Source organism: Phaethon aethereus, assembly GCF_964289735.1.
Source record: "Phaethon aethereus genome assembly, chromosome: 2".
NCBI lineage: Eukaryota > Metazoa > Chordata > Aves > Phaethontiformes > Phaethontidae > Phaethon > Phaethon aethereus.
In genome coordinates this window covers 155,414,512-155,558,690 of record NC_138582.1, presented here as the reverse complement: position 1 = coordinate 155,558,690, position 144,179 = coordinate 155,414,512, and the positions used below count along the sequence as shown (strand labels likewise).

General features: G+C 40.2%; 1 protein-coding gene across 6 annotated transcripts; it reads left to right on the top strand.

The window, feature by feature from the left end:
- Positions 1-49,620: 49,620 nt before the first annotated feature.
- EPC1 (enhancer of polycomb homolog 1) lies at positions 49,621-100,638 on the top strand (the record flags this gene model as incomplete). Of its 6 annotated transcripts, XM_081996997.1 has the most annotated exons (16): positions 49,621-49,773; positions 76,256-76,415; positions 78,672-78,817; positions 78,902-79,108; positions 79,468-79,616; positions 81,025-81,181; positions 82,483-82,659; positions 82,763-82,852; positions 82,937-83,085; positions 84,413-84,765; positions 90,126-90,209; positions 98,033-98,151; positions 98,233-98,319; positions 98,950-99,091; positions 99,208-99,574; positions 100,566-100,638. In XM_081996997.1, 16 exons carry the CDS (start codon positions 49,621-49,623, stop codon positions 100,636-100,638), a joined length of 2,613 nt encoding a protein of 870 aa, XP_081853123.1. The 6 variants fall into 6 exon arrangements, with proteins under 6 accessions (XP_081853123.1, XP_081853124.1, XP_081853127.1 ...); XM_081996998.1 differs by lacking the exon at positions 90,126-90,209; XM_081997001.1 differs by lacking the exons at positions 90,126-90,209; positions 98,233-98,319 and having other exon boundaries at positions 84,413-84,564.
- Between the last annotated feature and the right edge of the window lie 43,541 nt (positions 100,639-144,179).

Genomic DNA, 144,179 nt, shown 5'->3' with positions numbered 1-144,179 from the left:
TAAACCCTGTCCTCATTTGCCTCTGTTTCTTCTTCTTCTGAAATATTTTACTACTATATTAAGTTCACAAAACAGACTTGAAGATTGGAACAGACAAAATGCAATGTAAATTTGCAGGTACTATGGTGACGAACATCTTGGAAAAGAAATACTTCAGAGCTTTAAGTTATTTCTCTAAAAATCATCTATTGTTATTTGGACTGAGGTTCAATGGTATGTTTTATTTGGCATCAAACCTGATTTTAAAATTTTCTACCATACCACGATCCCAGCCAGTATTCCCTCCAGCGCACTAAAATTCACTGCCTTCTCAGTTGTACTACTGCAGTGATTTGTAAGGCTGCCGTCTGAGATGACCTATATTTTAAAAAAAAGTTTGAGGGTTCTGCTTTTTACTACTGCACTGAACTATGACTAGCCTCCAAGGCACACTGAAAAACCCTAGCATCTAGCTCTTTCAGACTGAAAAACACCAGAAAAATACAACTTTTTTGCAGCAACTGGACTAAACTAATTTGATTAGGTTTTCCTGCATTGAGTCTCTATCTATCTACTGTAAAACAGAGAGAGTTATCATGGTTGATTCTTGATACTGTATTAGCCAAAAAAAAAGGAATCTTAGAAATGTATGACTCTTCTTTGGAAAATGACAACCAAAAGTATCCCATCCCGTCTTTCTTCAAAAGCACTATTTTTTTTTGAGAATATGAAGGAAACCTGCCTAAAAGCTGGATTAATTTAGAGTTTACATAACTGAAATACAAGGCTTTCTATTCAGATGGAGAGGAAAGAAATAAAAGAGCCACTGAACGCTGAAATAACTCAGAACATTCATTAGAGATGCCATAATATACTTTCATGGTAGAACCTAAAGTACTACCTATGAGATCCAGGCAAAATCATTACCTCTTCGTATGACAGATTTCATTGGCAGCAAGTGGATAATAATGCTTATCTGTCTTTACAAATAATTTTAATAACTTGAGATTAAAATTATTGTATGAATCAGTCCTGTAAAAGCCAAAGGACTGGAGTGCAGATGCAGCAGTTTTCTCTTGTCTTTCTGAGATTAGTTGGCGTGAATCTTCTTGTATATTTAAAGACTGGGATAATAATTGTTCTTGGTGTTTTAAGGAGAAAGCTGAGGAAAAAAAAACAGGTCTACTTTTGGTATAACTGTTTTCAGTATTGCTGAACAGTTTAGAAAGAAATAATATTTTGTCATGGTTTAGCCCCAGCTGGCAACTAAGCCCCACGCAGCCGCTCACTCACTCCCCCACGGTGGGGCGGGGGAGAGAATCGGAAGAGTAAAAGTGAGGAAATTCATGGTTTGAGATAAAGACAGTTTAATAAGTAAAGCAAAAGCCGTGCACGCAAGCAAAGCAAGACAAAGAATTCATTCATCACTCCCCATGGGCAGGCAGGTGTTCAGCCATCTCCAGGGAAGCAGGGCTCCGTCACGCGTAATGGTTTCTTGGGAAGACAGACGCCATAACTCCGAACGTCCCTCCACCCCTTCCTTCTTCTTTGTCCCAGCTTTATATACTGAGCATGACGTCATATGGTATGGAATATCTCTTTGGCCAGCCTGGGTCAGCTGTCCCAGCTGTGTCCCCTCACAGCTTCCCGGGCACCCCCAGCCTGCTCGCTGCAGGCCAGCACGAGAAGCTGGACTGTCCTTGACTACTTAGCAACAACTCAAAACATCAGCATGTTATCAACATTTTCTCATCCCAAATCCAAAACATAGCCTCACGCTAGCTTCTGTGAAGAAAATTAACTCTACCCTGGCTGAAACCAGGACATATTTTTAAACTAGAGTAGTACCTGAAATGAAGCTACACTGATAATGCAAGAGTCAGTAAGACCAGGGCCATAGTCATTTAGAGTATTTTGGTATTTATCATTCACAGTGAGGAACAAACTGTGGTCCCTGGGCCAACTGAGACTAATCCATTTAAGCCTAGAAACCTTCAGAGCACACTGGCTGTGTTCCCTAGGAAAAGGAACACACCCTGTCCCCACGCACATAAATAAGCACCACATTCACTATTCACTTGCCTCACGCACAACACAGGAATGTGCCAGTATTCTTAATATAAGGGGTTTGTGTTTGACACGTCCTTGGTGACTGTTGCTCACTTGTGAGTACATCCCAGTTCATTACCCCTATCCATGACCCAGATTAATCCTCCAGAAAAGGCCATCTAAGCCATCGCCATGGAAGAAGGGTGTCCCTGTAAGAACTAGTGCTACTAAAACTGCAGGAATAGGAAGAGATACTTATCAGTGGCATGCTCCAGCACCCTGAGTTTCTGGCATCAGGTTGAGTCATGAATGCTATGGTGAGCTTCCTTCTGTTCAGAGAAGGTTTTGAGTCCCAGAAGAATAGTACCTCCTTGCCAACTTTATAGCGTGCGATATCTCAAATGACTCAGCACCAAGTGTCATTTGGATAGAGAGAACACTTGCACACAGAGAAGGAAAATCCCACGGACCTTCCGCAGTCCTTGACTTCCACCAGCTGGCAGCTTACTGGATCAAGGCCACTGCTGGGCTAGCTTGTGATTTCCCAAACTATCAGAATGTCCAAATCTGCATTCATTAGCAACACCAGTTCAGTTGCATGGGCCACTTCTCAGTGAGACTTGGGTCAAATGCAGAGAGACAGACAGATTCAGACCTCCCTGAAGTCTGATTTACACCTCCCACTCAGAAGCATGCTCAGTTCATTTGGATCCTGAGTTTCCTCAGGGTCAAGACTGAGCTGGAATTTAATTAACTGACAGGTAGGTAGAAAGATCACCAAGGATAAACAGGATGCAAGTGTGGAACACTTCAGTCTGCCTCACCTCATACAGGAGACTGTGAAACAACACTTTCAGGATAGCATCCTTATGTGCAGTCCGGTACTGCTGTTATTACAAGCACCCCAGGCTTCTGCGTGAGCAGATAACAGCACAGTGTCTCCTCTGCTGCTCCTCCAATTCAGGACTAGCCCTGCCCAATAGGTCTCCACGGATAATGAGTATGCTTAATATTGATACTGCAATTTATAATTAGCATTCCCAAAAAATAAAACTTAACTGTAAATGGAGTTGGATTTTCCATCAATTCATCCCATCTTAAAAAAAAAAACAAAACCATAAATGTAAACAAAAAGGTACACACAAAACCTCTGATTTTCTGTTTGCTCTCACTGGTCTTGACCTTTGCTGGGTTTTACCAGATAACAATTGATGTTGGCTCCTCATCAGTATGTTTAGAACAACACTGCATGTTTTCATGCTCAGATGAAAAAGCTGCAAGTCTTGGAGTCTTTTAACTGATAAGAACTAATTCCTTAGGTTTATCCAACTCTCCTTACTCGTGAACATGATCTTTTTCTTTTAACTTGCTTGCTGAAATTCCATGATTGTTACACTTCTTTCTCTCTGCAAATCCTTTTTTTCTTAGTTTAACATCCTTTTTTTGAGCTGGTGCTGCAACATCTTCACTTTCTTCCATTTCTGCAGGACTTCTTATTTTGTTTATTGCTTGTTTCCCTTGATTCACTACTGCCAATTTCTGTACTAATTCATCAGCTTGAGTAATGGCATTGGATGGTAACACTGTACGGTCTTCTCCATTGCCTTCGCTTTAAGTTATTTTCTGGCCTTTCTTAGGTGTATGTTCAGCATTTTTTTCATGCAGTGTCAGAAACAAAAATGCATGAGGACAATATTGATGTAACTGATGTGTATATCTTGAACAACTTGTGTCTTGAATATAAATAGATCTTGTTAAGTTTCTAAGTTAGCATTTTCAGCTTCCTATTAAAATATATACTGTAAACATATTTGCATTTAAATTATGTTGCTGTTTGGGTTCACTTCAATGCATTTAAATGCTTTCTTAATCCCTTTTAAACTGAAGCATGTTCTCAAATACTCTAAATTTAAAAATTATTTAATATTCAAGTCAAATATACACTTAAATAGCACAGCTACAACAAAGCACCTTTAAATATAAAAGTAATATACAACAAGTGGTTAAACCATTATTTAAAGCTTTACAAACAGCAGTGAACTGAAACAGAGGAGTTGAATTAAGCTTTTTTAAGAAATTACTGAAAAAATTTCCCCAACAGTTTAAAGCTTCCCAACTTTTAAGTTGAAACTTTATTAATACATCAAAACACAACACCTTCTCTAAAAATAATTATATAACTTACAAAATAAAAGCTAGGAAAGACAAATTAATGTTCCAGTAGATGCAAAATTTCGCCATTCTTTTTAAGTTTGCATATTGTTACATTTACAGCATTTAGTCCAGACAGAATAGACTGATCAAATTTCCATTTCCTGCTTTTTTTTAAGCTGCTATATTTTAGCGTTCTATGTATGTTTTCAGTATTTAGGACGTATTTCTCCACATGATTTTCTCATCCCAAATCCAAAACATAGCCTCACGCTAGCTTCTGTGAAGAAAATGATTGTCCATACGCTTATTAACAATGCAGATGATTCCAAGCACCACCTTCATAATACACACAAGTTACCAGAAAGGGCTCAAATTCTCAGGGAAAATATAAGCAGAGAGTCTTTACAGCAATATTCTGCCTGCTCTCTGAAGGCCTCAGTTAACAGCTTTCAAAAATCTCTATGAGTAGAGCTTTGACCAACCCAAATTTCTTATTTCCCTATAGGCACCCACAGAAGAATCACAGACCTATTGGCAGCCATTTGCCTGGAGGGCACTCTTGATGGGCAAAACAAGGATTCTGAGCACCTGGCAGGACATGGAAGTGTGCTGGGCATGATCTGAGCAATCACACGCATCACCACATCAGCAGAGCAAAATCGGAACAGGGCAACATGAACGGGTAGGTATCAGCAATTACAGCACTCATCGCCACTAGGGTTGCCCACGACGTCTGCTGTCTACCGAAGAGCAATCACAGCCAGCCATGCACGCTTGGCACCCGGGAATGTAGGCACACCTCTGTTGTGCTGAGTAGCTGAATAGCAAACACCAGGGAGAGCAGCTCTGTCCACACACCATGCTCAAACACTCAATGCTATGTCTGAGGCAGCAGCGTCACACACAACAGCTATCAAACAGGAAATGTAGAAAAGGGAATCGTAATGCTCCATGCCTCACAAAGCACTCCCAAACCTTTGCTAAGCATGCAGGTTTGCTTTCAGTAAGCTGGCTGGCAGTGGTGTTGCTGTCTCTGTGTGTGTGTGTGCGTGCGCACCCCAGGACACAACAGGGGGTGGCCGACTTACCTGCCACCAGCCAGAGTACGTGGAGAGAGAACTGGGCTGGAGAGAGATGGCTGTACCTGAGGTTAGAAGCAGGGAAAAAAAGGTCCACTTTAAATCTCTTTTTACAAAAAAGGCCACAGGGCCTGACAAATATCCCGTGACAGTAAAAGCTAGGTGCAGACAGTCATATTTCAAATGTGAAAGAATGACCACTGGAAAGACAATGTCAAGATAAGAAACTGTCAGAAATTTGTGCTGAAGTTACCCCTTACTTACTAACAGGAATTACAGGAGTTTTCCAAAAGTGGCAGAAGTGTACAGAGAGCAGAATCACCACGACCATTTGCAAACTTATAATATGCAATTCTTACTTCTTGTTGCCCATCAGCTTGAAGACAGGCAGAGAGCTAAACAATTTAGGTAGCGACCACTACCATTTTCAACTCTCATATGTGTAGGAGAAGCTCTACAAAAGCTTCTAAGTAATATGCATTTTAAAATCTCTAGTTTATCAAAAAGTTACGATACATACACCTGAGTCTTCATGTGCCTCTTCTTTCATGTCAACTGTTTTTAATATATTTTTTCCATTGTGTTTGTAAGAAAATTAATATTAATTAGTAACTGTATTAAAAGAAAAATCTTTTTGCATTGTGCATAAATTGAAAGGTTTGGTAGGGGTCGATGCTCTGTGCTGGACACAGCTGATTTCAGCCAGCTCCACAATGGACCTATCGCAGGCTAAAGCTGAGTCAAATCAAAGGAGTTTGTGGCACCTCTAAAAACAAGACAACACCAGGCTGATGTCACCCTACAGGTTAAAGAACTGAATCATTACAGAAAAAATATATAATTACTAATTAAGATTCAACTGATTAATAGTTATGTCTAAAAAATATTCTTTTGCTTAAACGCAAATAGTTAATTTACAGTAAAAAATAACTTGCACATGGTATTCAAGATATCTGATAGTTGATCTAGCAATAAGCATACAGTGCATTCTATTATATCATTTGGTGTTCTAGTAAAAAGCTACAAGGACAAGAACCTGAAGCTGTTAGTGAAGAATTCTAACAGTGATACATTGAACAACATACAATAATTGCTTTCAGAGCAATTATGATAAATTGTGCTGACAAAACACTGATCAAAACTGATTATCAATCTAAGTCTTGTGTAATCTGGATCATTATATTTTAATTGGGTTAACAGACTCTTTAGGTTCTGCTGAACTTCAGGGAATTTTCACAACTATGAAATGATTATTGTTTAAATCAAATTAATTTTTTGTTTTCCAATGTAAATTAAAGACACATATATTCAATAATTGGCATCATTATTCTATGATCATCCACTGTTCTGCTATTAACAAAAAAGCCTTTCCTAGCCCCTTGCATCTGCACAATCAAAATGAAAGGAGCCTTTTAGCTCAAACTAAAAAATATAAATGAGAAAGCAATTTTTGTTATCTTGCAATAAAAAAATAAGAAGTTTTTCAATGGAAGAAGAAAAAACACAGCAAAAATTGAACTGTGAATTGTAAAGGTGGCACTTTTCACTATTGGCAAGTGAAGTATTACCCCCGAAAGTAGCCAGTATTCATTGTCAGCTGGCTCTGATTCAACAGACAGCTACAACAGATCCAGTTTAAATTACAGACATGCCAACAATGCTCTTTCAGATTCAAGGCATGAAATAATTAGGCCTCTATATACTGAAACAACTTTGGACAGTTCTCAGCTACCACCTAAGCATTGAAAAAATCATGGTCAGGATTCAGATGAGTTAATCAACAAGCTACCTGGAGAAGGTTCCTTTTTCTTCACTGAAGATACAAGGGCTAAGGCAGTTATTTTGGAATCTGTGTTGAAGGCAGAAAGCCAGAGAGCAAGCAAAAGATAAAGCTCTCACTAGTGTAAGTGAACAAAGGAGTATGTTTTGTTATGTTTAGGGAGACAGGAGTACATATTTCTGTAAACACACAAGATTACAGTGAAATTATAACTTAGTAATATTGATTTGTGAGAAAACAGAAAGATCCAAGGAAAGCCAAGGACACAATAAGGACAATAATTTTCTTAATATTTTCCATGTATAAGCAATTCCCTGAAGAGTACTAGAAGCTAAAATTGCTTTGGTAAAGCATGCTCACACAGCCAGTAGCATTTTCGTTCTGTGCTGTCAAGAATTGTCCAAAGCAGATGTTTAAAACAAACAAATAAACAAGCAAAACCTGACATCCACACAGCAGTTAATGAAAACGATGTCAAAAAGGAAGGAGAACCAGCAAAGGAAAGATGTGACTACAATCACATTTCCTCCAGTAACAGCAGCTGTTTCCTGCCATCACCAAGGTGCACCATGGGTGTATAAGGGTAAGTGCTGCAACTGGCTCGACATGCTTAATGCACCCTAAAAGTCCCGTAGGAAAATGCAACAAAACTATTTCTAATCCACACCTTTAGGGTAAACTGCAGGTTTTGTCAGTTTGGTCATGGACAAATCTCTTCATTTTTATTTTGCTTTCCTTCAAACCTGTCCAAGTATATATTCTCAGGCATGCTTGAGGGCTGTGGAAAACAAAGAAACTTTCATCTCCACACATGCTTTTAAGGCTGGGAAAGAGAGCTAATTATGTAAATTATCTTATTCCCCAAAAGTGTCAATGTGCTGTTGCCTATTTCTGGTAACAAACACGAGTGACAACAGCATTAGGCTGGACTAGGAGACCTAGTTAATATCAGTACACCAGAGCAATATAAAAGTAGTGCTCAGACATTGAAAATGAGTTTCAGGTAAGCACACGTACTGCTTACAAATGAGAAAAGCCAAATTCTTTCAAGCTCATTTTTCTTAGCAACTCTCAGCATGTTCTTCTCTTGCCTTAGGCCTCCCTAAACAAGACAGAACAAGTTGATAACCTCTTTCCCTTCAGGGTCACTTACAGTATGAGGAAGACAGGCAAAATAACTTATTGCATTTTCCAAAGCTTTTCCTGGCTGGCTAAGATGGAGGAAAACATCACCCCCACTGTGTAGTTTCTCACCTGAATAAAAAAACCTGTGAAAAGCTACAGGCCATTACCATTGAAAACTGCTGCTTATATGCAGTTTACCTGGACAACAAATGGCCAATACAGTAAATATCAGTGAGAATGGGGTAGGAATTTAGATTAGAATACAAAATGAAGAGGTTAGAACCAACCTAAAATAGAAGATTTTAAATCAACTGAGCTGGCCAAAATGAGATCATAACTGCTATACTGTATGTAATCACTGCTATGCTAGATTTTTGATAATGGCTAGCAGCAAACAACTGAGGAAGAGTACAAAACTGGTACATATAGAATTTATTCTGACTCATATTTCTACCTCCTAGCAAACCTGAAGAAAAAATTATACCAAGTCCACCGTGTTCAACAGCAGCTCATAGACCTGTCCTCCACCACGTGCAGACCCATCTAACTACTGACACCCCACATAAACAACTAAACAAGGCTGACTAAGTGTGGGTGTCCACATGGCAAGTGCCTACCCCTCAGCTGGTGACACCCAGCTTCCTTTCCAGTCAGCAGATAGTCTGTCGGTACAGTCAGCGCACAGAAGTCAGCCTTCACTAGAAGAGACATCTACATTTAGTCATATGAATTAACTGTCAAGGGTCCCTATAAAATTAATGAAAAGAGAGATGTTTGGTGCATATCCTTACAGCTAGCTGGCACAATTTGTAAGGGAGCATTAAACAGAGGTTAAATGGGGAAAATCTAACGAAGGGATATTTCACTATGTACACAACATAAACTGATGTCTCTTTTTGATCTTTCCTACCACTGCCTGGTCAGATTTATCCTGCTGAAAACTTAAACCCAGCTCTCTTATACAGAATTGAAATAAAATCACTGTGGGCAATGGGACATTGTGCTATTATTTTTAAACCACACAAAAATACAAAGAAAACAGATAAGCAAGAAAATGCATTTTTGATTACTTTTAAAAGTATGTATTGTTTTTGTAGTAACACTATATTTGCAATAATTGAATACAAAAGACAAAATAAAACATAAAACATTTGTATATATACATTAAAAAAGCACAGAAACTTTTATGTAGTTTCAAAATAACTTTTAGCATGTTTAAAAGCAAAATCTTCTACAGCAATACATAAAAAAGTAATGCTACAACAATAATAAAAAACGTTTGATACATTTCAGGATACATACAAAACAAAAGTCAAAAATTAGAAGCTAATAAACAGTTGAAGAATGATCAGAAACAAAATGTTGCAGGATGATCACATTTCCTAAAGTGGTAAAACTGAAAGAGCTCTCAGGCTTTGCTAATTCGGTTGGACAACCCTGGCTTCAGCTGCCTCTGAGCACCATAAGAAACAGCATAAAAACACATTTGGGTTTCCATCTCTTGTGATCAGCATGCCAATCAGCATTTGAGTTTTCTATCCCTATTATTTTTCTTCTTAAGTAGATTAGATTTTTTTTCTGACTTAAATTTTATTCTTTATTTATTTTCTAATTTTAGGTATATATTGATTTTTAAACTAAAAATCACAATTTAGCTTAAAGAAAAGGGAGAAATATAATAGGAAGAAGAGGTTGGTCATAATCCTTTTATATTGTATCAGCATGAATCAAGGTCTTTAGTGTAAATATAGTTGCCACTATTGCATTCACCATTTCTGTACTTGCAGAAAAATCTCCCTATAGTTGCAAGCACTCATGAATTTAAAAATATGATTCTATTAATGGAAAGTCACAGATGCCTTGACATTACAATACAACAAATACCTACCAAAAAAACCCCCAACAAATATTCTAAGACCTTCCTGTTTCTCAGCAGTTGCAAACTCTTTCCTACCTTAAAAAAAAAAACCAAAAAAACACCAAAATATCCAAGTATTAAGTATATTTGAGTTTCAAGTAAATAAAGATAATGGTCAACTTAAGTAAACCAATAGTTAACTATTTGCAGCCTGCCTAAACTTCCTCATCTCATCTAATGTAAATGTATTTTTGTGACAACCACACCACTGTAAAAATTATCCCCCTTCATTTCTATGCTGGTTTTGACTGGGAAAGAGTTCATTTTCTTCTTAGTAGCTAGTGTGGGGCTGTGTCTTGGATTTGTGCTGAAAACAGTGTTGATAACACAGGGATGTTTTTGTTACTGCTGAGCAGTGCTTACACAATGTCAAGGCCATTTCTGCTTCTCACATCACTCCACCAGCGATCAGGCTGGGGGTGAACAAGAAGTTGGGACAGCTGACCCCAACTGACCACAGGGATATTCCATACCATAGGACTTCACGCTCAGCATACAAAGCTGAGGGAACAAGGAGGAAGGGGGGGATAGTCAAAGTGATAGTGTCTGTCTTCCCAACTAACAGTTACGTGTGCTGGAGCCCTGCTCTCCTGGAGATGGCTGAACACCTGCCTGCCCATGGGAAGTGGTGAATGAATTCCTTGTTCTGCTCTGCTTGCGTGTGTGTCTTTTGCTTTACCTGTTAAACTGTCTTCATCTCAATCCACAAGTTTTCTCACTTTTACCCTTCCAGTTGTCTCCCCAACCCTGCCACAGGGGAGTGACGGAGCAGCTGCGTGGGGCTTAGTTGCCAGGTGGGGTTAAACCATGACAACTTCAATTGTTAGTAATACAACTAGAAGTCAGTAAAAACAATATTGATGCCCCCTTCACTTGAAAAGGCCTCTTTTGCTGTTTTTAGGGGTGGGCAAGATAAAACGCAGCTATTTTCTGATTTTTCTCAAGCCTGACACCCAACACCTACCTATTCAGAGAATTGTGTTCCCTGGGTAATTAACAACATCCTGCTAACTGCTCTGGCTTACCCATTTCATGGAACAGGTCAGGAATCGGAGAGGTTCCTGCTCCCTGTCACCACCATCAGGGAAGTTTCTGGAGTGTTGCAGTGGCTTCTCAGGCCGAATCTGATCCGGACCCAAAAAGGTAGGAGGCACAGATCTGCAGAACGCTTTTTGTTTGGGACACCTGACGGGGGCATGGATGGCATATGGCAACTTCCTTCCCAAGTCTCCTGCTTAGCGAATCCCACATCTCTTTCTGTAACTTGCTGGCTGGGAACATGTTGTCCCCATGCCAGTGCAGCACCGGGAGCCCCAAAGCCCTACATCATGAGTGTGAGAGAGTCTAATTATCCACGTAGTAATTAGTAATTATCGCTGAGAAACCTCTTCCGGGTCAGAAGACACCCCCAGGGAGGCCAGCAGGACAAGCCACCTCGGCTCGACAGCCGCTACGGCCGGTGACGGCTGCCGCGCGCGACTGCCGGAGGACGGCGGGGGAGGGGCGGGGGAGGGAGAGAGAGATGGAGAGAGGAAAGGGGGGAGGGGGGGGAGGGAGGGGGGGGGAGGGAGAGGGGAGGAGGAAGGGAGGGAGGGAGGATTCGAGCCGGTGGCCCAGCCCCGCCCCGCCCCGCCGCGGCGCGCGGCTGTGGGCGGGGGAAGCACGCGGCCGCCCCTTGCGGCCGCCCCTTACGGCCGCCCGCCGGCGGTTCAAACTGGCGCGCGCAGCCGCCTCTCCCGAAGCGCCGCCGCCTGGCGGGGCGGAGCGGGGCGGGCGGCCGCGCCTCAGACCGGCCCCCGTCGTCGTGGGCAAAGGTGGAAAAGAACCGGCCACTGGGAAGGTGGCTACCGTGCTAGTGAGGGCGGCAAGTGAACCTGAACCCGACACAGGCAGACCTCCGGGCTTCCTTTCCGGAGGATGTGCCTGTTTACCGAGTACAACAAAACAGCTTTTAACAAAGCACAGCTAAAATGATGGCATACGTTGACGTTTGTTTATGGCATAGGTACCTTTGGTTTGTGTAGTGTCTCAAGACGCGGGAAGGCCAGGCTTTACAGCGTAGTACTCGTTAGGCGTTTGGCATCGTGCATGTACGCATACAGTCGCACGGCGTGGGTGCTTCAGACAACCCCAGCTGGGGCCACGCAATTAAGAAATGAATAATGTAGGATGTCAAAAAGTTAGTAAGTAATTTAAAGTTCTTATTGTTACTGGAGCTTCAGGCTTTAATTAAAATAATCCATGATCAAAGCGTGACCGTATGTTGCTTCTAACGTCAATATTACCAGTTTTCACACAGGCAACAGATGGTGTGTTAACACTGCGTAGAAACAAGAACCAGAAGTGGTCCTCTCAGGCAGGGGAGAGGGGAACCTCCTTCTCACCCTGTGAGAAAATGTGTTTTTTCTATACATCTGACTTAAGAAATATATAAAGCCCCAAAGAGATTTTAAAATGTGGAGGAGAAGGGGGGTGCTAAGCACACAATGAAACTCTTTTAAACAGAAAATTCTCCAGGTACAACCAACCTACTTAACTCAAATATAAATTCAAGGCGAAGCTTAAGATGCAACAATATAGTGCAATAAATTTATTAACTGAAAATTTAAATAGCACTCCTTGACATGCACATGCCATTTTCATTGAGAATGTCTGGCTCTGTTGAGAGAAAAATCATCCCTGAATAAACAAACAGAAACACCATCCCTGTCATAATGTCCATAATAAAACAGAGTAACGTTTACACAATAAATTGGGTAAACCAAGAGCAAATAAGAGTAGCTAATGATTTAAAAATAAAAAAATATGTAAACTCTGCAACTGCATGTCTATTCTATCCATTCTCGCTTGATTATATCATATCTTTTCTGGAGCACAAATCATACAACCAGACAGATGAATGTGATGACTCATTTTAAAAAAGGTAGTTGCTGAACAGCTTGTAAAAATGCATGGTCTATATATTCGTATTTCATAATCAATACAACAAGGAGCATAATCCTGAGCAGTTTACTAGACTAGACTATAATAGAAGTATTGAACTTGCATATAAACTATTCAAATATTTATTGTTGCATGGGAGCGGGTCCAGAGGAGGTCACAAAAATGATCAGAGGGAGGGAGGACCTCTCCGATGAAGAAAGGCTGGGACAGTTGGGGTTGTTCAGCCTAGAGAAGGGAAGGCTCCAGGGAGACCTTATTGTAGCCTTCCAGTACTTAAAGGGAGCCTATAAGAAAGATGGGGACAGACTTTTTAGCAGGGCATTGCCGTAGGACAAAGAGTAATAGTTTTAAACTAAAAGAGGGCAGATTCAGACTAGATCTAAGGAAGAAATTTTTCACAATGAGTGTGATGAAATCCTGGCACAGGTTGCCCAGAGAGGGGGTAGATGCCCCATCCCTGGAGACATTCAAGGTCAGATTGGACGGGGCTCTGGGCAACCTGATCTAGTTGAAGGTGTCCCTGCTGATTGCAGGGGGGTTGAACTAGATGACCTTCAGAGGTCCCTTCGAACCCAAACTATTGTATGATTCTATGGTGAAGTACTTGTGGGTTAGGAAATGGCATAACTAGGTTTGCACATATAGCTTCAATTCCTCCTTCTTTGTGATTTATATGTCTGAAGGTCTCATGGAAAAATTAATACTTTATCATGTACCTGAAATCTCTTCACTTTACAAGATAGGAATCCCTAAACTGGTAGCTATTGAAAACTTCATTCTTTTCAAACTGTTGGTACACATCACACAACTTCCAAATTGTGCTTTGGAAATGGATTATTTCCTTATGGCTTTCTCCTCTTTCATTACAGTGCAGGTCACCATTGTGAGTCCTTTGCAAACATTAATACATGCATTTTCAAAGATACTTCATATGATGGATGAGGTGATGGTGTAATTTTATACATGAGTATAAAGAGAGCAAAGTCAGTAGTGTCAACCTATACTGAAAGTCCAAGGTGAGCTTTGATTTTTCCAGTGTTAGCACTTTGCGTGTTCTGATCAGGGTTCACACTGACTTCACCTACACATATGAGTGGCCATAAGTCCTGCTACATGTTGTGACTTTTACAAATTGTGCTTTCCACCACTTCTCCAAATTTTGTTGGAGTAACTGGGCCAGGGTCATACAGGAAGACAGGAATTCGGTACTGTTGGAGGATTATGCAGCTGCCTTGATCCTTTCTTTTTCTGAGGCATTTTTTGACCTCACTCACTGCACATTCAGTTTACATATTCTGAAAGCAAATTATCTAGGAATATCAGAGTCAACTTAATTCCCTAAGGATCATGTTTCATGCACTGAAGGAAGCAGGGATCTTGTAGAAAAAGTACTAAGTGACCACCTAGTTACAGCCCATACTCCACCACACTTGCCAAAGTTCTCCAAATAAAGGTTGCACACACAACACTTTCTAGAATAAGAAAGTTGCAACCTTTAAAACTGGGCCTTGTGTGTTGTTTCTCCTTTTGCTTTAATATGAATGTAACTCCACAAACATTTGGAAAAAAAAAAAGGAGCGGAGGGAGATACAAATGTACTCTTTCTGCCCTGCCGCTCCAGAAATTTCATCATGTGGAATTATATTTACCCCACAGAATCTTAACAATACTGAACCATCCAGATTGGCAGCACTGACCGTGGTCCAGTAACTTGTTGCTGTCTTCTACACAGAGAAATCAGAAGAGAGATCACATACCTGTTCATTGTTTTCAAAGCTACTTGATGATGGCAGAAGCACACATTGGCTCCAAGAATTACGGATTAATTCCAGGCTCTCAGAGGAGTTTCTCCTTCTTCCTTAGCCATTCTACTTTTGTTTTCTCCTTCTAATCAAGTTGTATCTTCTTCAACATGCAGCTGCCCAAGCAGACTTGTATTCCAGTCAGGCTGCATCTGCAAGTTCTCCACACGTTAGTGGTTGAATGAGGAAAACCTCAGGCATTACCCATAGTCTTTTGTAACTTTCAGTACCGTAACAGAAATATTATACATTCTTGCTGAGCTCCGGAGTCCTCAGACTAAGCTACCTCTTTTTGTTAGCCAGCAGGGAGGCTGAGCTATAGCAACAGCTCTAAGGATCCGATGACCGCACTACCTACAAGATGCAGCAGAATAAGAGTCTAATATGTAGGAGCTATGTGGCAATGGAGAACTCTGCATATAGATACAATCCTTATAAAAATTATAAAACATACAAGAGTTGCATGTAAAAATAAAAACAATAAAATTGGATAGTTTATAGGTAAGAGAAATCTATTAGTATTTACTGAACAGATGGAAATTGTTTTTCCAGGGCTTATTTGGCCAAAATTTGATGGCAGTCATAAAAATAGCAAATTCACATCACTAATCTCAGAGATGTTCTGCTGCCAGATTCCAAGCCCCTGCTCCAAATGTGGCAATATTAGACCTGATAGTTCCAAAATCTCAGTACCAGGGAAATTAAATATGAGAAACGTGTTCCTTTCACAAGGGCTCCCAGGATGATCCTGGGAATTCCAAACCACTAAGACTGACCTCCATATTGGGAAACCTGATAGAAACTATTATAGATATAATACTGAAGGACAGATGGATTCATATGGTATACTTGGTGAAGAGTCACCATCACCTCTTTAAGTATAAAATAATGTACACTGGGAAAATAAAATACAATTACACATTCATAAAAATGGATTTTAAGTTGCTATTAATTCCTCCTCCCTCTTCTGAAAAAAAATGCATGTTACTGTGGGTAGTTCTCCAAAGAGAACTAACTCTTAGTACTAAGTAAATAATGTTAAAAACTATCAGAATATGAAAATAAAAATAAGCAGAGGGTAATAAGCAAAGAACACTAAAATTCAGAAGACACCTTGACTACTACATCTACCTCTGGAAGCCCTACCTAAGAAAGAATATAAAAGTAGAAAAGGTGCAGAGAAAGGTGACAAAGATATCAAGTCATTGAACTGCTTCACCTCAAGTCAAGAATTTGCTTGTAGTTTCACCCAAAATACAACAGAATCCTTCTTATCCAACAGATATAATAAAGGTATACAATTAGGAGTGATTGGAGAATGTGAGTTGGAAATTATTATTCATCACTTCTAAAATGAAAGAACCAGATGCAAAAACAAGCTGCAGAAACCCCTGACTCACCTCCTGGCAGGTGCTGAGCGTGTATACCAATGCAAGGATCCCTCGGGACTTGACCCGTTTGCTGGATTCCTCCCCAGGTATCTGCCATCCGCAGCAGCAGCAGCCGCCTGACATTTCATTTCGCTCTCTGGCCGTTCTCACTTTCTTGCATTACTAAGAGACATTAGCACAGCAAGCCTACACCACATAAACAACCAAAAGCATTCAGTCGTCTGAATGTGGCCTAGATTCCTGTGCTTTTTTGAGTTCCACTAATTGTATATTTGCTATGTTTTTACACCAAAGAAAATATTTCACTGATCCCACGAAAACTATTTTCCTAACTGCCCAGAACTATCAATTTATGGAGGCACCATATTCTTCAATATGTGTTTAAATTTGAATTTATTATTCTATGTTATTTAAAAGTATAATTAGTTGAAATACTAGTATTAGCTTTGTCAGCAAATACATTTTACTTCTTAAAGTGATGCAACTAAGCTTCTCACTGATTTCTCCAATTCCACAAATGGTGTGAAGTGCATATGAGAAAGCATCCATTTTATGCATACCCTTTGGTAGCTCAGGATATAGAATCATAGAATCATTAAGGTTGGAAAAGACCCTTAAGAACATCAAGTCCAACTGTCAACACACTAAACCATGTCCCCAGATGCCACGTCTACACGTTTTCTGAACACTTCCAGTGATGGTGACTCCACCACCTCCCTGGGCAGCCTGTTCCAATGTTTGATCACCCTCTCAGTAAAGAAATTTTTCCTGATACCCAGTCTAAAACTCCCCTGGCGCAACGTGAGGCCATTTCCTCTCATCCTGTCACTAGTTACTTGGGAGAAGAGACCAACACTCACCTCACCACAACCCCCTTTCAGGTAGCTGTAGAGAATGAAAAGGTCTCCCCTCAGCCTCCTCTTCCCCTGACTGAAAAACCCCAGTTCCCTCAGCTGCTCCTCATAAGAGGATCCTCATATGATCCTAACTAGGCAAATGAACTGTTAATGTGGCGATGGAGTCAGAAAAAAGATATCCTCCCAAACTGATTTCACTTTGTTAAAAAAACAATGTAAGTAATAAAAACTTAAAATTCTGAAAGCAGTGGAATGACAGAAGCCGAATCTCCACAATAGAACTTTTTGTGCATTTATTTTTTTAATATTTTCTTCCATGGGGTTATAGATTTGATTTGGGGTTAAAGATATGATGTCGCTCTGTTTTAATGGCATTAGTAGGAGTTGAATATATTTACATACATGCGTATCACTGTAGGAGCTCACAAAACTCTGATTGTGGTTAGACATTTGAATTATGTATACAAAAGCAGAATGAAATAAATGCAGTTTCTTCCTCTGTCAGATATGATTGAAACTGGCCAGCAGGCTCAGAAATTATGAGAGATGGACTGCAATACATGACTGTTCAAAATTTCCCTATGAAACCTGCTACAAAGCCCTGTGAGAACTTCAAGGAGAGAGCTGTGGAGAAGGAAAGGAATTCTGGAACCTACTACGATGGAGATGAACTGAAGTGAAGGGAATAAAAAGACAGTATTAACTGAGTAAAGAAAAAGGCCACAGAAGTATTTAAAGAAACTATTCACTCCAAAGGATATTTCAAAGTGGCATTACTCTGAATGGGAAGGAAGTTTTGCTGAAATAACACATTTCTGAATTTCTGAACTGTCGAATACTGTTGCTTGTTTAGCGAGCAACATGTACAATGATAAATCAATGGCTTGAAGTATATGTCAGATGCTGTCCAAATATCAGTCGTCTTCAAGACAGAAGAGTTTAAAGTTGGGGTTTTTTATTGCATCATTAGAGGGAAAAGGTATATTTGTAGCATTTTTACATACAAGTGTATCAATAAAGTCAATATATCAATGAGAAAATAGGCATAAATGGTGTATTTGAATGTAGGATTGTGCCAATTTGATGTGCTTTTCCTAATTATTCACTAAACTTGTTGCTGCAAAGCACTTGAGCTGAAAAAAGGTGTTGACTTAAGGTATGGAAATTGTAAACAATTAGCATGCTGTATAAAATTCATGAAGTACTTTTAGTTTAAATATAATTAATCTTTCATTAATTACATAAGTATATAATTTATGCATCAGTAGGATCTAATATTATACTTACACAAAGGATTCTACCTAGAATCTTCTAAGGCAGGTATACAGAATAAAAGTGTTAATGAACTGTTAAGCATTATTAATCTGAAGTGTTAGGAAGGGGGAAAAAATTAGTTCATAGGCAAATTCACAAGTTAATAGAGCCCCAATAGTAAAACTATACCAAAAATGATCTTTTTTTTTGGAATATTTAATCTTATCTAATAACTCCAAAGAAGTATTAACAGTTTTAGTATGGCTTTTAAGGCCCATAAAAAAGAATATTCTTAAAATTTCCAGAAAGCAAGCCCTTTACTCACAGAGTTTTTAAAGCATCTGATTCTTCTTCCATTTTTTATTTAACCCTAGGAGAATTCTTGGTACAAAACTTACATATGTTAGTTCCTTTCTTTTCAAGATGTTAAGCTATTAATACTGTAGCAATAAAGTCCATTTGATTTTATATTGGCTCAGTAGTCTCCCAGGTCTCTTTGGTGTGTTGTTTGATAAATGAGGAAATTCAATGAAGTGTGAGTAGGTTAACCAGTGATTGATCAAATGATATCCAGTAAGTAATGACAAAAATGTGTTAACAGTGGAAGGCCAAAAGAAGAACGTAAACCCAGCTAAGCTGCTTTTTTTCGTTGTGACAGAAACATTTATAACTATCCTCTCTGACAAATGTCTTAAGTCTACCTGAAATAAAGGTCTATCCTAAAGCTTTATAAAAAGCAGACAAGAAGAGCGTGTGGGAGCTCAGCTCTATCTTGTGTAAAATAACTGAGTTCAACTCAGCTGCGAGTTCATAGTGCTTGTGAAGTACTTTGCATAAAAGTATTACCAGTCTTACAAAGTACTTCCAAGCAACATGAACTACTGTAGTTCATAGTTCACTTTAAGACTTTACAACGATTATGAAGAGATAGAAATCATGGTGAAACTACCTGCTATTTTTAGGCAAAGCTTCATCATCGTTATTTCTCCGTGCCTAAACAAAAGCTGCTGCATCTCTACTTGCATCAATTCATGTAACTTGTTGGCTAACAGTAGGTGCTAAAGCCTTACTGATGATTCTCCCAGTACTTCTCCTAACCACATAGAAGTTACCACTCTGTACATAAGTGTTCTGGCATTGGTTAATCCTAGATATCCCACGTAGCAAATATACAGAAAGTACTTCACTGTTTTTTAACATTTTGTTTTCAAATCAAGTAACTATAGTATGCACCTGGGTACCATCATCCACTTCCACACAGCTCAAAGGCTCTCATGTGAAAGTTTTCTTTAACATTCACATTTCAAATAATGATACTATGTGCCGCTAAATACAGGAGAGCGGACATCAGAGCTCACGTTAGAATCTGAGAGGATGAGAAGACTCCAGTCCAGTTACAACTCAATGGTCAATACTTTGGTGCAGGGATTAAAGCAACTACTGCGGAAGGAGGGATGGGGAACAGAAGTTTCAGAGCACATGATCAATATTTGTGGTTCACACATACTGCAGTAGGCAATATTTGCACAGGAGATGGGCTGTAGCACTCCTAGCATCTTTAGTAAATCTACAGTTACTATGCGACTGTATCTAACTCAAGATAGACAAACCTGTCAAGGAGCAGAAATAAAAATGTAGTAGCAGTATGTGGTAGCCCAGAAGTACATTGAACAGTGAAGGACAGCTATTGCTTAATGCTAACTTGGGTAAAATGTTAAATCACCAGCCAGTTCCCTGTTGATAGGGCTTGCTAGGCCCTCAGTCACTGGCGAGACCGACCGCAGGGAGGCTCTTACAGGTTTTGCCGGCCAAAGCGAAAGTAGTCAGCTGCATGACCTTCTCATGGTCTATATATTTCAGTGTATGCTCAGGTCTCATCAATAAAAGATTCAGTTGCAGTGGGGACCTACTTACATTTTACATTTCGATATTTTAGTTTAAGAGTTGAATGACAAAAATAGGAATGTTGTTAATACTAGGAGCTTCAGTTCCTAATGAACATGTACTAGAATAGACATGTTTGCTGAAGTCAATATCTTGTCATTCACTCCCCTTAGAAAATCTAGTCATAAAGCAGCAAATACAGTTGCAAATAACTTTTAAACTATAAACAATTGAGACTAATGCAGAATATTTCAAACTGAGCTACTAGCTCTTCCAGGTTTCAATAGTATTCAGTTGCAACTAATTAGCCTCTGTTTTGAGAAACTATGTATTCTTAAAAATAGACGTTTTGATTCTCAAAAATTAATCAAGAATAAGCTAAATAATTTTAGGGAGGGTTGCACCAGGAGAAATGTTACTGGCTATTTATAAGGTAAAAGCTAGAGTCCTATCATCACAAAAGAAATTCCATGCTAGTATTAAAAATTAAGAGGAACCTGAGATGAAATAAGCAGATATGAAACTAAAGAATATATTCATACAGTTAAGTTCCCCTTTCTTCCGTTTGTGGACTGATAACGTACCTATTTTATGTTGGCCTATGTAGGTAGGCAACTTAAACAGTCTGCCTTACACCAGACTGTGAAGCACATGTCTGTAAAATTTAATGATCAATGTCACAAGTGTAGCTCATTGCTTGCAGGTGTGCCATCAGCCTGTTCAGGACACTGGTTGAGGGAGTCCCTTGGGAGACAGTCCTGAAGGACAAAGGGGTCCAGGAAGGCTGGACAGTCTTCAAGAAGGAAATCTTAAAGGCGCAGGAGCAGGCGGTCCCCAGGTGCCGTAAGATGAGCTGGCGGGGAAGTCAACCAACGACCTGGCTGAACAGGGAGATTTTGCTGGGACTCAAGGAAAACATTGGAAGAAGGGGCGGGCAACTCAAGAAGAGTACAAGGATCTCATTAGGTCAAGCAGAGACAAAATCAGAAAGGCAAAAGCCCAGCTAGGACTCAATCTGGCCATGGTCATAAGGGAAAACAGAAAATGTTTTTTACAAATATATGAGAGCCAAGGTCTCCATCCCTTATTGGATGGGAGGCGAACATTGTCACCAAGGACAAGGACAAGGCTGAGGTACTTATGTCTTCTTTGCCTGTCTTTAATAGCCAGACCAGGTATCCTCAGGGTATTCAGCTCCCTGAGCTGGAAGACAGGGATGGAGAGCAGAATAAACCCCCCATAATCCAGGAGGAAGCAGTTAAGGACCTGCTTTGACACCTGGACACCCACAAGTCTGTGGGGCCTGATGGGATCCACCCAAGAGTACTAAGGGAACTTGTACAGGAGCTTGCCAAGCCACTCTCCATCATTTATCAGCAGTCGTGGTTAACAGGGGAGGACCCAGACGACTGGAGGCTTGCCAATGTGACGCCCATCTACAAGAAAGGCCGGAAGGAGGATTCTGGGAACTACAGGCCTGTCAGCCTGACCTCGGTGCTGGGGAAGGTTATGGAGAGGTTCATCTTGAGGGTACTCACAGGGCATGTGCAGCACAGCCAAGGGATCAGGCCCAGCCAGCACAGGTTCATGAAAAGCAGGTCCTGCTTGACCAACCTGATTTCATTCTATGACCAGGTGACCCGCTTAGTGGATGAGGGAAAGGCTGTGGATGTTGTCTACATGGACTTTAGTAAAGCTTTTGACAGCATCTCCCACAGCATTCTCCTGGAGAAACAGGAAGCTCGTGGGTGGGACGGGTGTAGTCTTTGCTGGGTGAAGAACTGGCTGGACGGCCGAGCTCAGAGAGTTGTGGTGAAAGGTGTTAAATCCAGCTGGTGGATTTAAAGAAGACATAAGGTGGGATTTGATGAAGAAAATTAACTGGTTTTGTGGCTGTTAAAAGAAAATTCTCCAACAAGAAGGGCAGCATGGAAGAAAGCACAAAGATGCTTGTTTGAAAAAGCAGCAGATGAACTACAGAAGTCTAATCAAATTGGCATTAATTTTTTTATAATGACAGAAAATAGATAGCGGGGGAAAGTAGGCCGTGACAGCATTGAAAATATAGATGCACAGCTTATGTTTGGTACAGGAGAGGCAATGAAAGGATCCAAAAGGCAGGGTGAGATGGAAAAATCATAAACCAGACCTGCTAGCAGCTAACAAGCCCTGGAAAAAAAAGATGCACGGTAGTTGAAATTACATGGGCCTGAAGAGATGTAGCTGCTGAGATTAATAGATTTTTTAAAATACTCAGCATGATTTTGTAGGAACAAAAGCGTCGTTCCTAAAACCATTAGTTTGAAGACTATGTGTTCATTATCTCAACTTCCCTCCTAGCTTGTATTTAGTGACTTCATAAGTACCAGTCCTGGTGGCAGTGCTAATTACATGAACACGTGCTTTACTAAAGGGTCACCTCAAACTTGTTAATACAAGGAGGTAAGCACACAGGAGGGTTGGGACCAAAATGATCATGCACACCGGGAAGGTTCCTTCTCCTGTCACCGGTTTTTTGAGAAGCCCTCATCTCCCTGGAGCATCCCATAGATTAAATGTTCATCACTATCTGCCCTGAGCTAGCACAGGCCTGACAGAGCCTCCTCTGAATGGTGGAGGGGGCAGAAAGGGCCGCACGTCTGTGTTTTAGGGCATAGCTACCTCCAGGAGAGCAAACCATGCTCTGCAGGAGGAGTATGGTCAGTAGGCTTGTACCCTTCTCAGTACATTCTTTGTTACGTTATGTTGCTGCAGGTTTTTAAACTTTTTCTTTGTTTACCACAGTTAGTAGTGGCATTGCAGTAGTAGCAGGTGCACATTTGCAAAATCTTTCTAATTCTTTTGCATGAAATACCTTAGATAAGATTGCATTTACTGCAGCAACAAGTGACAAGCTCTTGTCTCCGCTGTGGTGAATGGAGTTAAATCCGGTGGGTGGCTGGTCACACGCGGTGTTCCCCAGGGCTCAGTATTAGGGCCAGTCTTGTTCAATATCTTTATCAATGTTCTGGATGAGGGGATCGAGTGCTCCCTCAGTAAGTTTGCAGACAACACCAAGTTGGGTGGGAGTGTTGATCTGCTGGAGAGCAGGAAGGTGCTGCAGAGGGATCTGGACAGGCTGGATCGATGGGCAGAGGCCAACTGTATGAGGTTTAATAAGGCCAAGTGCCGGGTCATGCACCTTGGTCACAACAACCCCATGCAACACTACAGGCTTGGGGAGGAGTGGCTGGAGAGCTGCCTGGCAGAAAAGGACCTGGGGGTGCTGGTTGACAGCCAGCTGAATATGAGCCAGCAGTGTGCCCAGGTGGCCAAGAAGGCCAACAGCGTCCTGGCCTGGATCAGAAATAGTGTGGTCAGCAGGAGTAGGGAAGTGATTGTGCCCCTGTACTTGGCACTGGTGAGGCCGCACCTCGAATCCTGTGTTCAGTTTTGGGCCCCTCACTACAAGAAGGACATTGAGGTGCTGGAGCGTGTCTAGGGAAAGGCAACAAAGCTGGTGAAGGTTCTGGAGCACAAGTCTTATGAGGACCATCTGAGGGAACTGGGGTTGTTTAGTCTGGAGAAGAGGAGGCTGAGGGGAGACCTTATCGCTCTCTACAACTACCTGAAAGGGGGTTGTGGTGAGGTAGGTCTTGGTCTCTTCTCCAATGTAACTAGCGATAGAACGAGAGGAAATGGCCTCACGTTGCGCCAGGGGAGGTTTAGACTGGATATTGGGACAAATTTCTTTACTGAGAGGGTGATCAAACATCAGAACAGGCTGCCCAGGGAGGTGGTGGATTCACCATCACTGGAAGTGATCAAAAAACGTTTAGACGTGGCACTTCGGGACATGGTTTAGTGGGCATGGTGGCGTTGGGTTGACGGGTGGACTTGATGATCTTTTAAGGGTCTTTTCCAACCTTAATGATTCTGCGATATCACTGAGAAACATTTGTATTAAGATTTTCATGTAACAGCCTTAGCCTTGGATTCTGTGTCTGTTCTCCTCTTTGCTCAGACCAAAAGGGCTCTGGCAGTGCTTTTTGGAAATGTACTGTGTAAATAAGGTATTGTGATCCAGCTGGCAGTACGTGTACTAGAACTAACCTGTAGAAAATTCGCTTTTGATCTGATATTTTTTCTTTGTGGAAAGTACAGAGCATTTTTTTGACAGAAGAGACAGACTCTTCTTGTCCCTTGTTAAGAGATGCTGCTACCATAAGGTCCATATGGGTGGAAGCAGCAGGGCAAGGAGCACATTTCTTACTCTATGTGAAGAGCACAGGAATGAATGTTGCGATTGTCTCTGCAGCACACGTAGGGAGGGCAAAATTGGGAGCAGTGTAACATAAGATATAAGAAATATTACATGAAAAGGCTGCATCCCTGCAACATGGTAAGCCTACTAATACAGACTTTCTGTTACTGATTGATTACATTTATAATCAAAAAGCTACTTAAGTTTGGTCAGCTTAGTCTTCGGAGCTTTTTCTAGCATTAATAAAAAGATTAATAGTAAACGCATTGTTTAAACTCAAAAACAGGGAAACTACCAATAAATATGTACTATAAGTCAGAATCTCTAGAAAATTGACAAGGATGTGAAAAAGCAAAGAGTATTTGATCAGCAAAATTAGGGATACAAGAAGGAATTCAAGAAAATTTAGATTAAAAATAGGTTGTAAGTATTGTATTTGTCCCTGAGTGGTTTGAAATATTACACCTGATAATTAATAATGCAGAAGAGCAGATATGTCAAATAGGCACTTTCCTATTTGAGAATATGATGGACGATGTAATAATACCAGAGGATTTATATGAACTACTTTGTTTTCCAACAGCAACTAATAATGGGATGAAAAAAAAGCCACTGTATTTTGATATCTTAAAATAATTAATGCCTTATCATTTGCATCCTGGAATTTCAGATGAGCTGACCAATTAATGCATTGAGCTTGCTGACCAGAGTTTATGCTGCCTGATTCTAGTTACTCGATGGAAGGTACCCAAATTGAAACAGTATTATCTATAAAAAGGCTAAACTTAATAATAAACAAGGAGAAGAAATTAAAGCTTTTATGGCTGAAGTCTTGCTGAATCTGGAATTGTAAAGGACTTTTTGTGCAATCATCTCAGACCTTATACATATCCTCAAAGTTGCATGCGACTGTAGGCTTTTCTTAAACTCCCTTGATTTACTCTTCCTATGCTTGTCAAGCTTTTGCTGACTAAACTGGCTTCCATTCAGTATGTCACCAGCATCAGAACATTTCAAAAAAGAAAGCTGAATTGTGACAGCATTGCCTTTGCCATACAGATGGTGCATTTGTTTGCGGCAGCAGTAAAAGTGAACACCACGAGTGACTCTGAGCAGTTCTGAGATGTTTTCAACAGTGGCCCTTTATTCTGAATGACAAACATGAATTCAGAAAAGAGCAGATAAAATCTGCTGAACACATAAACCAGTCAACAGGCAAGTCAGCTGAACACAGATGGACTGCAGCCATTATTCACCTTATCTGAATCCATGGCATTTCTGCTGAAATTTCCTAGGTATAATAAATCATATGGGAGAACTGTCTCCAATAGTAGCTCATCTAATAAAAGTCATAAGGGATCCCCTTAATTGTCAGAAGATGAAAATTTGAGAAAACAACAGAACATATTTAATAGAGCAGAAGCATCAATTGCATGTTCCCTTGTTTTGGCACAACACACTGTGAACAATTCAACAGCAGTAGCAACAGCTGTATCTTGCGGTCTGGGAACAATGCTCGCACAGCAACCATTGCAGACATAAAAGAGGAATGCAAGCAGGTGGAAAAGATGCTTTAACAGTTGCTTCTGTTTGCAAACATCTCAGTGAGTATTTATGCAGCATCACTTTTAATACAAGGATGACGACCCAGTGCTTGGATTCAAAAGCACTAAAAAACCTTCCACCTGAAATTCCAAGACCTGGACCAAAGCTGATGTGATTTTCTTTCAAATATCAGCACATAACAGGGAAAGTATGCAGAACAATCCCAATCAAGCAGTTGCCAAAGTTAAAAGAAAGGTTCCACAGTGAGCTTTCTTCTTTTCATTTTTTTTTTCTGACTTTATTCTGAAATCACATCCAGTATTTTCCCATCAGCTTCAACCAATTAAATACAGACAACTAAAAGACCAGATTTTTTTTTAAATATATCCATGCCAACATGGTGTGGTTAAAGTATTCTTTTAATAAGTGTACTACCATACAGGACTTTTCATATGGACATAGATTTAATTCTGAAACAATGGCACCTCTGATTCCTACAACAATTCAACAGAAGATACTTTCCAAAACTCATGAAAATTGTTAATGCAGAAAGATGTACGTTATGAGCTGACCAACCTGTACAGTGGATTTGACCACCATACAAGGATACAACAGAAATAACAGGGGCGGAAAATGCTATCCTCAGAGATGTGTGGCATACCTTGGCAACGAACAGCAACAGAAGTTTTGGAGGTTTATTTCTGTTTTTAATTTTCAGAAGACTCCCATGCATTTTTGTAATGAATTCCTTTTCCACCTATATTGACTTGGCTCTTTTTCCACGGCTTTTTCCACTAAACATCACCCTAAAACCATCTGAAATGTCACTGGCAGGACTTCTGGTGTGAAAAGGATGAATGACATATCTACCTGTGACAATACTGTAATTTAAATCTACTTGGTCTACTTCTATTTGCAGATGAAGTCCCAGCACAAGGAAAGAAATTCAGCAATACAACTGCAGTGTCTGAAACAAAGAAAAACACTGCTTGAAGTGAGATTAATGAGAAAAGAAATCCGTACTGATGCTCACAGTACTGAAGAGTTTGGATGAGAGGAAAATACTGGTGAATGGGTTATTGGTGAAAGGCAACTCAGATCAGTTTATTAAGGTGAGCACAAGTACAGCGATACATGTATCTGTGTACAGGCGAAAGCAAAATTCCAAGAGCAATTCCTATTGACAGAAGGAGTGAGAAGGTATGACCAAAAAGGGGTTACGGCAAAGGAAACAGAAATTCATGGGATAGCTTGCTGAACAGGGATACCTGTAATGATAATGCATCAAGGAAGCAAATTAAATTTGGGAGTAGACAGAAAAAATATCAGGAGTTACCCTACTTTAGCATGTGGCAAGTAGTGTGACTGTTGGCATATTGCACCTGTTTCTGACATCCATGACTTGTGAAACATCAAGATTGCTGGTAAGCTGGAGAAGCACTGCAATCACATAACATTCACAGCAAAAAGTAACATCTTATATACTCAAACAAAACCAGAACTTGGACAGAGAGATGGAAAGAAGAGCTTTAATAAGTTACAAATCCTGTGATTTAAAGTTGAAATTTCAAGCAAGTCAAATAATCGCTGTAACAATTTAGTAAAGATTGTGGTGGATTTTTTTATCACTACAAATTTTCAGTGAAGACTCGATGCTTTTTAAAAATATCTGACCTGGGTCAAACAGGAATTAAGCTAGGGAAGTCTATGTTCTTCTTTATAATACAGCCAGGCCTCAACGATCCATTCTTATGCTATAATTGATTAATTTTCCAAATTACAGCAAATCAGTTTTTTAGATTCTTCAAGAGCAATTATGCAGCTATGTGAACATTATCTAGTGAATAAAAATGCAAAATATTTATGCATTTGGTGATCTTTCAACTGAAAAACATTCAATGCCATTTTTATGAAAAGAAAACAAATTATCATTTACATACCAGTTGCAAAAGCACTTGGATATCCTTCAGCTATTGCTATGTACCTAATGATTTACTGACTGAACAGGACTGATAATTCACTTCCTAAAGACATCAAGAGAAGATTGTCAAAAGAAGATCAATGTAATTTGTTTATTACAAGTGTAGACACAGAGACCTACTTGGAAAATACAGCACTAGAGCTAAGTCTTTATGGGCAAGATAAAGATTAATGAAAATGAAAGACAAAGAATAATAAAAGTAATTACATAGCAAGCAGAATGTAAAAAGTGGTTTCACTAATTTGAGTAATAAGATGTTATTTGAATGCTGTCAGCTTTTAGCCTCTTTTTTGTGCTAGTCGAAATCCTAAAATATAGCTAGTTTGATTCTTTGCTCCCACACCGATATTTTAGTTCCCTGTTTTTGAGTAAAATCTCAAGATGAACATTTACACCAAGCATTGGACAAAGCTTTTTAAAAAAAGAGTGCAAAATGGATGGTGCTCTTTGGAGTTACTTTGAATACTAAGAAATTTGGGGACATTTGACACCAAGTCAAGTGAGGGTTGTTCTTAAAGCACAAGAACATATTGTTCAGCTTCTCTTGGAACACTTATTCAGATTAAAAAAAGCCACAATGTGCATTTCAATCACTATCTCAAATCTCAACATTTAGCCCTTGATATACACTATTTTCTGTTAAAAGCGATGATGAGAGAAAATCACCCTGGCTTAAACAGTTACCATACATCAACTCATCTACGTAACTAGTAAGCTTTAAATCAGAAGGAAATTTGGGATAGTTCAGTTCAGTTTAGCCTGAGACAAAAGAATCCAGACAAATTCTTTCACATTTGCCACAGCATCATATTTCTGCAGACCTTCACCAAGGCCTATCTCATTTGAGGTTATTTACTTTGCAGTGTTTAGCCCCAAGTTATATCGGGGCTAGCAAACATACTTCACAGAATCACAGAATCACAGAATTCTTAACATTGGAAAAGAACCCTTAAAAGATCATCAAGTCCACCCGTCAACCCAACGCCACCATGCCCAATAAACCATGTCCCAAAGTGCCACGTCTACATGTTTTTTGATCACTTCCAATGTTTGATCACCCTCTCAATAAAGAAATTCGTCCCAATATCCAGTCTAAACCTCCCCTGGCGCAACTTGAGGCCATTTCCTCTCGTTCTATTGCTAGTTATATTGGAGGAGAGACCAAGACCTACCTCACCACAACCCCCTTTCAGGTAGTTGTAGAGATCGATAAGGTCTCCCCTCAGCCTCCTCTTCTCCAGACTAAACAACCCCAGTTCCCTCAGATGGTCCTCATAAGACTTGTGCTCCAGAACCTTCACCAGCTTCGTTGCCTTTCCCTAGACACGCTCCAGCACCTCAATGTCCTTCTTGTAGTGAGGGGCCCAAAACTGAACACAGGATTCGAGGTGCGGCCTCACCAGTGCCAAGTACAGGGGCACAATCACTTCCCTACTCCTGCTGACCACACTATTTCTGATCCAGGCCAGGACGCTGTTGGCCTTCTTGGCCACCTGGGCACACTGCTGGCTCATATTCAGCTGGCTGTCAACCAGCACCCCCAGGTCCTTTTCTGCCAGGCAGCTCTCCAGCCACCCCTCCCCAAGCCTGTAGTGTTGCATGGGGTTGTTGTGACCAAGGTGCATGACCCGGCACTTGGCCTTATTAAACCTCATACAGTTGGCCTCTGCCCATCGATCCAGCCTGTCCAGATCCCTCTGCAGCACCTTCCTGCTCTCCAGCAGATCAACACTCCCACCCAACTTGGTGTTGTCTGCAAACTTACTGAGGGAGCACTCGATCCCCTCATCCAGAACATTGATAAAGATATTGAACAAGACTGGCCCTAATACTGAGCCCTGGGGAACACCGCGTGTGACCAGCCACCCACCGGATTTAACTCCATTCACCACAGCGGAGACAAGAGCTTGTCACTTGTTGCTGCAGTAAATGCAATCTTATCTAAGGTATTTCATGCAAAAGAATTAGAAAGATTTTGCAAATGTGCACCTGCTACTACTGCAATGCCACTACTAACTGTGGTAAACAAAGAAAAAGTTTAAAAACCTGCAGCAACATAACGTAACAAAGAATGTACTGAGAAGGGTACAAGCCTACTGACCATACTCCTCCTGCAGAGCATGGTTTGCTCTCCTGGAGGTAGCTATGCCCTAAAACACAGACGTGCGGCCCTTTCTGCCCCCTCCACCATTCAGAGGAGGCTCTGTCAGGCCTGTGCTAGCTCAGGGCAGATAGTGATGAACATTTAATCTACGGGATGCTCCAGGGAGATGAGGGCTTCTCAAAAAACCGGTGACAGGAGAAGGAACCTTCCCGGTGTGCATGATCATTTTGGTCCCAACCCTCCTGTGTGCTTACCTCCTTGTATTAACAAGTTTGAGGTGACCCTTTAGTAAAGCACGTGTTCATGTAATTAGCACTGCCACCAGGACTGGTACTTATGAAGTCACTAAATACAAGCTAGGAGGGAAGTTGAGATAATGAACACATAGTCTTCAAACTAATGGTTTTAGGAACGACGCTTTTGTTCCTACAAAATCATGCTGAGTATTTTAAAAAATCTATTAATCTCAGCAGCTACATCTCTTCAGGCCCACGTAATTTCAACTACCGTGCATCTTTTTTTTCCAGGGCTTGTTAGCTGCTAGCAGGTCTGGTTTATGATTTTTCCATCTCACCCTGCCTTTTGGATCCTTTCATTGCCTCTCCTGTACCAAACATAAGCTGTGCATCTATATTTTCAATGCTGTCACGGCCTACTTTCCCCCGCTATCTATTTTCTGTCATTATAAAAAAATTAATGCCAATTTGATTAGACTTCTGTAGTTCATCTGCTGCTTTTTCAAACAAGCATCTTTGTGCTTTCTTCCATGCTGCCCTTCTTGTTGGAGAATTTTCTTTTAACAGCCACAAAACCAGTTAATTTTCTTCATCAAATCCCACCTTATGTCTTCTTTGCCATGATGTATACACAGAAACAAGAGTTAGGCTGATGGTGTGTTGCTAACTGTGCCTTCCCAGCTGATCAATACAGCCTCATTGTTTCCCTCATCTGTCTGTAGCCATCTGCTGTCTTTTGTCTTACACTTTTGAGCTCTTCAGGGCAGGAATTATCTTTTCGCCCTATATTTCTATACAGTATGTCATGGTAATCATAGTCCAGGATTAAGGCTGCTAGATATCATGGTAATACAAACAAATAATAATAATGACAAAATTTGCTCTAAGTTCCTTGCAGAATTTTTTTTTTTTAATCCAAGACCTAGATATATGGGGTTGTTCAGGAAAAAAATCACCAATTTCTCTGGTTTTGCAGTGTCTCTGAAAAAGGTTTAGAATAGCAGTGGATGGGAATATTAATTCGAGTCTTTTAATACAGTTCTGGATCAGGCTCAGCAGGTCTGACAGCCTGTCTCCATTGTAACTCCTACTAAAGGCAGTAAAAGCAGTCTCTTGGGAAATGAATCAGGCTCTACGGAGCCCATGAGGCAACGTGCAAGAGGAGCTATGCTATTGCCTAGCAAGATTGCTGGCTCAGAGAGAAGACCACATACTAATATTTTGATGATCATTTCTAATTTAAATATGCCATATTTTCCTATTTATTTTCTTTTTAAGATGAATGTCAAAAAAGTTAAAGGGCTGCAACACTATGCAGGGTCATAAGAAGAGAAAATCCAAGATTGTTTCCACAGAAGCCATACTTCAGGCAGACTACTGTAAACCACAAATGCAAAAAATATGAATACTACAGAACGTCTATTTATCTGCAAGAGGCCTAAATTTCAGTTACCGCTGAGAATCCTCATTCCTACATGCTCACTTGCGAGACTACAATATTGTTGGGAGGGGGTAATTTTATCTTGCCGTGAACACTGGAAGTGTTAGAATTTGCCCGTCTTTTCCCAGCACGGCTACAGCAGGGACTACCTGACTCAGCTCACAAACTAGAGCCACAGCATCAAATTTCCCAACCCACTTAATTTGAAAGCCTGCCAAGATAGGTGAAAGACCTTATAAATATGTAAAGCAGGAAGTTCAAATTACACCGTGATGTAAATTCCCAGTGATTGATGCCCTTTTAAAAACAATAATAATAATAATAAAATCCTCGAGAAAGTACAACGTTGGTAAATCTGCTTTACTACGCCGTGGTGTCGGGCGGTGCCGCGCGGAGTTCGGACGATGCATTGTACTTTTCGTGCGGATTTTATTTTGGATTTCTACCACTTCCTGGAGGCCAGGGGGAGGCACGGTGGGAGGAACCAAAAAACTCGGTGCCACAGCCATTTTGTTTGTGGGCAGCATGGTAGAATTCTGTCAGTCAGTATAAGGAGGGGTTTTTAAAACAGTATTTATGGAAAAACTATTCCTGCCATAACGGATATATCTGTTGAATTTAGTGTTAATTTAGCCCTTTCAAAGGTAGGTATTTCTATTTGTAAGGAAATCGAGCATTTGTCGGGATTCAAGCCTCCCCACTTTCCAGGAATCATGGATTTGGTTTCAGGAGTGACGGGCTTTTTTGGATGCTGCGGGGTTGCGCGGGCGCGGCGGGGCCGGGGGCCGCCCGCGGCCGCGGGGAGGGGCGGAGGGACGCGCTGCTGGGCAGAACCTCGCTCGGGGTCAGGCGGGGGGAGGGAGGGGAACCGGCGAAGTCTCGGAATTATTTTCTCCAGCTGTCTTTCTTTATTAATTCTCAGGAGGCGGCTGCTCTCCCTGAAGGGAGGGATGAGGCGGGGGGTGGGGGGGTGGTGTGCGCGGAGCGAGCAGTAGTTTTGCAGTGTCACCGAAAACCAGCGCTAGACTTTGGTCCTGTGTGTTTCAGAGGCGGGTGTAAAATGGCACACTGCGTTTTCCGTGGGCGGCGGGGCCGCTGCCCGCCGAGCCCACCGAAGCAAAGTTGTGACCCCGGCGGCGCCGGGCTCCTCCGCCCCGGCCGCCGGCATCGCCCGCGGGCCCTCGGGGAAGCCGCCTCCCTCCTCCCCCCGCTGCTCCGGTGAGGTGGGGTGGAAGGAAAAAGGAGGAGAAGGGGAAAAAAAAAAAAAGAAAAAAAAAGTCTCACTTTTTGCATTTGCGAAATATTTGAAAGATGTTCGGGGAGCCCTTTGCAGCATGGAGGTGGCTGGCTGTGGGAGAGCGGGTGTGCGGTCCATATTGTTACAGCCGTTTTGCAAGGACTGCCTTCTCCGAAGGTAAGTTTGTGATTTTTTTTGACCGAAAATATGGGTTGCTGCGGTTTTTTGGCGTGTTTTAGTGCTGGGGAGGATTTTCGTTGTGTTGATGAACAAAACCTAGCCTTGTATTTTTCTTAGCTTTGATCTCATGTGTATCCCACCCAGCGATGTCTCCTTAATATCGACAATTACTGAAGTCAGTTTTGTTCCTTTTAAAAATTTTATACACGCGAAGCTAAACGACAATTTAAGTTCAATTTAAGAGTATAAGAACTCGGATATTTTCGAGATGGACCTGTGGTGGTTTTTTTTGTGGGGGTTTTTTTTTGCTTTTTTTTTTTTGTTGTTCTGGCTTTTTCTTTGGGGGTTTTCTTTACCGAGTAATAAACAGATCCAGGACGAAATATGTGACTGTCGTTATAAATATAATGCAACTCTAATATCTAAAGAAGCGTATTAGGTTGCTGCTGTATGGTCTGTTCGTGGCTAAGAGAGTTTACAATGCCATTTGTGATGGCTCTTGATGGATTACTTTGGTCTAAAGTACGGGGGAAAACTGCCCTTGGTATGGTGAAGGTGGCGATTGACATAACAGGGTTTATATTAAGTTATGTCTCTCAGTAAACAGTGACCTTTTTATTGACAAATTAGCGTTCTTGTGGAAATTAGCTTAAAGCATTAGTTATATAAAGGTTCTTATTTCACCACACTTCATTTAGATGTCTTGGTGGGGTTTATTGGGGGGGGAGTGGTTGATTTGTTTGTTCTTTCCCCCAAGAAGGTACATTTGGGAGACATTTTGTAATTTTTGGCATTTTTCTAGGCGCTTTTTCTTTCTTTTTTTTTTTTTTTTTTTTCTTCCCCACACGGTGGGAGATCTTTTTTGTTTTGTACTGGCCTGTGCCGGTGGCGCTGTGGGGCCCCGGAACGATCCGTGTCCCTGGCGCCAAGGGGGGGGGTTCGGGGGGGGGGGGGGGGGAAAGGTGGGGCACGGTTTGATCTATTGTATCTTTTCCTTTTCTCTGTATCAAAAGTAACCGCAGATTAGTTAGAAAGGTGATTGAATTGTATCTCTGAAAAATTATGATGTTGCACGAGCTACGGCCCGGAACAGGCATGACCTCACCCTTTCGCTGGTTTGTGCAATGAAGCAGATTTTATTTTTTTATTTTTTTTCCCCCAATCCTGTACCTAGAGACCAGTTTTCTTCAGTAATGAGATTTTTCGGCCCCACCCCCAAAATGATTTTACAGTGGCTGCAGACGAAAGGTTTTAAAATGATTGTTACATACAATATGGAAGGCTTTGGCACACACTTACTGTGCAACTAGTCCATTGTTTGCTTGTTGTGAAGTTAAAGGTTATATTCGCTGCTGGTTATTAAACCCTAAGGTCCCTTCTGCTTGCGTGTTTGCATATGCAAATGTCTTGCTAAGGTCTGTAGGAGTTTGGGTTGTGCGTAAAGGTGGGATTGTAAAGAAGGGAAAACCTAACGTGGTCCTTCAGATTGTCAGAGGATTCACCTGAGGTGGGTGGGTTTTTCTTTCCTGTTGTGAACTGGAGCATGCGTTTTACGTGTATTTATAAATAGATATATATTAATATGTGTTGGTTTTCTTTTGTTACAACCTACAGATCACCTCGGTTCTAAGTGCAAATGTCTTAGAAGGCTTTCTGCTAACAACCATATTAGGTGTTTAAGAAAACAGAAGTGATTAATCTTCTAAGAAGATGGGTGGGAAGACATAGTCAAGCCTATGATCAGAGCATACTTTAGAAAACTCAACAGGTTCAGGAATAAATGTAACATTAAATTTAACACATTTTAAAGGAATTCATGTGCCTATTATTTTGGGATGATAGGAAGCTGACAATTTTAGAGACCTTTGCATCTGTTTTACATTTCAATGTCCTCATTGCTTTCAAAGAGTAAATTTGATGAATACTGGACTGTTTGAAAGAGTTTCTGAACTTCTCATGAGCATTTTAATCATAAAAAATGCATTTCGATTTTGTTTTTAAAGAAAGCTTGCTCATTAAGTTACTTAGTTTTATGGAAACTGATGCACAACTTCAAGTAGATCTCTCTAATGGTCTCTTTTTTTTCTTTTTTTTTTTTTTTAACGGAAAGCAAAATTTACTTCTACCTTAGGTAAATATATCTTGTAGACTTCTTCCAGTAAGAGACATCTATATCCAAGAGAGCAGTCAGCTTTCATCATCTCTCCTCTGTCAGACAAGATCTGCTTTTATGAAGTCTTGGCCGGAGCACAGAGTCCCTTTGGCCTATGACAGTGCAATATGGCCACTACATCTTCAGTGCCCTGGTACAACTCTTAGGTCTTGAGGACAAGTATCAAGATATGGACCCTCTTAGAAAGTGTGGATTTTGGACATCTTCCGTCTCTGAGACCTGACCACTGGGTTACAAGGTTGGCATTTTGGCTTGTGCCAATGGAAATGGAGCCAGTTGTTGGTGAATCTCTTATAATATTTATAAATCTTGGAGAATCACGGGGTTATTTACATCTGATATTTTGATATCTGATATATCTGATACATCAGATATATCTGATATAATTGTGATACAACTTTCATTTTCTTCCTTATATCATGTAGACCAATGTTCAGCTTGCTCATCAATGGACAACAGTACTGAGCAAATGATAAACTACTGAAGGTAATTTCATGCTTCTGTTCCTCTTGTCATCCTGGACTATGAAGGTGGTGATTTTTTGTGACTGCAGCCTATGCACGCAGGCCATGAATGAACTGATTGCTAGTGATCTTGCTGCTCAGAGGCATCTTCTACTTCTAGCTACCTTCTAGCTTCAATGCTGCATCTGATGAAAGTGTCTGTTCTCACTCCTACCAAGAAGTCATGAAGTGAGAGGAGTAAGTGCTGATGCTTTGTACTTCTGCGGTGTCCTCACTTCTCTCCTGCTTCCTTTTTGAGCCATTGTTGAACAAGAAATAGTTCCCAGCAGATGTTTTCAATAAGGAATAAGAATTTATTAAGATTTAGCATCCTCTCAAAGCTAAATAGCAACTAATTTACCTCCTGTATCTTCTTCAGAAATGCCTGGAAGAGTCATTATTGAGGGGTGGCTCTGTCTTGATTGTGAGTTCTCCCCACCCTGATCCTTCTGAAATGCCTGTCTGTGGAATGCTGGGATGTAAAACATAAGAGATTATTTTTTCTTTTTTTTTTTTTTCCTTGGTGGGTTTCTTAATTTTGTCCCCTATGTATCCCTCCCTTTCTAAGACAGCAAAACTAATATATTTTTCTCCTGATACAGTTTCCCTATATACCTTTCAAAGATATTTGGCTTTCCTGGCGTAGAACTATTTGAACTATAGCATCCTACTGTAAACCTAAAAATTTTTTCCAAGATCTTAACTCATCCTGACTGACCAAAAGGTTCTGTGTGCCTTCATGATATTCCTCCTACCAATATTACTGGTATTATATACTGAAGTGAGAGGCACAGGGTAAAGATGTCTGTCTGTCTAAAATTGTCGGAGAAATGCACATGTGTAGATCCCAGGCAGGTTTAACCAGCTTCCAAAGTTAGCCAATAATAATGTGAAGACAGTTCCCCAGATGTGTGCTGGTGGTATAAAAGAACATCATTTAGGACTTGGTTCAAATAAAAGCCATAACTCCGGCTTCATTCACTCATATATCACAGTGTTCTCTATTTTCCCATGGGTGATAACATAGCTTGGTGGCTGAGAATCCTGGCTGTTTCCTATTGAGGGTTCTAAACTGTTCATTGTTTCCTTGATTTAACACTCAACAAGGCTTCTGGAGAGGAAAAGGGATCTTTTATGTTCTAAACCTTGTGGCCATAGTCTTGTTTCTCACCTTTCTTCTTTCATGAATTTGCTATCTGTAGTACTCCACATCATATATGTCAGCATCAAGTTATAGCAATGAATAATTTTTTAAAAACTTGCCTCGAGGGTCATGTGTTTCCCAGCTGCAAACAAAGGATGATATATTTCTTCTTTGCTTCAGACTCTCATCTTCTAGAAAGTTAGGTCCTTCCAGACTGGTATTTGCACGGCTTTTCAGTGTTATAAAATAGTCTGCTGTACATCCCATACGCCAGAGGACACTGCTGTGGCTAGCGCATCCTTCCACCTTTTAGCATTCTTCATATTTTTCCTCTTTTATCAGATAGCTCAAGAAGTTAATTCATGTTGTAGTGAGGAGGTCCAAATCCTTGAGACAATCCTAGATTTTAAATGCTTTAGTAAATACATGGGGTGAGGAAGTATCAGTGCTTTGAAATGGAATTTCTCTGGCTTGCTGTTGTGAGTGACAAAGCATGCCTTGGACACGTATGACCACATACCAATGGCTTTAGCTCCCATGGGCTTCTTTAGATTCTTAGCTAAGTCATGTTTCCAGCATATCATGTTACCACTGGACTGTCCTTTGGCCCCAGAAGCAAGATAATACCAATACTACAAATTTCCTTAATAGGAAGTTTTGTTCATAAATTTCCTACCAATAATAGAGCTAGAGTCTAAAATTGGTGGTCAGAATTTGACCCTTAAAGTAGGTATTGCAGTGCTTTAAAAGTAAGTACATTTGCTTAAAATTATTATTTCTGCTTATCTCCCTGTATAAACAACAGAGAGGTGGGAACTGCCAAATAACACGTGAGTACTGGTCATCAGTAGTTGCGTGGGGAGTTGAGATGCTGTTATGGAGGTCCCGGGTGGTAAATGGAGCGTTGCCCAGAGGCATGCAATACCATAAAATAGAAAATGATAGTTACGGATGCCAATGTCTATTGGTTTGAGCACCAGTAAAAATAGCAAGAGCTCTAAATGCTAGGCCTTCTGCAGTCTGTGGGAGTTCAAATCTGGAGCAAATGGTTTCAGGTGGTGAGACCCTGACTCTCAGTCTTGTTGAAGACAATCTGGATCACTTTTGCCTAGGGAAAGGGAAAAGGAGTTAGATTTTACAATGTGTTGAGCACTGGGATTCCCGGAGGAAGATGGAAGGAGGTGGGCTGGACCACATGCCCGCTCCCAGGGCTGCTTCAGGGATTTTACTCAGTAATGTTTAAATGTAAAATGTAGGAAGCTCCAGGAACAGCAAGCAGAACCAAGGACTTGTTCCTCCCAGAGCAGTCCTTTTCAGGTTCCATTTTGTTTTTTCTCTGGGACCTGTGCTCACAAGTGTATAGTTAGATACCTAGGTGGAGAGCCTGTAAGGTGGTGTTTACTCATGCTTCAATGGATTAAGAGTACGCTATGCTTCTGAGTAAATTGGAATCACTGTATCGTAAATACTTAATGTAGAACTTGCTTCACCTGAATTTAGATGTGTATTGGTAAATCTGCAATCCTAGTAAGAAACAGGTCAAGTAAATCACATCCTTAAAAAAAAAAAAGACCCCAACCAAAAAAACCCCAAAACCCCCCAAAAAAACAAATTTTGGATTTCTGCTGTGATAAGAACCACATTTTAAACTTCACTGAGTATCCTGATCAGATCTTCATCTGCCTAGTATGACTAGCTCTGATGTGAATGTCCTTACTTAATCAGTTAAGTCCCACACCCCAGTGTTTGCTTACACTGACTTGTGCATGATTTAGGTAATGAAAAATTAGCTCTTGATCCTCTCTTTCAAGAAGTTTAAGAAACTTGCTAAATAGAAGCAAAACCTCCCTGGCCTCACAGGTATGTGCATCTTGAATATTCATTAACATAAATAAGAGTGTGTTCCACGTTTGTTCAAACAGGCTAAAAAACCCAGGTGACTCAGATCTGGGCCTTTCAGCATTTACAGGACCTAACAGATGCCCTTACCTGTTTACTAGGAATCTTAGTGCTGCCATAACCTGATGACTAAAAGGATAATTTCTTCAAAGAGTCCTTTTTCCTGACAGCTTTTAATCTGTAATGCCAGGCATAGACAGGGGAGGTTACCTGGATGAATTGGTTCAGAGATTTTTTTCTTAAGACAATTCAAAATTTTGTTTCAAAAGTTATACTGCAGAGCGGTTATGTTCTTTCTGATGGTCTTTAAGGTATCCATACAAGACAGAATATCTTGATGCTTTTAGCCAATGTGGTTGTGTATTCACAATTCAAGGAAAGTACCACAGTCAGCATCTTTTAAGGAGAAGCTGTGCTGGATATTAACAGAGGGGAAAAAACTTAGGGCCGATGACTCCACATACACACGTTCTGTTTGGCCCATATCCATTTATAATCACATAATGAACGAAGATTCATAAGAAAATATGCAAATTTCTTTTGTCACTTCTGAATCCATTTCCAAGCTAAAAAGTTGTGTATCGCAGGAATCTGGGACTTGGAAGCTCTAGTCAAGCAGACTTTCAGGTGATCTACTTTGACGTGAGAAACTGTTTTCCTTCCTATCTTCTGTGTTCTCCCGATTTTATTTTTTTTAATTAGGTCAAGTCCTTTTGTGCTAACACCATTCTCGAGTTGCTTACAAATCAGATGAAGTTCAGCAGACTTGGTGCTTGTGACCAGTACCCAGCTTGTGCGCAGGCCCCTATGTTAATGGCAGTGGTCTGTCGTCTTCTCTTGGACAGATCAACAGAGTGTCAAACAACTGTAAAACTAACACATTATTTAATAAAAATGAGAATGGAGCATCTAAATCAGAGAGGGGGTGAGAGGCTTTCCCCTTAGTTGTGTTTCTAGGCTGCCCTTACAGCAAACATGGGGATTTCACTGGGGAGGGTGGAGAAGAAAATGCCAATAGTATCACATCAACCTGGGTCTTCTGAGCCACCTACATTAGCGACATAGAGAAAATAATCTGATTTCTCTATCTTCCTTCTCAGGGCAACTTTGTATTTCCATCTAAACCAAAACACTTTCCCTTTCAACATCTGCCCAGCCCCCACAAGTTTTTTGCATTCTTTTAAATGTTGAAAAACCTCAAAAAAATGTGTTTTCTTCAGGTTAACCCTATCAGAGTTTTCCATTTTTATGCCTCTGATGCTATCATTAAAAAAAAAAAAAAAAAATCAAAACAGTCTTACCAGATCAGTTTTGTATTCAGATCTAGCCTCCTCTGCTGGATACATATACTCAAACTCAGTTCATCAGCTTTTTTCACTTATACAGCGTTATTAATTTGATCTTTCTGAAGTGTGTGTATAAGTGTTTGGTTATAAATATGATCATGATTAGTTTGTATTCCAGAAGACAAATAATATCTTTATAACATTCTCTCGTGCTTAATTCAGAAGTATAAATGAACCTACAGTGTGTAGTGCAAAAGATTCCATACCTGAGGTTGAAAGAATTTTTGTGTTCGTGCAAACTAATAAGATCAGACTTTTGAAATCCAAAAGCTGAGTTATTTGTGGCTTTTTCCTTTCTTTGGAGAAATGTATTTATCTTAAGTAAAGATGGCACAGCCTATATTAGGTACTTAATAACACAATCCTATTAATTTCATCTGGAATTCATGAGGGTTTAGTTATATCGTAGGTATGTAGGTAGATCCCACTAACATTTAAAAGAAAAATTAAAAAAATTTTAACTCCACTCCCCCAACTCCACTCCAGCCTAAACATATGCATTAGGAAATGCCTCTTTATTCACAGGTGAAGTATACTTTCCTGCACCAAAAGACTTCTGAAGCCTAGCTAATTCCTATCTAGGTATAAATCAATGTTTTCCTGAATTGTCTAAGACGAGCAGGTACACTATTTTAATTCTGATTCAGGAACTGCAAGTCAAAGCATTTGACATTATAGAGTAGATACCAGGCTACAACTCCACCTTATTTAATGTCAGCAATGTAATTCCGAAGTTATGCAAATACTTGATCATACTAAGCAAAAGCTCTGAAGCATTTGGAACAGTTTTCATACTTACTTGCAAGACAGAAATCCTATCTTGGGAGTGTAAGGTATTAAAGTAAATAATTTATTTTAAAAACAGAATTAAAAAAGTTAGAGCATATAAGCTTACCTGGGTTGAAATTGCTATATATTTGCGCATACATAGAGCCATGAAATTAACAGAGTAGTAGTGAACTTTCTAAAGTTATGAAAAGGAATATAGCTTGTCCCCAGTATACTCCTTTATGCTGTGTTAGCATGTGAACACTGTGGCAGCCTAAGGTTTACGTAGTGGTGTGGTGTGTGTGTTTGGTGTTTATTTTTGTGTTTTTTTTTTTTTTTTAATTAATGGTTAATCGAAGGATTCAGGACAGTGTGCACCACTGTGCCTACTGTCAGACCTATGTACAACCATAATTTGTCTACTCCTGTTTCACATTTAGCCTTTCACCTTACCGCGTGCAGGATATCAAAGTAATCCATACTTAGATCTTTGCGTAATGAATTAGCAATTGTATTGACAAGAGAAGGTTGGGAATTTTGGTTTGGCTGGGTTTTTGTTTGCTTTCAGTTTTGTTGTGTGGTTGGTTTTTTTTCCCCAAGCCAAATCCTTTGCATTTCCAGCAAGAAATGGATTAGATTTTTGCCCTTCTGCTGGCTCGTTTACTGGAAATACATCATCATATGATTAACTTCACTTGACTCAGAAATTATTCATGTGTTATAAGCCAATGTTTGCAGAAGTCCATGCCTAAATACAAGGCAGCTAGCCTGTCTGCCCAGCTCAGGTTTTACTTACCATAATGTTTTAGAGTAATGTTGTGGTTTAACCCCGGCTGGCAACTAAGCCCCATGCAGCCGCTTGCTCGCTCCCCCACAACAGGATCGGGAAGAGAACTGGAAGGGTAAAAGTGAGAAAAATCATGGGCTGAGATAAAGACAGTTTAATAGCTAAAGCGAAAGCCATGCACACAAGCAAAGCAAAACAAGGAATTCATTCACTGCTTCCCATGGGCAGGCAGGTGTTAAGCCATCTCCAGGAGAGCAGGGCTCCATCACACGTAATGGTTACTTGGGAAGACAGACGCCATCACTTTGAATATCCCCCCGCTTCCTTATTCTTCCCCCAGATTTGTATGCTGACCATGATGTCATATGGTATGGAATATCCCCTTGGGCAGTTGGGGTCAGCTGTCCTGGCTGTATCCCCTCCCAGCTTCCCATGCACACCCAGCCTGCTTGCCGGTGGGGTGGGGTGAGAAGCAGAAAAGGCCTTGACTCTGTGTAAGCACTGCTCAGCAGTAACTAAAGCATCCCTGTGTTATCAATGCTGTTTTCAGCACAAATCCAAAACACAGACCCACACCAGGTACTCTGTAGAAAATTAACTCTATCCCAGACAAAACCATCACAAGTACTTAGCATGAAAGAAGAACAAACTGTGATTCTGTGATTTTGATATTACTATTTTTTTTATTTCAGTATACAAAGGTTTTTAAAAAAACAAAACCAAAAAGATCGTCAAGTCAGATATTTTTTGGATTTTTTTTTTTGCCCCCCTTTTTCTTTTTTTTTTTCTCTTTTAACTTTGCAAAAAGGTTACATTTAAAAGCTTTGTCTGTCTTACTACTTAATCCTAAAAGATTATTTTGTGGAATGAGTTGCTGGAGAAGATGACTAAAGCAAAAATTCAAGGTGTGTCTAGCGTAACATTTTGGAGGGAATACATATTATGGAATGGAAGAGTAAAGGAGAAATTAATAAAACACTTTTAACCCTTACAGTTCTTAGGATACCTATTCTGAATCCAGTAAAACTTAAACAGGGAAAGGTATCTTCCAATATAGAAGAGTCTCAGCATAACATTTGTCTTTTTACCACTGCTATACCTAGCTGAATAACTACTTCTACTATTATGTGTTTTCCTTACATGCATAAAAAACTTAAGTCTCCTGAAGAAGCTATATAAAGGAAGCTAATTCCTTTCTGACAGTACTAAGAAAGTCCCACAAAGCCTCTGTGCTTTCAGATACATTTTGGGCAAAAGAATGGCAAAATGGGCTCTGTCTGTACAGGTGATATTGGGACAACTGTTGAGTCTGTAAAAGAATAGTCCTAAATTATTAGTTCCTCTTGCAGTCTTTCTGTTCTTCCTATGGAGGCAACTGCCTCCACCATCTTTAAGAGCTTAGCTATAGTTGCAAAAGTAGAAATGTGGTAACAGCTTTTGCTGCTCCTCTGTTAGCTTTGTTTCTTCTCAGTAAGAGAATTGCTGGCTAGTGGCTTTTCCTCCTTTTTTGGATATAGCTCAGTGGCATAACACCTTTCAGGTTCAGACAGTTTCCCTGGCAATGCTGGACTCTACTTTTCACAGAATCATTAAGGTTGGAAAAGACCTTTAAGGTCATCAACCACCAACGCACCACCCTACCCACTAAACCATATCCTTTTCTTCTGATTTATGTAGTGTTAAAGTATCTGATCAGATTCCAACTTGGTACTCAGTGCAGCTTCATAAGCAACTGTGCTGATACAGATGATGGGGCACCGTGACTGTGGAAGAAAACTAGTGAATGGCAGAGCAGAAAGTGGGACCGCAGTGTCTTAAACCAATAGCTTGAACAAAGGCAACAGATTACAAAGTGATAGTCTCATGCGGAGAGCCTGAGAAATGACAGAACTATTGTCCGTTTTGGCCTATCTTGTTTTGGTTGGTGTTACCTAATGCAAAACAATGTTGTCTTGTGATTTCCTGCATGTAGTTTTAAAATGTGAAATCCATTGAACACCTGGTCATTCCTTACCCAGCTTTAAGTATGGCCACTTGCAATAAAGTGTTAAAACTTCCGATTTTGTTGCAAGAAAGCAGACTTCTGCGTTCCTGTTCTGAATGTTAAAGACACAACGAGTTTTGTAATGCTGCTTTACTGGTCATTTCTAGTAACATACTGCTCATGAGAATAGCAATCATTGTTTTTGTAGTGGAACAATCACATGCTCATATTTTACGCTGCCGAGCTTCTCGTTTTACCAGGCTTTTATATCTCGAAATTTAAATTTTTTTAGGCAGCAATCTAAAATATTATGTTTACTTACTTGCTGTTAAATGGTAAGAGAAATAGGAATTTAAATGCAGTATTCTCTCTCCTCATCTCTATTTGGTATTCTGCAGTGTAAATTGAAAGTGCTTACAAAAAATTACAGGTAGCTAAAAGATTTGGCCATGCAGTACGTTTACCTACCTGTTGACTACAGAAATAAAAATTTTTATATATATGTATGACAAATTACTTTCCCGTCATTGAGACAGGAATTGAGGAAGAGATTTACTTGATCACTGCTTCAAATTATGATTCAGAAAGAACTTCAAACAAGCCTGGCACCTATTGCATCTCAACTGTGAACACCTAAAATAACTGAGTGAATATATCATACCATTCTTTGAGATGCCAAAGCTATGAAACACTAAATTATCTTTCAAAAAATGGCAGAAGTTATGACAAAGGCTTTCTACACCAATTTTGTAGTATGGTGTCTGGACTCTTTAAATATGTTTGACAGTTCCATTATCTCTCTTAAAACAGGTGACACCAGCAAATAAGGTGAAATTCACCATGAATTACATCAGTTCATTTATAGTTGAAATCTTCACGCTTTTAAGATCATTTCTATATGCATCTACATACTGCTGTAATGTGACATTCTATAAAATAATGAAGAAATGCTAGTCTCACATTTGCCTACATTTATCTCATTTTAACCCAAACTCCAGGTAGCTCACTGAGATGATTTAAAAGAATATAGCTATCTGTAATGTTATAAAAAAAAGATAGTTGAGAAGCAATTTTGAACAGAAGCATCACTAGCAAATGTAAAATGGGTATATATAGAATCCATAACAGCTTGCTACAGAACAAAAGAGCCAAATAACTTTCTGAATACCCCTAAGAGTAAGTCTTTCTGGAAAGAAACTCAAGTATGGTAACTTCATAATATGTCACTTCTTAATACCTGATTATTGGGGGGAGGAGGGGGTAAGACCAGTGATACTTTTTTTAATTAGTTCAGAGTAGTCAGCATTTATGGAGAAAAAAGGCAAAAAACAGGTCAACAAAATTGCTATATAAATAAAGGATGAGTTAGTGAGCTCTAAGACAGTAGAAGCAGGGTGTGACGTAGTCCCAGGTAAGAAAAATTAAAAACTGCAAATATTTATGGATATGCAAGTTAATGTATAGTTTAGTGTACTCATCATATTCCTCAGTTTATGAAAATACAGTATTATCTTATGTATGTAAGAACCATTTTTAAATGGCTGGCAGATGAGAAATTTGGTTTACCTTTAACGTGTTCTATTTTTAACTGTTGCCTGCTACAGTTTTAAGTAGCTACAAGAAAAGTATGGCCAGAGAAAATGTATGTGTGTAAGGAGTCAAATGTACTTCATTTCTAATCCCGGTTTGACTCTGGATTTCAGGGTATCATTGTTGGAGAGGGTGGTGTGTTAGAAGGGGGAGAAAGAAAAACAAACAACAAAAACCAAACAAATGAAAACTCCTCTTCCAATGAGGCTGGAGAGTAGAATGACATCAAATGTCCACTGTTTATATATATATATAGTTAGTGTGTGTGTATATGGAGAGATATGTATCACTGTGGATATTTATTTTCTCAAATAAATGGGCTTTCCTTAAAAATGGAACTCATATACATGATATCAGCCTTTATATTGGCCTTTACTTCAGCCTTTAGCTCCTTTATTTTATACTTGCTTTTATAGAATGTACTTAATTTGAGATAAACTTCTAATATAAAAAAAATGAGAACAAGAATATTTAAAAAGGGGTTTTTAGAAGTTGAACAACTGTCTCCTAGAATTTTATACCCTTAAAATACAGAGTTGCTTGATTCCAGAAAGCACCAAAAATGACAGGCAGTTTAACCTATATGCCCTTTATGCATAGCTATTTTGTGACTAGAACCAATGATTGCTGTTAGAATGGGAATGTATGACACCCACATTTATCCATGCTTAAAGAAACTACTGAAAGTCTGTCTTTGACTCCAAGAGAGTCAAAGCCACAAAACTAAGCAAACACTAAAATTTGTAAAAACTTGTCAAATGGTACATAGAACTTGCAAACCAAAACATCACTAGGTTTTTGGGCTTCACAGACCTGAGTTAGATGACATCACAAGAGACTCCCTTCTGTAGCTGTATGGATCAGGTCATTCAATCTTAGCCCTTAATGCTCAGTCTGAATTTAGTACTTTTGAATGTATATTGAAATGGTTATATTTACCAGCTACATAGCTGATGGACAAAGTTCTTTGATTTTAGTAAAGCTTGTTCTTTTAGTTAAGTATTTTGAGATCATAAAAAGATGGAGCCTTAAAGAAATGCCTCCAGAGTTAAAGATGTAATTTCAGCGGTTTGTACAAAGAAAGAACATCAGTTCAAAATGCTGTATTCATTGTATTTCAGTTACCTTACAGTTCATTAAATTTCAGTTTTTAAAACAGACACATAGCACTTTGGTACAACCACTGAATTTACACTTACTGATCTTTTACTGAGAGCTGGCAGAGTATCTTGGTCATTATGCAAAACATACCAATTTTAGATTAACTACTGTCATAGTGCAGCACTGATGTCCACAAATGTAATGTGAGCATTTTGGTAAATGCTACAATATGGCAAAACTTAAAACATATCTGCTATTGTAACTAAAAGGAAGGTAAAATAGAAACATCAGTCTGTTTTATGTTCTATACTGTTCCCTGTTACCACCTTTACAGAACAGAAGTTAGGGCTGATGTTGCATTGTTTTCAAATATCACGCTTTTCAGCTTATGAGCAAATTAATTTAGGTAATTTTAAGGACTAATCAACTTCTGCTACAAAATAGTAAAACATGATCTATTTTATTGCAAAACATTAGAAGTTGATGAGTCCAAGAGTTTCAGGCCAAAACTCCTAATGCATGCTGCCCTGTTTGTATCCAAATGTTATTGTCCATTCTGCTTGTTCTGCGCTTTTCTCAAGCCTGTGGTAGGGTTAGAAATGCAAAGGTCAATTAAGGATAAGTTTAAAATTGAATATTCTTTCTTTATAGTTCAGGATATTTTCTCTGCTTTGCTTTTCATTATGTATTGTTTTTCTTTTATCAGTGGAAGTGAAGAGTTATATTTAATGGCCTAATTTTTTTGCTTAGCTGCCAGGTATTTTATTTTCATTTAGTGTTTTAAGTCGAAGCCAATCTACAATAGTGTATTGCTATTTTTTTTTCCATCATCATCTTATCTGTCTTCTAGTTGGATAAACTAAATTATTCAGTATTTGTGGAAAACTCTGTAGATGTTTTATGTACAATTTATTTTAGGATCACTATTTCTAGCTAGTGTGTGCTTTAAGCTTTAAAATGAGCATAAAAAGCACTATGCAATTTTAACATTTGGTTCTGATGTAACTACTGAAATACAAATGAATACAATGATATTCCTTAGTTCATGCCACTATCCTTTAAAAAACAAACCAAACAAAAGAAACCCTCCAAAAACCTGAAAAAAACCCACCCTCCCTTAAAAAAGAAAAATCAAAGTCACATTCTCCCTAGCAGCTGCCTTCCAGTGGGTTACCCATTTGCTGTACAGACAGAATTTCCTGTCCCAGAGTGGTTGTGAAGCTAAATGACTTGCAGGTGAAGGAGTTCGGGAGACCTGTGGGGAAGCCAGACATGCACACAGTTGGCTTGAAACTGCTGTTAACAACTGCATCTAGCAATATTTCACCCAGTGGGTAGGAGTTGTTTCAGGTCAAGGATGGTGGTATTACTATTAAAGAGGTGATGTGATTAAAAAAAAAAAAAGCTTTTCCTTCTATTATAGACATAGCAGATTTTTTAATATTACTAAGCAAAATAAGGCTTTTCTAATGCTTTTGTTACATAAAGTTCTATTTCACAAGAGTAATAGGTGATAAAGAACAAGTTTTGTCTACTGATTCTCATACCAGCAGCACAAAACTACAACATTTTGCTTTAAAAGCGGAGGGATACTTAAATTCAAACAAAACACAACTTTCTCATACTTTTTAATTAATAACATAACTTCAAGAAGGTGGATTTACTTATGATTTAACTATGGAATTATATTATGATCTAATACAAGAACATAACATATATAAAAAGCACGTGAAGCGTTCCTTAACTAGCCAGTTTGGGTGCGGGCCTGGGAGAAACTGTTTTTGACATTTTTGTGGCTGTGCAGTGACGAGGGTGTGCGGAGACATCACTGAGACGAGCAAGACTCTGCCTTTCCTATCCCTTGCTTACAGCAGAATACTGCATCACTTAAATCACTGAGACGGAAACGGGCTTACCTAATGAGACATCCTCAAATTAGTTCGAACAGTCGCCTGTTCGTGAGCTCGCTTGAACGTGTAACCGGTAACTTCAGTCCGAGCGAGGGTTACACGAGTTCACGTGTCCCCACTTCGCCACCGGAGCGAGTTTCCGAAAGCCTCAGAGCAACCGGCTGGAAGCGCTGATGCGAGTGACCGGTTCTTACGGTTCTTCACGTTTTTAGGGAGGTGCCGGTGTTTCTCCTTCATTTAGCAGGAACGCGGCTCAGTTCCGCGGTGCAGGGAGGGACCGCCGCGGCCTGGCTCCCGCGGGCCGCCCCGGACCCGGGCCGCTGCTGCCGGGCCCGGAGGCGAGGAGCGCTTCCCGTTCCCCGGGCGGCCGCGCAGCCGGAGCCCCCGCTCCGGCCCGTGCTCGGGGGGCGCCGCGCTCGAAGGCAACGGGGCGGCCCCGCTGCCGCCCCCGCGCGGGTCGGGGTAAGTTCAGCGCTCGGGGCGGGCTACCCTTCGGCCCGGCGCCCAGCCGGCCCCGAGTGACGGGAGAGGTCGGGGCCGGCGCCTCTCCGCTCTCCCCCTCTTCTGTGGCCCAAGCTGTCCGTAGCCGGGCCGCCGTCAGGGAGAGGCACACGCCTCGGGCGGGGGGCGCGGATCTGGGGCCAGCTGAACCCCCTACACCCCCACGGGAGCGGAGCGCGCCTTCCCCGGCGCAGCTCAGAGGCAGGCGAGCGGAGCGTGAAGAAAAGCCACCCTCCTCCCTACGTCCCCCCCCCCCCCCCCCACCCGCGAGACGGGGCCCGCGGGGAGCAGCTGCGCCCCCGCCCCCCCACGAGTGGTGCCCCGTGCCCGCTGCCCAGCCGCTGCGAGCTCGCCCGCGCTCCCGAGCCCGCGCTCCCGTGCCCGCGCTGCGCGCGCTCTCCCCCGGGCGGCGCTGTGCCCGCGCCCCTGCGCGATGCAGTGTGGGAATGGCTGTGGCGCTGGGGTTGGCTGAAAGAGGCGGCCAGTCGAGGTTTAATGTCCGCCATGTTGGCCGTGGCGTATTGAGCGGAGCCGGAGCGGCGGAGGAGAGGAGCCAGCGCCCAGCCCAGCCGCGCCAGCCGGCGCCGCCGGGCCCCGTGTCGGAGTGCGCCCCGCCCTGCCGGGGGAGCCCCGGTCCCTCCATGAGAGCGCTCGGCGGGGTCCGGCTCTCAGCTCGGAGCGCTCTTGCTGTCGCCCCCCCCTCCCCAGCCGGAGCCGCCATCGCCGCCTAACATGAGCAAACTGTCGTTCCGGGCCCGGGCGCTGGACGCGTCCAAGCCGCTGCCCGTCTTCCGCTGCGAGGACCTGCCCGACTTGGCCGAATATGCCTCCATTAACCGGGCCGTGCCGCAGATGCCCACGGGCATGGAGAAGGAAGAGGAGTCGGTACGTGAGACCCCCCCCCCCTCGGCCGGGTCCCTCCATCCCCCCCGCACCCAGGGCCCCCACCTTCGCCTCTGCGCAAGCACAAAATGGCCGCCATCTTCTCCCCACTCTCCCCGCCCGCCGGGAGGGGGGGGAAACCTGGGGAGGGAAGGCGCCGAGCCCGGCGGCCCCTTACCGCACCTTCCCCTAGCGCTGCCCTGCGGCCCCCTCTCCCCCGTGCCCGCGCCCCGCGGTAGCTGGTGGCCCTTTCGCGAGGCCCCGAAAGGCACAAAGGGGGTCACGTGATACCGCGGGCGGCCGCCATTTTGTCTCTTGGTTCTTGGGCCGGGCCTTGTGCGGCAGCGGCGAGGAGACGGGCCGCGGCGGCGCCGTGCCCGCTCTAACCCACCGGGTGGCGCTGCCGGGCCAGGCGCCGCCGCAGGGGGCGCTCGGCGGCGGGCGGCGCTCGGAAGTTGTGGCTGCTGGCGCGGGAGCGCGCGCCGGCCCGGGCCGCCCTCGTGGGGGAGCAACGGCCGGGGCGGGAAGCGGGGCCCCGCGTTGAGGCCGCGGGGAGCTGAGCGGGGCCCGTTGCTGGCTGCGGAAGCGTTGTTGTCCTGGCCGGCGTCCCCGTGCGTTTGTTGTGGCGGCCTGCCGCCTCCTGACGGGCGGTAGCGCTCGGGCAGCCAGTGAGCTGCTCCGGCGGGAACTGAGCTCTGTGTTGCTGGTGTAGTTGACATTTGTTGCCAGAAATAGAAAGTGGAAGGGCTTCTGTTCATATTTATTTGAAAACCCTACGAGCGCCTTCGGAGACGAGCACGATGTAAGTAAAATTGTGGTGGTGCCTGCGTGGAAATGCAGAAGTCAATACTGAAATACTGCTCAAAGTAAGGAAATGGGTGTTTGGAGGCCAAAACTCTTCATCATTTCCCTTTCAATTTTGCTGGCTCGGTGGAGAGTGAAGCTTAAACCTTTTCGAACTTCAGGATCATTTAATCATTCACTCGACATATTCCAAAACAGGTATAACATTCAGTAGTTGTTATTGCTGAAGATCCCTGCTGAAGTGGGTTGTTACTCTCAGTGTTTGCAGATCTTTAGTATAATGATTTTTCCCCATTTGTGCATTAAGCACAGCAAATAGGAGAGAACTGTAGAAATGTAGTGATAAGAACACGTGACAATTTCATGGTCCTGGGTTTTGATAGCTGCCAGGCTGCCGTTGTCCTTCGAAGGTGACAGGCTATAACGTTCCTGTTTGTATTTGTAGATGTAGCAAACTTTGAGTTACGTTTATTTTACGTTTTAGAGAAGTATCTTTAAATGTAGTAGTCTCTTTGTGGCACTAACTGTGCTAAGTTAACTGATTCTGTGAGGTTTTATGAAATGTCTTCAGGCTGAATGATTATTCTAGAGTAGTACTCTTAGCATGTTGTTGTCTCCATTCAGTAACTACTCTCTGAAGCTTTTGTAGTGTAATTGCGTACCATTTATAACATAATTTAGTATTTCCAAGTCCTGTGCAAGTCATAAATTGCTTTAAGCATCCACTAAAATGTGTTTTGTGAAAAGTGAGTGGTGTTTTTTTAGTGGTTTTGCTTTCGTGGTGTTTATTTTTGTGAAGATGCTCAAAACTTTAGCATGGTATCTATTAAGTAGTAGTATTTTAAGTGGTAGGTAGCTGTGCTTAGATGCTCATGTTTCTTTTGATGCAGTAGATGTATTCTGAATTGATACCTGTATATTCTGAATATGAAAGAGCACCCTTAATTTCTACTTCTACCAGACTTTTAAATTTTATGTTTGCTGTGGTGCTTCTGTGCCGAGTTTATTTCTCAGTTAAAGTCAGCAAGTGTGCATGCATGCATGCATTTATGTAGAAATGTCAGGTGGCTATCTTTCTCTTTACTGTTTGCTTGGCAGTTACAAGTTTTCAGGCTAGAAAACTACATGGGGTAACTATATAGCCTCCATAAACCCAGGGATATATGTCCTAGCTAAGGAAAAACAGTCATAGGCAAGAGAACACTTCTAAATGTTAATTATAAGACTTGGTTCTGTGGCTAGTGTGATGCTTTTGTTTACTAAATGTAGCTTTGAGGGTTAAACTTCAGAGCTGTAGGTGTAAGTAGTCGCTTTCCACAGTTAAAGTTTGTTCATGCCTTTGTTATAAATATATGTCAACACACACACACACACACCTGCGAGAGAAATTTGTTTGCCATCAGTAAACGCAGGTGTCTTCCTGAATCCTTTTTGGATCTTCTTGCATAAAATAGTTCATGTTAAACTCTCTCCCCCGTCCTGTTTCTAAAAACTTGCTAAATTTCCTTCCTTCTCTGTTGTCGACCCAAAAAGCTTTCTCTTCAGTTTTATGATGGTGTTGACAATGAAGAGACCTGGTAGTTGACTGAAGTTAGGGCAAACGTCACAGGTTTAATACCCTACTACATTGTTTCCCAAATTTCATGCCTCGCAGGATTTAGGGAAGTTGGGAGTTGTTTGGGTTATGTAGCAGTTAAAGACTTAAGTTAGAGGCTTTTTTTCCTAGTACTTACAAAAATAATAGGTATTTTGTGTTATTCATTTCTTTACAAATAGACGGCAAAGTGTCCATAAGAATCCGGTGGCTTCAACTAGTGTGAACAGGCATTTATAACTATTTTATAAATAGAATTCTAACATTGCCTTGAGTTTTGCATAAATGTAATTTTAAATGAATGCATATTTGGAGTTAAGAGCGCTTCTCTTCACTAAATAACTTTCCTTAGGGAAAAACGCAACCAAAGAGATTTAATATTCAAGCGTGAAGTCACAAGATATTTAAATGACTAATTAGTGTTTTGATGCACAAAAGGGAATCTAGTTTGCTTCCCTTTTGTCTTACCTTTCCCCCATCCTGTTCCTGCAAACAACAAATATGGAAAATAGTACATCTTCATTATTAGAATGGGAAACTTCAGTTGAGCAGTGATGTTTTGTAAGAGTCTTCAGAAGGAAAAACAACCTTGCTAAGTTGGTCAGAGTTCTAAAATATGCAATGGATAAGAGGGATATAGTAACTCTTTAAAAGGAAGTGGCAACTCTTAGTTGAGCCTTGCCTTAAAGTGCTGTTAATTCCGTCAACAAGTAGAGTATACCTTTCTGCTTAGTAAGTTGTAACTTCAGTTACAGGTTTTGTTTGCAGGTAAAAGACTATAGTAAAAAGCTGTTTGGCACACAGACAGTGGTAATTGAAGTTATCAGCTGATGCTGTATTCTGACAGTTGGTTTAGCTCCCAAGTTTCTAGGGTAAACACATTGTGGCTGTTGCTAAATCTAAGAAACCAGAAACTATGAGGAGACATATGCATCTCTAAAGAAAAAAGAAAGCCTTCAAAATGTAATGACACTCGTTATGCAACACTAAACATCCCCTGTATTATTTCAAAATCCTGGTTTTGATCAAAACACATCCTTAGTGCTGTAATTTTGAGAACCAGACAACAGACCACTGTTACTAATACAGTAATGCAGATTTGGCTAACAAGTCCATTTTGACTTATAACTACCTGAATAAAGAAGTACATGGATCTTTATCCTTTGTGAAGGATTTTTTTTTTTTAAAGTGTTCATTTGTGTGGCCTGTTACTTGTTTTTTTTGAGGGGGCTGTTGCTTTTCTTTTTCTTCAACTGGGAATTCAGATTCTAGGCTGGAAGGAGACAGCTGGAAAAGCAGAGGAGAGGTAACTTTAGTTGTTTGAGAAAATGCTTTACTGAAAATAAGACAGACTGAAGTCTTTTGAACATGTTCAGTAATTTATGTTTCAGAAAGAAAGCTTGCATAGCTTTACAGGCATCCTAGGTTTGATGGCCTCCAACCAAACCAAGGAAAACTACACTTGTTTTCCCTGCATTTTTCTGAAAGGAAAGGAGATAGGACACACCACATCCCCAGCCTCCAGAGTCTCCTAGAATAAAAATAGAGACTTAGGGGGGATTTGAGACTTTGTAGATAATTTTCCACAAGGATTTTTTTTTTTTTTTTTAATTATTGTCAATACAGTTGGGGTTTTGTTGTGTGGATGGTTATTTTTTTTTGTTTGTTTTTAAAGACAGTTAAAAGAAGAACTTATTCATGTGTTTGAAGCACCTCATATTAACATTTATAAGGCATTTTTAAAATGTCAGGACATACGAAGTTCTTAGCTGAAGCAGTGCCTCAACAAAGATTAGTGTGTGAGCAGAAATACTTTTAATTAAGTGCTGTAGTATACATTAGATAAATGAATTATCTAAATAGGAAAATATGGATATGTTGATGACATTTCTACAGTTAATAGTCTTAGGGCAATTGTCATGGGTTTGAGTTTTTTTCTGTTTTGCTTTTTTGTTGAGTGAGTTAGTTATCTTGGTGTAAATGCTGATACTACTGTGGTCATACTAAGGTTTTGGATGTTACATTGCCATTTAGTCTTACGCATGTTCAAGTTTGTGTAGGTTAGATGCACATTTTCCATCGGGTAAACTTTTCTAAATCCCAGTGTGTCTGTCCTTGGTGTTGAGGCAGGGGAGAGAGTATCAAGTGGTGAGAAGTCCTGTTACTTTATTGTATTACTCTCTGAACTCGCTGTTCTGACTGAGCTCAATCCGGTGGTTAGTCTTTGCCCTCATCTTAACTCTGGAGTAGCAGCTTTCTTGTGCTACTAGATTTCTCCAGACTGATGCACTATGTGGAGTTTTGTTTTTAAGGTTCAGAGTTTAAAATTTGAGCTTGCTTTCTGATTTTAGTTAGTGTTGGTAGTAGCAGATAGAAGAATTAAGCACTCAGTCTGAAATCATAAGCTGTACAGCTGTTCAGTCAGTTCTTGCTGTTTTTCTTTCCATATGTGTTATGATAGAACTAACAGGTTGCACAGAAGGTGGAATTAAGTCTGTATGTGCGATTGTCATCTGTAAATACTGTCATACTCTATTACATGGTGTTTGAGCAAACTTGAAATAGTTTAAAATGTGGTTTTGGTCTCTTTAACTACAACTATGGATTTAATCTTCACTGGCCTGGCTTTGGGGATGTTTAAGAAAAGCTTATTTGGTAAAATTGAATTATTAGACATAATTTTTTTCCCCCCCTAATACCAGCATGACCTGTCAGTATTTGCTAAATGCTTTAGAAGACCTGATGAAAATAAGCTAATGTTCATTCAAACGCTTTGGAACACTTTAAACATACTCTTTAATAGGATGTGTCTTAATTTAGCAAAGCTTTACCTGGTTAATTTCCCATTTACCCAGTTTGGGTAGGCTGAAGGATCACATCCTCTCTGTAAAACTGCCTTGAGCACAGCTACCATAGATCTTTTCCAAGCAATATCTGTTCAGAAAATATGCCCTTCTCTTCCCAAATCTATGCTGGAGGCATTGGGAAGCTACCATAGCCAGATTCTCTTGCTGCCCTTATCAAGGAAAAAAGCTGGTAAGGAATGTACAAGAAGGGACCCATAGGTCTCCATCTAAGCCGTGATAAAATTAAAAATGTGTGAAGTAACTGTATAGCTGAGTTGTAATTAAGTCAGTGTATGAATGGTCTTGAATTACATATGTGAATTTAACTAAAGGTCCTGTAGTCTTTTTTGTTCATTGCATTATTGCCAGCTTCAGAAACTGTGTTCTCTGTGTGCGTCTATAAAAATACGTATTTTCTGCTAATTAAACAGCTGTGTACATGGTGTCTAAGTACTCTTAAAATAGCCACTACCTTGCTGATGCAGAATTCGCTGATAGTGTTTTAGGATCTTGTAGGGGCAATCAGAATTATATGACTGTAAAATCTTAACAGATACTGTAACTGAATCATCAGTTTCAAGTCTGGACTAATTTATTTTTTCTTTGACGTAGAGTCAGGAAAGTCCCTATAAAGTTTTTAGGTTACTAACAGAGAATCTGTGTGTCCCTGGCACCCCACCCCCAGTTGTACAGATCAAGTATAATTTTAAAACAGATGAACTGAACTCCTTTAGTGGTGTTGTCTTAGATCAGAAGTAAAACTTTATAGGATCCTTAAGTAAATGGGGAGAGTAGAGGCAAATGTTTTTGCATACTCATTTGGTTCAGGGGTCCTGCAAAGTGGAAGAGTATTGCTTCCTGTTTATGTCATGTTCCCCTTTGTCCAGCTTTTCTGCTCTCTCATAGTATGAGGCATTAATTTTATATACCAGTCTAATCTTTTTTTGTGCTTACCTCATAGATAAGATTTCTGAGAGCATATGTGTTTGATAATTTCATAGAAGGGGAACAGAGAAACAAGGGTTTGTTGCAATTTTGTCTAAAGCAACAGTCTACAAACACGTCGGTTCAGAGCTGGAAGAGAGTTTTCTGTGAGCTCGTATAATGGCCTTAATTTTACCTTTTAGTTTGGTATTGACCTTAGTAACTTACTCCAGATACATTTGTGTGAAAAAGATCCAAGATCCGTAGCCAGAAAATTTTGGGAGAAAAAGCATGACAGCTTACTACAAATGACCAAATTTCAAGTGTAAGAAAACTCCCATACCATGTCAAAATATTCAAGTGATTAAAAATGTTTGTTCTCTTTACTCCCTTTCTCTGTACCCAGCTCACACACTATTTAGTAATAGTGGCAGCTTCCTGGATATTTCTGCTTCAGTTACAGCAATGCTTTCTGTTCTGTTGTGTGTAGTGTTGGAAGGTATTCTGTGCACCTGAACATTCATGCAAGTTAGTCTGTCTGATGGTGAGAAGTAGCCTCTATAGTGAGCAATTTATACACTGTCTCCAACTAGCTAAAGAAACTGCTTAATTCTGTGATATGAAACCCACCTATACCAACAGTGTTTTCCTTTTGAAGTCACAGGGATAGTGGTGGCATAGACTTTGATTACAGATTGTTGGAGTTTGTTTGAGGCTGGAATGAGATTGCTCATCCCAACTTGAAAACAGAAGCAGCAAAATTTACCACATTCATCTGGGAACAAAAGTTACAGATTACACCTATGGGACTTAAAAATTTCCTGGAAGCTAGCAGCTCTATGTAAAAGTTAGGAATCATGACAGATGGACTGTTGTGACGCCATGGAAAAGTTGGTCAGTACCTTGAAGTTGCGAGCAGGGGACTGCCGTGAAGGTAGTTTGATAATGTGATGTTAGTTCTGTATATGGTGTCAGTTAAACATGTAATAATGGTGAAGGTGGACATGTCATGCTCTAAAGTAATGTTGAAAATAGTTAAGGTTTCAGAGAACAGCGAGAAGAGTTGGTTGATCATCAGTGCCTTATGCAGGTCAGGCTTCTCCAGGAGGCCCAAATTTTGTTCTGAAATGATGGAGAATATGAATTGGAAAACTCCCTTTGGAAGAATTTCAAGTCAGGACATTTGCATTCTAGGCGCATATGAGTATGTGTATATCACACTATTTTAACCTTTTCTTGATTTCCCAGTAATTGCATGAAGAGAAGGCATGTAACAGCAGCCGCTTACGCGTAGCAGAGTTAACTACAGTGAGACCAATTGTTCATGTTCAGACTTAAGATAAAAAAGGTTAGACTTACTTAGTGCCCTTTTATTTACAGTGAGGATGGTTAACCATTGGAAGAGATTAAAAAGTCTCTCTCAGATTATTTACATAAAGACTGGGGGAAAAGCCACAAAGATAACTTCATTAGCAGTATTCTTAATAGCACAAGAAGGAATACAAGTGGCAGGGTTTTGGAGTTAAAGAGGAGGAGCTTACATCAGGGTAAACCAAATAATTTTAAGGCCAAGCTTGGATGGAAAGACTTTAGCTCTTGGGAATTTTCACAGCCTGTTTTTAGGAGGAGCCCTATAAGGTTATCTTCCTGACTGTGTTTCAGATTTGATCTATCATACAATGGATTTCAGCAAAGGATCAGGTATTAATTACATACAGTAAAATATTAATAACATTAGTAATGGGAAGGGACAATAATTCAGTAATCTTAATGTTTGAGGATCAAGGTGACATGGCTTTATTTTTCTTTTCATTTTAATAGCTAATGGTCTGTATTTTATTTCAGTAAAACTTAAGTTGTTCACAGGAATCTGCCTAATCCTAGTTTCGGGTAGAAAGAAGTGCAAAGTGGCAAGCCCTTTAATCTGCTAATGTTTTCTTTGAGTAGACCACTTTGTTGCTGTCTCAATAATTGTGCCATAATTATATGACCAAATTCCTCAGAAACGTATATTTCGGTTATTTCAATATCAATTTGTAAAGAGTATTCAATGTGAGCTTTGAATACCTGTAAGTTAATACATTACTTTTTCAAGTCTCTGTTTTAAAGGAATGTGTGTGTATTTGTGTGGGAGTCTGTTCTGCTAGAACAGAATAATGTGCTGGCCTTAGGTATATGTAATAAGTTACTTGTTCTTTTTCCTCTTCATTTCCACTTTCTACTTATAAGAGGAAAAACTAGCTTTAATATCAAGGAATGCATCAAATGACTAATGCATCAGAATAAAAATGCTGGCTGCTGCTTTTGTATCTGTATATATCCTCTTCCTGTTTAATGAGCCTTTATGTACGTTCTGTTCTCCCTTCCACCAGTGTATTTCTGTGTATTCAGCTGTATGTACAGTCAAGGACTAACCCTGTTCCTTCTGGGAGGATCTTTCTGGTTAAACAAATAGTTGAGGGTGGAATAAAAGTTGAAAACTTCCTGGTCTGTCAGTCTCTTCAAACACAGGTAGTTTGAGAGAGGAAGCTAATCTCTTAAGGTTTAAGTACCACTCCTAAAGATTTGTTTCCTTTATGTTTAATCAGGAGTTAAGAAATTAATGCTTTTTGAGTTGGAAGCTTTCAAGAGGGTGTTGCTGGAAAGGATTGCTTTCCAACATCTGTTTACGTTCATACCTTTATACCAATTTCATGAGTTTGAGGTTGTTTCTTCCTAGTTGTAGATAGCAATTAATTAGAGATCTTGTAGCCTGACTGGGAGACTTACCAAGCTTACACTTGAGGAGAGAGATCTGTAGCAAAGGCTGCCCTATATATCCATTTCATGCTACTCTTCCTTTTCTGTTACAATTAAAGGCTGTAGTAGAATAGTCAGAAACAAATAGACTATTTCAGTCAGAAGGGACCTACAACAATCATCTAGTCCAACTACCTGACCAATTCAGGCTGACCAAGGTAAAGCATGTCACTAAGGACATTGTCCAAATGCCTTTTAAAGACTGACAGGCTTGTGGCACCAACCACCTCTCTAGGAAGCCTCTTCAGTGCTTGACCACCCCTTCAGTAAAGAAATGCAAGTCTTCAGATTCTTCTCTGATTAGATGTCCAGCTGAAAGCATGGCTGCTAGGAAGGTGTTGGCGTGGAAATTTGAATTCTGCATAGGCTTCTGTTTCCAGATTTTAATTTTCAAAACTCGAGGATTTTGTGCAAGGCTGTGGTGTTAAGAAAGTGTAATGAATGTGGGTGAAATGGGCCGAACTTGTTTTGTAAAGGTAAGAAGGGTGCAAGTTGCTTTACCAGTCTCTATTGATCTGTAATGAGTCTCACCCAAAATGCCTTTCTCAGCGTAGGTATGGAAACATTTGACGTAACTCTTTGTTTTCTCTTTTGTCTGTGCCATTATCGTTCCTGGTGTTACTCTGTCTGCATAGTGTGTGACATCTTTTCTCCAGACGCTTCACAAGATTTAGTTACTTGAAATGTCCCATTCTCTTATGTTTTTAAATTCTCTAGTTTTGTTCTCCTTCTTAAGTTTCTTTGAACACTGGTGATAAAATTGTATTCCTGGTTTCCCCTGTGTCTTTATGTTTTTCCTTAAGAAATGTAGCTTTTAACTGTATGGTAAATCTATACTCTCCACCCCCAATCCTATAGTAGTATTTCAGCAGGACGTGTCCTGTGTGCCTTTTTGATATCTGATTCTTCATGCTTCTTAAATTACAAGAAAAAGAATTCTGAAAAGGGTGGCAGAAAATAGAAACTGACTTCAGGAAGAAGATCTTACAGAATTGTGATCTAATTTGTAGTGCTTACAATTCAGTAACCTAGATATATCTCAGAAAAGAGCTGAATTCAAAACAACAGGATGTTTTTATTGGAGAGCTTAGGAGTAAGGCTACAGGTAAGAGCCAACTTGAGTTTGAGCCCTGAAGAATTTTTGTGTTTTGTGTAGTTACTGGAATCCTTTTAAGTGGGTTACTTCTACAAAACTGTTGGATCCTTCAGATGCTTATGGATAAATGTATGCACTCTCTTCTGTTTCTCAACAATTTTACTTTTTTTACTATGATGTTCTTTGCCAAATGTCATGATGTTATTTGCTCTTCTCTTGCTATTTATTTTCTGTTTTGTTAGAATAAGATTATGATTAATACTAATATTAGTGCACTAGCGCTGCTTTCTGATGAGGATGTTGTGGTCTTAAAGTAGGTTGAGAACTATATGAGACTGTTCAAATGTTAGGAATAAAGGTAGTTTTAATATTCACAGTCCATCTTGGGCAGGTAGTACATTTCATCTAGTTGGAACTTCAACAAACTTCAAGTCAATAGGCAAGACTTTATTTTCTTGCAGTTTGTATGAGGGGAAAGAACCTGAGCTACCAGAACTGAAGTAAACCAACTTCCCTTTTTTTGTCTGTAATGTGAGGTTTGTTCAGTGTGGAAAAAAGTGTGTGTGGGAAATCCGTGAAACATGCATTTTCACAAAGTGCCTCTGTCTAAAAAAATGTTTACCAGAGCTGCAGGATAAGAGTGACTAACAGAACTTTCTGTTGCATGTTCATTCTCTTAGCCTTCTGAGGGAGAGGTGTTTCCTCTGAGGTGTCTTGTCTTGAAGCTATTTAGAAACTTGCTTAATGGTAGCTAAATACTGAAAACAAAGTTGGCCTGTCTTGGGCTGGAACAGAAAGCAGTGAGGTGGTGTTTTTTTATGCTCTTCAGGGCTTCATTGGAGGAAGTTGTTGCAATTAATGCATTAACCCTTATGTCTGGCCTGGTTTTCCGTAGCATCTATACTTTTACTGTAGAAAGACCTTGAGCTGGTAGATGGTAGTTGTTAAATGTTGGCTTTGGGAGCTTTTAGGTAGTTGGAGTGTGGGCTACAGAATGTCCTAGGTAGAAGACAAAACTTTTTAGCATTTTAAAATCTGGAGAAGCTGATGAGGCAGGAGAAGCTCTGAAATGTTCCTAGTAGGTTTATGTTACTGAGGAAAGTATACCTTGAACTATCTACTAGCTATAATTTTGGAAGGGTTAACGTCATGGGTATGTTGTGTGACTAGTTCAGTCAGAAAGTAACAGTTTCATCTTTGTATGGCAGGATAATATGAAGTTCCAAAGCCATCTAGAAGCAATAGGAAAAACATTAATGGATATTCTTGTTGGTAAATGAGAGCCTATCAAAAAAAAAATCAAACCTGCAAAACCAAGCCCTCTATTTGTTTACTATTGATTCATTTCATCAAGTAGAGAAGGTCCCTGTGCATGACTCAGTAACCTCATTATTTTTAAATGTTGTATCCAGTGGTTGACTTAACTCTAATTTGAAAAATCAAAGCAGCAAGATATCTGATACCTTATTTTGGCTTATATTAAATGGTAATTTCCCTGATACAGTTTTCTGGAAAAAAATACTTTGAATATTTTCCAACGTTAGTCTTCTCCTGAATAGCATTGTCCTGTCTCTCAGCAATCTAAGTTTGACCTCCTTTTGAGCACAGGTCAAGTAAAACTCTGGATAAGAAGCACTTTTTTAGTTAATAGAGAAGGGGAAGATTTAGCAATAAAGTTGCTGGAGTCTCTTATCCCAGACTGTTTTGTACTCTGAGGAGTGTACATAAATTTCAGTTCTATGTTTATACTGGATGTTTGTCTTGTTTTTGTGGTTTATTCGCACTGTTAACAGGGAGAATGAGTGTGCATGTATGTGTTAGCTTGTGGTGTGATTCCTTTTCAGATGGTCATAGACCTAAATGCTAGCTGAGAATTGTACTCTCTGGATTGTTTCAATACTTTGCTCTTTCATGCCTGTTAAATATGAATTATGCATTCACATTAGCTGAGAATGTTAGACAGTATTTATTGCTGAGGATTTGAAGGAAGCCACACCACTGCTTTAGCAAATGGCACTGTCTGCGCAGGTGGAATTGGAATTTGAGGTCCTAAGCCAGCTTTTGGCAGCAGTATTATTTCCAGGGATGGAGGGAACATCATCTTACTTTGGCTTACAGTTACTGAACTGACTCTACTTGGTCAAATCTTTGTCATAACACTGAATAGATGGAGGAAGTAGGAATACATTGTTTTGTGGATAGCTAACAGTGCTTCATAAGGTAGTTCCCTTTAACTTAGAAATTGGGAAAGGAATAAAACCTACTTAAGGAAAAAGCCATACAATACCATGTATTTGAGAGCTTCAAGTAGTTAATTATCAGAACAAGTGTGGTGTCAGAAATACCCAAACATGAAAAAGGAAAAGATTTGGAAAACCTTTTAGGTGTCTTCAAGCTGTTACTGTAAAAAGCTCTGAAGTATTAATCTTGAAGACTTTTCTTTCCGTATTTCAGTGATTTCATGTTGATAAACCTAAGGGAAACAGCCCTTCTCCACAACATTGGGGCTTAAGCCTGGTCCTAAGTACCATAAAGACTTATTTGTGATAGTAAACTGTGGCAAGTACTTTGTCATCTGTTAGAATTTCTTGTTAACAAAACATTATATGTTTCTCCCTAGCGTTTCTCATCTTGCGTTGTAATGTTGATTTTCTGTTCTATTTGTCAGTTATTTGGTCTTTTGTTTTGGGGGGGGGGCGGTAAATGCAGGAGTAGTATAGAATCATCAAGGCATTTAATGTGGTAAGGGGTATGAAACAGACTGTAATTGGTAATTTAAAAGTGTAACATGTTAGGCAGCTGTGAATTTTGTTCTCTAAGAATGTATGCAGTGTCAAGGTGATGATTTTTCAAGATATGATGTGCTAAATCTTTTATAAATGAACTCGTTAATGACAATATAGCTAAAATAGTCCTTGCACAGAAGGGACATGTTGAATTCATGTGAAGTACAAAATTACACTTGCAGTCTCTGGTGGTTTACATGGCACTAGGTGGTGAGAGGGAGAGGTAGGATGTCTAGGATATAATAGGATAATTTCTAAAGTCCTGTAAATGGGTTTCTCTGATATGTGGGCTATATTCTTGGACTTGATATTTGGGAAGGGCACAAAGTAGTCTCTAAAATGTCTATTAAATGTCAGTGTGTGTATCTATCTAATATAGACACATTGAATCATAGGTATTCGTACCACTAACTTTATTCCTATGTAGCTACAAATTAGCCCATTAAGAATCAGTACCAGGCTGCAGCTGCACATGTGGTGGTGAAGCAGGCAGCTCTATCTTGTGACTGACATGATGGGGTTCAATTGTTGTGCCCTATGAGAGGTGGAGGAAGTAACCTGTATCTGTTCCTTGAGAGATTTGGTCTACTTAATTTGTGTTGTGGGTAGAAGCTTTTACTAATGCAACAGACATAAAGAGTGAAGACCTAAGGAATGGTGGAAAGGTGGTGTGGGGTTTTTTGTTTGTGTGTTTTTTGTTTGGTTTATTAAATAAGTGAGTCAAACTGATGTGAATGCTGGGTAAGTGAAAGGTGTTGCAATACCACTTTGTGGGGGGGCAGAGGCGACAGACACAAACCAAAAAAACTTGACCAGGCTAAAATTGACAGCGTGGCCTGAACTAATTGGTGCTGTCTCCTTGTAAATCACATTCAGTAGCCTAGTTTTGTCCTGGTCAGGCACTTAACTCTCACTGTGTGCACAGAGAGAATAACGATGACGGTTACAATGCATTGAGCTTGCAAGCATTAAGGAAATGCTTGTCCTTATAGTAAACCTTGCCTATTCACCTCTGTTCTTCCTTCTTTCCTTCCCTCCCCCATATGGCTTTGCTGTCTTTTACCTGTCTTAGTTGTTCAACGTTTATACAGCCTTAAAAACAAGTTTGATCATAATTGCATGTAAAAGGTCATGAATTTGAAATGCTAGTCTGTCTTGTGTTTTTAAAGGCAATCTAAATAAACGTGGAGATTACAAGACACCAAGAATAGCTGACCTATAAAGAATAATGATTTGGTGCCTGACTCATAGTGCATGTAGCACTTTGTCATTCAAAACACATTTTTTCTGATCAGGAAACTTCTAAGTTGGTATTTAGTCTTAAGCTGTTCAGGCTAATACAGGTCTCTGCTCTAGGTAATATCTTTGTACGTTCAGATGTAGCAGTGTTCATTCTAAGCCAAGAAAAGTGTCTAAATCTGTAGATTTGCAAACCAAAGATTGACATCTGCAGCAGGAGGTACATAGATAAGCTCATCACAGTGGTGTAGTCTTTGGAAAATCTATTCTAAGTTATTCAGTATTGCACCTGTCACTGTCGCTATTGAAGCAGCACTTTCCACCTTTGTAGTATCAGAGCTGAAATTCTGATCTGTTGTGTGCTGTGAATACAGAAACTAGGACAGCTTAGTTGGAAAGTATTGGTAGGTTTTACTTGTGTTTTCATGAGCATATTTTGTCAAAACTGCTAAGTAGATTTCTTCTTTTACTAGATGCTTTATGCATGTTAAGAGTATGTCTCTAGCATTTGTACTTTTGGTGGGAGTTACTTTAGTTTTCTCAAATGTCTTAGCAGGTCTCTTGATACCTTGCTGTCTTAATAAATGAAAAACGTTTACTAAGAGTTACAAACTGCAATACTTTTTTTTTTTTTCCTTATAACAGAAGTTGTAATTTTTAGGAATATGTGATGGGAACTTTGATACCATTGACACTGTGACAGTTATTCAGGGGTAAGGTTAGGTATATTTCTTTGCAAGCCTGTACATATTTGTGCAGCCCATGTTTCTGCTTGTCACTGTATGACAATTTCTTTCCATTGAGTGTTATACAGAGGATTAAAGTACCTAAGATGCAGATACGTGGAATCTACAAAAGTGTGCTTGTTTAACAGACTAGCTTTTTGTTATTATATGATTCTCCCTGTGCTTTTTGTACAGGCTGTTTATTCCCTGGAGCACTGAAGAGGATAATGCTGCAGAGGTTTTTTTTGTTTATTTTTGAGATCAGAAACAAGATTGATAGTTTAAGCTTTTTCTGGAAAAACTGGAAGCTTTTTCAGTGTGAGTTTAACTGGACTGTCGTATATGAGCTTTTTATATGGAATATATATGTGAGTTCTTAAAAGGTGCTTAGTTTATTTAGACGATTAAGGCAAATTTCTTTTTGGCTGTCTGACATGAGATGCTGAGCCTTAACTGGTGAATGAACAAATTTGTTCATAAATGTTGATACTTGACTTTCTTTATAACAGTTTTGATGTTTTGCTGTCCCCACATAACTTGAATACTGTATAATGTTCAACATAAGTATCAATCAAGTTCTGTTACTATTTAAGTGTGAATGATTGCTTGAGATAGTGGAACAGTACTTCACAGAATAGGTAGTTAAACCTGACAAGAATGTTGTAAATGAAGCGATCTTACGGGAAGGTACAGCTGCTGTAGTTTTGTGTTACAGACCCTGTGTAAACCTTGTGGTTTCACTTGCCGATGTATCTTTCTTTAATTACTATTTTCTTTGTTCATTTGCCTTTTTTCTCCTGACCAAAAATAAAGTTGTCTATGTGGTGGGTGTCTCTCAAGCCTCTTTTATGCAACCTTGATGTTACTAAAAGTTGACAGAAGAAAAATTATCTGACTACTAAATGTGGCTTGCCCTCCCAGCTTCTGATACCCTGTGGCTCAGGGAGAGTACAGCTCTGGAAGCATGGCTGTGGTTTTTGTGCTGTTCTTACTGTCCTCAGTAGCGATGCCCATGGGCTCCTTTTTGAGACAGGGTGTTAGGCAAAGTGACACTGATAAAAACCCACGTGTCTTGCAGTTAGTTTCCAAAAATGTTTCTGAATTCTTTAAAGAGTTTGGTTACTAGTGATGCCTAGCATTCAGATTAGCCCAGTCAATGTTTGGGCATTTTTTTTTTAAGTACTTGACTATAGTTGCACAGTTTGGTGTTTGGAGATCTTGCCTTCAAGCTCCTGGTAATGTTAGGCTTTAGAACCTTACTGAAAATTCTGAGCGGAAAAATTGTAGTTCTAAATACTGCTTTCAAGATATGTTTTTAATGCCTTTTAACAAAAGAAACCAAATCCTGTTTTTAATTAGACTTGTTTTTCCCTTAAAAACCCTTGAGCATATGTTGATTGCGGCAGTTTGTGAAGTCTGGCCTGTGGAGGGGAATGTTTTTTAAGCCTTCAGCAGACTAATACTGGGAAGATAGAGGTGCTCCTCAGGCTGTATGTTATGGCTTTATTCCCTTGCCTGGTGTTTTTCTCTACCATATCTGTCTTGATTCTCTACTGCTGCCAAGTTGATTAATGGATCCAGATCGAGATATGCCTTAACTGCAGAGGAAAAGGGGTTGGTTTAATGAGGATCATTTGAAAACCTGGTCTGAGGAACAACTACTATGGAAGGAGCAGTAGATTTTTTTTTCCCATAGCTGACATAAAAAACTGAGAGAAATGTAGTATAAAATTTCACCCAACTCATTGAGTTCTTTCTAAGTCCTGTTACCTATCTAAATGGAGATTTATAACTATGCTTAACTTCACCCAGTTCTGTGTATGGTATTCTACCATGATATGTAACTGGAATAGTTGTGGCACCCTGTCTGTGTTGGAACACAACCCTGTGTGCATCTGAAGAGTAGTGAAACAGAATAGATACTTTTTTGCTGCAACGCTGGGCTACCATGTTACTCATTATTCCATTATGCTGCTTTTTTTTTTGCTTTTTTTTTTAGCAGTGCTCAGTCCTGTTAAGAGTAGTATTGAGTCACTGTAGCTAACAAATTCTGGAATCCAAGTGTACAGCTTTTGCCATCGAAAATTATTTGAATTGTTATGCCGTATTGCTGATGCACAGTAATGTTTAAGCAAGTGGCAAGGTAATGCTGCATCTTTCTTTTAACTTGGGAACTTAACACAATTTTATTATGAGTCAGATGATGAAATGATCTTGAAGTTCCACTTCCATTTTCCCCATACAAGGGGAAAATTAATGTTGCTGTAAAGATTTATTCAGGCTCTCCTAAAAGGCTTTATAACTGAAGCCTCTGATAAGGAAAGGCTAAATTCTAAGGGCTGTTATTACTTCCTTCTAGACTGCATTCTGAAAGCTGTATCTTTGTAAACTGTATAAAATCTTGCGTCGTCTTTTGTTAAGTCTGATTTCAGCATGGAGGTCATGCCCTGGACTGCTGAAGTAATATGTTAAACCATCTTCGTGTTTTGGAATCCTTTATTTAGGGGGAATTTATTTAGTTATTAAACTGTATTTTGTTTAATGCAGATCGTTTAAATAGTTTTGGTGCATTGCAGTCTCACAAATTACAACAATACAGCTGGAACTGTGGGCTGTGGTAAGGAAGGGGGACTTCCGACAGGTTTGCAGTTAAGTCTGGAATCTTATGAAATGTGGCTGCGTGGCAAAGTCAAGTGAGATGGGCTGAGCTGGATTAACTGTGTTGATATTGAGAAGGTAATGTCACTGTTTTCCTAGAGCTTGCCATGATCTTTACGTTACCTGTCTGTGAACTGGTTTAGCTCACAGCAGAAGATGTGCCTAAGAATAACTCCCCTCGCCTTCATGGGTTACAGGGCTGCACAGATTGAGGAGTTCCATGAGAACTAAAGTGATTAGGAAAAGATGGGGAATTTTTATGACTGTTACCAGTGCTGAGGAGGTGGGATAGCTCCTTCTGCTAGTGTTGAGCTGTTAGCAATTCTTAAACAAAATATTTAAAACTGATTCTGAGTCCTGTGGTTCTGAATGCATGTAGCACAGTGGCGATTTGTCAAGCAGCTGAATAGCTTCAGTCTTTTTAGGTAGTCTGAAGAGGACCTGTGTCTGAGAAGATTGAGGTGTTGAATTCGGTTTGTGAACTGTAGTACTTGATAAGGGCATGTGTTAAATACTACAGTTTTCCTGACTACAAGGGTTCCTAGGTTGTGTATGTTGTCCTCTCTAGCACATCTTGAGCCAGTCTCACATTTCTTCATCTCTGCCTGTCTGTTTTCCATGGTAATTCAGAATATGAAACTAATCTCTTTTCAGTTTCCTGGTAACTGGACAGCAAATCACTCTCCATTTCTTCTACTGCTGTCATGATCTCTAGTGCTAATGTTGTTTGACTTCTGGGTCAAATACCCTTTGTGTCCTCCACCTCCCTACCACCATTCACTGAACGGGCATAACAGGTGAAAATTTCCCAGAAGTTGTAATTTGCTGCTGGAAGTCCACAAATATGGGAGCACAGTTTTTCCAAGAAAAGTACAGACTCCTTGCTTAAACTGTCTGATGTGAACATGGGGAAAGCAGTCAACTATGATGGTGTGGCTGACCTAATTTCTAACGAGTGTTCCAGATAAAAAAACCTAATAATTAGCAAAGTTTCTTGATAGTCCATTAATTACAAAAACACATACTTTTAAAAGTAAATTAGATCACATTTTCACTGAGCAATTGCTATTTAATGCTATGCAGCTATTTTAAGTTGGCATTTGTAGCAGAGAGCTAATTATTACAGTAATTACTGTGGAATCCTTAATTGACTACTCATGAGACTGACATCAGTTGATTAACAGAAGTGATCTCTGTATTTTTTCTCCATGTTTGGAATATGAAGGGACAGTTTTATGCTCTGCTATAACAAGAAAACAATTTTCTCTGTTGCATAGAATGATTCAGTGCATTGGGAGATCTTGGCAGCCTCAGAAGGGAAGATCTTACAGCTCTGTGGTTTGGGTGAATATTCAGGCAGCTTAGGTTGATATGTGAGAAGGTGTCTGTGTCCATATATACTAGTAGTCATAATATAAAGATCACTTACAATTGCTTGTGGGCCAGGGTGGGGAGGAGGGGACTGATCTACTATCTTTGTCAGGACCCATCACGGGGGAAGGGGGGGGGGGGAGCAAAGAATGACAGAATGCTGCTTTGTTGACCCACCACCTCTGTCCTGATTTGATGATGTGTGCTTGCTGTGACCAAACTTAAACTATTGCTAAGACATTGTATGATATTCCTGTATTTGGGGTCAGGAGGGTAGAACCTGCATGTATGCTTACCAACATAACTGCCTTACCATTATCAAAGGTCAGATGTATAAGCTGGTATTCAGGAGTTGAGCTCTTCTGTCTCAGAGTCAAGGATCAGTGTAACTCAGGGACGTACTGTGCCAGAATACCTGTTGAAGACTTCTCTGCTCTGTGAGGCAGGATCAGATTGCCGTCATCAGTATGATATGACTTCAGTCAGGTTTGGAGCTCTTCAGCAGCTGTTTGGAAACAGATGCTGTAACAAACTTGTCAGAATGTCTTTGCTGTTTTGCATGTAGTAACATATGACTGGATATGCATGTGAGGTAGTAAAAGGAAAAGTGTGAGGTAGTTTCTTTAATAAGTGCTTCTGTAATAAGCTGTGGAGCCTGCTGTTCAGGAAGAACTGAACATTTTTGCTTTCAGTCATACTAGAAGCCACTAGAGCCACTTGCTGCCTTAAAGATAAGAAAAATGCAAAGGAAATCTGGAGTATATCTGAACAGTTTACATTGATCTAAGATGGCTACTGTGTTCTGGCTGTGCATTCTTGTGCCTTTGCTTGCAGCATCACTGGTGCTTGCCTGTCCCTGGGTGAGCCCTTTCAGTTGCAGTGGCAGATAATTATGCGACCACCCCCTGCCCCGAGAGTCCCACAAAAACATATTTCTGATTTTCTGATGCCTGAAGTGGTTCTAGGGGGAAGGAATTATGTGAGTGAGGACTAAGGGGTGGCATAAACACACACACACACACACACACCCCATTATCTTAATTTTTTTCCCATATAATTCTCTTGAGGTCACTCTCTCTGTTCCTCCTAATCTTGGTTATAAATTGTGTCTGATCAGTAAGTTGCAGGACAACTAAGATCTGGTAACAGGAGAAGGTGGTGAAGAGAATGAGCCAGTTTGGTTGGTTTATGCCTGTCTCTTTTGTGCACAGATTTATTGGATTGAGTCTATGGACAAATTTCCTTTAGAGTACATTGACCGTCATTCTTCCAAAAGAGGCCACCATCCCTCCTCATGCAGGTTACCGAGAGACAGGATACTTTCCTTGGCCCAGTGAGCTGTCAGGTAAGGGGGGAAGGTTGTGGAGTGATTTTCATGCAGTAGGTCATAGGAATGCTTCAGTAGTCCCTACCGTATGTTATGGGATGAGTTAGTCTGAATCTGAATGGTCTTGGTGTGCAGCTGGGTCTCCTAGCAACTTTTGCTGTGTTGTCCTCCGTTATCCTTCTTCTAGTAAATGTTGCTGATGTTAGATAACCTAGGTGGAGGAACAGTATTGTCCCTGTGAATTTAGCAGCCGAAAAATCTTGACCTTATAGCCTGGAATCAGGTTGCTCTTGCGCCAGTTCACCACCTTGTGGATGTGGATGACATAATGAACAACCTGTGATTTTTCTGTTTCTAGTGTTTTCTTATCTCATCTTAATTGTAGAGTAATGTGTTTATGTTTTAAGATGAACTGCAATTTTGTTGGATTCTTGTGTGTTTAGGTTCTATCTAAAAGAGTTTTGGACCACAAGCTGCTAGAAGGTAAAATGTGTATAAAAAAAGACAGTTCTGGGATTTTGTATACTTGTATGTCCTTGATTCTGTCTCAGCTATGATCTGTTTTAGTGTAACTATTGTGAACCTAATGTTTCTTGACAACTGCCTATCGAAACTAGTATCCTTTTTAGGTCTTGTACCTTAGACATTATAGTGTGATCTGTGAGATGGTAACTTCTGTCAGGCAAGGGGTGGATGTGAGAGGATTCTCACCAGCCATACTGATGTAAATCAGCAGGTCTCTGGAGACCAGTAGATGGGTAGTGGTTTGATGTGGTTCCCAGTAATGATGGAATCAATTGTAGTGTCCTTTTGTATAGTTTTTATATTTCAGAGGCAAAGATGTGATTACGATGTGCACAGACTTGAACTCGCTCCTGTGTCGTTTTTATAAGTACCAATACTTTTTAAAACTCCTTCCGCTTTCTTTGTGTGGCTTCCTCCACCACCTCATCTTTTGCTTCCCCCAACAAAGCAAGCACTCCCTTCCTTAGGGTAGGCTTTGAGAATTTGGAGACTTGCAGCTCTACGCGTTGGACTTCAGAGTTGACTGTTTTGGTAATTTCCATAAGCAAACGTGCTGTAAATTATTATTTCTATTAAGAACTCTGGAATAATTTGGAGAAATTACTTGAGGAAACATGCAGACAAGTTACAAAACAGTGGATTGTTTCTTTCATTCTTAAGAAGATGTGCTCATTGCTACTGCAGTAACATTTTTTTCAATTGACCTTCTAAAACGCTAAGATGCATTCTGTCACTTTGTTTTGTTCAGCTGTTAATGACAGGGTTATGTCACTTAGTTTTTTAATGCCTTGTGTTGTGGTTATATTACTTTGAATATAGTCTTCAAAGTGTGCTGCAGAGTAAATACCTTGTCAAAGAAATCTTTGTGCTCTGTCAGTGCCAGTTTTCTTTGAGAAATTGTGAGTAACTTGAAATTCAACAGTCATGTTGCCAAAGACTTACCAAGTATTACCAAAATGTGGAAGAAGGCAAATACTGCTTGTTTTCAGTTGCTGTGTTTCTGCTTGCAGGCAAGAGTTCCTACTTGTAGGCTGGTTGAACTGCAATTACAGTATCTTTTTTTTTTGTGTGTGTGTGTTCTAATTATTGTAATTTGGCTTTTTTAAATGTCGGGTGCTAGAAAAGCAACAAATATGCAAGTACTAAATTTATTTTGAGGAATTGCACTCGTGTCCTTGCATTGTCATTTGACAGAGGTCCTGTTGTGCCCCAAAGCAGAACTGAACAAAAGTTCCAACATGCCTGGCAATACCGATACAGTAAGAGTGAATACGAGGGTCAAACTTTGTATCTTAAAATTAATGGAAAGGAAGACTACAGAACAAAGAATGGTGTTCAGATATAATTTTGCTTAGGAAATTTTTTAAGTACATCGTGCTGTGTTCTGGGTAGTCAGAAGAAGGGACTTTAACTGTCCAAATACTTTTCGGGACAGGAATATAGTGTGAATAGATGAATAAGATGCAGTTTCATGTTACTGTCTGGGTGTTGCAAAAAGCAGTGAAGCTGCTCTTTTCCTCAGACACCCTCTGTCTCTGGGCTGAGTGCTCCTACTGCATCCCTTTGACTGTGGATTATCTGACCACATGATGAGCCAGGAAGCTAATGTGATGGAATATTAACTTGGGGCAGGGGGGACGAAGAGCAAGATGATTTTTAGGTTTTGGATGAACTCTTTGAATAGCTTTAATCACAAATTTGGATGAGCATTAGTACAAGGTAGAGGGAGTTAAGTTTGAGGAGCAGTACCATCATTCTGAAAGTACTGGATCAAATTAGCATCACAGCACAATCAACTCCCAAAGCTGTATTTCTGCTAGCTTTTTATGTCATGCAGAGAAAGCAACTGAAGAGGAAAGCTTTTCTGGATATGAGCCTAACTAATAAGTTGAAAATAGTTAACTGCGAAAGTGGAAGGCAGTTTCAGTGAGAATAAACTACCTTCAGTGAGTATGAGTTGTGAAACGCAGTATGTATGAAAGATCCAAGAGACGCAAGTTGAGAGAGAGAGGGAAGAAACTGCTGAGTCTCCTGAGGTTTTTGTAAGACAACTGCAGCTATTTCAACGCAGTTTCAATAAAAAGGATACCTTAACACAGAAATCTGTGTGCACTGAAAGTGGAAATGGATGAATAGGACCAAATAATATGCAAACAGTATTTACATGAAAGACCTCAAAAGGAGGGACAAGCAATGAATGTGCAGAATAAGATAATAGTCTGTAAATATTTGTAATAAGAGGAAACCTTCTTGATTGTATTTGCTACTGAGGTGATTGAAATGTTTATCTGCCATAGCTTTTCAAGAGTCTTAATATTTTTCTTGCTCTTGGTACTCATTTTAAAAAAACATTGTTTTAATTTAGTGATGCAGCTAAGCCAGTTTAATGGCTAGCTGCTACCAAGGGGGATCATCTTTCTCTCTTCCTCCCTTTCCCCACTGCTGTTAAGGGACATGGAGCAGAACACCCGCCCCCTGGCAGTTCAGGCAGCTAATTTGTCAGAAGACTAATTGTTTCTAATTGTTTTCCGGGGAAATAACAGGCTTTCCGTGGATTTGGTTCTCTAAGCTATCACCATAGCTTGAGTCTGGTATAAGGCAGTGGTAATATGGAGAAAGACAGCAAGGGGCACAAGACTGCACCTTGAGGTGGTAGCTGTTAGATGAGCTTCCTTCTAACATGACAAATTACAGCCTTCAAGCTTGACTAACCCAGCTAAAATTCATGCTAGGAGTTTAAATAAACAGTCTGAAAGAAATTCTTAAATACCCATGAGATTCTGGAGGACAGATGATCTTCCAGAGGAGAAGGGAAAAGGCACTGCAACTGTACTACTTAAACAAAAAGAAACCCCAACAACAAACCACAACACCAGAAAACAAACACCCTATAACAGCCTGTTGAAAAGGTGGGAACTAGAGGCTTACAAACAAACTATGGAAGATACTAATAACTTTGTGAACAGCTAATATGAGTTTTTCAAGAACAAACCCTGGTTAATCCGGTCTAACTTCTTTCTGTGTCAGGCAAGGGACCTAGTGGATAGTTGCATGAAAAAGTCTTTTTGATACTGTTCTGTTATGCAATAAATGGAAACAGTATTATAGAAATATATCTGATTGGAAAACTATATTTGGAAATGGATGAACAGTCAAAGTGAAAAGATGTGGTAAATTTTGGAAGAGGTCTGTCATTAAATGCCTGTTGGTATTTTCAGGAGTACTTGGACTACAACATCTGCACATGAAGCCAAGATAACATGAAGGGCAGCCAGCACCTTTGAGTAAGATTCAGAATTCAATAATCATTCTGACAAAACTGAGGAAACCACTGCATTTTTAAACGGAAAGCTATGGCTTCAGATGAATGAGGTGTTGCATTTGGGTAGGAGTAATCAGCTGTGCAGTCACAGTGGAGAATGACTGCAGAATAGAAACTGTAAGCTGTAGTAGGTTTAGTTAACTGTAGATATTTAACATACTTTCATGTTAAAAATAAGTGGTTCCAGAGTTACCAATCACACCTGAATATATGTATATATACATATGTGCATATATAGGAGAGAGAGATGTGCTGAGCCACCAGCTGAGGTGCTGAAGTTGGTGACAAAGTCACTGTTGCTGATTTCTGTCCAAAAAAGTGAGAACTTGGTGCATGGATGTGTAAAGGGGAGGTTGCCTGGTCTGCTTATTTTATTTCATTTAGCAGAGTGTCTCTTGTGATGAATTGAAACAGATGTGAGCAGCAGATGAGTTTACCTGTTTCAGTGGAGGAACTTTTATCCAGTTGCTTTCATAATTTTTGGGTCTACTAACACCCTCTTCTCAAGTACTGAGTATTTTTGTAATCAGGATTAAAGTTGGACAAAAACTATGATTTGTGCTTCTGCTTCAAGAATATTGTAAAGACTTGTTACTGAAACCTGTTAGGAAATCAGTATAACTAGCAGTGTCCATTTCCATATCGGAGATGGATCAGAGAAACTGAAATCTTAATTTAGTGTCTAACCCCCTTTTCTTCTCTGAAACAAAGCAGTCTTTTTGTGTTTAAAAATACATGTTGGGAAAAATGCCTCAGGAACCTTCATATCATTATAAAAACAGTAAGCCTTTGCTGTTACTCAAAAGCCATTGGCTGTTACTGTGTATTTGACATAGAAACCTACTGTACAATATGGAGGTAAAGCTCAATTTCCTGTTCTGCAACAAGTTGCAGCTGTTGGGACAAAGTCCTCAAGAATTATTACTGTTTACAGAAATTTGAAGTGTCCTGCAGCAGTGCTTCACTAAAAGGTAGAAAACAAATTATTTTGTATTGTACCGAGGAAAGAATTTTAGCTGCCACATCTGCTAGGTGACATGTGTCTACGCTTAAATGCTAGAGGATCAGAACCAGGCCAGTGAGTTTTACTCATGACTGTGTGATATGTCTTATTCTCATGATGAGTCTCTTTTCTTGAAGAAACTTTTTAACAGGGAACAGATGTGGGGGGAAAAAAAAAATCTCTAGCTTGTTTGAAGGTAAAGATCGGCCTGTGAATCCTTGCAGCAGAATTATACCTTGAAATAGATTTTAGTTGAAGGCTGCACTAACTCTGCAGTTTACAATAAAGCCTATTTTACAGTTTCCTTGGTTTTTTTTGTTTTAAGTTTGAGCAGTTGTTAATTATCTTTATTGTACTGAAGAGGAGGTAAATTGATGTCTGACAGGCAAAGGTGTAATAAAATCATATGGATGAATATATTTTTACTTCAATACTCAACCCAATTATTCCTGCTACCCTTTTGCTAGCAGCAGTTCTTGTTGCGAGCATTTCAGTAATCTGGTTTGTAGCATCTCACTGATAGCTGTATTGGCACAACTGATGCAGCACTGATTTACTGAGTACCTAGGGAGGAACATCTGAGTATAGAAACTTATGAAACCAGCTTTGGTACAAGGGAAAAAATACCATGTTACATTGTCAGTAAACCATTTATATACATGCACACCTCTTGCTGTGTGGATTTTCGTTGGTAACTCTGTATGAACTCTGCTGATACTACTTACTGTCTTGACAGCACCACAGGAAGAATGGAATGCATTTGAATAGCAGCATTAGAAAATTACTAGAATTCATAATATCACTAATCTGTTACATAGGTTGTAGTAACAGTTATAAATGTAATTGACTTCTAAGCTTCGAAAAATAGTTGCAGATTTCTCAAAGTTAATTATTCTCACCCTCATGGTTTATAGTTTAATAATAAACTTTCTTTGACAGGCTAGGAAGGGGGAAAAGAAGATAGTGGAAAGCATTGCAATAAATGAGTTTATCAGGAATCATTTCTCTGGGTAAAAATAGTTGCTTTTCTTCTTAATAGTGTGTGATGGCAGGCCCCCTTTCTGGTTTTCTGACATCACCAGCCATAACTGGCCATAGCAAATAAAAAATAATACCAGAAAGAGTATCTGTCTGCAGCTACTTGTTATAATATGTATGTGTAATCAATCTTAAGTGTCTCTCCAGAAATATGTAAAGATGGATTTGTGTAGCTTGGTGAGCCAAGAACATGCAACTTGACTTACTAAGTTTAGTAACTGAAGTGTGTGTGTGTTTAAGAGGGAGAGCTCCATCTACTGGAAAAACTTTCTGGTTTATGGAGTGCATTTTGAGTCAAGTGTGCAGTACGGATTTCTTGTCTGGTCTCAGGGATTTGTATTGAGAGCATTTGCAAAGAAATAGACTTCCTTCAACTTTAAAAAAAGTCTCATTTCTCAGATTTTCATCTTGACTTGTTTTGTTTTTAGGAACATCATCTCCAACGGGCTATCTCAGCACAACAAGTATATGGAGAGAAGAGGGATAACATGGTTATACCAGTTCCAGAAGCAGAAAGTAATATTGCATACTATGAATCTATATATCCTGGAGAATTTAAAATGCCAAAGCAGCTGATTCACATACAGCGTAAGTAAAGTAACTATTGTGGTTTAACCCCAGCTGGAAACTAAGCCCTCAATGCAACTGCTTGCTCAATCCTCCTGCAGGGGGATAGGGGAGAGAATCAGAAGGGTAAAAGCCAGAAAACTTTTGGATTGAGGTAAAGACAGTTTAATAGGTAAAGCAAAAGCCATGCACGCAAGCAAAACAGAACAAGGAATTCATCTACCACTTCCCATCGGCAGGCAGGTGTTCTGCCATCTCCAGGAAATCTGGGCTCCATCATGCCTAGCAGTTACTTGGAGAGACAAACACCATTGCTCTGAATGTTCCCCTCTTCCTTCTTCGCCCAGCTTTATATGCTGAGCATGACATCATATGGTATGGAATATCCCTCTGGCCAGCCTGGGTCAGCCCTTCCCGAGTCCCCCTCCTAGCTTCCTGTGCACCCCCAGCCTTCTTGCTGGTAGGCCAGAGCATAAGCTGGACTGTCCTTGACTGCTTAGCAACTGCTGAAACCATCGGTATGTTACCAACATTATTGTCATCCCACATGCAAAACACAGCACTATACCGGCTATGAGGAAGAAAATTAACTCTATCCCAGCCAAAACCGGGATAGTAACTCATTCATCGAAGTCTGCAACAAGAACTTTATTTTGCTAGTAGTTCAAGAGATTACTCTTAAATGCCTATTGAGCTTGCATCAAGACTGACTTCTGAGAATGCATTTTTTCCAGCATGTAAAGGAATACATACTTACTGAAGAGGTATATTTAGTTCTTGATCAAGAAGTAGATGGATGTCCTTCTTGAGTCTATGTCTGTATGTTAATACTTTAAATTTAACAATCTTAAAGGCCTGTTTCTGCCCTCTGTAACACTCAGTAGTTTCAGCTTGCGGGGAAATTTAGGTTCATTAGGAAGGACAGACATAAACCTACTTGAAGAGGAGACTCTGTAATACAGAATTAAGAGATAGAGTACCTGTCCCCTGAAGCTTAACCGGGATAAATGACAGTAGAGTGGACTGGGAAGCCACGCAGAAATGGCAGTAGCAGTAGTATTTGCGTATGTTTGGATAGAAGTGTTCTACATCTGAAAGTAGGTGTTTTGTCAGATCAGTGATGACTTGCAAATGTGTTGAGATTTTGCTTTTGTTGGAAGATAGCAGCTGTTCTGGTCGGCTGTGGCCCTGGATGTGAGCACCTCATTACTTCAGATAACTTTTGAAAATGTTACAAAAATATAATGTGTTGCAGAATTCTGTTATGTGGTGTAATTAGTAGAATTTAAAAAGTAGTATTTGTGCTATGTAAATGGATCTCATGCCTAAATAACATTGGTTAAATGTTAGACATCTATATTGACCAAACCTTCAGTGGTGGCCTAAAGTATGAGAGCATGCTGCTGTGCTCCTAGGCAAATGGAGATACTAATACTAGCAGTCTTCCATGCTGATACTAAGGTTACACTTTTTTCGTTCTTCTTTTCCTTATCTAGTGGTCTAATAGCTGAAATGGTAATTTTCATCTGCATTCTATTCTACCTATTTATTTATTGAAAGTAAGCGACGCTTTTCACAATGTGTTTCTAAGTGTGCATTGGGGAGGAAATTCGTGTCTCTTGCAAACAAAAACAACTTGAATGAGGCATGAGAACTAGGAAGATCTTGTTTTGAATGCAGAATGCTGCATTTTCATAGAATATCATGGAAAACAGAACAGTTGTTTGTGTTCTACAAACATGACTTACATTTCAGGATGCCCTGCTTACATAGGTTAGACCATGCTGGGCTAGTTTAGTCTGATTTGTCTACATAGCAGAAATCATTGATGAGAATATGTGTAAGGTCCTGGTAATACACTCTGCACATACTTTTGTAGAAGTACAGTTAGAGTGTGTTTGGGTTGAAGTCTTAACTGTTGCTAACACAATACATGAAACTGCAGAACACTAGACAGTACTGAAAATTTTGACCAATCTAAAAAATTTCTTACTGAAAGCAGTCAGGTAGAAAGCTGCTAGCTGGCTTGACTACTAGTAAGCTTTCATTGATTAACAAAAATATAGTCAAATAGCAACTTTTATTCCTGGTTTTTAATAATGTAATTTTTTTTCAAGAAAAACCTAGATGTAACTTCAGAGTAGCATTACTGCAACATGCAAATTAAATAACTTAGGTTTTGTCTTCGGAAGAATCTGGTGTGTACTCCAGACACTGCTATGAGAACGAAACATTTGTGGAGTAAAACTTAACTTTAACTTTTGTTTTATCATTCAGCTTTTAGTTTGGATGCTGAGCAGCCTGATTATGACTTGGATTCAGAAGATGAGATCTTTGTTAATAAGTTGAAGAAAAGAATGGACATCTCTCCTTTGCAATTCGAGGAGATGATAGACAGACTAGAAAAGGGCAGTGGTCAGCAGGTACAATGGTACTTTGAATAAAGAATTTGAATATGCACTATATATATTGCTATATGAAAGTGACATGCTGGGTTTTACATTTAGCCAGTCAGCCTGCAAGAGGCCAAGCTGTTGCTGAAGGAAGATGATGAATTGATCAGAGAAGTGTATGAGTACTGGATTAAAAAGAGGAAAAACTGTCGAGGTCCCTCTCTTATCCCAGCAGTGAAACAAGAGAAGCGAGATGGTTCCAGCACAAATGATCCTTATGTTGCTTTTAGAAGACGAACAGAAAAGATGCAGACACGAAAAGTAAGTAGATCAGTACATCCTTCTGCTTTCTTTCTCTTCCCTTTCCCCTCGCAGAAAGTAGCCTCTATAAGGAAACAATTCTGCTATGTAGTATAAAACAATAAAATGTGGGGTCGTCTTTTCTTTTAATTTGCAAGTGTAAAAACCATAAAAGAAAGAAAGTTTGTATTTATTATTTTTTCACTAAATCTACTGCTAAACCTACTTATGGTGTTGGTAAGCTGTAGCTCATTGGTACCATGCAGTGTTTCTCTTTGGTTTAGCATGTGGTTTGGTTTTTTTATATATACGTAAATATTTAGAATTTAAATAATCTGAAGTGAATGATATGGGGAAACATATACACTGTGTATCTACAGAATCGAAAAAATGATGAAGCATCTTATGAGAAGATGCTTAAGCTGCGTCGAGATCTGAGTCGTGCAGTAACCATCCTGGAGATGATAAAGAGGAGGGAGAAAAGCAAGAGAGAGCTGCTGCATTTAACACTGGAAATTATGGAAAAGAGGTAATGTTTATAGAAAATTTGCTGCAGAAAGCTTTTGAACTTACTTTGTATTCAGATTCCCACAAATACTTAAAACAGTGAGAGATTTTTAAAATAAGCATTTCGATTAGACTTTCACATATACAGGGTAGTATATTTTCATATATGGCTATGGAGAGCAAAAGAAAACGTTAGGAAGTTGCTTATTATGGAAAAGTGACCCATCACGCAAATCTACGTTGTTTTATTACATGCGTACATGTATTCAAATGTATGTATATATCCTACATATTATACAGGAAGAGAGATGGGTTTTGGGTAAATTCATTTGGAGATTTGTATTAAACTAAATATACAGACTAAGGAAATAGCAGCTAATTTTAAGGCCATTTCCAATAATTACCATTCTTCTTTTTCTTAATTATCAATGTTTTTTGGGTTTTGGTTGGTTTTTTTTTTTTTTAGCAAACCTTGATCTAATACTGTATTGAGGAAAACAAGTATTTAATGCAGTATAATTTGTTGTTCTGTGAGTCATCTCCAACTAGTGTTCCTTTTGACATCCTGTTTGTCAGCTGTGCTGAAGACCCAAATGCTGTGCTCCGTCAGCTGTCACTTTCCCAATCAACTGAGAATCACATTTGCAATGTGGAGTTGTTCTTTAGGTTGATACCTGAATAGACTTCTCTAGCTTAAGCATCCATGCTTGAAAACAAATGTTTTGAGGCAGTATTTTAAAGCTCTAAAACTCACCTTTTAGTCTTCTTAGGGAGACCAGTTGAATGTCAGTTTGCCCTCTCTACCAGGGGCACTTTTTTCAAGCACTGACCATTTTCAGTAGAACTAGAGGGGAGCAATCTCAAAAGATACTCCAGTAGCTTTTTTCAAGAAAAGAAGCTCTTGAATGGAGGAAGGACTCTAATGCCCCCCTCAGAATGGAAAACTGCGCTTCAACTCGGCACTTTCCACTGGACTTGAAATGTTCTGTGTTTCATGGATCTGCTTGTTGTGAGACTATTCCGTAAGACAGAAGAGGGAGGATTCATGAACAAGGCACTCTCCCTCACCGTTTAAAAGCTTTTGAGTGATAAATGTATATTTTTTTTAAAATGGTACCTGTCCCCAAGTGAGGGAGGAGGGCAGCCCTCTCCGTTCTTTCCTTCTAGTCTCTGCTTCTTCACTTTACATTACTATTTTTTGGAGATGTCTTACAGGCTTTACAGGGTAGTTAACCTTTTATTTATTTGTCAGCACTAGTCATTGCAATGAATCCTTGTTATTAGTCCCATTTTCTGGAACAATACTTTCTGTACTTCTTGCTGTCATCCTGGATGTCCCTTTACCCCACATTGCAAGTATTAGTGTCGTGCAATTTTTTTACCAGACGTATGTTGTAAATGTTCTAATAAATAAAAAATTCTGATTTCAGGTATAATTTGGGTGACTACAGTGGAGAGATCATGTCTGAGGTTATGGCACAGCGGCAGCCAATTAAACCTACCTATGCTATTCCCATCATTCCTGTGACTAACAGCAGTCCTTTTAAACACCAAGAAGCTATGGAACTGAAAGAATTTAAAGTTAAAGTGAGTAATGTCAGTAACCAAGTTATTGGTTCATGCTATTACATATGCAAGATACAGCGTTTTAGGATGGGAGGAGGGGGGAAGCTAAAACTGGAAATACACTAGCAAAGCTGCAGTTGGAATAAAATGCTTTGTTCTCTTGGAGTTATGAGCATAACATACGGACTACTGGTATTCCTCAAGACAGAAATAAAGGAAATATAGATGACTAGAGACAAAAGGACATGTGCAATTGTATTCTTATTCTGGGGGATACGAACATTTTTCTCTTAACACTTTCCATAAAGTTAGGATATCCTGAACAAAACTGTATTTGTTACCTAGATATTGGACAAAGGTAGGACTAATGAGGTAAAACCTATATCTTGTTCTAAATTCATGTACTTATTTTAATCTGGTGGGTTGTTTTTTATTTTGTTTCTTAAATATGCTCCACTGATATATATCTTTGTATTTAAGTAAAGTGTCAAATAACCTTATTTGATTTAGAAAGCTGACCAGCACTTTTTTCCCTGCAGGCTTTAATTTTTGTGTCATACAAAGCATAGCTACAGTGCCAACAACTGAACATATTAAATAGGTCAGGTAACAGAGGAGAAATGCTGAGGTATAATTTGCATTTTAAACAAAGAGTTCTTATAACTGAATAATGTCCAAAGGCTCTTCTGAATCTGCCAAGGTGGCTTGAATTAGTGAATATTTCCATTGATAGTAGAGCATTGTAATTGAGATCGCTGGAGTGTACTTACCTGTTTGTGATGTTGGGTCAGTGCAGTGTCTTGCAGCTTGAAAGAAATCTGTTTCTTGGAAAATTGGGAAATTCACTTAAACTTGAATTTGTATAGTATGGGGAAATGTGTTCAATTTTTTAGAGGATTTTCTGAGATGCTAGGTATCTTTGAGAAGTCTAACTTCTACTTTTGCTTTTAAAGCATTGTTTTGTCCTTAGTAATTCCTCAATACTGCATAAATGCCTATTAATTTAAAATGTTAGAAAATAAAAACGGTGCCTCATGGAGGTCATTGTGTATTTTTTTCTTCAAAAATCACTACTTCTGCAAACTAGTACTGTTACCATAATCACTAGTGTTCTATCTAGCATGGATTGAGCAAACAGTGCTTGGTTCTACCTTGTCTGTTAAACGTTTCAATTACTGGAAATGAAATACACTTATTCATGAAATGACTGTATGTTTTGCTGTCAAGATGGTGGGGAGATGAGTTCTCTTTTTAGTTTGCTTACACAGGAGTTTTCTAGAACTCCTGTTTTAATCTAATTTTGCTTGTGTGTGTTCTTGCAGCAAGATAAACCTGATGTTATTAGACCCAAAAGAAAGTATGAGAAGAAGCCAAAAGTCTTACCTTCGTCTGTTGCTGCTACTCCTCAACAGACAAGTCCTGCTGCACTGCCAGTCTTCAATGCTAAGGATTTGAATCAGTATGATTTTCCTAGCTCAGATGAAGAGCCTCTCTCCCAGGTAGGACCTCTAGAGTTCTATGCTGCTCTTGGGGAAAGAGTAAAAGTAAAACTCAGGAATCTGCTAATATCTCTCCTCATATACCCCCATCCCCTCTTTAAAGGTTTTGTCTGGTTCTTCGGAGGCTGAGGAAGAAAATGATCCTGATGGTCCTTTTGCCTTCCGTAGGAAAGCAGGCTGTCAGTACTATGCTGTAAGTAGAATTTCCTTATGTATCATAAGACAGAGCATCGTTGTGGGAAAACATCTTTGTTTAATTGTTTAAAATTATTTTAAGCCTCATTTAGACCAACCTGGTAGCTGGCCATGGAGTAGACCTAAGGAGGGAAGACTAGGAGATGTGCGTTACAGATACTGCTTAACCACCCTCACTGTACCCCAGAGATGTGTTGGGTTTGCACGAAGACGGGTTGGCCGTGGTGGAAGGTGAGTGCTACATAATAGTTGTTGTGGGTTTGGTTTTTTTTTAAGATTTAAAAAAAAAAAAAAAATCTATAAGACAGAGCAAAGTTCAAAAAAAACCCTAACCCAAATCCCTCAAAAATGGAGACATTGAAGAGGTTGAGTTTTTAAATACTTCCATTTGATACAAGTTCCTTTAGCTGGTTAATGTCTCCATTTTTATTTTGCAGTAGTGGAAGCTGCTTTAATACTGTTTTCTTAAATGTTTCTAGAGGTTTTTTTTTATTGCTGTCATTCCCAAGTTCTGAGGTGAAAATACATGTACGTTTTCAATTGTGATTGAGGGTTTGTATTTAAATGATTTCCATAGTTGTCTTCAAATATCAGTATTTAAAAATAGCAAAAATCACATTTTTCAGAAAATGCTTTTCTGAGTTTTTGGGCCATATCTGGTGATTTGCCACTTGTAGAGGAGAGTTTTGGGAGGAATACTTAAATATTGTGTGTGTGTGTATATATATTCCTATAAATACTTACACTACATTGTATACGATACTTCCAAATATTAAATTTCGAACGTAAAAATTTTCAAAGAATTAAGGACTTAAGGCATTTTGCTTCTAAGAATCTTTATTTTAAAAAATGTATAAATTGTTCAGTGCTTAAGTGCTATTTCTTAATTATTTTATGATGTATTTAAGAAAATGGTACATTGATATTAAATTTTAGTTTAAAAAAATGTAAGAACGTGATTTGGCTTTCAGATTAATGCTTGGAAACCTTTCACATACTGGCAAGTTGGATTGGTTTATCAGCAAAATCGAATGGGAGCTGAAGGCTCTTAATGGGATTTCCCAAGGGGATTTGGAAGTTAATGTGTGACATGCCCACTGCATTGGGATGGTTATAGTTATATTCAGTATATATGGGAGAAGGCTTTTGAACTGATGTTACTTTAGGAGGGCATTTCATTCACTTTTTAGTTACTTAAGTAATTTTATTTTATTCTATTTAGGTTTTTTTGCTTTGCATTGTGGAACTCTTCTAGCCTGATCACTTTTTAAAACAAAGATTTGTACATGTTGTTGCAGTGTCTTAGTATATACATAATGATGTACATCAGATGTTCAAACAGTAAAAGCTGGAATATACATGTGAAGAGAAATCTAAACGTACTACTTACTGTAAAATAATATATAGTCATGCATAGTGTTAGTTTTGGGGGTGGGTTGCTTGTTCTAGAGTAGCTTTGTGTAGTTTCTTTTACTTCTATCCCATTGTACTGCCCCAAGCACACATGGCAAGCATTAATAATAATAGTGATAATTTTGCATTGCCTTCCTGTTTTTAGGGTGCTACTAGACAGAGCGCATTCGGACTACGATGATACATTTCATCAGCTGGATTTGGAAATGCTTTCCTCATCACAACACTCTTCAATCAGTCAATTTGCCAATACCTCAGAAACAAATACCTCGGACAAATGTTTCTCAAAAGACCTCAGTCAGATACTAGTCAATATCAAATCATGTAGATGGCGGCATTTTAGACCTCGGACACCATCCCTACATGACAGTGACAATGATGAACTCTCCTGTAAGAAATTATACAGGGGTATAAGTCGAACAGGCACAGCACAACCCGGGACCCAGACATGCAGTACCTCTATACAAAGTAAAAGTAGCAGTGGTTCAGCACACTTTGGTATGTTTATTTTGACAAACTTGTTTCTAGAAATTTTAAACTTGGCTCAGCAAATCCAAAATATCATTAGGTCATCCATACTTTGTCATGGTCTATTTTGATGGTAACAGCCCATCTTCACTTTTATCTCTTTATTTGCTGCATAGAATGTTTATTGGTATTTATTGCTAGCAGTAGTGTACTGCATTTCAAAATTATGCAAATGCTACTTTGGTATGTAATTATGGCATTAGAAATATGAAGGTTTAGAAACCAATATTGTGTAGGGTTTAAGTTGACTCTGAAGATCTGGATTTTTTAATATTAAAGATATGTTGATTGAAATGTTGATAGAAATACTACATTCCAAATTTTTCTAGTACAAGTTATGGTGGTGGTGAGAAATGCTTCGTTAAAATGTTTGCATTTAAAATCCCAGCATGTTATAAATTGTTATTTGAACTTATATGAAATTAAATGCCATTTCCCATCCAAAAAATATCCAACCCACCCCCACTGATGCACCTGCTCATGCCTGGCAAAACTCCCGGACTAACCACCTCTACATCTTGTCAGCAAGTGGCAGATTACATTTTATAGAACCTGAACTATAGAATTGAGGACGTAACACTTATGAAAACTTGATATGGTATTGTTTTTTAATTGGAATACTATTAGATAGCATCACTCTTTTTATTGAGTTCTTCACACTGGAAGACTAGTATTTATGTAGTTAGAATGTGACTTAAATAACTCTTGAGTTTTGATCAGTCAGTACATTAATATCATCGTTTTCTAGAAAGTAAAGTGACTTTTTTTTTTACAAAAAAATAACTTTAAATGTTCACCACCATTTTGTAAGCAGTCTCTAGAATCATGTTTTCCTTGCCATTTTGAATTACGGCTTTGGAGATAAATTAGAAAACCTGGATAATGTAGGAATGGGGTGGGGAGGCACATACCTAATAAACTCCCCGAATTGTGTGAAGTTTTGGAGAATTGTTCAAAGAAAGTGTTACCTTGGTATCAGATGACTTTAACCTTCTTTATTTTCCAACGTATTTTGTACTTTTCCTGCCTGCAGCACCTGTTGGTTTTTTTTCTGAAAATTCTTCCTTGTGTGTTTAGACTTAGTGGGTAGCTTTTTTCTGCTGCTTTATTTCATGCTTCCTCTTGATGCTGTCCTAGATTAGGTCCTTGCCCCATCTCCCATTCTTTTCTCTTCTATGACTCTTCTTGCTGGAAATTTATTAGAGCTAAAGCTGTTGGTTCTTCTGGTTTCTGATCTAAGTACCACTTTTGGTGCTTAAATTCTGCCCCTCCAATCTTTCAAGTCAGTAAACCAAGTCCAGAACAGAATGAGAGCATACACTGTCTAGGGGCCAGTCTGAACTGTGGTAAGATGGTAGTCAGGTTACTAGTGTGAAAACAAAACCAATGTGTGATGGATTGATTATAAATGCACTATAAAGTATTAATGGCAATATATTATGTCTGAAAAATCATGTGACTTGAAAAATTGGCCAATTGAGTTTAAAGCACATCTTTGTGTTTATAAACAAACGCACACCCAGCCCCCTATAGGATCTTTTTTCCTTAGATAGTTGATTAAGATATTTATCTGCATCATTTAAGAATGAAATGCAATTGTTAGGGTGATGAGGTCTGTACAAGGTTTAATTGTGTGGTTATATTTTGAAGACTGTGAGAAAGTAATACATACATGTAAGTACCTAGCATATTACATTTATTTGTGCTTGGAATTCTAAGCAAATGGTTCATCATCTGTGTAAAATACTTAAGTTAGTATTTCAAGCGTCTCCAAATTTAAATTTTATGGAGTTTAGATTTGTATTTTTATTAGGGTTTGATACAGGAATGAAATAATCAGTATAAAAATATAACTGTGTCTGAATTCATAGATATACTTTAAATTAGTTACCACAGTCTCTGGATAGTCACTTGTTAATCTAACCAGGTAGACTGTACCTGTATAATTATTTATAATCTTAATTGGGATTCTTGTAGCATTGCAAGTGTATATGTGTTTGTTTTATATGTGGTGTAATGATCACCATCTGTTTAGGTGTAGGTGTTCGAAAGTGTACGGCCTAGTTCATCTTGGTGCCATTCTGTTTTCTAGTGTTCTTTTTTCAGTTTCTTATGGGATTCTTTAAGACACATTGTCTACACAGATTGCAGGTGTGTTTGAGTGTGTCACACATACGATTTGACTTCTTCAAAGGTCCGTGTCAGTTGGGGCTGCAGCTGCTGAGTTACTTCTTACTTTCCCTAGCAAATACTGTAAAGAACATCAGGTATCTAACGCCTGTGCTGAAGATTTTCTAAGTCATTGCTGCAGATGTACAATCTGCAGATGTAGAATGTCCCTGTTGCTTTTTCTTGGCTGTCTTTAAAGCTGGAAGTTTGTTGTGGGTGTGGATTTGTTAGGTTTGTTTCTCTTTGTCTTTTAGGTTTTTGAAGTGGCGGTAGGTCTTTTTACTAGAAAATACTTATTAATGCACCTCTCTTCTTAAAAATCCTTCTATCCTTTCACCGCTACTGTGAGTTGTCAAACCATATTGCTTACCTTTAAGGTAAAGCTTATCCTGAGATTCTGTAGTGCCTAGCGGAGGTGATCATGTTGCTCTTTATAGTGCATCGTCACATGATAAGTTTTGTCTGTTTCCATATTAAGGAAGTTTAGAGAAGTCTTGAGCATTTTCCACCTTGAATGATCCAGACAACATGGTGCTGACATGGGAAAATTGCTGTGGAAAACCTTGCTTTTCAAGTCTGTTACAAATGGCCAACACAGGCATGAAGTTGAGATGGTATCTCAGGTCCTCTCTTATTTAGAGGGCATGTTATAAAAGCTGTGCTGTGACATACCATTCTCTGGCTACAGGAAGCATTGTTTTTCATCCTGAAGATCAGAGAGAGGTTTTGCCAAAGAGCCAGGCATTTCATAAATATTTTGAAGTGGCTTTGACCCTGAAGAAATGCAAGGTTCTCTGGTCCTGGCTTTCAGAGGGCTCAGCATAAAAGATCTGTGGAAGATGAAGTTACTGCATTGAGATTTTGTGTGTAAACTGAGAAGGGGTGTCTTAAAAATACCTTACAAGTGACTTGAAAATGGGGCTTGTACTGGACTTGGCATGTGTTACAGGATAGACTTTGGCAGCAGGATCAAGCAGCCAAGAAGAGTAGCATCACTTCTGAAGAGAGTGATTCCTTTTCATCTTACTGAAGAATTATGTAAAAGCAGCTCTATTTACAAGAGGGCAAAGAATGATTCGAGGATCTTCAGGCATATGTTATACAGGACATCACTAAAAAGCAGGCAAGAGTGTAAAAGTACGATTCTTGTGGGGAAGCTATTCACTCTGAACAAAATGCAACAAAATTACTTCAGAAAAGCAGCCTGTATTGCTGACGATGTAATCAAGCTTCTGAATCATAATCTTCAGAGATGGAACTTGTGTCTTAAGTCTGGAGTGTACAGTAGGCATAAATACTCACCTGAAGTATTTGTGTCCAGGAATGTAGTCTTCATTGTTAGGTTGATCTAATTCTTCCAGGCAAATGGTAGTCTTTGAACTGGATCACATTATAGAGAGACTGTGCTTTCTGCTGGAAACTTGCTGTTAAATATGTTACATTCATGGTTTTGGGTGGTTGCATCTAGTAATTGAAAGTCTGAGACATTTAAAACTGCACAGTGTGCAGCTTTGTGTTTAGGAGGCAGAGCAGAGATACCAGTCACTAGTGAAAGATTTGAGCATTGGTTCTCAGGCTCCACAGTAAGACCAGGCAACTGTCTTGCATTCTATTCTTTCTGCCTTTTTCATCTAGAAGCTGGGCCACTTTGAAAAGAAAGTCTTCAAGCTGTCAAGACCAAAGAGGCTAGCAGTTAACTAGAGTCTACTCAACTAAATTTGTAATTCTTTTTTTGAGAAGAAGTTTAAGTATTCTAGCAGAAGCCTTACTGAAGATTCTTAGAGGGTTATGATGTTTGGGATTGTAGACCTTACTGTATATGAAAAACTGCAGGCATCCAGGATATAGTTAAAGAACCCAGAGTAGCGTACCTTGCATTTTCTTGTAAACTAGAGGTTTAGATGATGTGCTGGAAGTTGTGCTTTGCTATTCAGTATATATAACTATATATATATATAAAAAAACTTTTTCTGTGGGAATTCCATAGAAATAACATTTTTCGCAGTAAACTTGGATGATTTTTTGCATTTCTTAACCTGCTTTTTAAAAGCAACTTTGCACACTTCAAGGTCTAGCAGGATCATAAACTATGCTTCCATTTCCTAAACGTGTGTTTAGCAATTCCATTTCCAAATTTGTAATGTTAGCTGATGGATCTATACTAGGTTTTTTGTATTCTCATTAAGGATAGCTGATACCCATCTTCAGATACCCCTTTCCTGGAAAGAAGCAGGAGGAAGCTACTCAATCCTTGTGGCAGTTCTGCTCACCAGAGTAGAAGGACTTGTCCTACCTTTTCATTGCTTTCATGCCATCACTGGCTGTGTTTAGATACCCTTGTATCGGTAATAGCCTCAACACTGCTGTTTTACTGTTCTCCCTTTTCCAAATGCTTAGTTTCGCATTGCAGGATAAACTTGATCATGAAAAATACAGACATTTGTAATGGCCATTTTCAGTTATCGTTGGAACTTCACAGTCTTGGCCCATCTGTGGCTGAGATGTTGAGATCCTATTTGAGTAAGCAGTGGCCTTGGGAGTAACAGGTGTGTTTAGCCTACCCGAAGTTTAATTGAAGGAGGAAATCTTAAAAGCCTCTTCAGTCTGGAAAATGTGACTGGGGGTGGGGGAAAAGTCAACACTAAAACATCTGAGCACTTCTGGAGACTTGGAAACTTTGTAGTTAAACTACATTTTCTCATTCAGCTTCAACCCAGTTGGAGTAATACTTTGCTCTTTGGGCTTCTGTAAACTGTTACACTTTGTCTGCATCCCATGCAAGGATGGTTATGTTTATAACTGACTCTGTAAACTCTGTGTACCCCAGTGGGCCTGTCACATTTTGGTGGAAACCCGTATTAAGGATGATGGGCAGACAAATATAAATCCACAGCAAGCATTTCTAGCTTTCATTCAATGGCTAGTAAAAATACTCATTTTCTGTCTTTCTTCCACTACCAAGTAGGGAGTGCATTTACAGATGTTATATCTAGTTTATAATTTCTAAGTCTAGAGTTGTGCTGTTAGGAATTTCACGCTTAAGTTCTGTTGGGCTGAAATATAAGGCTGTTGTAGTTATAATCAAGGGCATAATGATTCATGTTCTCATAGTGTCTAATAATGCCATGTTTAAGTAAAATCAATCTTGAACTTCTTTTCAGAAGGTGAAACATCTTTGGGCCTGGTGCATCAAATACTAAATCACACTGATGGCTCTAAGTCTCTCCAATCTTCCGAATTCACTGGTGAGAACTTGCTATAAGTAGAAAATTTTTAACCAGGCAATGTAAGCCAGATAACATCTCTCTGAGATAAAAAATGTGATGTTCTGGATTACTTAGTATTATGAATGATGTTTGCTTTGCATGCACTTTGGCATTAGTAACCATTAATTGTTCTCTTATACAGCAGGGATGTGATGCTGTCATGTATTTCCCTTAAGAAAACATTGTAGCATGATGTATCATCTTTCCACAACACTTTAGCAGTTCTGTAGTTTATGGGGTATCTCAATTGCAAGCTTTAGTTGTGTGATTGTTCTTCTGTTACCTGATTGAAACTGCCTTTTTAATGGCCGTCACCTCAGCTGGAAGGACCAGAGAATCCAGTACCATGAATGGATTTTTAGATAGGTTCTTTGAACCCAATATAATCTTAATGTTTCAGTTTTCCTACTGAAATAACATTTCTGCTTGTGAGAAGATACTTAACTTGATGTTACAAAGCAACTGCTTGTTTAAATTACTCTAAATATCTAATTTTTTAGATGTTTAACAGGACTGAAGCATTTGCTGAAAGGTTTAATTAAGCCGTTTGAGGCTCTCAGTATTAAATTCTTTTTTACAGTTTATTAAAATAACTGTGCTTATCTGGATAGGTCATTGTGTTTACTCCACAGAGCTTGCTCAGTTTCCCTGGCAAATCTAGCAAGCATCTTCTGCTCAGGAAATCAGAAGGACTGCTAGTAGAAGGACCAGGAGTTTACATATGCATTCTTTGCTTTCCAGGATGTGCTTCCTGGTTTTCAGGAAACTGGTTCTTGTGGTCAATTTTTTTGTAAGCCTGTATTTTCCTATTTCAGGGAAGCAGAGCAACAACTAGTGATTCACTGCACGGTAAAACTTGCAGCAGTAGTCAGGAGGGGGAGCCTGTGTCTGCTTACCAGACAAAGACCAATCTGTTCATACAGACTGCATAGCTAGCCCCCCCTTGTCACTGTTTTCAGCCACTTCTGGGAAGGACTTGCATTTTCAGAAAAGCTAAACATAAGCTACAGCATTGTAAGGCTAGTACACGTTAAATGCTGTGGTAAAACTAGCTAGCACTGTACAAATAGTTACATACTGCAGTATAAAACTGCTGAGAACTATGGATCTTTGAGAAGTCCTTTGACAGCATCACTGTTACTTGGTGCTCCAGAAAACAACACCTGTTGGGTGTCAGCATCCTACAGAATTTGGTAGATATGTAAACAGAATCATCCAATTGAAGGATATTATTCAGTGGCTTAATTTGAGCAAAAAACCTGATCTGTAATTATCCCCAGAATTACAGACATCTTGCTTGTAGTCATGTAAATGATTGTAGGAAAACACAATTGTAGCATGTTGTGCAATAACTCAATTTTTTAACAAGATTTATGGCTGTGGCTAAGGAGATACTAAGCAGTCATTTATCCTTTCAGTCTCAGTGTTTCTTTCCTTGTATTCACAGCTGCAAACTCGTGAAGCTTTTTCATCTGCCTTCCATTCCTCCTTTTTGCAGTCTGTAAGCCAGAAAGCATTTATCTTACTTGCTGCCAAGGTATAGCACTAATACAGTTGCAGAATAGATGTGTGTGTTGTCCCAAGCTGTTAAATGAAGAGGATAACAGCATAATATGATGTACTGACTTAAAATTCTGGAGGTTGTCTCAACTGAAATGTTGTAACTCTATTCTGAGTTATACCAGAAACAATTCAGAAGCATACTGAGTTTTAATTGTTCCAATTCAAAACAGTGTGCTGCAAACATGACTAAGAAGCATTGATGTAGCCTACTCTGTAAGTAGAACTTGAGCTACCTGTCTTCTGACAGCCATCTTGAGATGTGGATAACTCCAGGTAGGATTATGCCTTAAAGGTTCCTAATGTTTAAGGTTAGCAAAGGAGTTAGGTTAGGTTAACTTAAGGAGCCAGGTGACTTGCATAGTCACTGTCTTGGAAAGTATGTAGAAGTTTTGGGGGAAGGTACAGTTGTTAGCTGTCAAAGACAGTTGAGATACTCTGACATTGTAATGTTCTTATTTATAGTGTATCGGTAGTGGTGGTTAAGATATTCCCACCTCCACTCGTCACTGGATTCTGTGTAGTGAATGAAACTGGATGGTTTGTCACTGTCCCATTTAAGTAAATTCTGTAGTATTAAATAATCATTACTTTATCATGGAACCATGAGCACTGTGGCTCTAGCAGGCTGTTTGAGAAGAGTCTATAGACACTGCAGTGCTGTCTAGGGCTGCTGAAGCAAGAATCTGTTTAAAAATGGTATGTGTCATCTTTTAACCATTGAATGTTACGATTTCTCCCTTTTTTTAACTTGAAGCTGTTCAGTTTTCTGTTGCTTTACTGTTTGGTTTTTTTTTTAACTTTGAAGGTCTCCAGTAATATCAGGAATATGTAACTTCGTGTAGCTTTTTGTAGCAATACTCTTCTGAGTTACCAAAAACATGGTTGCTCTTTTAAGTGTACAGAAAAGGTCTGGGCTTGATTCTTGCCTGCTGTTTTTTTTTTTCCAGGCAGAATAAAGACCAGTGTAGGACACAAAATAAAATGACATTCATTTTTTCTACTTGTACATTTACCATTTTTCTTTGACACAGATGAAAGATTTTTGTTTGTGCCCTTTCTCTTCTTTAGAATAAAAATTAGAAGAGGTAATAAGAACTTCCTTCCAGAAATTTTAGGGACACTTACTGTTTGTTTTTTAGAGAAAGTGATGTTAACAAGATACTAAGTTTGGCACGTGTGTAAGTGTCTATGCTAGCTTTGCAGGCAAGAAAGGAAATATTCTCCACAAGCCATATAATTAACCTGTTAATAGTGGCTACATTTTTATGGTCTGCAGTGCATTCTACTTAAATTGCTTTTTTAAAAAAGACAGTCAGACTTAGACTGGCTCTTTGAGAAGTTAAGGACTGTGCCTGCAGATGTAGAGGCACAGACAGTATACCCGTGATATCACTGTACTGAGTTATATGTGTGATTTCCCCAGAAAGCCTTCCCCAGTTCCAGTGTCCCACAGAAAAAGAATACGTAAGGTTAAATAGGTGGAAGTACTTCCATGTAAAGTACATACAAGCATTTTTTGTGCATCGGAATGATAGCTTTCAGAAGCAATCTTGCAATCAATAGGCTTATTTTTTCAACTGAAGTGTAATGTAGACTGTACTCTGAGAGCAGGAGAGGAAAGAATAATGTTTAAGTTTGGTTTGGATAGTTCTCGGTAGTAGTAATGTTTTCAATAAAACCTTCACTGTAGTGCTTTTTAGCATGGAGGGGGAAGAGCTAGCTTATGTAATTAGGATCTATAACCTCTTCTGGTATATGAGCATATCTGGATGTGCTGTGGAATGGAAAGGGATATCAGTCAGATTATTTCAAGAGGCTGTAGATTACAGCAGCCCTTTATAGGTGGTGTTGTGTTTCTAAACTGGATGCAACTGATTAATGCAGAATCTCACAGTAAATCTCTGATAGTTGTAAATAGTATTTTGAAATCATAGACTAGTTTGGGTTGGAAGGGACCTTCAAAGGTCATCCAGTCTACACCCCCTCCCCACAATGAGTAGGGACATCTTCAACTAGAGCAGGTTGCTCAGAGCCCGGTCCAGCCTGACCTTGAATGTTTCCAGGGGTGAGGCATCTACCACCTCTCTGAGCAACCTGTGCCAGGGTTTTACCACCTTCACTGTGAAAAATTTCTTCCTTAGATCCAGTCTGAATCTGCCCTCTTTTAGTTTAAAACCATTACCCCTTGTCCTGTTGCTACAGGCCCTGTTAAAAACCCTGTCCCCATCTCTCTTACAAGACCCCTTTAAGTACTGGAAGGCTGCCATAAGGTCTCCCTGGAGCCTTCTCTACTCCACACTGAACAACCCCAGCTCTCTCAGCCTGTCCTCACAGGAGAGGTGTTCCATCCCTCTGATCATTTTTGTGGCCTCCTCTGGACCCTCTCCAACAGGTCCACGTCTTTCCCATGCTGAGGGCTCTGGAGTTTGATGCAGCACTGCAGGTGGGGTCTCTCCAGAGCTGAGGGGCAGAATCACCTCCCTCAACCTGCTGGCCACACTGCTTTTGATGTAGCCCAGGGTATAGTTGCCCTTCTGGGCTGCAAGCACATGTTGCTGGCTCATGTCCTCCTTTCCATCCACTAGTACCCCCAAGTCCTCCTCAGCAGGGCTGCTCTCAATCCCTCCATCTCCCAGCCCATGTTGATACCAGAGGTTGCCTCAACCCAGGTGCAGGACCCTGTACTTGGCCTTGTTGAACCTCGTGAGGTTCACGCAGGCCCATGCCTCGAGCTTGTCCAGGTCCCTCTGGATGGCATCCTGTCCCTCAGGCGTGTCAGCTGTACCACTCAGCTTGGTGTCATCTGCAAACTTGCTGAGAGTGCACTTGATCCCACTGTCTGTGTCATTGATGAGGGTGTTAAACAGTATTGGTCCCAACATAGATCCCTGAGGGACAGTGTTCATCACCGATCTCCCATGTGGACATGGAGCTGTTGACCGCTACCCTCTGGATGTGACCATCCAACCAATTCCTCATCCACCCAACAGTCCACCCATCAAGTCCGCCCCTCTCCAATTTAGAGGGAAGGATGTTGTGGGGGACCATGTCAAGAGACCTAAGAAGTCCAGATAGATGACATCAGTGGACAAGGGAAGAGCTACTGATGTGGTCACTCCATCATAGAAGTCCATAGGTTGGTCAGGCAGGACTTGCCTTTCGTGAAGCCATGCTGGCTGTCTCAAATCTCCTCACTGTCCTCCATGTGCCTTAGCATAGCTTCTAGGAGGATCTGCTCCATGATCTTCCCAGGCACAAAAGTGAGGCTGACAGGTCAGTAGTTCCCAAGGTCCTCCTTGCTACCCTTTTTTTAAATGGGTGCAATGTTTCCCTTTTTCCAGTCTCCAGTGACATCACCTGGCTGCCATGACTTTTCAAGTATCTCGGAGAATGGCTTGGCAATTACATCAGCCAGTTTCCTCAGGACTGTGGGATGCATCTCATCAGGTCCCATAGGCTTTTACCATTAAGAAGGGAAGCAGCAAAAATGTTGCTGAATATTAAATGTTGCTGAATATTTTAACCTAAATTAACCTGAAATAAATTGTTCTTGAGTGTATTCTCAGATATGACAGGTAAATAGCCATTCGCATTGCATTTTCAAGGGAGTATTTGTAAGTGTGTTTAGATATTTGAGCAGAAGAGAAGCAGTTGGATTGTTGATGAGGATGGTGGTCATAGTGGTGTGGTTCTGTCACTTGTTTACTTTGACAGCTGTGTAACTGTTTTCATAGTGATGGGAAACTTATAGCTGTAAGGGTCACAGACTACTTAAAAAGGAATATACTGATGTACAATTTGAAAAATATATTTCTTCTAAATGTCTCTTCCAGGAAGAAGGGGAGCACTTTTTAAAGACTGACCTAAATAATGGCTATCCTAAACAAACACAGTTTGCCTCAGTAAACTTTCATTTACTGTTCTTCCAAAAGAAAACAGTATTTTGGAGTTGGTTAAACCAACATAGGTAACTGTGCTTACTACAACGCTTTTTATAGCTAAAATCTAAAATATACTTAGGGCCTGAAAACTGAAACTACTAGTAAATTTCACTTGCTCAAACAGACAAAAGTGAGATGGTTATGATGATGGAAACTTTGATTTAATTCAGTCAAAGGTGGTGGTATAACATACCTTTTTTTGCCCATTTTCCTTTATGTGAGTTTGCAGGTTGTCTTTATTTACATCACTTATGCAACCTATTCCCAAGCAATGTATTTATAGTGTCATACTGTAGAATAGAATACCTTGCTAATATGTGGAACCTTCAGTATCATTGGCTCTGTGTTGGCTAAACCATACCAATTCTAATTTTAGTGTTTTTAAAAAACATTTACTTTAATAAGTCACTACTAACTGATTAATATAAATGAAATACCTATCAGCACCAGAACAGTACATCCATTTTTCTCCCTCTGCTGCTCAACTTTCCACATGCTAATTTTTGTGTGCTAAAGCTTTCTTGCTCTAACTTTGATATGTGGTGACAGTTTTTAAAAATCTAAAGGACTTCTAGTTTATATAAAGTAGAATTAAAATTTAAACAGCCAACTCATAAATATTTGATCAATGAATTCTAGTTTGCTTTTTTTTTTAGTAAGGGCATTCATGCATGGTATTACTACTAAGCTATTCCTCTAGGAATAACTTTAAACCATTGAAGAAATTCAGTAAATTGAAGTGAGATTTAACTAAGAATATTGGGAGTAATTTGTCACTTGTGGCAATATAAACAAGTGCTATATCCCTGCTTGCTGGAGAATGTTACTTTTAAAAAAAAGAAGTAACTTGAATCTAACAGCAGAATAAAAAATTATAACTTCAAGTGCTCAGATAGCAAAGTGCTGGTAATAAATTAGTGCTATTTCCAGTACATAATAGAAGGATTTGGAACAATGTTTTAAAAAAAAAAACAAAAAACCACCCCATTACACAAATACACTGGGGAAAATGCATGCTCAGCAGTGTTTGCTCTGTTTGTTTCCAAATACTAATTCTTACTTTGGCTAGCCGTTTGTGTTGACTCGCTATTGGATTTTATACATAAGGTGCAGTTGCTTTTTCAGAATCCTGTTGTATTGAGAGCAGGAGATGATGATAGTTTCGATAGATATTTTCTTCAGGCAAGCAAGACTGAAGGAATAGATTAACAAAAAAAAAAAAGATTAAAAAACTGCAATTTGAGAACAGGATTCAAGTGTGGTGGTGATTTGTTGCCAAATGATAGTGAACATCCCCAAAACTGCAACTTGTGCTGCTGTGTTCTAGAAGCATGGATACTATTTACAGTACTTACTTGGGAGCATCTGTACAATCCAAAGGAAAAAATTGAAGGAAAAATCTGATAAGTGTATCCTAAATTGTAGTCCAGCCTTGCTTCAATTTTAAATTAAAAACTGAGACTTTCTTTCATTTTGGAAATGTAAATTAAAAAAAAACCCACCACATTTTACAAAGTTAATCAATGAAGTAATGACCCCCCACCCCTGCACCATGGCACATCCCCTTCTGAATCTGTACAAATAATGCTGGTTTTCATCAATTTTATACTTGGGGGCTAGCTGTATAAAATTCTAGTTGACTTGTGATGCACTGACTACTGGGTCACCTTTCAAAGAGTTTAGAGAGAAGGTTGTAGTGCTGTCAAATTCTGTATTGATGGAGTTGCTTGTACATGTGTGATCTAAAACCAGCAAAAATACTGTACTGTGATAGCCTGCACAGTTGTAAGCATGCCTAATTTAATGTTTTCAACTAAACTTAAACATAAATCTTAATTGTGGGTATTCGCTACCTTCAAAATGCTATCTGTGAGGTCTGAAAGCATGCAGTTCCCAAATTTTGCATATAAACCTACTTAGGTAATAGTGCAGACACTGTAGTTTCACAAAGTGAAAACAGTGATGCTGTTTCTTCCTGTAATTTCTTTTTAATTGGTTATTAGAGAGTTTTGGGTGGGTTTCATTGTGTTCTGGTTCCTTCTTCCACCTCTCCTTTTTGGTATCTTGAGCTAAATGCAGCAGAACAGTTAAGGCCTATATACTGAAAAACAGCTTAAAAAGAGGAGGCTTAATTTGAACAAAAATTTCTGGGATAGCCTTTTTGCTGTAAAGGTGCATTAAGGAACTTGCTGTGGTGTCTTACTATTTTATTTTTTTAGCATTATAAAATAGATGTGTTTATATACACAAGACCTACATATTTTGATATAGTATTTTCTCATTTTATATTTTGTTCAGCATTTACAGCCGAACAATACCAGCAACATCAACAGCAACTGGCACTAATGCAGAAACAGCAGCTTGCACAAATTCATCAACAGCAAGCAAATAGTAATTCCTCTGCCAACACATCACAGGTGAGGGATTTGTCTGTGCTATGATTTATCCCTCATTGTTTCCCACCAGGGTTCATCTCTAATTGTCAACTGTTGCCATAGAACCTTGAAACTAACCAACAGGAAAGTGGCTTTCGCCTGAATCTACATCATAGCCATTCTGTAAAGTGTTTAGAAGGGACACCGCAGGTGAGTGTGGCAGGCATTGCCTCTGCTCCCTCTTAACAAAAAAAAAAAAAGATGGGTCAGTCAATTAATAAAATTTTTGAAGCCTTAGAAATAACGAATTGCAGAGATCTCCAGCCAAGTCATTATCCTCTTGATAGTGGGGGATTTTTAGAGCAAGATTTTTGGTTAATAACTAAATATGTCCTCCATACATCTGTGGAAGTGTCTAATTTTCATAAATGTGTAGTGTTTACAGTGGTGACAGACACATAAAAAGGTTCAGAAGTTGTTTGCAATCTGAACCTCTGAGTCTCTGAATTGGGTTTGGAATTTCATGAAAACAAGTTGACCTGTGAAACAGTGTTGTTCCATAGGGAAATAAGTTTCTTTTGTATTGTAAATAGTTGTGGGGATTTTCTTCTCTGTTGTTACAATGGAGCTAAAATGCATGTGGAGGAAAAAAAATCACAGTTCAGATTTTAACTAGTTGTACCAAGTGCTGACAGTTTCGTCTGAGAGAATGACTGGGCCACAGTCTGATTTACATGTATTTATTTTTGTTTTATTAGTTTGTGTGTAGCTTTAAAGTGGGGAGAGTACTGACTTTTGGAAGCCTCAATCACATGTATTTGCCACCGTTGTTCTTTTTAGGGTTTTGTTTCCAAGACACTGGATTCTGTTAGTGCTCAATTTGCTGCTTCAGCTTTGGTTACATCAGAACAACTGATGGGATTCAAAATGAAGGATGATGTGGTGCTTGGAATTGGGGTGAATGGCATTCTTCAAGCCTCAGGTATTCAGCTGTTGGACAGAATTTGATTGCATCTTGATTTTTACAGTGGAGATATGTGTGTCTGGAGTTGAGTATTTTCTGAAAAATGACCTTACTGTTTTGTTTTTCTTTTGCAGGAGTGTACAAGGGCTTACATCTCAGTAGTACTACACCTACAGCACTTGTCCATACAAGTTCATCATCAACAGCAGGTTCAGCCTTGTTACAGCCTTCAAATATAACGCAGACTTCAAGTTCCCACAGCGCACTGAGTCACCAAGTAACTGCTGCCAATTCTGCAACAACTCAGGTTCTGATTGGGAACAACATTCGACTAACTGTACCCTCATCAGTTGCCACTGTAAACTCTATTACCACCCTTAATGCACGGCATATACCTAGGACTTTAAGTGCTGTTCCATCATCTGCCTTAAAGCTGGCTGCAGCAACAAATTGTCAGGTGCCCAAGGTTTCAGCTTCATCCTCTGTGGATGCAGTACCAAGGTAGGTTTTTTTATGTCTGCTGATGTTTTCCGATCTTTATTTTTCTTGATAAATATACTTATAGGAAATAAGAACAGTTGTATTAGATCAGGCTGGCTTAAATTAATGTGTGTATAATGGTGGTCAAAAAGGGATACTTGGGGAGACATACAAGAATAGACAGATATTTACACTGATGGTTTTCCAGGATGTTCTAGCCAGCAGACCAAAAATAAGTGTTAGCTCAAGAGTGAAATTTATGATCTGTTAGTACTATGCTGTATCAAAATTCTCCACCGTTGAGTACAGGTTTTGGCTCATAGGTTCTACATGAAGGCTGAACTATTCCAAAATGAAATGTGTGTTTGTCCTTAAAAATAAATCTGCCAGGAATGAATGTAGAGTAGAGTTGGTCCAGCTGTGTTCAAAGATGTTTCTGTAATTGGAACAGTGCAGAAGACTTCAGAGGATATAATGTATTTTGTGTATCTCAAAATTTGAGAAAAATATTTGTCACATTCTTTGGATATAATGACCATTTTCATTTCGAAATTCCTGTTCTTAATTTCTGTTGTCTTCATTAGTTTAAGATACTTGATTAGAAGATGAATTAAACTAGGTTAAACAGGAAGTCAATTCAGTATTTCCTCACACAATTCCAGATTTTGTGGCTAGTGACTTCATCAGCAACTTCTATTGCACTTTTTTTTTATTACTTCATCACAAATTTTGATGCTTAGAACACCCTTTTTTGTTTTCTATATGACACGGTGGTTTGTGGGGAGGTTTTGCAGTGTGGCAAGTGCTCAGAGTCGTTGTTGCTGGGAGTTAAGCACACAATAAGTACAGACGTGTAAGATGAGTGTATTTCATGTCTAGGTCTCTTTGCTTTTCAAGTTAATCTCTTTGCTATATTTTAACAGCTCTCCAGTACTGATGAGCAAGTTGTCTGTGGAGTAGTTTTTGCTTTCTTTTTCTAGTCATGTTAATTCTTTTATTATTATTTCAACAGGGAAAACCATGAAACAGAGAAGCCAGCACTGAACAATATAGCGGACAATACAGTAGCAATGGAGGTGACGTAGTTTCCGTAGGAGTGGAACTGCAGCCTTGGGAACTTGTTTAGGTGCTATGCATCAGTAGCATTTTGAATGCAAGGGATGATGGAATGCCGCACATTGCGTTTCCATGGCAGCTGTGGGGACTTGTCAGCAATGCACATCTCTCATGCTTTGGTTTTTCTTTTCATACTGTTAATAGGAAAGAATCAACATCTGTAAATTAACAATACAGCAATTATCTGTACAGTACTGCATATTTGTAATACCCTTGTATATATGTTACTTGAATACAAAACTGTTCATTTGTGATGCTTTGCACTTGGGGTGGGGGGAGGGAGGGAAACAAACTGCAACAAAGTAAGAGTGTGAGATGTGAGATTGTATAGAGATGAAAAAGTGTCATCACATCATGTGCATGGTGCGGAACCTGCTGTTTTATCTATTTATTGTGCCGTGTTTACAGTTTTTTGTACACTGTACCTTCATTGGTTCCTGTGCTGTAGTAAATGTGTTAGGTAGCTGTGGACTCCTTGGTATTTTGTAAATGGTATAACATAACTTGGTTCCCCTCTGGGTCCCTGAGTTTTCTGTGTATCATGTGAAAAATGGTGACATACATACAGAATTTTTTAAAAAGGCATCAGTTTAAAAATGGGGAATGTACTGTTTAATGGGGATCTTCCTGTGTGAGTATCGTAAGGCAAGTAACAAGCTAATAATGAAGTCTGAATTCTCCCATCCTAACTTGTCCGCAGTCATGTGGGCAGTTTCTGGTACTTAAAGCACTAAGGTTATGTTGCTGCTCCCCTTGTTAGTCCCATTTCCTTGCACACCAAAAAGTGTTAGTATGCAAATGGAGTCCTTACAACTGGAGTTTTTATGTTGTCTTGCCCTTTCTGAAGACATTGTATTTTTTTATTGTATAACTGTTTTTAAGACTTCATTCTTTACTTGTTCTTAAGAAAAAGGATATAAGGGAGAAGAATGCAGTAATTGCTGTACGTGTATCATCATTCCAGTTTCTGAAACAGCCAGCTTTTTTCCTTTTAAGATTCTCCAGAAGGCTGCAAGGCCAGAACCACAACTATCGGGTGCCTTCCTTTGGAAATATTTGACCTCTCTTCTGTGAAGAGAATGGTACTTAACAGACTACTATTAGTGCTTTGTCAGTACCGAAGTCTGAATGCCCACTCCAATGGCATACATTATCCTTAAGGTTTTTAATCCCACCTGGAAAAATTGTGACAGAACTCTCACAAAATAAACCCAGGGCATTACATGTTGACAAAAAAGTGTGGTTGTGTTTTTTTTAATTTAAAGTTCTGTAATCATTCTTGCTTTTATCCAAAGAATTTGATCTTTTTTGGGATTAGCCCAATTACAATTTAGAGAGGAAGTAATGGTTATTTGGTTATCCTACTTTTACACAGGATAACACTAAAGACAGTAGAAAAGTATCTTTTTCTTGACGCTTCTGTAGAAACTGTCAGTTGCTAGAAGGGCATTACACAAGTGGGAAGGCAGTTACTGGTAAGATTTTTCAAAATTGTCTGTTCAGAATCACAAATGGAAATGTCATTTCCACAGTACAGTTTTCTGGTAAAAAAACTCACCCTTCTGATTCAGTTTACATGTCCGAAGAAAAGCGAGACTGCACTTTCATAGAGCTATTATTTCATAATAGCTGTTTTATAAATTTGGTATCAACTATTGAGCAGTAAGGGACAGTATCTACATGTTTAAGTCATTGACCCGTCTTACCTCAAAGAAGTTGGCCCAGAAAGACTGAAGTAATTTCTTTTTCACACGGCATTCAGCCAGGGTAGGACTACATGTTTGCTACCTTTTTTTCTAAGAGGGGGCTGCCAGTCCACTGCCTCCCTAATCGATACGGAACAGTCCCAAGTGCCTCATCTTCTACAGAAGACTTGAACATATAGGAGAAGAGAGTGATGGATAAATTGGAATGTGTCATCTTGCTTTCAAGCAAAAAACCTGTCCCCTATTGATAAAACAGATCATGCTCATGCTTGATCAAAAAGGGGGGTGGGAGGTTATTAGTCCTAGGTCATCACTACTACTTGGCTTTCTTGGTGGTTGAATGCCCAAACGAAGAGCTAAACACAGAGCCTTGCCCTGTCTGTTTAAAATCGGATTACTTGCAGTTCCTTTCGTTTCTTTACAGCCCTTTTGTTGCACTGGGAAATGAGATGGCAAATGAAGCCATCTCCCTGGAACAGAGAAGGAACAGTTGCTGCTCTACATAGTGCGACCACACAGCTGAAGGAAGGAAAGGTACACTGGAGAGGACCTTTCTGTGAAAGAAGTAGGAAGTGAAGGGCAGTGCCAGCGCATTCCAGGTTCCTAATCTTACCTAGTGATCAGTTGCTGTTGTTTTTGGAAAATTAAGGTTAAGGATGTGGCTGCCATCTGGGTGATCCTTCATTGCATTGCATCGCTGAGACGAAAATAAAAAAAATGCATTTTTTTAAAGTCAAATTTCTAAACACAGGAAAATTGGACTGCCACATAGCAAGAATTCCACATCTTTGAAAAAAATGAGCTAATAAATAATGCTGGCTGAAGTGGAATTTGCATGAAAATGTAATGACTCATAAAAGGACTGTCCTAAATTTGAGGAGAGTGCTGAAGACTGAGTTACTTATGTGAGGTACCACGAGATGCAGGGCAACGAATGGCAGAATGAACAACTGTAGAAGTGGATTCTGGAAACAGGTTGTCTGCAGGGTATGACTTAATACGGGTGGATGAGCCCATACAGAAAAAGCACAAAATCTTACCAGCAGACGGTGAAAGATTGCGGCTTCAGGAAATGCAGTGATGGAAGTGGCCTGTGTAAGCTCTTGGGTAGCTAAAGCTGCAAATACGCTTGTCCTCTGCCTGAGAGACAGGCGAGTCCAAACTGATGAAAATGGCGCAGATTAAAATTGTGTACTTTGTGATACAGCTGGTTGCATTTTCACTGAATATTTTACATTAACATTTTTGACTTGTTTGCATACGATGGCTCACTATGGGGGATAGTCAGAAGTTTAACTTTGTTTTCCATGAGTGTGTCTTGGGGAGTGAGTGTGCTAAGCTTATTAGCATTCCAACAGGATTAACAAAGCTATTGCTGCTTTTATGAGAGAAAGTAGTCAAATCAAGAGCACTGATATTTTTTTTTCCCCCAAATGTTCCTAAGAAGTAAATAAGTAAATCCCCAGGGGCAAAGAAGAGAGAATTAGAATCTGTCTATTAGGGAAGTAATTTACAGGAAATAATTTCTTCACAAGTAAGGGGAGAAAGCCAGGACTGACTGAGTGAAGGAGCACTGACTGCACTGATCCTTAGAAGGAAGAGGGAAGAAACAGAAACAAACCTGCCATTGTTCTGTTTAGATTGCTTGATGAACTGCAGTAAATAAAGCAAGTAGTTATTTTAAAGTAAGTAGTAAGCTTCAGTAATCTACAAGAATGAAGCTCTAGGATAAAAATGTTCTGAGGAATTAGTGAGCTAGGCCTGCTAGTGCTGATCCAGGTCATGCAGTTCAATTCTGTATTAAAAAAAAAAAATTGATTAAAAATAAATTAAAAATAGTTCCGATGCCAGAAATGCACCAGAGATGCAAAAGTAGAGCAGCTCGACACGTCAGCCTGTTGGCGCGGTGGAGCCAGAACAAGAGTTGTTCCGAAGGGTGACTGGGAAGGGGAAGGAAAGGTTTGCTCCTTGCTTATGCAAGGAGCAAAATACGCAGAAACCTGCGTATCTGGTGTAAGTCTCCAGAAAGGTAAGCTTTGTTGAGTTCCCAAGTATGCAGCAGCTGTAAAGGGAGGGCAGCAATCAGGGTACTTGAAGTAACAAGCTTGTTCCTCACCTTTAGGTGGCAGACTAAAACAGCCAAAAGTGAACGCGGGTTGAGATTTTTGGAGCAGTGCTAGAAACTTAGACGCAACTCTTCAGCGTAACTGGGGTTATTTTTTCGGCAGAGGTGAGTGAAATTAATTTTAGTGAAAGGATGTGTTTCAGCATTAGCTGTTCTTCCTTCCCCATGCTGGGTTAATGGGATGTGCCACATCCTCATGTGCATGCTTATGCATGCAACAGCAAAACCACCCACATCCTAAATTCTGTTAGAACTTCTACAGTCTCTTTTCTCGTCCTGTTCTAACACATCCGCTGAAGGGGTCACTTTCCCAGCATAGCGAGCTCCTCTGTCAGAGCGGGAATTATTGCCATGGTCAGGGATATAGGCAGCAGTTTCCAGTTTATAAATTGTGTTTTAACCTGAATCTAGGTATTGGCTACAACTGCCGTTTAGGAAGTGGTCATAATGGGCAAGTTGGGAAGAAACTTAGTAAAAGCGGGGCTTTGATGAAACTACCATAGCACTACATTGCTGGTGTAAAATTAGTTGTATAATTTTTTTCTGTTTCACAGCGTCCTGGTTTCAGCTGGGACAGAGTTAATTTTCCTCACAGAAGCTAGTATGAAGGTATGTTTTGGATTTGGGGTGAAAATAATGTTGATAACATACTGATGGTTTCAGTTGTTGCTAAGCAGTCAAGGACAGTCCAGCTTCTCCTGCTCTGGCCTGCCAGCAAGAAGGCTGGGGGTGCACAGGGAGCTGGGAGCGGGGGGACACAGCTGGGACAGCTGACCCAGGCTGGCCAGTGGGATGTTCCATACCATATGATGTCATGCTTGGTATATAAACTGGGGGGAACAAGGAAAAAGGGGGGGATATTCAGATCGATGGCATTTGGCTTCCCAAGTAACCATTATGCGTGCTGGAGCCCTGCTTTCCTGGAGATGGCTGAACTCCTGCCTGCCCATGGGAAGAGGTGGACAAATTCCTGGTTCTGCTCTGCTTGCGTGTGCGGCTTTTGCTTTACCTGTTAAACTGTCTTTACCTCAATCCAAAAGTTTTCTCGCTTTTATCTTTCTGATTCTCTCCGCCATCCCACTGTGGGGGGAGTGAGCGAGCGGCTGCATGGGGCTTAGTTGCCATCTGGGGTTAAACTGTGACATTTTGAAGTGTTTGCATACTGAAGTCATCCATCCCAGTCATGTATTGCTGACCCTCTGACTTTCTGCATGTGGTGACAAGCAAGCGGTCTCCAAACTTGCTGGAGGCTGATTCTATTTTTTTTTAAAAGTCATGTCCTTCTCAAATCTTGCATAAGTGCAAACAGTAACACGTGTCCTTATTTTTTTGGCATGGTAACGTTGTTTGCCATACCTTTGTGGAGGTGTAATTACATAGGTATTTGTGGGATGTAATTGCTTACCTTGCCATGGTTGAGCCTGTGCTGTCAGTAGCTAAGGAGTGCTATTAATGTTGCAGAACTTGCATGCTGTTTACTGATTTTCCACTAGCAGGATGCAATGACTTAACAGTGGTAAAAAGACATTCTTTTTCTCTAGGTTCCACTGTGATTTCCATTTTCCTAGTATCTATTTAAGTGTTTAAGGAATTCAGTCCTGTGTATTCAGTCCTATTCAGCGCTAACAGGCCTGCACCGATTGCAGTACTGAACAATGAACATGAGTAAAGTATTTCAGTACCATTCAGCCAGAGATGGTGCTTAGCGTGTCAGGTGTTCATTTTAAATCCCCATCTCATTTTGTTATCCCCCTGCTGTAAAAGCAGCAGTGGGCTATGTCTTGTCTTATATGGCCGAGTTGTCAGTGCCATAAGCAGCATTTTTTGGATTCAGAAGAAGACAGGTTTGATGAGAGATGTGAGGCATTTACAACAATCCTCTTTCATCAACACTATATCTCAGGTCTTCAGGGATTATAAACCAGTGGCACTGATACAGATAAAATCCTTTCCACTAAAGTCTGTAGACTTCCTATCCTTTCGTTGGTGGTTTTCAGTGCATTGCCTGTGTAGATCAGTCTGTAGCTGTCAGTAATACTTGCCTAGTTCATGTTTCTCATGATAGTTTCTGTTCTTGAAAGATTATTTCATGAAGCAGGAACCGTAGTGAGGCAGCCAAACCAGTTCTTAGGGGCAAAGGTCATCCGTCTGCTAATGCTCTGGCACAAAGCTGCTGTTGACTTCTCTTGTTTCTGGGAGATGGTACTTCCAGGGATGTCCCAATAAGGTTTTTATTCTTGAGATACTTGGGTTTTAATAACCTTTAATTTTCTATATAGGGTGTTTGTTGTAAAGATGCTCGCAAAAAAGCAAACTCATATTAATGCAAAATTGTATTAAAGTATCAAAACCCCACAGATCCTTTTGGAAGTGCAAGATCCAAAACTAAAAAAGCAAATTTTACCTACAGCAGCTCACAGTAAGGAAAGAAGTAGATTAAAAGCCTTCAGTTAACACAGAACAAAAATACAGAGTTTACAGATTCTTCACAGGTCAGGTACATTGTACAGAAAATCAATAATGTACCAAGAATTTGGTGTCTCTTCCAGCAGTAACCTGTCACTAACTTGATGCTCAACCACTGTTCCCATGAGTACTTTCTTCTTGCAGGTACCCGCTCAGCAAACCACCACCATCCTTGAGATGCTTCCTTGAGGCAATAGTCACCTTCAGCATCCGAGGTACGGTGGAGGGGCAGCCGATTACAGTAGGTAAAAATAATACAAAAGACAATTCCTGTGACTCAAGTCTTAGGTAATGTTCCCATTTTCTTACTGCTTCCCAGAGAGATGCAGACTAATCCTGATTCAGCGAGTTGCTCCTCTGCCCGATTTGCCTGCCAGGCCAGCGGGCAGACTGCCTTCAGGTTCCTGAAAAAGCCCACAGCACATTCAGTACTGACACTCTCCAAAAGTTTCCCAGTGTGCCCTTGAATAATCCATTTGTTCCCCTCAGGAATAGCATGGATATCGTGTGTCGGATTACTCACGATCAGCGTTAACTAAGCTTTAAGATAAAGCGATAGTTGCTTAGAATTGTAGGCTTGAAAAATGGAACAAAGTTATAACCGAAGAAAGCAACATCATGCATCATTAGAAGTCTATTCACAGCTTCTCAGGGGCTGCTTGTATCCTGGCTGAGTTGGCATCATGAGCCAGTCCCGCGGAAACCATCCCCACTACAGATTTCGCCCGAAATCTTCCTAAACTTGCTCTGCTCCCTGCTCTACTTCTAAGCCCGACAGCTGGTGTCCCTCAGAGCAGCCACTGCGGCCAGGCCAGTCCTTCCCCCTTCTCATGTACCTGCCCTTGCGCCAGGACATCACCAAGTAAAATGGGGGACTTTGCGTCTTCCCTCCTGCCTATTGCTTTTCTGATCAATGCATGTTATTTCCTAATGAGGTCATGCTCTTGACTTCAGCTTAGTTTGCAATCGGGTGCAGCTTGTACAGAGCTCCATAGCTTGGCTAGCTGAAATAAATGAGGCAAGAAAAGTTAGAAGATCTAACAGGAAAGCTAGAATCATCCTTCTACATGGGTGTCAGGAAAGAGAGTTGTGAGCTCACCGTTCACAGCAAACCAATTTTTAGAAAGATTGCACTCTCTACGGTCCAAGCACACCATCAAGGGTTCCTTCCAAACCATGGTAGCAGCTACCCGTGTCAGGAGCAGCGGTGTGTGTCTGACAGTGCAAAATGGCTGGCCTGGCTTGCGTTTGCAGTGATGGGACACATGTTGTACAGAAGATCTGCACTCATTTTCTGCAAGTCTATTCATGTGAGTAAAAGCTTTAATGTGCTTCTTTCACAGGTCGCCGTAAGGGCTCTGTGACAGTGGTTGGCGCTGGTTCAGCTGCAGCCAGAGCACTGCAGCCACCGTTCATGGGGAGCAGTGCTGCACTCTGAAGGATTCAGAGAAGAGCTGTGAGAGCATCCAAAAGACTGAAACACATCTGGCAGTGAGAGCCACAGAGCTCAGCCTGTTTAATTCAACCTGCTACAGAGACCTGAGCACAATCTCCAAGTGCCTACAAGGAGAGCAGTGGCAGGGCAATAGAAAGCTCTTCAAGCTACCAGAAAAACATAATTTACCAGGTATGATCATTTATGCTTAGAATAAACAAAAGTCTGGTGGACTGTGGTTCCTAGTAATGTTTAAATCAGGACTGTATGTTCTTCAAAAGGAACCATGGATTAGATTAAAGAAGATTCAAGGGCAGTCCAGCAGCATGCACAGTGCAGCAGATCCTGGTGCCCGGTGACAGGACCAGAGGCCATGGGCACACACTGAAACACGGGAGGTTCCCTCTGAACATCAGAAAACACTTTTTCACTCTGAGAGTGAGCGAACACTGGCACAGGTTGCCCAGGGAGGTTGTGGAGTTTCCATCCATGGAGATTTACGTGGTCCTAGGCAACCTGCTCTAGGGGTTGGACCAGCTGACCTCCAGAGGTCCCTTCCAACCTCAAGCATTCTGTGATCTTTCCTGGCTCCAGGATCTACTGGCAAAACTCAGAGTAGGTCATCATTCCCTACTCAGTTTCTTTAATTTGTTATTTTTCTGAAATAAGCAGCAGTGCTAATTCCCAGCATACTAACATGCGTAACACGGAGCAGGATTTCATTCTGAACAGGTTCCAGTCCAGCTGCTGGTTACCTTCCAGAAATCACTGTTCCAGTCACATGCTGCTGTTGGTTAAGGCTTGAACACATTCTAAATAACTGTTGGTGAATCCAGGGCACTTTGTGGACAAGTTAATATTGTCTAATTACAATTATCCCACATACACCTGGTGCTGAGCTTTAGCAATCAAAATCATGGCTTCATTTTCTGTAAACATTCCTTATATAACTAACGTAGTATGAACTTATTTTGTGCCACAAAAAAATTACGTGTAAGCTGTACTAGAAAAGCAGAAGGAAATTTTACGAGGGTGTTACCTTCATTGACATCATACATGGATTTTGTTTGCTATGTTTGACCAGTTTCTTTGAAAATTAATGTACACATCTGAAAAATAAACTGTGTCTTACAGTAAGTAAAGTTAAAAATTAATTACTTTGAAAACAACATTATCAGAAATAGCTTCTTTAGTGCATATTTACTCAGAAAACAGGTGTGATAAGATATTTTTATAGGTTCCTGTTGTGTTTGTAAGGTTGATCTTGGCTACAAACCTTCTCATAATGAACCTGATTAAAAGTTAACTATATAAATATACGTTTGCTGATATCAATTATAATTTTGACTAATTTCAGAAAGTTCTTTACAGCTTAAGGATTCCCCATGTTTAAAATGCCATTTTGCTTACCACTGGGGGAGGAAGGTAGTCCTGATCCAAGGTCAGTGGGAGTGGAGTCATGCGGAGGCAGAGGAACAGGAGCAGCTATTTGTCAAAGGAACAAACCCGTGTCCCTGGGAAAGGGATTTTACTGCATTTGAATTCACTGAGAACTAATGCCAGGAGCAGCTTTTAGAAGCAAGAGCTTGACCTGTGGAAGGCCCAGAGGTTCCTGGCCTTGGCCTGGGAGCTCTTGCTGCTGATAGAGAGAAGACGAAACTTCTAAGGAGGGACAAACCTTGCTAGATGACAGCTCCCCGTTAACTCCAGAGCTCACCCTTCAAATCAAATCAAAGCAATCAAATCAAATAGCATCATGTTGGAATATCTCTGCTTACAGAGACCTAGGAACCATGGTTACCTTCGAAGAGTGTGCACAGGGGTTCTGTGCACAGGGGTTCTTCTGGACGCGTCCCTCTTGCAGCCTGCGTCCTTCCCTCTGAGCCATGGAGGTTGCTACATCCAGTGATGTTGTTTATAAACAAACAAAACAGGCAACTGTCACCCTGTCTCTACTTTTTAGTATTATGACTGCCCTACGCAGAACAAATAGGTTGCATAAAATAAAGAATTGGACTGAAGTGAGAGCTATGAATGGGAGACAGGATCTTCTGTGCTTCAGTTGAAGGCATCACAAGATTTCCCTTTATAGTGCTGGATTAGTTCCTCACCTTTGCTACAGTTTCTCTTTCAGTGAAATGAATGCAGCGGTATTGCTCACATGAGAAAAATAACTGATGTTAAAACCTGGAAACTGGTGTTGAAACTTAGAAAGTGCTCCAGGTTTCAAGCACTAAAGATCTTACCGATTTCACTGCGTGGGTACACTGTATTGAAGTCAGTTTTGATTTGCAAGAGTGAACTCTACTGCAAAAGTAGCATAGCAGTGAGATAGAAAGTACTTTAACTGGAGCCACCCTCCCAAGAACAGCAAACCCTTGGCTGGCCGTGGCAGCCCTCATCCCTCTGTGTCTCAGTCCACAATCACTGCATAAGCAACGGAGAAACCTCGTCATTTTGAACTTCAGGATGAAAGCAATCCTTATTTACAGTTACACCCAGTGACCATTGTGCACAGGAAGAGCGTGATGTTAAAAATACAGTTAGGACAAGTCTTATAAGTCTTTCCTACCTGAGTGTAGCAGGATGCATGTTGCCCGCCTTGGATTAGATAAACCGCAGCGATGCCCCTGCAGCGACGCAGAGCAGACTAGACCTTTTTAAAGTTGTGCAGACTAGAGCTGACACTTCTGGGGGCAGAGTCAGGGTCTTGCGAGCTCTGATGAGCACCTCTAGATTCTTGTAGCGCCTGGAGCCTCGGAGGAGGATTCCCCTCTCAGTCAGGGCACTTTCCACCAGAACACAAGCAACATCTGTTTTTACACTAGATAGTTCTGACAGGCAATACCTTATAGGATGAAAAAAATAATGGTTTTTGTTAGTTGAGCCACAGGGCTTGGTTTGCTCGATTGAACAGCACATCTTGTGCCACGTGACACTCGCAGGTATTCCCAAGATAATCCATACCAGGTCGACAGATGTGCCACACAATCTATAGGAGACCTGTGCTGTTCTGGAGTGGCAGCTGGAGGCCAGGCTGGCTGCCCTGGGACATTTCTCCTGACACTGTACTTACACATTTGAGTCTCTTCTGCGGTGCCTGTCTGAACGTTCGCTAACCACCCTCCTCCTCCCGCTGAGCCCGCGGCGGGTGCTGAGGCAGCGTATGGCTCAGGCATCACTCCACCCGGCGTGGCCGTGAGAAGGACGGCGTCCGAGCGCCTGCGAGTGCAAGGTGAGGTAGAAGAGGATGTGGCCTGAGAGTCTGTGGTATCTGCATCCCAGATGGATGTTCATCTCCAGCCTGAGCAGACACAGGGATGACAGATCCCACGAGCGACAGCTACTGGTGAGTGACGTGTCTCTGCTCCACGGAGCAGAGGAGTCTGTCTCTGCACTAACAAGCTCAAATTCCAAACCCTCCATTTTGAAGCCTTGAGGTCACTTTGCAGCAGACAACTGCAAGTTCCGAGCAAAAAGTACTTAACTTTTTTTGTGTAAAAACATGCATACAGTCAGCAAAAGGACAGTTCTGGGTAAGGTGGAAGTAGATCCAACTTCGGAGGCAGGACAGTATTTAATCATCAAAACTAGATCAGAAGATATAATCTCACATTTTTTCAATCAATCTGAGACACACATTAAAGGAAATGGCTGCAGTGAATCCCCCCCATTTCTGTCCAACACTTCAGTAATGCATTTGGATTTTTCTAGTCCTTTCTCCAAAGGCAACATATAGTTTTGCAATATTTTTAAGTAACGTCAAGGACATAATGTTCCAGTTCCGCATCCCTGATGTATCAATTAACTTGAGTGACTTGGAAAGCTTACCTTGAAGCTGTGCACATAATGTTGACATTAAAAAAGAAAATGCTGCCAACATTTGTTGAAGTGCCAAAATGAAAGTGCTCTGTTCAGACTCACCCCAACCACCTCATTGTTCCCATCCTATCTCACAGGATAATCAGAAAGTGTCTGGGCGATTCTCCACCCTTTCCTCATTTTCTCTGCAGGGAAGCATGAGATCAGCAGCTTTCTCCTTTTGTTCATTTTTATCCTTTGCATGACTGCTATTTGTTTTGATTTATTAGAATTAATTTTCTTAAATAGAAAAGAATTTATGGGGTATAATGCAGGGGTACCTGCAGCCTAGGGAAGCTGTTTCTTGAGACCCCTATAGCCAAGTCTACTCTACAGAATCATTTAGAGCTATTAAATTTTAGGTTTCTGCTCTGAATTGTGCTGTAGAAGTTCCCTCCTGACTGTAGAGGCAACACAAGGAGATTAACCTGGCTGGGCTAAAGAAAGCCTTTGTGAATGCCACTGTAGTGATTAGCAGGTTCATAATTGGTATTCCAGTATTTAGTGATGTCTCTAGCAGTAGGAGGTGTTAGTGGTATAGAAATGTTTACATACAGCTCCCAGCTAGCTAGCAAACATTCAAAAACCCAAGTCTATTAGTGTCAGGAAATAAAGTCCCTGCTTATAACATTCAAAAATAAGAAACACAAATAGCAATCAAAAGCAAGAATTCTGTGGTCTGCAAGATTTAAGAGATATTTTAACAAAATAGGAAGCACAGTCTGGGTAACTACATCATTAGTTACTCACTGTAATGAGTGGGACTGTTACTCACCTGTTTTAGAGAGTTTGGTCACCATTCCAGGTCAACTTCTTTTACTCTGTAAAGTCTTTGGCAATGTCAGATGACAAACCACATATAACTTCTCTTTACTCCCTCATGTACAATCAGGGCTTATACCTATCAAAAACACAAGTACTAGCCATAAAAAAAACTTGTTGGTGCAGAATTTCTTTTGGCAAAACGTCCTGTGCTTTACTCATGTTAATTCTGATGTCTCAGTGCCCAGTCGTGTGCTTTCCCAGCTGTGTGGCAAATGGGCTAACGACATAAACTAAATGGGATGAGAGCTTCTGGCCACGAGCTAATTCACACTGTTCAAGGCAAGACAGGCCAACAAGAAAAGTGCCTGAGGTGAGGCATGGGCAGCTGCGTATTTCTGCATACAGGATTTGATATGCATCAATTAGTAATTCTGTCAAATTAGGCCCAGATTTTCAAATTCTAGGTCCAGTTTATATACCTAGCAAAGCAAATTAGGCCTTTATATGTCTAAGCATCTAATTTGCATGTGTAATCAAGTATGTAAACATTCATGGCCTCAAACGCGTTTCCTTTCTCATTCTGGTGCTGTATGGGAGACTGAATTGTTCCTGGTTGAAAACTTCACCCTTCATTTTGGTCATTTAAACACGCCTAGAGCAGCTGTAGCAGGTGTGATACTGCAGCTTGACATTAAGCTGTTGTATTTTAACCTTACCCAGCGCTTCCACGTACGTGATCTCTGTTCCGTTCCCTGCAGCTTCAGCCATTCGGAGTGATGTTTCTCACGGTATCCATCCGCCACGGAGCGCGGTTTCTAAAGACGTCATTACGGCTCAGCGCGTTCACCTCAGCCAGGGCTCGAAGAGCAGCCGCTGTGGTCCTCACCCCGGGCTGAAAGCAAAGGAGATTGCTGTAGTTACTTGTGGCCCAAATCAGAAGATGTGCAGGGCACACGGCAGCCAAGGGATGAGACGGGATGTTTTTGCGATCAAGGCAATCGAACACCTCTCTGGAGAACTGGATCCTGTCATCACCTTTGCCACATTCTTCCTTTTGCTGCAATTCAAGTCGTTTAAAACAAACGTTTCTGATGCGTGGACAGGTCGGTATTTCAAAGGCTAACTTGAACTTAGGGAGTCTCTTCAGCAGCCTCTATGGTCAGCGGAGAAGGACAGACTCCTCCAAGGTGGTCTGAAATCTCAAATTAGACACTGCTCCCACCAGTGTTTCTCAGTGTGGACTATGCAACATCTAAATGTGGTCTGCAAAATAAATTAAATTCATTTTTAATTCACAGATATCCTCAAACACATGAGCACTCAAACAAATAGCAGGGAGGGACATTCAGAGTTAGGCCCCAGTTTTATTAGCTGGAAGTGACAGCCAGTGTCAATACCACGTAACACGGATATTCCTCAAAAGCTGGGAGGGGGCTCCAATTTTTTTTAAAAAGTGAGAGACATTACCTATAGGAGTTCATCTCTTGGGATAAAATTAACTGTTGTGGGTCCTTGTAATGGTATACTCTTTATTGTTTGAGTCTCTGACTTAGGATTTCAGCACCCCATCTACAGAATTTTAAATATTCACAACTAAATTAAGAGGAGCAGCACTTCAAATGAAATCTAAAAATCATAAAAATAAATAAAATAATATATATTACACATAGAAAACAAAATTTGATGTCAAGAACTCTGAGAAAATGGATTTTCAGATTGTGCCCTCCAAATTAGGAGACACTTCATTATCTCTTCACCATCTGCCCCTGGGTAATACTAGAATAGAATAGAATAGAATAAGAATAGAATAGAATAGAATAGAATAGAATAGAATAGAATAGAATAGAATAGAATAGAATAGAATAGAATAGAATAGAATAGAATAGAATAGAATAGAATAGAATAGAATAGTTAGTTCGAGTTGGAAGGGACCTCTGAAGGTCATCAAGTCCAACCCCCCTGCAGTGAGCAGGGACATCTTCAACTTGCTCAGAGCCCCGTCCAACCTGACCTGGAATGTTTCCAGGGATGGGGCATCTCCCACCTCTCTGGGCAACCTGGGCCAGGGTTTCACCACCCTCGTTGTCAAAAATTTCTTCCTTAGATCTAGTCTGAATCTGCCCTCTTTTAGTTTAAAACCGTTACCCCTTGTCCTATCGCTACAGGCCCTGCTAAATCCTTCATCTCCTAGGGTTTGTAGTAGTGCAAATAAAATATTCCCTGTGGATTCTCAAGCAACAAAGCACGGTGTACAACACTTGAACGTGACTTTCTGACTCCCTCTTGCAGAAGGACGGGGTGAAGCATTGTGCTCTCTGCGCATTTAGAGCCGCAGATGGGCCCATTCAAGGCACAGACCCAGGTTAAATAACTTAAAAGAGTATTTCCAAAAAAGAAATGCAAAGTAAAGCAGAATGAGAAGAAACAAACAACAAAAAGAAAGGCGGGAGCAGGAGCAAATTCTGAAAGCAAAATGAACTTCAAGCCCAAGAGGCTGAGGAGAGTCAGACCGGCGTTCACCGCCCCCAGCCCGGCCTTGGCAGCAGGGGAAGGGGGGCAGAAGAAGGGTTGGCATCCATATCCCCCTCTCGCTGAGCACAGGGGATACGCACGGACTGCCGGCATCAGCGTGGGATATCAGCTCGCACAGATGCGTGGGGTGGTGCCGAGGAGCTTCTCCCTGCTCCGGAGCAGCCCACAATCAACATGGCACAAGGGACGGTGCTTTCTGACGCAGCTCTCCTGGCTTCTGCTGCACCTCCACAGCCAAATATGCAATGGCCTTTGCCTCTTCTGGTGCAGACAGGATGGAATTTCTATATCTGAAAAACAACTGATGTGATAGGGCTCACTATGACTCTCTGGCAAAGGAACTGCATTGTACAATAAATTGGCGTAGTTGGAAAGAATAGGCATGACAAACATTTCAGAGCTACATGCATATAAAGAATATAAATATAATAATAGTAAAATAAACATATTTCAATTTGGGCTATTCTTTGTTCCTGTATTCACAAGTTAGTATCTTCTTAATCATTCTTAGTAATACTTGCTGCTCACTTTGGAAAAAAAAGCTTTCCTAACCTACCTTACCCATTTAGCTGTCATAGTCTTCTAGTCCCCTGTAATTGCAGATGTTCTTAGTCCTGAAATTGCTCCATCACCACTTTTAATTTGGCCTCGTCTCTTACTGTGTTTTGCTCAAATCACAGTTGAATAATTGGTCTCAGTACCTAGCATGAAAAACAAAATCTCAGGGAAAGCAATGCAATGCATCCATTACTGCAGGTACAGTCCGCTAATGAAATTATGGACTAGAAGGTCATGCCCTTGTAGCTAACCTTAATCATCAGCATAAAGGTTTGTTAAAGAACAGGGAATAAATTCAGCCTTTTTTTCAGCTGAGTCTGTATCTCTGAACAAATTGCTTCTAAAACTAATTCTTTTGACTGCGAAAGTGAAAGGTAACTGAAAAAACATTCACAAAACAAGATACATGTTAATTGTCAAATGAGGAAGACGGTATTTAGTATTTTAAGTTTAGTGGGGCAGATATTGCTTTTACAGAAATCTATACAATTATTAAATTAATTTGGTGAAGATTAATCACCTCAGAAACTAGACATTTCCATATAAGTTCAGATATTTGGGGTTTTTTTTAGAATACTAACGATAATATAATTTCTCAGCTATTTTGACAACAAGCATGCTTTCCTTGGATGAAGACCATCTCTGTTATATGCATCTGACAGTGCAACGTGCAAAAGTAGTGACCTGACTGCAGGGTTCACTTTCATTTAAGGGGAAGCTGAGGAGGTCTCTTCAGTGGGTGACCATAAAGAACACTGAAAAACTCAGGTTCCCTTCTTTTCTCCTTTCAAGCCCTCACAACATGAACACACTGGCTTGGGAAATAACACATTCAGTAGGTCTCAGTAGATAACTGCCCGCTGAGAAGGGAACAACTGCAGTACCACCAGACAGGGAAGGATTAATTCAGGGGCATGGAGGGACCCACAGCGGTGGTCCAGGCTGTAGTGGGGGGAGACAAGTCAAAAGATTCTTAGAGGCAAAGGAGAGGATTTCTCAGTCACTGGATCAAAACCGCTCTGGTCACTGTCGCTGAAGCTGGTTCCTCGTATTGCTTACAGCAATGTGGTTTTTACTGGAACTTCACAGGCTCCCGAGAGAGGTGGTCGATGCCCCAAGCCTGTCAGTGTTTAAGAGGCATTTGGACAATGTCCTTAGTGACGTGCTTTAACTTTTGGTCAGCCCTGAATTGGTCAGGCAGTTGGACTAGATGATCGTTGTAGGTCCCTTCCGACTGCAATAGTCTATGCTATTCTAAATGATTCTATCCAGATGCACGTGCTAGCGCCTGTCTATGCGAGAAGCAGACCTTTGAAAACACTGATTGTAAGTAATCCTGCTAAGATTTTAAAGCAAGTTTCACCGAATATGTTCTCTAAAATCTTAACAGCCTGGCCCTGATCAATGCAATGCCAGAGAACAAACATTCTTAGCTAAAATTAACGCTGTGCAGGGCATGAGCACAAGGTCCCTGGGTCAGACCAAAACTTGGTGCCCAAGAAAGTGGTTAGACTCCACACAAGTCTGAGATGATGCCATATACACAAATGGACCAGGGTCATGGCCTTTCCTTGGCAACAGAGTACAACATTGGTGCACTAGGTTACCACTTTCTGCAGACACCAACAACCGTACTACCACATCCCAGCTTTGCAACATAAGGTATCACGGTCCAGTTTCTTGAGAGAGAAATCACGCTTTCTAAATCGGCCTTCTGTTTTATGAAGTTTCTGGGATAAACTAGTTTTTATCATCAAAGAATCCAAGTTGAAAAAGGAAACAATTGGTTACTTGTGTTTGATTTGTATAATTGAGGCTATGGATAAAATGGGATTAAATCATCTAAACAAATGCACTTTCACATTCAATAATATTTTCTAAGCATAAAGATGGCATCATCTTAGGAGTAATATTAGTTTTACAGATATGTGTTTCATAAGGCTTGACAGTTTGCAGTCTGTTTATAATTGCACGTCTCAGTGTGATAATCCTATCTCTTAAAGCGTGCTTATACCCAGATAAAGTAAATCAGCCACATCAAAAATCAGAATAGAGATAATATAGCACAGAGAGATAGATAAATCTCTTGTCAGTTCAAAGCTTTTTTTATTCTTCAGAGTATTTAGTTTGTGGTCTATTGATGTCATCAGTAGAGCAGACATAACTTTCACGTTTGGATGATTACTATGGGAATAGCTGTTGCTTTAGCGTAGGAGATTGCCACAGAGAGTTGGAATCAGTGGTGTGTTTTATTATTTTGTTGGCAATATGGTCAAAGTAAGAATTTCAAAAGAAAAAATTCCCAAGTTTTGTTTGATGTAACATTTTGCTCTAGAGGTAATCGGTACCATTTGTATCTTGGAAAGTAAAGCATAAGCTAAGGCTCAGGAAGGTCACTAAAGCGTGCCCACCAAGAAATCATATATTCCATTCTTCGTTTCCATAAACAGCCTCCTCATTTGCAGGAGCTGGCAGGAGGGGACTAATGCACCAGCAAATACTTCTGTGTGTTTGTGTGGGTAAGCACTAGCACAGCCTTGATGGCCACGATAACCACTGCCCCTCGGGGTCACGGCTGGCAAGCAGAGGAGCGCAGAGTCCTTTCTGCAGAAGGCTCGTGTCCCTGTGCGTGGCTTGGGGAGCAGGGGTGGGAGGAGGAGATTGCCCCAGGATGAGAAGATGGATATGGATAAACACTGAACAAACCTTGAGAATGAAAAATAACAGCCTCTGCTGCCGCTTCCTTGGCGCCGATGGTCTCCCTGCTGGAGCACAGCCTTTGGCAAGCCGCTGCGATAAGCACTTTGTCGGACCGCTCGTCTTGGTGCTCTGGAGCAGTGCCCGGCTGTGGCCGGTGACGGCAATCAGCTGCCACCAGCCAAACCCACTTTCAGGCATTTTTATAGCTAGTGTAGCAAACTGTGCATCCTTGTTTCTCTACTGGTGTATAATTCATACTTCTGTCCCACCAGGCTGCTCACCAGTCACTGACTCTTTTTTCCCACAGTTCCTCTAGATTTGTCCAGTGTTCCAGGTTGCCTATTGTCCTTCTGCTTTAATTTGTTGTTTCTCTTGACATCGACAAATTTGATATAGTTAAGGTGTCTTCTGAAGGCTCAAAAGCACTGCAATAGGGTACAGAGACTTTTGCCTGCTTGAGGACATTTGCCTGCTGGCAGCATAGACCAGAGCTTAACGAAGGACATCTTTTAGCTGTTTGGTAGCACAAAAGTGCACAGTTGGTCTCAAGCCAGGTCCTGACAGACTCGGATCATCATTATCATGAAACCGATCACCACAACTGCAATTAATTTGGACCTCTGTAAGCAGACGCATGGGGTTTGGTAAGTGATACAAACTCAGCCCTGAAAAAAATAGCAAAAATGTGTTTCAATGCTCTGCACGGAAGATTAGGTTTTTAACAGAGCGAACGCAGGATGTAAAGCTCCCTTTCAAAGGGAATTTGCATTTTCATTTCCCAACTCAGATTTAGTAGTACTAAAGTGAACCTGCACCTTTGCATCAAGCAGGTATAGGAAAAAAAATTGTTTCACACAAGTAAAGGCACCAAAAAGATGGGTTAGAATCACACTGAATCCAGCTATGTAATTACATCCTTGCTGATAGCCTCAAAAAAATCTTCCCACAGAGTAAATCAAGTGATGACAAAGATGATTTATCAGGGATATAACACCTTCTTTCATTCCTTGTAAATCAGAGTGATAAGAGAAGCCTGTGGAATTCTCCATAGAGAAGTTGTGGTCACAGCACAGATCCACAGAAAGAGCCAAGCAACAAGACTAAGCAGTAAGGAAAATAACATGCACAAAAACTCTACCTAATACTGAAGTACCAGAAAACAAAATAATCGATTTTGGGTTAGGACTCACTTTGCATACGACACTCCATGCTGAATTTGTAATGAGAATAGGAGAAATCTTGCTCACACTTGGGCACCTTACACTGCTACCGATGATGATCCCAGTGTAGACCACCTTGAAAGAACCTGGATGTCTGTGTCAAATGTTGTACAGAGCCATGTCTCAGCAGCAAGAACAGTTTGGTTGGAGGTGCTGAGTGTCTTCAGATCCTGCCTTTTCTAACAAGACTTCTATATTTAACCTGGAAGTTTCAGGGAGACATCCCATAATCTATCTTTCTATAATATATCCAGCTCTGACAGATCAGCTGAACAACCAACCTTCAATGATGAGATTATTGCTATAAAAACTACATTAAAATTGCACTCACTAGTGTATAGAAACCTGGCAAGGCTTCGTGCCTTATTAGAAACAGACTGAATATAAAATATGACACGATATATGGCTTCTTTCTCAATTGCTACAGAGTTTTGTGGATACTGGGAAAATTTACCTTTCAGTTGTGCTTGGTCTAATAGACATTATCATGAAAATCTTTGATTTGGATTAGATGCAGAAGATAACCCAGCTGGTAATTTTCCATCTTGTCAGGAACTTTAAGCCCGTTCCCTGAAATAAATTGCTTGTTCAGTTTCATATGTCTGCGGGGACTGAACACCCTGCTACAGTAAGATGGAAAAAGACAGATTCATCAGCAACCACAGAGACCAGGCCCAGAAATAATTCGGCAGAGATTAGGCCTTGAGTTGGCAGAGTGCCTGGGAGTGAATTACACCCGTGCCACTGGACCTAGTGGCCTTTCTCATACGGCTCTTACTATGTATTCCTACAATGACTTTGTATCTAACTCCATTTATTTACTTTTTTTCCTCAAATATCTTCAAAATACCAATACCATAACTATTAGAAGATTTCTAGTGATGTCGTGTTTGACACCCAGAAGCCTCACCTCTCTAACTTAGTTTGGCTTCTACTTCTCTCTTCACTAGTCACATTGGATTCATTTTGCTGTCCTTTGTCCTTCCCACTCCATTTCCTGGTACAAATTCCCATCAATTCACTGTGACTGTGGCTGTTTGGCCACCTCTCAGGCTTGAGAAGACTTCAGTGAAGGTGTGGGAAAGTGAATTCTGTTCAGAAAAGTACAAAGATTATGCGAAAAAATATTCAGAACAGAACTCTGACTTTTTGCCAGAAGATTGACTTACACCAGTCAGCAATGGAGCCCCACTGTTTGATAGCAGCTATCACTCCATGGAAAGAAAAGGATTGCTCATCATCAGGCAGGTGTAGCAGGGCTTCATGAGTTGTCATTCCTGTGTAGACACAATGGGTATCAAGACACTTCGATAGAGGAGCTATTGCATGGGGTAGCAGCGCTGAACACTGTAACTTACTACTTGTCCAGAAAGCACAGCTGTCTTACTAGTAATAGCCAGCGCTAAACTAGGCTGTTTTCAACACTGGTGAAGTATCTCGTGTACTTCTTTTTTATTTTCACCTTGAATGCTTTTATTCAGGATATGGCAAACGGGATCGTTGCAACCTCAACTCAGCTCCATCTGCTGATAAAGACATTGTTTTTGGCCGTAATGTCACTATTGCTTTAAATAATTTAGACTGAAAACCTTCAGGATGAATTGCACAAAGAGATGCTTGCAATGGAAATCATAATGTTTCCTGCAGCATCCTGCTCTGGGACAATGTCTAGAAGGAAGATGGAAACCTGAGCTCAGCTCTCCCTCCCTCCTGCACGTGAGGAAAGCCTGTGCACAGCTTCTTGAGAACCCCAGCTACTGTCTGCAATGCAGTAGAGGTTTCTGAGCTAACTTCAGATTGGCTAGGACGCCACTAGAAATCAAGCTTTGGTGCATGGGTCTCCGTAGGTAGGCTTGTCCTGTCCCACTGGCTGTTCTGCTGCTGTTGTGTGAGACACAAAGCAGTTTCAAGCTACTGAGGGCATGTGTTCAGGATGAGAAAAGCAGAGAAAGAGGTGGGACATCACAGAGCTGCAAAGCTTATGGGAAGCAGAGCAGGGATCTTTAAATCTGCTTCCTGCTTTAGTTAACTTGCAGTTAGCATCTTGCATTTGAAGACTAGATCTTACCATATATTTCTATTGGTTTAGTCCTTACACTGAACACAAGCAATCAAAAAAATCATGACAGGCTGAAAAAAACCCAACCAACCACAGACAGTGCCCTTTGGCTCTGAGCCAGCGAAGTGTACGTGCTGCAGTTTTTCAAAGACTTGAGGCATGCTTGTTAGCAAGAAAATCCCTGAAAATTAAAATCCTTACTTAACTGTCAGACTCCAAGAATCATAGTTTGGAGAAAAAAAACCTGGTGATGCAACGCTTGCTGTAAACTGGGGGCAGCTAACAACATTCATATTGCAGGAACCCAGGACTCTGTTGAGCCTGGATTGTTTTGCTTATTCATGCTACAGACAATGACCACTACGGCCAATGTCTAGCCCATGTCCATCCCTTCAAAATACAGCATGACTCCTGTTAAAAGTCAGAAATGGTGAGTTTCTGTGTCAGTTTATAGAATCATAGAATTGTAGAATTGTAGAATCGTAGAATCGTAGAATCATAGAATCATAGACTAGTTGGGGTTGGAAGGGACCTTCAAAGGTCATCTAGTCTACACCCCCCCTCCACAATGAGCAGGCACATCTTCAACTAGACCAGGTTGCTCGGAGGCCCAGCCAACCTGACCTGGGATGTCTCCAGGGATGGGGCATCTACCACCTCTCTGGGCAACCCGTGCCAGGGTTTCACCACCCACATCGTAAAAAAATTCTTCCTTACATCTAGTCTAAATCTGCCCTCTTTTAGTTTAAAACCATTACCCCTTGTCCTATCGCTACAGGCCCTACTAAAAACCCTGTCCCCATCTCTCTTACAAGCCCCCTTTAAGTACTGGAAGGCTGCCATAAGGTCTCCCTGGAGCCTTCTCTACTCCAGGCTGAACAACCCCAACCCTCTCAGCCTGTTCGCATAGGAGAGGTGTTCCCTCCTTGTGATCATCTTTGTGGCCCTCCTCTGGACCCTCTCCAACAGGCCCATGTCTTTCCTGTGCCGAGGACTCCAGAGCTGGACGCAGTACGCCAGGTGGGGTCTCAGACAGAGATAGATCTGTTGAAAGACAACTGGTTTTGGCTTTTGGAGAACAGCCAGCCCTCACTGAACAAACAGACTGAAAGGCTATGGACACCAAATTCACATCACACCCTTGGAAGTTATTTCTGCCTAGTGAAATTGTGAAGTGCATTGATGAAGAGGGCTGCACAGCTGCCACCCATATTAAACACTTTAGTGGAGGAAATCTCACTCTACAGAAAGTCACTCATGCCCTAAGCAGCTTTTTCAGTGAGGAACTCTCACCGAAATTGCTGGAGAGGAAAACCCAGCCTAGGTTAAAGCAAAGGATATATGATTATTGGAAGTAATCATAGATCCACTGAAATTATTTGCAAATTGATTTCAGTAGAATGGGATCTTGAGCACTTTAGATGGAGAGGAGATGAACTCCACAGGATGGCAAGTCATTTAACTTTTCATATGTTTTAGTGCAGGAATTTGAAGAAGGCCATCATTCCTGGCTTGCATGTGGTGACATGTAGTCACTTTTGTACTGTTCCCAATCTCTTTATAGCCTACAAATTAGGTAGGAATCATAGAATCATAGAACAGTTTGGGTTGGAAGGGACCTTTAAAAATCATCTAGTCCAACACCCCTGCAGTGAGCAGGGACATCTTCAACTAGATCAAGTTGCCCAGAGCCCCGTCCAACCTGACCTTAGCTGCTATCTAATCTCACATGTTGTCTTTGATGCCCAAGTTGTACTACATGACTGAAGGATTCAAACCCATTAATAAAAACCCATTAACAAATACAAATGAATTAACACAGATACAATTCAACATAAAACAACTGGGGTGTATGTCAGTCTACAAACATCTTCATGTTAATTTTCAAAAATCCCAACTGACTCTCCACAGCAACAAGTCTTGAGAGCTCAGTTTGCTCTCACCAGTGACGGCTTACAGAGCTGGATCCCGACCCTGGGCCCGGTCACTCTTCCTAGGCAGATTTCCTCACCTACCCCATGCCTTTCTGAAGTCAGCAGGCCTCCCTGTGTGCATCCGCAACTGTCGTCTTAGCTTCAACTGCAAAACTGAGCCCAAAGGAAGAAAGAAGAAAAGAAAGAGGGAAAGAAAACACCTCATTTCTGAAAAATCAAATAGTCTAATCAAATATACTGAGGAAAGGCCCTGCAGAAATGTATTTGTAACACACAGGATGTAACAAACAAGTCAATGGTAGAGGGAGAATGACTCGAGCAAATTAAGTGTCCAAATAATGCATCAGGCTTTGAGTTGGCAAGAACGCTACAGAACCAGATGTAGGCTGTGAATCAGCAGCTCTGGAATGCCAGCACAGAAAGAATGGCAATAATGATCCATGGGGACACAGCGGCATGCAGAAGCTATTCCAAGACCATTTTAGCAAAGCACATGTTTCTAATATATATATATTCCTGTGATGGTAAAGTAATGTCTCAAACACTTATTAGCTTAGTTCCTCAAAGCATTAATTGAAGTCAAAAAGAGTTCCTGAGATCATGAACAGATGAAATCTTCTGCTAACCAGACACTAAGGCAAAATTTAAAATAAAAAATGCTTTAGAAAGACCAATTTGCTGGAGGGTAGAGGCTAAATGCTGAATTACTGCTGCTTAGTTTCCAAAATCCAAATTCCATAGGCTGACTTCTGCTCTGGCTGGCACTACAGTGGGCTGAGGAACAAGCAGAGGGGAGCGATGCCGTGCTCCCAGCCACCTGGTGCCAAGCACAGGATTCCTTTCAGTGGGTGGTGATGAGGGACATGCTGTGGGCAAGAGCAGCATTTGTCCCCAGCTAACTTTGGCTGTTTGCTAAACAGTCTTGGGATAGATGAGACGGCTTGGCACGTATCTACCCTCATCCTGCTGATTGCACGCTCTCGTGGTGTTGGGGGATGCAGGATTATTGCCGCACCCAAACTTCATTGTCAAAGATCTTTTGCACTCTGTGAAAAGACACTGGTACAGGTCAGTGAGAGTCCTTATACCCTTTTCTTTTTGGCAGTGTCACTCATTTCTTCACTCCTGTGAGAGGTGAGGGATACCAAAACACTGGCCTCCTTGGTCCTGTGCACTGCTAGAGAAAAATTAGGTTGGGTTCACTAGAAGTGAAATGAAGTTTCTGTTTCTGGAAAGAGGAAAAGCACATGTAACTGCTGGAAGAGTTATCTTTCTCTTCATGAATTAAGCCATACTTCAGGAAATTTTGCGGGGGTTAGAATATATCTACTTAACTTCAAATGTCACCTATGGATTTTATGATTAATTTTCCTTTTCTTTCCTTTTTTATATTGAACAGAAGAAAAATTATTTCTTTACAAAATTCTAACAATAGCCTTTCCTCCAACTTTCAACCCAGAAAAAACTTCAAAAGAATTTCTCTTGGTTACCCCGATCGGCTGACTGACTGAGAGTATACCCTGCTCTGCCGAGCATACGAAGAGACCACTGTCAATATTCAAAAACACCTCAACACTTCATACAGAAATCACATGAGAGGACCTTCATGGTGACCAGATGGGTCAGTTGGCAAGAGGGGACTGGTAGCGATGAGAAGTCTACTCTCTGTGTGCCTATAATTACTGCACAGGCTGCTCAGGATATTTTCACTTTTTTGTTTTCTCATTGCACTTCTAGCTGCCATTGCGTGGCTGAAGCGAGCAGCAGCAAAAGTTTTCTCCCACTGCTAATGCGTCTCAGTCCTAACTTGAAAAGACCATTGGTAGGGTGAGAAAGTTATGTCGGTCTTCTGTTCATCCATCACCCGCTGCTGCCCAGGTTGCTCCCGTGTGTGACCAAAACACCTCTGTGCTGGGAACTGGCCTATCGCTCCCTCCAGGACACCAAGCAAATGCCTGGGAGTAGTATGCCGCTGCTGGGAGGATTGACCTGAACTGTCTGTTAGAAGCATAAGGTTATGCCTCCCGCTGCAAAACACCTGAGCATTTCAGAAATTTAGAAGGTTTTTTTTTAATACTGTTTAAGCATGAAAGGAAACTGCTCAAACCTCTGCCTGTTTTTGTCCTAGTTGCTGAATGAGGAGCCTAATCTTGGCTTTACAACGTAAAAATAAAAGCTGGTTCCTGTTCACACCTCTCCTCTGAGAAAAAACTTGAAATAATATGAATGAAAATACATAAATCAGAATAAAGAACAGCCGTTTGTATTTCACACGCAACTGACCTGCTATGCCCTCCAAATACATACAGACAGTGTGTGATCTTCTTTCGATTCATCACTTGTGTACGTAATACAGATGTTTTGCTCTCCAAAGGCAGATAAGACAAAGTAAAACAAAATGTAAAAAAAACCCCAACAAATTCTATGCCTGATGGCTTGTACTTGCAGATCAAATAAAGCGGAACTGTGTGCAACTCTTTCTGAACAGTTTATGGGATTGGATATTATCTCACTGAGCAGAAAATCACTGAGAAACGGAAGAATGAAGAAAAACTTAATTTGTAAAACTATGAGACCTCAATAAGTGGATTAAAAGAAGATGATCTGCATCCTGAACTAGAGATCAGGGGTGTGGCTCTGTGTGTGATTCTTTGCCAGTTGTGCCATTGGGACTTAAGTCTTTGCAGTTGTAACCCAGGCAGAGAAATGGAATGCAAGGGAGAAAAGTGCTGGCAAGGCCCATTGATGCCTATGTAAATAGCAGTTCTTGCCTTCTGTGGGCATTGGGAATGATTTTTTCACAAAGATTCGGTGAATACACAAGCAGCCTCAACACTGAAGGACCGTATATTGCCTTACAAACTTTATACAGACACACAAGGTAAGATTCAAATACATCTGCAAAATAGCTCAGACTGATCTGCAGCTAGAATTACCCTCTTAATTAACATTTTGGTATTGAAAGGTTTTTGTATATGCATCCCAACTTAACCGCTAGCTGTAAAAAAACAATACTTGGAGTCTGTTGGATTCAGAGCAAACATAAAGATTATGAGTTTGGCTGAGTCTACTTATTCTTTCTGCAATTTTACCTTGTCACATTCCCAACCTGAATTGCAAGATCATGGATGACAACGATAATTTCACGTTGAGAAGAAAAAATACGTGCCCTAAGAAAAGAAAACAGTTTGTACTTTCCAAAATGAATGAAATTTTTTTCCACACAAACTCACAGTGGTTTATGGAGAATTGCTCACGGTAGATTGTCAGACAGCAGACTACCAGCATACTGTGAAAATAATATAATACAGTCATTTGTACAGACCTAATGTTTGGGATTTAAAATTCTATAGCTTGCTAGGGCAAATGTTTCAAGTTTTGTCAATGATATATTCATTCCTTTGACAAAATGATTAAGCATTTTGTTAAAAAGGATATTTTACTGTGGCAACCTCAGAAATATAAAGAAATGTATGATAGACATCCATTGCATTCATTTACACAGTTGAAAGGCAAATCATCTGTCATCTGATTGATTATCTCTGTGACAGCCCTAAAGCTCCATTAACAGTATTTGAAAATATAAGCAAGTGTAATGAAGTCAAAGAGTTTGAATTTTGGCAGTGTGTCATCATATGCATGTAATGTTAAGAAATTGTGCTTATTCCTCAGTCATCAACTTGCCTCATCTAAAAACACAGTATGGCAAAGCAGAAAAAAATAAAGAGGAAATTCATTCAATCAAAATAATTCTTTCTTATTTTGATTTCAGCTAGTAAAACCTCCATAATCTTATTCATCAACTTTCTCTGATTCTTTAGGAAATCATAAGCATTGCTGCAGGGTTAAAACTGGACAAAAAAAATTCATAGAGATTGTTTGAGTGAGGACTATTGCATATAGATGAATCAGTCTGTGAGCACTTGCTTCAGGAGTCTGGTATTAGAATACTAAACCATTTCCTATCTTCAAATCCTACATCTTGAATGATGTGGAATTTATTATTTTCACTTATAACTCAATTGCAACAGTGAAAACATTCTCTTACTTGGAAAAATGAGCTTGAAAATATTGCAGAAATTTTCAAAATATTGATACTGCTCTTCTATTTAAAATAAATTTTGATTGCACATGCTGAGAGTTTTATGATTTGATTCTAAATTATTGAAATACATGAAATGATAATAAGGACCATTTCATAAGCTTTCATAAGCTGGGGCGTATGAAAATGAACTGTGTATTTAGAGACAAAAATAGCAAAAATATCCCCTAATGTCACACATGGTCGCTTATTTTTCATGCGATTGTCTTTATTGTCCCTTCCAAAAAAGATGGAAGTCTGATACCCACATAAAACAATACATAAATTAAAAGGAAAATTTTATGCTGTGGTCTGCCAGTGGAATGTCTGATTTCGATCATTGCAAAGTGTCAATTAAATACGTATGCTACCCCAGTAGATCAAATTTTTTAATCATGTGTGGGTAGATAACTTCACTACACAGTTCTCTACTTAGGGTTTGTTTTCATTCAATTTGGCGTGCGTTCATTGATAATGACATTTCTGTTCCCATCTGGTGGGAAAAGTGCATAGTTGTCCATTACTGGCAGGCTGCTTGGTCAATCTGTAATGGATTCCATTCTGAAGCTGATTGTTCCTTACTTTTCTTTCAAGTATACCACAGGCATTTGCCAAATTAGTCTCTTTGATATAGAAGTAAAATGTTTCTCTAAAACATTTCAAAAGCCAGTTTCAGTTTGGGTTTTTTGTTTGGTTTGTGGTTTTTTTTTTAATACAGTGCAATAATAGGGCAGAACAATTGAGAAGTCATGGCACGGGGAGGAGGAGAGGGGATGTACGTACGTGCGTGACAGAAGAGCAGTTATCACAGAATCGCGTAAGAGGTGAGGTTGGAAGCGAGCTCTGGAGATCATCTAGTCCTAGACCGCTGGTAATGTCCTACGCCTTCCACTATGTACACAAATACCATTTGGTAGCTTCTATACGATCATAACTCATGTCAGAGTCTAATCAGCCCTTTCAGAGGGCTAATGACACAGCTCGTACGGAGAGTACTTCAGCACAAAGTTTGAATCAATAACATTTTAATGGATTCTATTTGATCTTTGCAAAATACAGAAGAGAACCAATCTGATTCTACGTCATTTGAACACTCTCCTGCAAATGAGTGCCAGATACAGCCTCTGCTTTGGAAAAAAATGCACTAAATATGTGCAGCACATCTGAGACTATCATGTAATTAAAAAGGATGTTCTGAGACTGATGCATCGCTGCCATAGGCAGTTTTCTGGAAATCTCCTTAAGGTGGATTCAGATTTACATTTAAGGGCTCCATAGGTACATTTAAGCATCTGAATAAAATTACCCTACTTAGAAGTCCAACTCAGTGTTCATCCTACCCCAGCTTTAGGCATCTAGGATTTGGCTGTCCAAAGCTAAGTTTACCTGAGCTCTTTTAGAGTTAACAAAAGGTACATGGGCCTCTCCAAAGGATGATTTAGCTGACCTACCTTCCAATAACATAAATCACCTTATGGGGTATTTAAATTTGCCCATAGACTGTAAGAGAAGACTAGAAAGACTAGACTAGATACTAGACTGGATTCTAGATGCTTATAATAGGTTAGCTGAAATCTACTCTAGGTTTTACCTGTTCTGGTTGTTTGACACTCTAAGAAGCTTCCTGCCCCAGACAAGGTCAAAAAAAGAACGCTACACCGCTCTGGCAGACCAAACTTCAGCTTTCCCCAGTCAAAATGTTGAAGAGACTCTCCTGGACGCCAGCCAGACCATGAATACCAAGGTTCCCATATACTATAGTATATGATGTTTCCTTAGACAATGTTTTCTCTTGATATTTCTACAAAAAAAAAGTTACTAGCAGAAGAACAGTCTTCCCACAGATAAAAGATGACTATTTTGCTCTCTTTGTGGAAGGAAAATAATCTGGAAAAAATAATGATCAATTAGCCAGCTGACAGAAACTTTTAAGTTTTGTTAATATGATTTTGTTTATTTTAATGTTGAACTTTGAGGAGAGATCAAAGCCATGAACACCGGTAATGTCATGGGAAGATTGTCTGAAGCAAACCAAACCTTTGCCCCTTTTTCAGCATTCTCATTAAGTTACATAAATACACTTGCCTGCGGTGCAGTAAATTCTGTTGACCATGTATAGAAAGGAACAGAATCCAGCTTATTACCAAATACATAATTACCACGTCTAACAGGAGTGAAAAACAAAGCAAAATTATGTTTGTCACTTGTGTGTGCGGATAAAACCCTCACAGACAAAGAAATGGATTTGGTAAGTAAAAATCTGTCATGTTCATATAACTTTTTTCTCAGAACAGAAATGTTATTTGAAGTAAAAAAACTTCTATGCATCAGAACACACTGGTGTGAGGATTCTGCTACACTTTCATTAATACATATGAGATTTTCTGAAAGGGTTTCTTCTACCATCTTGCAGATCTCATAAAGCCTTCAGTGATCTTAATAAATATTTATACCACATCATTGGATTTTTTTGTTAATTCTAAAGTGATGCAACCAGCATACTAGTACTTGTCTTTTTTAAAGACCGAGTCAGGCTGTTGAGCTGTGAAGTACAAGAAAGAAAAGGAATGCCTGCCTCCCAGGGAAAGAACTGTGCCGCTTCCCACATCTACACGCAAACAGGGGAAAGCAAAAATGTACTTCGTACTCAGAGAAAAAACCAGCTCTTGTTACACTTTCAACATCCACAAAATGCTCAGTTGGGATTTCTCAAGAAATCCTTCATTTGGCCAAGAAAGAAGAGTCCTAAGCAGTTCAGCTACAAACGATCAGCCTTCCAAGCTTACAAGCACAGCTTCTCATTCTCCAGATTGTGATCTTAGCACAGTCTAGAACAGAGCAAGAGAAGACTGAAAAGGACTACTTAGGTCACTGAATGATGTCCCAGGCAATCCAAGAGTCACTGCAACAGATATTTAGTCTTAAAAGAGCCATACAAGTATTCAACAACTACAACAACCCCATACCTCAGAGTGCACACTGTTCCTGATCGCCTGTAGACCTGAGACTCAGAGAAAAAGGACAAAGCTGTACCTCTGGTGTACCAAACGAAGAAAGCAGGAGTGATCATTTCCCAACATCCTTACAGTAGTAACAATTGGAAGTAAATTGACAAAAAGATCCTAAGATGTTCCAAGAGCTTCTAACGCCAGAAGCAGCAGCAGTGCATCTCGCCAAGCACTAAGCCCTCCACCCCCACCCGACCCCCATAGCCAAGCAACAGAAGTCCTGTAACGGGAGGATAAAACGCTGCAAACACAGAGAATCTCCTCTCTAACATGAACTTGGGTACCAGCCCTACTGATAAACTGGATACAAAAGAACAGTTATCTCAAGCTTTAGTTCTAACTTCAGAGTAATTCTTATCTTGATTTGTGATCCCCATCCATAAACTTATCAACCTCCATCTTAAAACACTTCGAGTTTCTTGTAACAATGTACCATTGTTGTCTATTCTTTTCCCAGGGAAATCTAGCCGTGGGGGAATACAAGAGGAATCTAATGCATTTTTTCTATTAAAACAACATGAACTTGTGTGTTAACCCTTACATTATTCTGCTAAATATTATACGTCTAAAATAATAGCAATCGGTGCTGCTTCCTGTAGACCAGGCTGTACCTTCTAGCAATGGAAGTAGAACTGATATATCTATAATCAGCATAATCTGTAATCCTTACACAGCTGCTCCAGAGAGCCAATTCATGCATAAAAGACTTGCAAATCCTAGATTAAATGCAAAACACATATATGCATAATTTTTTTCAAAGCATACTAGGTCTGGTACTCACCTATGCTTCTGTGAACCATGAGATGCTGATAATCTTAGAGAGGGAAGACTTCCAGAAATTGTGAAGGAATTAAAGACGTACTCTTTCCTCTCCCATTTTAAAATGAATTTGGGGAATTATATCTGCTCTGGATACTTGATCATCAGTACTCAATTTTATTAACAGTGAGAAATATACATATGATTTGAATATCACACATAAAATACCGATAGTATATTTACAAAGTAAATAAATATGAATTATTTACTTTTGAATAATGACAAATGCACATAACGAGAAGTGGAAATTTCCTGCACCAAAATTACTTCAGCATATTGTAAATGCTGCTGATGATATCTGTGAAAATAGGGGAAATTAAACCGTTGAAAATGGAAAACACCAATATTGGAAGTAAAAGGGAAGTTTATGTTGAGGAGGCTTAGAATTAACAGGTAAATAAAGACGGAATTTTATAACAGAAAAATAGAAGGGTCTGTTCCAGGGAAAACACTTGAAAAAGGAGCCTGATATCCATACAGATACTTGTTAGAAGGCTGCTAACTCTGACCAGTGTGAACAAAAATGTAAACTGGGCCTAGAACATACAAGGGCTGTTGATGTCTCATATTAGAATTTTGAAATTAACTCAATTAATTTCAAATACAACTTCACTTTAGAAAATATTCTGAAGAACTTTAAAGTCTATCTATAAAACTATTTTACAAGTTATTCTAAAAGTATTCCACTGATTATGATGAGTGAAAGTATTTCCCATCAAGGTTTCATTTAAGTTTTTTCCAAACATTTTAAATTTGCCTGTATCAAGACACTCCTCCATCCCTTTGGGAGGTAATATCAACAGAAGATATCAGTACTGGAAGGAAAAAACCATGATACTCCTTATGCAAATGAAATTCTCGCTGTAACAATTTCATTTCTGAACAGGCTACAAAACCAGTGCCCATCAATGGCACAATGGCACAAACCCTACAATGCCAATTTTGAGTATGCATATGTATATATACCTCAAGTATGTGAACAGTAGCTAACTTGGATGCCTCTAGTGATCTCAGTGTGACAGCACGAGGTCCATGCAGGCTAACAATCCTGCTGAGCTGTCACTGGGTAGAGGTCGGGTGGATGGGCTAAGAGGAACTAAAGGCCACACAAGCCTTCAAATCTATGGTGGCTTTAATAACCTCTTACAAGGCTGATCTGCCAAGTTGCAACGGCCAATGAACCATGTGCTTCAGCTTCCTCCCTCTCAGCTCCCGACCCTCTTCTTCCATCCTAACCCTCACATACTCTTCAAGGTAAACCTTTAATCCCACATAACTGAACCATGTTGAGAGGAATGGAGAGATCTATCACCCATGTGTGCTGCCTCTTAAATGCTTTGCCAGTGCAAAGGGCATATAGAAAATTCTAATTTTGCTCACGTTATGCTATATAAGTTCCAGTTACTGCAAGGGGTGCTGTTTCCCATTTTAAAGGACATAAATCTTATTGAAAACTCTATTATGTTTCCTCCCTTTTTAGTTGGTGACAAGTCTAATGCTTTTTGGGGGACTCCAAAAATGGAGACTATACCAACTGAGGAATCCATTTCCTTATTTTTCCATCCAAGTATGAACCCTGTCTTCACAGCTGTAACCAAGGAAGGAAGTCTTCTTTGCCAGGAATGATGATACTATTGTTTCTGAAAGAGGTGCATATGGACAAATCAGAATACAGTTATTTAAGAGGCATGGGAATCACAAAGGCAATTTCAGTTCCACTAGTCCATTTTTTCTCTTTATTTCTGGCAATGCTTTGTAATGTTCTCCAAACAATTAGGAAAACAGCAAGGTCACTGATGTCTAGTGAAGAAGAAGAAGAACTTAGAAGTACCACGGTCAAAAGGATGAATAGCTTTGAAGAAGAATCCATGTCTTCTTAATATCAGAAGTAAAAGGGGTTTCATAAATTGTTCTCACTGTTCTTTTGTCTTTGCCCATATTATTCACCATTTTGGTAGACATCATGAGAGAAGTGATTTTTCCCAATGGTTTGATAGCTAGAGTGATGCAGTAGAAAGCACTGTGGCAATTCTGAGAGAAAAGGAAAAACTGTATCCTCTTATCACTACTAGAGAAAAGAGGACAGAAAAGCCATAAGCAGAGGCAAGGACAGATAAGAAACAGTGGCAAAGTCTTATAAATCATGGAACGCAAAACCAATGATCTTTAATGCTGTGAAGGTACTTAAGGAAGAAAGAATTAAATATAATAAAGCAAGGGGCAAGAAAGGTTATATTAGTAGCTATACTTTTTTTGAACTGCTTGAGATGCCTGCTGGGCATTGGGAAAGCAACAAATATGTCAGGGAAAACCATTACAGGGCTGGGTAGATAGGGTAGGGCTATATAAAGGCTGAAAACTACGTGAATGAAATATGGATGTTTACTTAGGAAGACAAAAGGTCTTTAGATGTTGCCAGAAAGCGATTAGTACCTGTCTCATCCCTTACCTGATTTTCTTTTCTTTACTCAGCCACTCCTTAGTGTGCTAAATCAGCACTTTAGCACCAAAGCTTCTGAATAACCTCCAAGAACTGCTGCTTTCCCACATAGTAACTCCATGTCGTAAGATCTGGCAACCACCCAGATTTAAGAAAAAAAGCAAGACTTTTACTGAACATCTTGAAAAGCTGATGAAACCTTTCTACTGTATCCTGTGGACAGCATGGTAAATGAGCTTGAAGCAAATATGATTCTGAGGAGACAGAGAAAACGGTATGAATTGCACTATGGCAAATACCTGTGCATGCACGCACACACACGCACCACTCCCTTCTCTTAGGGCAGCTCTCCACCTAATGAAGACTCTTCAACTTCTCGGCATGCAAGGCACAACATCCATTTATGGGAAGATTAGGAGTCAGGATGGTGAGTCTGCGTGAGGTCAGAGGAACCTAATATAAAAGGTTGATTTTGAAGCACAGTTGTGCTTCCCCCTCACCCTCTCTGAATGGTTTGTTTACCATTGCCAGAGAAATTTCTTCAGCATACAACTTGAAAAAGTGCTTTCAGCCTAGCATTTTCAAGCTGGACTCTGAAAGTCAGCTCTGTTCTGCATATCTCATGTGCTGCCACCAACAATAAATGTCAGAATTAGATAATCTTGTTGATAAAAGAACTAGAGAAAAAATTTGATTCCTCTCCTCTGGCATTATTTCTGCAGAGCTGATAAAGTAGAGATTCATAAAATATATTTTGCCAATAAATTTCAGACATGATTTTGAGTATAAGCATGTTTCAAATTCGCTGAGTAAAAGGTGTGTATAGTCATCTTTCTAAACAGAATGACACTTAAAAAATAAATATGGATTTTACAATCACTTTGTGTGTGTCTCTGTGTGTGTAGTGACTGTGAAAACCACTCTTTCCTTCAACAGCCATAGACACCGGTGTTTTTTGATGCATGAACTGGACAAAAAGATCTAGACAGGTATAATTTTTTGGAACAATATCAGTGGCAGGCAAACCCCATACATCTTAAACTGATTCTGTCTTTAATTTTCTTTGGCTGATAGAAGCGTGACAAGCTTGGCCAGTTAACCACAAGAATTAATGAACAAGAAGGAAAGCAACATGCTAGCTCTGCTCAAGCAAACTCTGAGGTCCTCCCTAAGAAATCAACTAGACCTTCCCAAACACTAGTATCTTTTGAGCTTTAGACTTTGAAGGAACATATGAAAAGATGGGGTTTGAACTGCTACATTAAGGGTTTTTTTATTGTTTTGACAGATGTAAATTCAAATTCAGAAAAACACATGAATTTAGATATTTTTTTTTGTAAGTGCTTGATGAACTACTCTTATTCACAAAATAAAAGGCAAAAGTGTCAGAAAAGACTCCATAAGATCCATCAAAACTTTTTTTGAATCACTGAAAATAAGATCTTGCTGAATGACCTGCACAATCTCAGGAAAGACAGACGCTCTGAAAAAAAAAAGATCCAGGGACTTGTTCCTCCACACTCGACATGGGGCATTGCATACAATTTGTGACACCCTTATAGCCAGCTGTATGAGACCAATGGAGACACTGTGATGTGCTTTAAGGTACACAAGATACAAGACACTAATGTATTTTCATAGTTAATACACATGATATAGTTATACGATCATAATATTTAGCCTGACATTTCCTTACCATTCAACCTACCTTGCGTTCTCTCCTTTCTCTGAGTGTGGGGTCTGAAGGAAGACAAATTAGCTATGACCTAACCTGGATTATATTATAGTGGTGGTTTTTTGGCACATAAAAGCACTTAGATTAATAAAGCAAGGTGATCTGTACATCATACCAATGAGGAGCTGTGACTGACCCTCTAAAGGATGCACAATCTTTGGATCCATCGTGGATTGTAAAGTTCACAATGTAACTTGTGTCCCCTAAATTTTTTTTGCCATTTACAAGCAAAGAAATAAGCAGGGCCAGTTTCAAAAGCAAAACTTTTGCTACTTCCAGGCAAGGTTATCCGCAATACGCTCCTTCAGAAGGGCAATCCTGCAGTGAAGAGGAAGAGAAAACAAAATTGAAAGCAAACAGGGGAAAAAAAAAACCCCACAACTCTAAAATGGGGACAAAGAAAAAATGTTGCATTCTGAATAGCCTGGTGTTACATAGTTAGGGCTGACTTCCATTTTGTGCTTCAGGTGAGGATCTAGTCTCTGCTTCCTGCGAAATGCTAGTTTCACCACCAGCTGAGTATGTGGCAAAATGATCATCGCTGTGGGATTCCTTGTCGTTTCTGGATGCAACCTGAGAGGCAAAGTAATGATGTTCACAGCCATCAGTGGTTTGAAATCAGGCTATTGTGAGACCCACTCCTGTCAATACCATATCTTTATGATTGGATAAGCCAAGAACAATTCTGTGTCCTATTTTAAACACTTGGAGGCTAATTTTTGCCAAGCTTGTCTAGTGCATAATTTCTTTGTCTTTTAAAAAGCCTGGAAATTTCTCTATATTACACCATGATGGCATCAATTTTGTTCTGCAGCACCTGAGCCAACTCTTTCCTGGAGTACCTCCGTTACCACACAGACACTCTCATGATTGCACTTTAGGTCCATTGGCCCTGCCCCTTTCACTAACAAAGCATATGGTAGCTATAGGGTGGTGTCCCTCTGCGTGTGCAAGGCTTCACCTGCTTTGCTGAAGGTTCCACACCTCTCCGCTGACAGTAGAAAGTAAGGGACCTTAGGTTCCATTCTTAATGATGAAGGAGCTCCCGCAGCAATCACAGACTTTTCTGCCTGGTTCTTTTACATCCCCAAACTTGGCTCTTCCTCCTTGCCTCTTTTATCCCAACTACTTTCTCGATTCCTTCTGTGAATAAAACTTCCTTCTTCTTGAATTCAAGAAAGTCATGCTCCTTGCCTTTAGCTCCAGCTCCCAGATCAAACAGAATGCAAAAGGAAAGCCTGCTAGAACCCTGTTGCCTAGACATGGAGCAAGTTCATTTGTCCAGTGATTCATATACATACATTAGTCACAGGCAGTAGCTGTGGTGGATTGGAAGTTTTGTCTCTGGTAAAAGCTTCATCAGGACTCTAAATAACATCTTCATATGAGTTTTTTTTTCCCCCGAGGTCAGTCTTGAGTAGTTTTAGAAAACCAAAAGCAGAGCCCTGACATGGGTTGCCCCACCACATTTTGATCCTTAGGTTCTCTACTATAACTCCCACATGAAACGGTTATAAGAGTTTTTCTTTAGCAACAATGGCAAACAATGCATGTCTAAACTCACTCTTCAAAATAGTTAAACCATTTTTGCCACAGCTATAAAAAAATTGCTTCAGGCACGCACCCAGAAAGCTAAGATACAGTCCAGTGGTGAGTTCAGAAAGGTTTATGAATGATGAAAAGCAACTGAGAATAGGGATTTATGATGGGATGTTTCAGACAACAGATGCTGGAAGTTTTTAATGGTTAAAAACACAAACAAGATCCAAAAGTGTGTTCCTTCTTCAAGGAGAATTCAGAATCAATGCTTTAGATAGCAAGCTGGCAAAATGTTTGCATGAATTTGCACAAATTAGCCAAAATAAACATCTAAAATGTGATATTATTCCCAGAGTTTGCTTTTGCTTTTAATTAGTCTAACACTACTAGAAATAATTAAATATGATCTTGGTGATTGGGAACAAACTAGAGTTTTTTTCTGGGTTTTATACATTTCCCATTAAAAAGTAAAAATAAAACTAATTTTTAGAATTACTCATATTTTTGTCAAGAAGAAGTTAATGTGTATCAGTAGATGCATCGTCAAAGTATGTTTCATCCTTCTAGGTCACATAAAAGCCTAAATTTGACTCGGACAGGAGATACTTTCCACATCATATTGTTTGCTGGAGTGAAAAGAAGCTTTAGAATTTTGTAACTGAATGAGAGCTTCAGATAATCTAGTTGGACTCTGATAGTATCTTAGGCCACTAAACTCCATCCACCAATCTACTAATCTCAATAATTTACTTAGTTATCAAGTTCCTCAAGCTGAGTTGACCAGACACAGTCAGTTGGCAAAGAGGCTTTAAAATGTATTTGAATAAGTTGTCTGAACTATAGAATTCTGTTATTTTTAATTATACTTTTCCAGTGTCAGGCAATGATGCTAGACTTCATAACTCATCTTAATAGCCTTTATTTACAGAGTGTTACAAGCAACAAAGAATTTTCTTCAAAGCACACCATATCTAGCAGATTAATCACTCTTTTGTCCTACAAATTGACTTGCAAATTCAGAATAAATTTGACCTAGAATGCACCTTAAATTCTCAGAAGTCACGTGCTATATTCTTCCAGCACATTGCAAATTAAAATGAGAAGAGCACTTGTGTCTGCATTAGGAACACTGAATGTCAACAAGTACTGTCAACTGATGAATCTCAGAATTTAATTCTTTAAAGGGCAGGAGGAAGCAGCTTTAATTTGCTTCTCCACAAAAACCTGGTTTAAAGATTTATTCAAATATGTAATATTTTTAAAAGACTGAATCAAGATCACTTTTGCTCTGCTGGAACAATTTTGATGGTTAATTATATCATTATCCAGATACAGCTTCACCGTAAGGCTCACGTTTGCCAATTCCCTTTGTTTAACAAGCTTTTATTGCTGTGAAAGACTGGAGATATAAAGGAGCTGTAAATCACAAAAGAATTTCTAGCGATTTATCGTGCAGATCATAAATGTGAAGAAACATGGTTGTTGAACTAACAGACATGAATTTGTTAGATAAATTACTTTTATTAAAACACATTGGTCTTTACTGAGAAACTTTAACAAACTTATTTGTCAGATAATGTATTTGATTTATAACACCACACTAGGCTTAAATACCAGAGAGATTCACTTTTTATGACAACTGGGATATAATTTTTTCTCATTACAATAAACAATCTTTTATCCTACATGACAAAAAAGTATGCTACAGGCATTACCTAACAATACAGAGGAGAGTAAGTATATTTCCAACTGGCAAAGAAGGAGTATTTTGTAACTGTCACAAAATCAAAACTTACCAGGATGTTTGGTCTCTGCCCTGTTTTCAAGAAAGTGGCACCGCATCTTTAAACACAAGTTCTCAAGACTGCTGTTTTGACACGTTAGTGCCAACAGAGATAACATACTGTCCTCTTCGAGTGCACTGCGTCGTTGTGTCAGGCTGTAAGTAGGTCATGTGAAAGAACGGTTGCTGAGTTTTTCGAACAGCAGATCAGAGAAGAGAAACTTCATAGAATCATAGAATCATTAAAGTTGGAAAAGACCTTTAGGATCATCAAGTTCAACTGGCAACCCAACACCACTCTGTCCATTAAATCATGTCCCGAAGTGTCATGCCTACATGTTTTTTGAACGCTTCCAGTGACTCCACCATTTCCCTGGGCAGCCTGTTCCAATGTTTGACCACTCTTTCAATAAAGAATTTTTTCCTAATACCCGATCTAAACCTCCCCTGCTGCAACTTGAGGCCATTTCCTCTTGTCTTACTGCTAGTTACTTGGACCAACACCCACCTCACCACAACCCCCTTTCAGGTAGCTGTATAGAGCGATAAGGTCTCCCCTCAGCCTCCTCTTCTCCAGACTGAACAACCCCAGTTCCCTCAGCCACTCCTCATAAGACTTGTTCTCCAGACCTCTCACCAGCTTCGTTGCCCTCCTTTGGACACGCTCCAGCACCTCAATGTCCCTCTTGTAGTGAGGGGCCCAAAACTGAACACAGTATTCGAGGTGAATGAACTTCATGACAGAATACCTGAAACGGATATGAGAGCACGCATGTTCAGTTCAGCAGAGCTCATTTAGGAAGGGCTCACACAGCCAGTACAAGAGATACCATCACTCCATTCTGCCGGGAGTTTGCACAGAATCACCAGCTTCAGAGTGGCCAAGCTGCTTCTACACAGCTCACACATGCTGACATTTTTTGTTGCAACATAGTTAAAATGAGCAATTACCTATTCAGGAGTGTATGTTGTCTTTGTGTGTCTGCTGTTTATAATGTTGAAAAGGTAAGCAAGCCCAAGAATCTATTTTCTTGAGAAATACGTCATGAGGTTTCTTCCTTTACTGAGGCGTTCTTACACTGGGTACTGTATGTCAGCAAATGTAGTTAATGATACATCCCCTTTCCTTAAGGATAATGAGAACTACAAGTTTCTTAAATCGTCTGAGGTAAAGGATGCCTCAGCAGCTGAAATGTACTTCTGGGAGTAATAACCATGAAGTCGTTCGTTTTGCAGCTAACATTTATTTTTCCTCATGTATGAAAGCAAATTAATTTGAAAAGTAGTAAATAGTTTACACAAGTTGCATTAAAGTAATAACCTCCTATCATAGGTGTCCTGGTTTCTGTCGGACTGTCGTGGTTTAGCCCCAGCCAGCAACTAAGCCCCACGCAGTCACTCACTCCCCCCATGGTGGGACAGGGGAGAGAATCAGAAGAGTAAAAGTGAGGAAATTAATGGTTTGAGATAAAGACAGTTTAACAGGTAAAGCAAAAGCCGCGCACGCAAGCAGAGCAGAACAAGGAATTCATTCACTGCTTCCCATGGGCAGGCAGGGGTTCAGCCATCCCCAGGGAAGCAGGGCTCCATCACACATAGTGGTTTCTTGGGAAGACAGACGCCATAACTCTGAACATCCCTCCACCCCTTCCTTCTCCTTTGTCTCAGGTTTATAAAGTGAGCATGATGTCATATGGCATGGAATATCTCTTTGGCCAGCCTGGGTCAGCTGTCCTGGCTGTGTCCCCTCCCAGCTTCCCGGGCACCCCCAGCCTTCCTGCTGTCAGGCCAGCACGAGAAGCTGGACTGACCTTGACTACTTAGCAACAACTCAAAACATCAGCACATTATCTACATTTTCTCATCCCAAATCCAAAACACAGCCTCACACTAGCTTCTGTGAAGAAAATTAACTCTATCCTGGCTGAAACCAGGACATTATCCACCCCTTATTCCATACCATTTGCATTATGCTCAGGCACTACGCTACCCAATACAACCTCATTGACCACCACCACCCCCCTTCCCATCCTTTGATATAATACACAGATTATCATCCCCTTAGTCCACAGACCATCCCTGTAAAATGTCCATGAAATGTCCACAGATGTCCGTGAAATGTCCATTGAGTTTAGCCCATGACTTTGGGCTCCAGCTCTTACGGTGATCACTCAGGACAGGAAAGGTGATGTGTTGCGTGGAGTTACTGAGCACCAAGGTGGTGCTGCGTGGTGCTTAGTTGCCGGCTGGGGCTAAACCACAACAATAGGAAATCTGTGAGGATCCAAATCCAGCAGCTGTATAAGAATATTCCTAGCCATAAGCATGTGAATAGTCCCAGAAATAGTTGTTAGATGCATTAATATATGTTGCTGATTGCAATAAAAACCAATAATTTCTAAAATAGCAATCAACAAAAATAGGCTTTCTGACACTTAAAAGCTAATAATAATTATGTTTAAGTCATTTTACTAGAAACACAAACAGAACCGTAGACAGATGTCTTTATATAGCATATGCTAGATGTTGTGGAGTAGCAGGGCACCTTTTAAATACTGAGTATCTATCTTGGCTTTACCAGAAAACTATTTCTACATGTACTGATAGGTGGGGAGGAGTAATTGTTGCTGCCCTGGATAAGACAGCAGAGTCCTGCAGAATTTTTAATCACAGCGGAAAAACAAACTTGTTACAACATGAACTCAATTTACAAGACTTAGCTTACCTCATAAGATAAACTAAGCACAAAAATACTTTTTGTATTACTGTGTGAAAAGAAGCTGTAGATGAAACTAGATTATTAGGTAATTCTTCTGTCATGTGGAGTAGTTTTGAAGAAGCGTTCACCTTGCATACCTCTCCTAAACGAAAACACACCATTGAAATCCCTAAATTGAGAAGGGTCTTGAAAATGGAGGATGCCTGATTTCAGATGGTCCCTGTTAAAAAAGGGGAAAGGTTGTGAATTTTAAGGAAAAATAGAGTACTTTTAAGGGAAGGACATTGCTATTCTAAGTCATTCTGGCCTACTAAAATTTACTATTTTAAGAGAAAGGCTTGCTTTTTTTTTTTTTTATTCACTTCAAGGCTGTTTGAAAACTTTCCAGTACAAATTGCGATTTCTGTCTGTTTTGGTTTAACCCAGCAGGTAGCTAAAACAACCACACAGCATTCACTCACCCTCCCCGCCCCCAGCGGGATGGGGGAGATAATCAGAAAAGAAAAAGGCTAGAACTCGTGGGTTGAGATAAAGACAGTTTAATACACTATGTAAAAAAAAAAGAATAATAATGATAATAATGATGATAAAATATACAAAACAAGTGATGCACAGCACAACTGGTCACCACCTGCTTCTTAACCTGCTGACCGACACTCAGTTAGTTCCTGAGCCACAGCACCTCCTCGACCAACTCCCCCAGTTTATATACTGAGCGTGACGTCATATGGTATGGAATATCCCCCTGGCTGTGTCCCCTCCTCCCAGCTTCCCGTGCACCCCCAGCCTACTCGCTGGCAGGCCAGCATGGGAAGCTGGACAGTCCTTGACCGCTTGGCAACAACTGAAAACATCCGTATGTTATCAGCATTATTGTTACCTCAAATCCAAACCACAGCACTATACCAGCTATCAGGAAGAAAATTAACTCTATCCCAGCTGAAATCAGGAGACTGTCAGGAAGCAGACTTAATTTAGCCAAGCTGTGAGTTTGTGCTTTGTCCCAATTTGAAAGTTCCTACCTGGATGTAAGAGGTACAGCTGTAAACTTGTGAGACTTTTGAGAATCTCTGATCAGAATGGTTTACCTGACAACGTTTTTAGTCTAGATACAGTCCGTAATTTTTGATTGACTAGAATTACAGCCCCCTGTAATAGACAAATAAAAATTGCAGTAAACTAAGTGCAAAAAGAAACTACTGTGCAGACTCTTTTTTAAAATTGGGCTGAAAAGGTGGGGAGAGACTCCATCACTGGAGGCGACACCAAAGGCTGTGCGCTGCAGTGCGCTCTGACCCCACTCGCCTGAAGAATAGCATCCTAGCTCTGCAAGACATGCAGGTTACAAGGTTCATGGGCGCTTTACAAAGTACTGACAGTTCCCTGGCATCTATGAACACCTCATGGAAGCGGCTTTTTTCCTCTTCTACTCAGCGCTCTGAGCTAAGGAAAAAAAAAAAAGCCGAAAATAAATATTGGAGGTTTCTATCTCAACTGTCTGCTTTAAGCCTTTACTTCACACCCGGCCTTCTCGGTTTTCAGGGGCACTTACAAAACTCGGCTCCCGCCAGAACTGCCCTGCTCGGGCGTGCAGCTGGCAAGGGGGCCCTGCCACCACCCCCCATCACCGCCACCGAGGCCGGCGGGCGCCCGGCACCAGCCTGAGGCCCCCGCCCCGTAAGCGGCAAAGCGGTGCTCGACCACTCCCCGCCGAGGCAGCTGGCCGAGGTCTCATCCCCTCTCGCAGCACCATGCCGAGGCTAACCCCGGCCGTGGGGCCGCAAACTCGCCCCACTCCATGGCTGCGGCAGGTACGGCGGGGAGAGGGCGGGAGGCGGCCCGCACGCCGCTGCCCGGCACACCTCCCCCACCCCTTGACGGGGAGCCCCGCCCTCTCGCGAGCCCCGCTCCGCCCCTCGCACACAGCCCCGCCCCCTCGGCCCAACGGCAGTCCCAGGGGCGTCGAAGCCGCGGGTGGCAGTTGTCCCTCCACCGCCGCAACGGCTTCGCGCCTGCGCCGTAAAG